Source organism: Denticeps clupeoides, chromosome 5 (genome assembly GCF_900700375.1).
Source record: "Denticeps clupeoides chromosome 5, fDenClu1.1, whole genome shotgun sequence".
In the NCBI taxonomy this organism is placed as follows: Eukaryota; Metazoa; Chordata; class Actinopteri; order Clupeiformes; family Denticipitidae; genus Denticeps; species Denticeps clupeoides.
In genome coordinates, this window is record NC_041711.1 from 8,418,934 (window position 1) to 8,563,112 (window position 144,179).

The 144,179-nt window shown below is 41.9% G+C and overlaps 1 protein-coding gene across 2 annotated transcripts; it reads right to left on the reverse strand.

Annotated features, from left to right (window-relative positions):
* Positions 1–14,579: 14,579 nt before the first annotated feature.
* grik3 (glutamate ionotropic receptor kainate type subunit 3) lies at positions 14,580–116,290 on the reverse strand. 2 transcript variants are annotated; one of them, XM_028978889.1, is made up of 16 exons: positions 115,857–116,290; positions 68,044–68,217; positions 66,770–67,027; positions 66,041–66,222; positions 63,622–63,675; positions 60,145–60,315; positions 59,288–59,431; positions 57,010–57,117; positions 46,910–47,023; positions 43,193–43,396; positions 34,273–34,496; positions 30,196–30,314; positions 24,182–24,399; positions 21,424–21,649; positions 20,662–20,924; positions 14,580–17,828 (listed from the first exon to the last, which is right to left on the reverse strand). In XM_028978889.1, the coding sequence occupies exons 1-16, from the start codon at positions 115,948–115,950 to the stop codon at positions 17,409–17,411; spliced, it is 2,973 nt and encodes a 990-aa protein (XP_028834722.1). In that variant the 5' UTR covers positions 115,951–116,290; the 3' UTR covers positions 14,580–17,408. The 2 variants fall into 2 exon arrangements, with proteins under 2 accessions (XP_028834722.1, XP_028834723.1); XM_028978890.1 differs by having other exon boundaries at positions 17,409–17,828; positions 20,674–20,924.
* Positions 116,291–144,179: the final 27,889 nt, after the last annotated feature.

A 144,179-nucleotide genomic window follows, 5' to 3' on the forward strand; every position in this document is an offset into this window, starting at 1 on the left:
TGTGATTCACCCAGTTTTGGTAATTTGTGATGAATTTTGTGATGGGATTCTTCACAGCCAAGGCTGCAAATAATACTGAAGTGATACAGCATAACTCATGATTTAAATCATACAAAGAAAGGCTAATGCACATTACCTGTTAGCTGAATAAATGAGGGTTCTCATTCCTTTCAGTAATTAAGTCTCAATTGAATTCTCTGTCTACAGTTAGAGCTCAGCGCAAACTAACCTGATACCGCACACTAGATTAAACAAACAAGGCTACATTAATAATATATTTTAAAGTTCATTGTAATCTCTACATGCATTCAAACAATTATTATTGATTTAACCGGAAAATACCTCTTTATTTATTGAGCTAATTGACTCATGTGAACAGATATTTGCAGGAAGTGTACACCAACAACCTTCACATAAAAACAGCCAATCATGTTCCCAGAACCATCCGGCCACACACATTTACTTTTTAAAGCAGAAAAGTAACAGGGCCTGCTCTGGAGAAACAAATGCATATAAAACCTGTCAGTCTGTCTGATCCTGTAATTATTCCACTACCCACAATTTGGTCTTGAAGTCCCCAGAATGAACAAAGCCGCTGCTGGGGGAACAGACCAGAAGTTACGTACAGACGGCACCAGCCAGATGTCCAGTGCAAACTCTCATTTTCAAAAGTCTATTTGACAAGTGCGCAGTCTTGCTGCTAATGATGTGGGTGTACACTCCTGAGAGAGAGAGAGAGAGAGAGAGAGAGAGTTAGAGCACTTACGCTCTGCTATCTGTCTCTGCAGAGCAGCTTATGGCTGTCAGATGTCTCCCTTTTTAAGTTGGTTTGGTAAGTGAAAGTGATGCTGGCTGCTTGAATCGTCCTCCCTGGGGAGAGGGGACATATGGCGGTGTGAAACAACGACCTGATATTCTCGTGTAAGTAATCCCAGTGGACCAGTTAAGTGGTAATGGCAGCACAGAATAAACTGAATGTCACATTTCTACAGGTTGTGAAAATGTTCCGGTTGCACAGGGCTGTGACCTTTTTATGCGCCCCCCACTTTCTGAGTAATCCTTTTTTAAGTACAATTTTGTCAGTTTGACACCCAGCACAAAAGTTGCATTTGGACGTGGATAATTTAGCTCTTATTAATGCTACATAGTAAAATACTGCAAGTATATACTTGTTCTTGTACACCAGCCACTGACATGCTTTGCCTTAATGTCCTTATGTAATGGGTACATTTTTTAATAATTGCAGACTGCACCAGGAAACCTGACAGTTCACAGGGAAACATATCCCAATATGATTTATACTTCAGTGTATGCGATCTGTGATCATAGGGCAATATCGGTCTCCATTCATAAGGTGATTCACTTCAAAAGACTGTTTCATGTGGCTCAGAAGAAGTTCATGATTTGAATGGGGGGTTGTGCAGAGATTTAACCGCAATATGATGCAGATATCAAGACTGTTCTCATTTCTAATTACAGGGTTTTACAATGTCTATGAAATGAAAGCTTCAGTCTGCACTCAGTGAACTTTTGCCCGTCCGCAGCAGGCAAAAAGTTGTTTTCTGTGCTCCATCCTCCCTCCACTTGGTTGCCAGTTAGAAAGAAGCTTTATGTCTTGAAGTGTAAATGAAGTGGCCAGTTAGAACAGCCTGGCTGAAGCTTCCCATGATAAAACAATACAGATAAACTGCAGGCTGGGTCCCAGTGGGGTCCAGACTCCAGATATTTGAAACTGCTTTTAGCTTTGTTTCAGTGTCTTTTAAAGATAAAAACTTTCCAAAATATTTGCCATTTTTAATGTTGTACATTTAGATCCAGATAATACAATTAAACAGAACTTTAGGTTTATTATACCATATAAATGATAAACTGCCCTCTGGAAAACATTAACTTGCTTTTAAAAAGCCTCAGAAGTGGTTCTGCACATAAATTTCTCGGGAGCAGATAATGATGGGTAACAAATGAAATGTCCGGCTGAACTCTGCACATGCTGGGCCTGGAAGAGGAAATGGCAGCAGGGCGGCCGGACTGATCTGCGGGTGATTTCCTGCATCAGGCAACAGCCCACACGTATCTTCACAGGCTCACAACAGGCAAAGAAATCCATTACCTCCCTGTCAGCCTTCTTCCACCAACGTTCATGTCCTCATCTCTATCGGCCATTTGCATTTTTGGGTTTAAGATCTCCGCATTCATCTTTACTTTACTTTACTTTACTTAGCAGACGGCTTTTATCCAAAGCGACTTACAAGAGGAAGACAATTCCTCTTGCAATTCTCATTGGGTTTCTATAGATTTTGAGTTTACAAAACTAAGAGCCCTGATAAGGCCTAACTTGTCAGAAAAAGAACATGCTCGGGATTTGTTAAGTGCTAGATGAAAAAAGTGTGTGTGCAGTGTGTGTGCATGTGTGTGTATTAGTGTTAGACTCATCTGAAGTACTTTTTGAACAGGTGGGTTTTCAACTGCTTCTTAAAGGTGGTGTGTGGTGTATGTTGTGTGTATTTTTGTCGCATCAGGTTTCTCCCAATGTCTCAGAGCCTGAATAAATGCATGTTTTTCCATGTCATGGCTGAAATTCTATTCTGCTATTTCATGTGTTTGAATACAAATTTACAGAACACACTCATAATGGTCAAATAGTTGAGTGTGAAGTGCTGGACACTGCATGAACCTTGATGGACGGGATTTGAAATGATGATTACAGCACCAACCGAGGACTGCATGGAAAACCTGTCAGACGGTATGATACACTTAATATCAGTGTGTGTGGTTCTAATATGGCCTGGTGTGGGATTTTCTTCTTTTATTTGTATGAATAAATTAATTATTTGATCAACTATGGCCCTGTGTAATATTTGCATGATAGACCTAATTAAATATTATCTTTAATTGTGTATCAACAAGACAAAGGGTTACATTTCCTGTCCTGCCTTTGATATCAACTTCATAAAAATGACGAACTACTAATTCAAAGCAGAAAGATAATTTCATAATTTGAGAAAAAAAATTATGTTTAAATATATTCATAGATATATTTGTATTTTCCTACTGATGGTCACATTTCGCAGCTTCAACCTGCCTAGAATAATAATATGGCAGTTGCTGTGGAAGGCCATGATTTACCCCGGTGACAGTCTTGCTTTGTCACAAATGCTGGCTGTGACTCCCTGGTGCATAGATGACAAGAGGAGAGGAAAGTAATCCTATACACCCAAACCTCCAAAGAACACCATGTCATCACCTCCCCTCATTTGTTTTGTGTGCTGGCAAAGACTATTTTTGCTTATGGAAAAATCAATAGCTGCTGAGTTATGAAATCCAGCATGTGGCAGGAGGGGTGGCAGCGAGTGGAGGTGCCACCGGAGCTGGAGAGGTGGAGAGGGGTCTGATCGATACTGTGAGACGGCCTTATTGAATAGGTGCTGAAAATAGCTTCATTATGAGGATAAGTATTGGTGAAGTAATCGGTGGACACAGAGAGGTCAGCCCTTGTCTGGCGCTTTGGTTTTACTGCCCACTGATTTGAAACAGCATCAGTGACGAAGCGCAGTGACATCCAAGCAGAAACATTTTGAAATAATTATGATCAGGATGAAGGTCATAATTACTGAGAATTGATGACACCCTACTTAATGACTACTGAAACCTGAATTCGCATTAAAGGAAGCAATTATGGCAAAACACACTGTTAACAAAGATGATTCCATCAATAAGTTATATGCTGCTTTGTGTTTAATCAATACATGGGAGGATAATCAATAAATGAACTGTGATCTTGGTGTGCATTTTTATTTATAAGCCCTTTATTTATATAGAACCTAATTTTTTTACCATTTTATTTCTGGTCATGCTGCAAGGTGTTTTTATTTAAAAAGGAGGTCTGTCGAAATGTTAAAAGTCCAGACACTTTAAATCTAGCAGCACTACTACTAATACTCTCTCTCTCGCTCTCTCTCTCATTCATTGACTATCCACAACTGCTCAGGCCAGATCTGAGTCATAGCTTCCGGACACCATGCTGGGACAATGAGTGCAGGGTGGGGACTCTCCCTGGATGGGGCAGAGCGTGGACGCACACACACACACACACACACACACACACACATGGCCAATTTAGTGTCACCATCTGCCTGTTTGAATTTTCTAATTCATAAATATACAAATAAAGATGTATATTTATATAAATTATTAAATCTGCTATATGTTACAGGATACTGAGGTGCCATGGTTAAAAATAAATAAATAAATAAATAGATAAACAAACGAACAAACAAACAAACAAATAAATAAATAAAGGAACAGTGGTGGCCTAGCAGTTAAGGAAGCAGCCCCGTAATCAGAAGGTTGCTGGTTCGAATCCTGATCCGCCAAGGTGCTACTGAGGTGCTACTGAACAAAGCTGTCATGGCTGTCCACTACTCACTCAGGGTGATGGTTAAATGCAGAGGACACATTTTGTTGTGTGCTGTGCTGTGTATAACAATGACAATCACTTCACTTCATATCAGCCTTTCGTATGAAATGTTTATGAGCAGGCATGTACGGGAGGAGCTTCTGAGAAGCAGTGCGGAATAACAACCCCGATCCGCACACATGCAAACAGACAGCGGTGATGTTCCACAGACGGGTTCTCACACATGCACCATAAACAGGTTGATAGGTGCTGGCAGGGGGGAAGCATACCTGTGTCTCTGTGCTGCTGTCTCCAGACAGAAAAGAAATCCACGACACGGCGCTCTGCTGGCAGGAAAAAGGACGAGAACTTGCAAGTCGGGCGAAATACCATGAAAAGAATAAAGAGAGAGAGGTTGTGGGGGAAGCAGGCCAAGAGAAGCAAAGAGCAAGGTTTGTTTCACTGTGTTCCTGCTGGGAGCCCAGTGACACGAGAAGAGAGCCTCATAGGTTACAGGTGCCATTCGGCAAATGTCACGAAAACAGATGAGTGCGCAAAACAAAGGGGTGGATGCCGATCCGGCCTGATGTCTGGGAGATGGGAAAATAAAGATGGAGCTACACACTGCAGGACACTTCACAGGTTAAAAATCATCCATCAAACATGAAGTAACGGCTGCAGTTAATAAATCGCACACCACATTATAGCCTCTAGTAAGAACACGGCCGTAAACCAGTTACTGTGAGCATCACCGGCTCTAAAGGTGGCAGACGTGGTGGCTCCAGACGACCTGAATTCTGGCAGAAAGCAAGCACCCTCGCTTCGCCCCTAAACTGCCGTTTCTCGACAGACGAGTCTCTCTGTTTGAGCAGCAGCTGTTGGTGGTTATTGATGGCCTCATTAGAATACTGCCGGCGGCATCCTGTGCAACTTTGAAAGACTTCCCACACACAACGACACTAACCGCCACTTCTCTCCCTGCCCGTCCCCGCCCGGCGCGGACTCTCAGCTGCCCCGTCACCTGCGGAAGTTCTGCGACGTGGAGATGCTTTTCGGCGTCCCCTCATTAAATGTCTCTTCTGGTTGTGTGACACACAGCAAACTGCAGCTTTCAGGCCGTTCTAAATAAACAGCCCAGGTGCTGAACCATAAGTCAGCCAGTAATTAGTCTCGGGCTTCCAGCCTAATTAAAAGGACATAATCGGAGTCCCTGGCTGGGTTTTATACGGTGAACTTGGGAAGGAGGAGATGCATGTTTACTTTAAGGCTTACAAAGTAATAATTCTGTCTGATTAAATATTTCCCATGGCCATGCTCACAGATGGACAGGAGGTTTGGATAGGAAGTGAATGAAGGACATTTAATATTCTGAAGCCACTGGCAACAAATAAAAGCATTGGTCTCAGTCTAATGGTGGCTGTTATTTATAGCAATTATGCATGACCATGCTGATTTAAGATACAGTTTGAAGTGTGTGTTTCATGCCAATACTGTAGGTGTAAAAACTGTAAAATTTCATTGCAGTGCCTCTGCTGCAAATGAATAAATAAATAAATACAAGTTACAATCTAGAAATGGCTTCACGATTAGCATTATCAGTCCAAGAGATTACAGGAAAAATACAGGAATATAGAACTGAAGGATATTTAAATAGACACATGCAAAGCACAGCATTCATCTCCATTTCCCTTTTTTGTTTGTTCGTACAACTTCTTTCGCATAGGTGGAAACCTTCATATAGTTTTCAGTTTGCTTTGTAATTTCAACCTAATTTTAGGAAATCAAATAGTACTTTAATATTAATCAAAAACTCTGAAGAAGCCATAAAAGGTAGGATAAAAGATTTGTGGCACTAAATAGGATTTACTAAACCATTCTTGATGCTGTGTAAACAATTTAATATACTTTCAAGCCAGTGAAAATATCTAGTAGCTCTCAAGGCTACTTGAGGCTAATCTCACCAAAGAAAATTCATGCAGCTGTCCTGACCTTTTGTTCAGAAAGGCGTTCAAATTCACGTACCCCAGTCCTCGTCTGCAACGTTTCAGTGCCGAAACATTGGAAAAAAACACTGCTACAAAACTGCAGTCATCAGAGTGTAAACCATCAGAATTTAACAGAATTTAAAATGTCTGCAGATCCACTCATGGAAAATTGCGAAACAAAACTTTCATGGCAATTTCAACAATTGGCCTCTAATAAGAAAGGGCATGCCGGGGCCCAGATGGCAAAAGCATCGAAAACAAGGATTGACATGCAGAGAAATTATCAGCAATTTAATTCGGTTTCATTTGTCTTTCATATTATAGTCATTTAGAGTTAGTATCTGAGGCTCTTATATTTAAAAAGTAAAACCTGATAGTTACATAAACCCCCCAAAATACATAGATCATACCCACAAACACACATAATGTAATGCAATATACTGAGCACTATGGAAATCTAGCATTTAATGCTGATAATGTCTTTGTCACGAAAGCCCTAAAAATAGTCCAGTAAGTCCTGAAAAATAGCCCAGCAATTTGAGTCAAATCAATGTAATTGTAATAATGGTTTAAATTTTTTGCACAGCAAATCATTCACAATGCCAAAATGACTCATGTAATGTGTTTGGTCAAAATTCAATGTTGTCTGGCTGCCATAGCTCTACAATATGTGGCTGCCATAGCACTATGTTGCATAGGTGCTGTTAACATGCTCCCAACTTATACATATACACAGCAGTTGATGTTTTTGGTGTTTTATTTGCCAACAACAGTGCTTACATTTGTCAATACAATCTTTAGAAATGAGCACAAGCAAACAGAACGACCCCTGAATTGTAACCTCTACAGATTGCACCATTTACTGTGTGCGAAGGGAGTCGGAATAATGGATCGCTCCTCCATCTCCAGTGTTTTGGTTTCTTTATGCTCAAAGTAAACCAACATCAATCACATGTATCCTGCTTTTCTGTAATGGAAATTGCTGGGCTAATCAATAATTCATTTCTTTCTTTAATAATACCAATCAATTTCAGCGCATCATTTTTGAAGGCTTGGGCAAATTTGAATGATTCTACCCTTCAATTAGCCAGTTTACTTTTCTTTCATTCCTGTTCAGTATTTTTTGGTTTAGAATCCAATTTCTTCCCATTCCTGTTCATGATGCATTTTGCTCCTTCTTTCTGAATTTAAGCACTCTTTGCTATTTACTTTCAGTATTTTATGCAAAAGGTTAGAAGAAATGGTGCCATTTACTGACTTTTCGGGATGCTCTGGTTTCGTATTCCAGGCCATAGATTTTTCTGTAAACTGTGAGTTCAAGTGGTTTGTAATTCTCAAATATCTCAGTATTTTGTTACGCAGAGTAGTAATGATCAAACCCTGGCTAAAAGGGTTAATTTTGAGTTAATTTGTTTACATTTACAGCATTTTTTAGATGCCCTTATCCAGAGCGACTTACAATCAGTAGTTACAGTGGGATTTGAACCTGGGTCTTCTGGTTCATAGGCGAGTGTGTTACCCTATAGGCTACTACCACCTTTCAAAAGTGGTTGGCTGAACAACATGAGAGGCAGTTTTCAGTAAGTATCTATTTTTAAACAGTGAAAAGGAATAATTTTGTGTCGTTGTAATGTAACATGGATTGCTGCAGTATGAAGTGCAGTATGAAGTACATACACAACACACACACACAGACTGTAAAAACCCTGCTTATTTTCCTAAACAGAAATTTGTCATTCACAAAAATATGGACTCATGCAATCATAAGTGTTTTGGTATTACTAAATTCCTACTTACTTACTATTAACTTGTTTGGTCCATTCTAAATAAATAATTTGGAAAAAAAACATTTTAACCTTTTACTGTAGAACACACTATTCAAATGGGACATTGTTATGTCAGTAGTTATGATGTCTCTCATATTTATCATGAGGAAAAGTTATTGCATGATGAGCATTATTTTATTAAATAGTCCTATTGCTAAGTTAAATAGTCATGTGACAGGAGCATATTACCCATAAGCACCAGAAAAGCCCCCAGTAAGGTTGGCTTGATGGTTTACTGGCTGAAGTGTTTTCCAGGTCAGTTGAGGATAAATAACAAATCAGTGAAATCACACGGCGGATATCTAAGGAGCCGTTTCCAGATCCAGGACAGCTGCTTCGTGGTTTAACCGCCATCACTCGCACAGAACAAAATTCCCTCGCCACGACTGGCAGCTTCCCCAGGACACCAGAGTCTCCTGCCAAGCCACTCCAACTGTCACTTCCTTATTCAATATTAATGAGGACCTTGCAGTACAAAATGGTTGCTGCCTCCTCATCCCAGACAGGAGAGCTTCTGTGCCAACGAGTCAGCAAGCAGTAGCTAGTGTGTGTGCTGTATTAGTGTTGCCCTCACTCAAGGTCCTTATGAGAAGTGATGAAGGTAACAACCCAGAGGACGTCTTCTCTGTCTGCACACTGCAGAAACTGGCCTTCACGCGCCATAAAATTGCCCGCCGAGTACTCAGCCCTTCAGCCTTGCTATTCTTCTAGATGATAAGGATGACCACAGATCCATTCTATTAGATTAATAGATAGATAAGAGAAAGTTTCCAGTTTAGGCTGTAAGGGAGGCTAAGTTTTAAGCGATGCACCATGTCATCACCGCTTATCATGAGGGACATTCCTTTCTGTGCATTCAACCAGTGGAAAATAACATTAATGTTTAGGTATTTAAGTAATTCCAAGCTCCAACAACCAACAACTCAAACATTTAACATCCACGCAGTCACCTATTCAATATACTTCACTCAAGACACAACTACAGAATAATAATGAATAAATAGTAATAAACACACTTTTTGATTTTTCTTTTATACAGACTTGTTTTTCTTTACAGACAACAAATATACCACTTGCTTATCATGGCTTTAATTCAAGAATACTGATTGATGAGCTTGTGTATTATACATGTCTGATTTCTGAGTTAAATAGAGTTTTGTGGACAGTGTAGTTGATCCCGCTAGGTTGAAAAGTCCCGTTCTCTGATATATCACTGTAACTCCAGAGGCTTACTGTTTTCATTAAAACGGCCAAAAATGTATGAAATCACTTGAATTTATATGTATGTTTTTAAAATGAAAAATAAAAAAAAAATTCTTCTGCAAAGTTATGTAGGTCATAAACAGATCACTGTTGCTTAGCAACATCAGCAAAAGCAACATGAAACACTGCTTGACACATGAATGCATTTTTAAACTGATACATGGTCACAGGTGAGGGGTTACTGAAAATTTTATCCCAGCTCTGAACACGGCTCAGCCAATCTCGGCAGAGCATAATAAAGGCCAAACAACTTTATAATTTATAATTTTGAAAGTGTATCAGATGTAGATATAGGCATGTTGTCAGTTCTTTGTCAGGTTCTGCTACAGAATAGTAAAACCACCACACCTTTATGATCTTCTCCCCTTATGGAAGTGCACTGAGCCTGGTCCTGGATGTACTTCAAAGAATGTAGCTGTAGGCAGCAGGCAACCTTGGGATAGAACAGAAGAGGTGTGTTTTTCCCCTCTCCTTCCTCACAGATAGAGATCAGAAGTTCCTGTAAAATGCAAAGCATGTCTTGCACAACAAAATCCAAAAGGACAAGGCATCTAGAGGACCAGTGATCCTCCAAGTACTTTCCTGAATTCCAGTGCTGCTTACTTTTTTTCTTTTTTCATTGCATCAGAAGGATAAATTAACTTTCCATTCCTGTAACACTTTCTTTCAGGTCACAAAGCTCTTCTATTAACCTGTAAAATAAAAACATGCATTTGCTTATAATAAAACTTATTACAGGCAGAATGTCACACTGTAAATTGCCCATCTGGCAACAGCCGCAGTCTTTGCCTCCTCCTTCATCTTTCATTTAGGAGAGCAAAACTAGGCAGACAAATGGCGTCTCCGCATGTAGGGTGTGTGTATTGGAACTGGTGAGTTCCAATGTCCCCCGGCAATCTGTGCATAAGACTTTAAACACTTCCTGTTTATTATTCAGTAACTGTGCTTCATTATTACAGTGATTGCATGTGATAAATACATGGAAGGGGTACTGGGCCCCAACCAATGAGTCCTAGGGGTGCTGAAGAGCATTAATTATGTGCCTGATGATACAGTGCTCAGTGTCTGCGGGCAGGAGGAACAGGAGGAACAGCATCTAAGCCGTCTGAGGTTCTCCTGGTATCTCGTTTCATTTGTCTCATTAATAAACGCCAAACACCACAAGATAAGTGCATGAGAGATTAATTTACATTGATCACACGCTTAATATTGTGCAAGAGGAATGGCCACAGGGGTCAACACTGAGCGGCGCCGGATGGCAGCGTCCCTCTGATATCAGCCCGTTGCATTAGAGAAACAGAAACAAAGAGAGAGAGAGAGAGAGAGAGAGTCCAGAAAATACCAATGGCAGGGTTTCATTTCCACATGCTACCATATGGTCTCCTCCAGCACAGGAGCCATGCAAGCCAAAGCAGGCTCATTAGATTGGGGCAGAATATGCATGAGAATTCCCTCGGCGGGACCGCACAGTCGGAGTCGAGCGGCGTACTGTAATTACACTCTCATTCATTATTCACTATTACTAATGTTGTTGGTTAGGGCCGTTTCAGCCATGCACAGCATTCCAACCATCGTGTCCTGACTTCCGAATCCATCTCTCTGTCAGCATCGCCTCAGCCTGAAGAGGGGGCAGCAGGGCCGGGCTGCTCTGACATGAGCTTTATGGTAATAGGGACGATTAATGAGAAAAGCCAGGCCAGAAGGGCACCCCTTACACAGGAAATTAAATATGCTGATTATGCTTATATTGGCCAGAAAGCATATTTCAAGTGTAGGTGTTTAGGAACTCCTTCTGATCAAGATTTTTCATTGGCCAAAGTATGATTGGTGATTAATTACAGAGGAAATTAAGTCATGGTGATTAAGTCACTGTGTTCATATCTCTTTATATTATACACAATATTCTATTCATGAACATATCCAAATCTTTCAGCCTTCTTTGTCTTATTTAGTTCTACACTCTTTGAACAGTTGACAAAACATATGAAAAGATCAAAAAGTATAAAAAGTAATTTAAAATAATCATTGCCTAAATCTGGCCATCATGGTAGACCTGTGGTTACTGTTGTGGTCTCACACCTGCAAGGTTGTGAGTTTGAATCCCGACTCGGACCTTGTGTGTGCGGAGTTTTCATGCTACTGACCTCTAATACCCTAATGAGTATTAGAGAAATGTTATTCTACTGTATCATAAGAAGGCTGGTCAGCCTTGCCTGTCACCACAAACCATGGCCAGGGAAGCCAGAAGAGAACATCCTTTCATCTCACCTGCAAGTGGCCCATCCCTTTTTTTTCAGTGAATATGATATAATGTAAATGTTTTCATATTTTTGTGACAATATTGCATTATACTGTAACAGGTTTCATAAACTATTTCACTTTTGCCTAAACTAGACCTAGTTTTGCAGCAAGAACGTCTTGACAGTAATGCTTTGTTGTTTTCTGGGAGGCAGCCACTGACCCACATGGCATTTTGCAGTGTACATTATTCCCTTCATGCTGGGTGCACTTCTGGACTGACTTTTGTTGTACTGCTGGAGGAAACCTGACTGCTATCCAAGCCATACCCTGTGAGGTCGTCACCTGGAGGCCTGCAGGGAAGCACTCTCACAGCTCCGCTCCGGCCCACGCCAAGGTCGGCCCTGGCTGGCCTCCATCGCCGCAAAATCTCCTCTGCTGCTCCACTAGAAATGGGTCTCTCACCCCCCGAAGTCCAGAGAGATGGGAAACGACAGAGAGATGGCCTCTCCGCTCACCCTCAAACAGGTCGATGATGCATCGCTGCCAAGCAAGCGGCGCCTCGTCCCAGAGACCTGGCGGGAACCACAGTCTGGGACGGCCAACTCTGCCGACCTTCAAGTCATGCGCAGGTGAGGCTGACCTTTCGTGTACAGGCTCAGCTGCACCAGTTCAGGGCAGAGCTGATTTTTTTCTAGCTTTTTGTTCATTTATCATGTTGTCATTTCTGTATGACTATTTGTGTATGATGGCTCTTTGCCATTCTTAAACATATTATGAATATTTCTGATCACTGTCTATTGCATTTACTTTAGGATTCTTGATTTGTTCAGTAAATACAACGGATTAGCAGCAAAACATATCATGTATGTAACTAAATTACAAATTCAGTTTTGCCAATTGAATGAATTTTGCCAGTGGGAGGATGGTGTTACATATTCTAGTATCATATAGGTAAGGTTTGACTGGATGACAGCTCACCCACAGGTATGGTGCCATGTGGGTGCTGCAACCAGTCTCTGTCAAGCAATTCAGTCTCATGTAAGAGTACAATCCTGTTATGCACTGTGCATAGTTTGCTCTATTCCTGGTTGGTAACGGCCTGAGGGGGTTAATTGATAGAGTGAGATAATACATCTCTGCATTATGAGTGAACCCCTGTCCTGATCTCATTACACCCCTGCTGCTGCTCCGCTACGTGTCCTGGGGTTCCCCTGAATTTTCAGCTGATGCTCCGGAAACCTTCTGACCTTCTCTCAAGGTTAATATTTCACCACTAATGCCATTGTCACAGACATCACTGAAACCAGTGCAGCTACTTTCTGGCTTAGGGTCGTGGCCCAGTACATTATCAAACCCACCATCACAACACAATGCTGTTTTTATAGACTGGTATACAATAATAACCTATGGATAATAGATAAATGCTGTTAAATTTCCATGTACATGAAAAAAGGGTTTTTATTAATGCATTAAATTGAATGAGGGTTTAGGACCAATAATAAGCATTTATGACATTAAAGAGTTAAATATTACATTGTATTGTTAATAAAAGAACAAATGAAATGCACCTATAAAGTAATATGTTAACATTAACACAACATTTGTTTTTTTCTTTTATACAAGATGTTTTTATTTGAGTAATTTGTTAAATATTATTTAGTCTAATTTTCCTGGTCAGATCGATGAGTAATGGGACACTTTTTGATTAGTGCCTCCATGCAAAGAGTATGTGTACTCTACACACAGATGCTGCCATGAAAGATTAATGGACGCTCAGCAAGCTCAGGCTGTATGCAGCCAGCAGTTGCAGCCAACATACCAGATCACTCCTCTGTTTTATCAGATTCATAGAAACAGTTGTCCCTTGGTCAGTTTTCACAACAACATGAGCTTCAGATCTCAGATCAGCTCCTGGGATTTCACTTTTTAGGCAAGCTCAGCTTGAAGAGATGTGACCTGCAAATTCCTGTAGAAGACTGGGCCGTCAGAATGTGCATCTTTCCTCATCTCTGAATGGCTCTTTACTGCAGCTGCAGCCTGTCCACTTTGAAGTGAGTGTGAAAAGCACTTACACTGCTGCGCTCAGGTGGAGCTTCACTTCAAAGGGACATTGTGCTTTCGGCGAATGAATTCTCACGGCAGATGGCAGCTACGTTGTGATCAGCATTGTCCGCTCAATGTGCAGGACACACAAACTGCCAGCAATTATATTAGTAGCGGAACCGAATTACTGGGACCGGAACGGCCAGGAAGGAGTCTTCATCAAACAAGATGCAGGGTGAGGCACTCCGACTTTACAGATTATTCAGAGAACATGTAATGTACATGGGATTTAAAGTGGACACAAATCATTGCCAATGTACAATTTATTTATTCTGAATTATTGTGATACACAATCTCCACTCAGCAAATGAGGTTCAATATGTGTGTGAATTCCAAAACCAATACCAGTTGAAACACTGGCTTCAGTCCTCCACTGGCATCAGTCCCACCGGAAATCCTTAATGGAAACAGCGGCAGCATTAATTTAGACATTACTATTTTTCCACTGTGCTGTTCCTGTGTGTCACCAGTTTTAGAATTTGTCTTTAGATGTCAAGTAAATCCCTTGTCTGTTAGTCATGCGTTTGTGTCCTTTTCTTCCTGCCCTGCACCGATCCCTAACCAAAAAACGATTCCTAGAGGAAAGCACAACAAGTGCAGTTATTTTGTCAATGAAATAGGTTGGGATTGCTGGTGCTACACATTTCATACTGCAACCAACTAGCAGGAGCACTAGACCTGTAGATCGATTATTTAAAAAAACAGGATTCTCCATCAATAATACTCTATTCTCTGATTAAATCAAGATGCAATCAAGTGAAAAAGTCACTGTACAGTTTTTTATTTAAAAAATTAAAATCATATAACCCATACAGCAATCTGTACAATTGAATTATTCACAGTGTGTTGAAAAGAAAAAGAAAGAAATAGAAATAAAAATCGACCTTTACTCTCCATTAGCTTTTCTTTATTCTAAGAGTGGTCACTTCTGAGCACATTGTCACTAAGAAAACATAAAAATGCTACAAAACATTACAAAAAAAAACAATGTTCATAGAAATTTTGCACATTCACAAAAAATAAAACCCTGGTCGGCACCATTTTTTTTATTTGTTATGTGGGTGTCTTGTCAAATAAAAGGCAAAATTGTAACAAAATGTACGTTGGTCAAGCATTTAGCAAAATGGTTCTTCTTTATTCATGTAAAACAGTATTCACATTTTCTTCTATAAAATAGATCTTAACTTTGTAAATAGGATTCATTTTATTACCCAAACTATTTTCTATGTTGCCCTGTAATATACTTGAAGTTGCAACTTTTAACAGATTATTTTGGGGATAATACGATCATAGCTGACAGCTTGAGTATTATCCGGACCACACTAGATAATAGGAACACTCTGCTGAGGATAAGAGACACCAGGAAATGTCAATTATGAAAACAAAATAATTAAATGGGGAGAATGTGACACTTTTTTAAAACAGCCTACTACCCAGTTCTATAATAGATCATTTCTACACATTGTATAAAACCAGTCTAGTGTCTACATCATCCTTGATGGAATCCTTGACTGTTGGTATTGTCGATGTTGCTGTGTGTTTCTCATTGAGCATTTGATAGTCATTTTATATTAATTATACCTTTATATTCTCTGGTCTCAGAAAAAAAATATAGAAAAAGGGAAGCATTATCTGTAATAATTATTTTCTTTCTATAAAGTGGAACTTCAGCAAGTAACATTTTTCTGCCATCTATATTATATAATGAAATATACTCTACTCTGAAGGAGGGTTTTAAAAATCACAATTTGAATAACACTTATACAAACAGCTTCCATCGAAATTAACACACAGCCACACCAACTGATTATAGTCTGATTCTTGTATTTCACAGAAAAAAGAAAAGAAAAAGGGACTGAAGACCCTTGACTTGTCCTTCATGTGGACCTCACAGAGGTCTGATATCCCCAGTGCCACCTGTACAGGCAGCTCATTTGGACTTTCCAATAATCCTCATGTCCAGGCTTGAAAATGCGGTTCAGTCTAAATGTTAATATGTGTTGATCATGTAAAAAATTACATGAATTAATAGAAAAAATAAAAATAAAATCAAACACAGGATCCTAGTGTTTCTGTAAATCTCTTTATATAATGCACAATGAAGGAGATCTATATCCAGCCCTAGCTCATGGACACAGTGGACCAAAGCCCTGCCTCCCCGCCTCTGAGCTTTTAGATCAGGCCTACAAAGTGAATAAGCTAAATGGTGTGCAAGCACCAAGGACATTTCCTCGAATTTTGGCCACGTCACACACTGTCATAAACAGGAAGAGAAGGGGACTTGGTTGACTGAGGGAGAATTAAATTGATGACAACGTGTCCTCTGCCAAGATTGGACCCCTTGTGTGGCCCCAAATCAGTTACACTTGTGGAAGCGGGAGGCGCAATGAGGACGTAGCGCTCCCTCCACCACCACTTACATTAACGCCCTGCGGGGTCAGATCCACTGATAGGGTAGGGGCAGACCAACATTTCCATTTCAATCCCTCGATCGCGTTCACGGACAAATTTGGACTCGAGAAAGCACAGTGCGGAATTCTGGTTGGACAATGCACCAGGATGATGGAGGCAGTACACAGCATTGGCTGAGGACATTAAATGACACCCTCATCCTCTTTACACACTTCCTTTTTCAGAGAGTGGATCAGCAAAATGGGGGAAGCGGATCACACTACATACAATTTCCTTGAAAATGCAGCCTTGGTACATTGGTAGGGTTTCTAAGAAGCAGTGGCAAATCAAAACTAAACCGTGATGGAAAGAAAGACTAATATTTCTTGGTAACATCGTTTAATAGGTTTTGATTGTTGATTCTGTACAGTAAGCCATTAGCGCCCAACAGAAGGAGGGATGTTCCTCCGCTGCCTTTGATGCTGTTCATTTCATTTCATATCAATCTTTGGCAATTGTTGTTTTTGACAAATTATCTGATTTCCAGTGAATCTGAGTGTAAACAAAACATCTGCCTACAAAAGCACATGGCAAACTCAAATCTGTCTATTTATTTCAGGCTTGGGTAGAAAAATAATGAGAAAAAAAAAAGTCTTCCAATTGCAAACTAGGGTGATATCAACCCTGTTGTTTGTGCAAAATCTTTTCTCATCTAGATGGACTCTTGGTGGGAGGGAGGGACGGAGGTTGGGTTCAACAATGCCATTGACTGTACAGCAGCTAAAAAGCATCTACTTATAAAACTATATCTGAGTATCGTCCGTCTCTCTCCATCTCAGGCGACAGCGGGGGGGACGTGGAGGCGCGAGTCCCACTCCAGCTTCCGTCAGAGGGCCGTGTGGGCGGGGTGTGCTATCTATGCCGTCCCAAACCCTGTGGGCTGTGTGGAGGTCTTTTATTGCCATGCTTACAGAGGCCTCTTCTTCCGCCACTTCTCCGTCTGTATCCGCTGGAATGAAGTCTTTATTTTTTTTATTCATCTCATTTATTATTTTTTGTCTCCCCTCCAGAAAGGGTTCCTTTCATGTTCCATTGAACAGTGAGTGAACGTGTTGATTTTTTTAGCAAGTAAACATCGGACTCAGGATACAGATTGTAATTATTCTTTTGTACTTAGTATTTGTAGACTCTTTGTTTCCCCGGTTACAGGAACGAGACGGATCGCCCCCCCTCTCTCTCTCGGGTGGGGTACATTGGCTTGTGGAGGTGGTCAGTACCTGTGTTGCTGCTGCTGCCGCCATTTTGGTTGGCTGTTTGGTTTCGTAGGTCTCTGCGGTTCAAGGTGAATGCGGCGATCCCCTCGGCCCCGTACTCCCTGGCGTCGCTCACGGCCCCCGGCACATGCCGCAGGTGCCCGTCCCCCAGGCAGGTCATGGAAATACGGGGGTCATCCCTGTGCTGCAGCTCATGCTGTCCTTTCCCGGGAGGCGGCGGTCGTTTAACGTGTGCATGTTGATCACCGCGTCCGTCTTCACCATGGCCGGCGGCTGGGGCTTGTGTTTCACTCTCCTCTCGCAGGTGAACGACAGTCTGATCTCGTCCACCACCGCACTGCAGAAAGACCTCTTGAGGGAAAAAAAGATGCAGGGAGGAGGGGAGGGGGAGACAACCGAAAAGAGGAAGTAAGTACGATGCCGTCTCCGCCCGCCGCCGTGGGCTGTGAACAGTGGAGAAAGTTTGGCAGATGCGTGCAGCTGACAGTGTCTGTCTGCGGTCCTGGATGTGTGGAACCAGATGCAATGTTCTAGCTGACAAATGGCACTTTTTTTATTCTGAATAACACAGCCCACATACAGGTTGTGTAACAATTGGCAATTCATATCATGGATCCCAGACAGCTACTATGGCAAAACGGCATGCATTTAATGCTTGAATAGTGAAAAATCATCATGTGCTTTTATATCACAAATGCAGAATACTAGACTCTGTGTTTACAGGCAATCATATGGCTGCCGGATTTTCATCTTGTCACTGCTTTCAGATGGGCTTGGGACAAACCCTCTAGGACGATTGCTCCACGTTTGTTAGAGGTGCTGAAGTAATTTTCAAATCCACAGATTCTCATTGGGGCCACGATCAGGGCTCTGACTGGGCTGCTCTAGAACATTCACCTTTTGGGTCCTGGGCCTATCCATGTTGCTTTGGCCTTGCCGCTTGGGATCGTTGTCTAGCTGAAAAGTGAGCTTTCTCCCAAGCTTCAGCTTTTTCAGCAGACTGAAGCAGGTTCTCTGGCAGGTTTTCTCTGGAAATTGACTGGTCCATCTCTCCTTCTGTTTTAAAAAAACATTCCCAGCCTCTGCTGATGTGAAGCAGCCCAACAGCATGATGCCACCAACATGTTTTCTTGAAGAATGGGAAGTGTTTGAACTAAAACTACACCTGAACCCAAGGTTTTATAAAAAGCTAAATTTTTTATTTTATTTTATTTTTTTTTGTAACCCGGAGGGCTACTTGTGACAATCAGGATTATAATAAAAGTCCCATTTAAGAATCTGTGAAAAATAATTTCCTCAAGCTTCATCCAAACAACCTGGAGCAATCTGTTAAGAGCAGTGACTCCTTAAGAGAGAGCAGTGATGGTGCAGACTGACCCCCAAATGACCTAAAGCTCTTATTGCAGTAAAAGACCATTGAGTATTACCAATAAATATTAATGCATGTTTAAGTGAGCGGCACTACACCATTGATTGTTTTATGATATAAGGTATTACAGTTGATATAAACACTCTAAATAAAATTCCATTTATGCTGTTGCTGTTGTTTCTAGGCAATGGTACTCAGAGAGTAGTACGGTATTCAGCGGATTCTTGCCATTTTACACCAGCATGATGATTTAAATTAGACTGAGGACAAATAGTCAGTTCTGCTACAGCACCTGTCAGCCAATCACAGTGCACATTTGGAATCAACTGTTGTGTAATTGAGTGTCAGTGTATCAAAACAAAAGATCATGTTTTATATTTGATTTGGCGTTTACTTATGAGACTTCACCTGGAGTGCGAAGGTTTGCAGCATCCACCTTGCTACTGATGCTGTTTGATGTTCTGTACACAGGAATGGTGGAAGGCATCTCTGAAATGTCTGCTTCACAGACGTCAAATGTACAGTACACTCTGCAAGATGACTATGTGTGGTGTGACAGGCTCTTTGATCGTGGAATCATAGGCAGTTTTCCCCCCTTTTCGTTCACATGCGGAAAGCTTGACATCCTACACAAACACATCTTGCATTTAAAATACAAATGTCCTGATCTGTGATCCGTCATTTCAAACATGACATGTGTAGCTTGCTTTGAAAAGGAGATAATGTTACTGTGGATTTTTCCGGTGATGTTAGCTTAAAGTTTCACATTTTCACTCAGCCCCTACCACAAATTCAACATTTTAATGCACAAGTAACTGAATGTCATGAAATGCCTTTGCACACCATCACACCAGCCTTCCATCCAGAGTCCAGATTCAGTCACTTAACATTTCCATTTTAATTTATCAGAGCGACTTACAATAAGCAGGTCACAATGGTAGTATGTTGTATTTGAACCTGGGTCTTCTGGTTCATAGGCGAGTGTCTTACCCACTAGGTAACTACTTCTTTACAGGAACATGTTAAATGTTATTTAAGCCCAACTTCCATTCACATTCAGCATCTCAGAAGCAGAAACAATGAATACATTCACAAAAACTAAATACAGTGGAATGCAGTTTGGGCAGTTTATTTTTTTGTGTATGATTGTAGACTAAAGGAAAGAAAAATCATGCAAAATACATTCGAGTTTTTATGTAATTCAAAAATCAGCTGAAGGCTTTAAATAAATAATCCGGTTTGAATTAATAATATGAAATTGTAGTTAGAATAAGATCAAGTTGACCAAGTCTCAAGTTAAGACCACTGAAAAACACTGCCTGAAAAAAAATAATGGTCAAAAATCCTAGAAGTAATCTTTTAGTAGCTTGGCTTAGTACTACTGACCATGTCACTGTATTGTTTCACACCCTTGATAAATTGAACCTGTAAATGATAGAAAAAAAAATGCAATTGCACTTAAATATTTGACCTTCCGCTAATCTAGTAATAATAATTATAGTATTCAAATTTTCCTCATATAAGGAATATGTGAAAGAGGGTACACCATTTTTATTTCAAGATATTAAAAATATAATGTAACATTATTAACAATTAGAATGTTACTAATGTTACTTTTATGGGACTTTTATCTTAATAGATTATTCAAGTATACAGTGCCTGTATGAGATGGTGATTTTCTTTTTTTTTTACTTTTCTTAGTTGTAATGTTATTAATCCATATTGTTCACTCATGTATGAACTGACAAAAGTAGGGTGAAATAAGCCTGGTCCCCCCTGGTCACTGGAGTAAAAAAACAGAAGAGCAACTCACTGGCTTGCTCACCTGCTCCCGTTCCGCATTCTTCCTCAGCTTGTAGATAAACTCTCCGACGGCTACGAACACAGACAGCACCAGACCCGAGGCCAGCACGATGAAGATACCCCCGAGGTTGTGGATGCTCATGGGGCCAGCCTCGCGCGTCTCCTCATCCTGGCAGTTGTTACCGCCCCACCATTTCTCCTTCAGCATGTGCAACCGTCCATCTTCCAAAATGCTCAGTATGGCTATGGTAACTTTGTCCCTGTATGGGGAGCCTGAAGGAAGTGATGGGAAACTATATTTAGCTCTCTCTGGGACTTCCAGGTAATTGGATGGAAACAATACATTATTAGACTAATACTGGTCATGCTGTCCAATACAAGTCAGCCTTCAGGTTTTATGTCTAATGTTTTTGCAAAGACTGTAAAAAATATGTGTGTGTTTCCTGATTTAATATTAAACTGGTCTATTATGCACAGTGAGCTCTGAAATGCAAGCAAGATTAGCAGCTCGGAACAAATAGCAGCACAACGGAATAATGGCAGCACAAATAGCAGCACAACGGAATAATGTGCACATAAAACCAAAGTGGAAGTATTCTCTCTCGCGCAGCGTCCTCTACGAATCTCATAAAGGCTTCAACTCATCTTCATCTGGCAAGAATTACATCCTCCACGTGTTCAGCAATTAATAATTAATGGTCATGGTGCTTGGAATCAACGCTACATCATTAGACATTCTCATTACTTCTACTGAGCTTTGATTGCAACTTACCTTTGGGCGTACCAATTCCATAGCCCTTGCTGTCGATGATGCCTCCTACTTTAGTCAGATTGCAGTTCCGACGAGTAGCATAGTCAATGGTGGTGGACTCCATGAGCAGAGCATAGTCTGACTTAAGGACTCGTTGGATGCCATCTTCAATGGACTTCACAAGCGATGTGCTTGGCTTGCTGCTCATGAACGCCCACATCTTCTCAAATGTGGACACTCTTGATCTCTGAGAGGATTAAACAAATAATAATTCCAAATAATAATTCCTAATAATAACACATTCCTGGTAAATATGCACAGTGAGCTCTGAGCATATTCCTCTATATTTTTCCCAAAGAACTGGTGATAATGAGGAGTGTTTATTTTATATGAAGTCATTCTGATCTCATTTAAGCATGTATGTAAAATATTCATTCTGTATCAATGCCAACAGTAATTGCAATAACTCCAGAATTTTGTGTGAAACTCCAGGTTTGTGAGGATAATGTTTCTAAATTTGACAGTGAAGTGTACATTTATTAATGGAAGGCTAAGAACTAATGTTAATGCATAAAAAAAGTCAACAATAGTGTTGATGAAAATCCTTGAGCTACACCAGGAACATTTTTAACTGCTTTATTATTATTATTATTTATGTATTAAATTGCTGTTTATTTTTAGTTCAGATTTTTTTTTATGATACAATCTAAAAAATAATGTCATTAAATGTGTGACCAAAATAAAAAAATTACACCACAAAAAAACTACTCTAACACTCATAATGGTAATGAGGTCACTGTCTACTTTAATGTATTTCTTGTGTAAAATGTAATGCATTTCAGGTCAATTTCTGGTCGATTTAAAGTAAAATTGATCAATCACATCACAGGTTGATCTGATTACAGATCAACTACGTCTTTAACGTTCGCCTGGATGGTTTCTCTGGATGGATAATTTCCCTCCTCTGTGTACAGTCTTTGAATGGAAATGAGAGGGCCTGGGCAGATAGACTGCTCATATTGGACAGAAATTGCTCTCTAATGCTGCAGGCTAAAGCAGCCCGTGTTTTCAAATGGAGGTCCTAACACCTTTTCTGCCGTGTCAAACAGAAAAGTCTCCGTCACACATGGGAGCAAAATGGCTTTTCTGTCTTGTTTCCCAGACAATGTATTGAATGAACGGTCGATTACGTTTGCAGGCATTAATTTGAATTGCGGTGGGTCAAACCCGCTGTTGCTGTTCATGGTGAAACGCTTCGGTAAGAGCTGCCCGTCCGGACACTTTCATCTGCACCAGTAAGCAGCACCGCTGCAACAGATGCAGAACTGCAGCCGCTCCTGTATGCATTATTTTTTGATGCACGTTCCTGTTATTTGCAAATTTCAGATAAATATCAGTTGTCTGTTCTGTTATTATCTTTGAGCCAGTTTGGGGGAGCAGGAACGGAGAGGTGCATCGTACTGTCCTCATCACGGCCCCACCCAGCTTCCTACGAGAGGGAACTGCTGTTGACAGTATTCTGTTAACCTCGAGCGCCTGTTATTCTTCCACGTTTGCCCCCAACAACGCTGTTTTTCCCCGGTGTCTGCCAGCATAATTGAAAATGGATAGGGATGTCTCTGAGCCTCAGTCTAGAAAAAAAAAAATGACTCCCTGTGCCAGTCAAGAAGCTACTTCCGTTTATTATATATTTATTCTGTCATATTTATTCAGCACGGGGCGAGACAAGTACTCCAGGAGGGAATAAAGAAAATAATGTCTGGGTCCTAATTGAGTAGCACGTATTTGCTTTATGTGATATTTCATGCTCCTCTACAAAGAGGTGACACGACATACCGCGGCTAATCGCAGATAATTGCTGGCCAAGTTGGAGCCTCAGTTCCAAATGACATGGCGGGGAGGATACAGATATCCAAGGTGGGTGCTTTTTGATGGGGATCTGAGCACCATAAATTAACCTTCTTACACCACTGGTTTGGCTCCTCCAGGTCCTGGGCAGAAGCTGCAGGGTGCGAGCACAGCACCTGTCCGTTTTCGGGTCCTGAGAGCCCATTAGCTCAGCGGGCGTGAGTCAGAGAATCGCTCAACACCATTACTGCACACACCTGTCTGATAAATACCATTTATTTCCAACTCTTTCTAAATGATGAATCAAAGTTCATTTTATAGGCGTACATTTTATGTTTGTATATACATGAGAGCGATTATTCAGGCTTGATGAACTTGCAGCAGTTTAATTACCACAAGCTGTTACGTTATTTGCAACCTGACCGAGTCACACGTGTCGGGTTAATTAGCTGAATCGGAATGTGTTCCCTCGCGTGAAATAACTGATGGCTCCCACGGAGAAACAGAGAGATCAAAACTACTGAACTCAAGGAAAGTTATTACAAACAAGTTGCTTGGTCAATATTATGTTTACTGGAGATGTGTGCGGTAACAGTGGTGATGTACTAGACCCAAGTGAATGGAGGTAGATATGGTTCATAGTTCGAGGGTCTCTGAGAGAATGGAGAGAAAGATCCATTTTCAGTGTAGTGCTGTTTAGTATTTCAGCTCAAAACAATAAAATATGTGAAACCCCATGGGCTAAAGTTGAATCTTGGAATGATTTGAAAAGAAGCTCCAAGCATCACTCAGAATGGCAGAGTGAGAAAAACTTTTGCAGTAAGAATTCAGGAAAAAAATCGTATGATATAAACTGGCTATAATTCTTACGATTGTTTACCTTTCATACGAGTTCCCTGATTGAAACGGGCCTAATGTAAGATCTGATTACCTTGAAGAAGGTCATGGTGGCGCCGTCTCGCACCACCCCGTACTCGATCCGGGTCTGCTTGGCCAGGTCATCGGCAGAATCCACGGGTGAGTCCATCCTCTCCACGGTGAGGAAGGCAGCCAGGTTGGCTGTGTAGGAGGAGATGATTATAAGGGTGAAGAACCACCAGATGCTACCGATGATCCTGGTGGACAGAGCTTTGGGCATCAGCTCAGAGCCTGAACACGGAAGGACAGAGAAAATACGTTTTGTTAGTAAGACTGTTTGCTGCAATTAAATACTAATGTTAACCAGACGGAAAAACAAAGTCTGTTGATGAGCGTTTGTTTCACGATGAAAAAGATGACCAAACAGTAATTGGAAAATGACCATGTGGACACAGTAGTTCATCACCATCTGCATTAAAAATGAGCTGCAAATTAGTCCCACACACAGTATCTCATAAAAGCGACGGATTCCATACAGTTCCCCGGTCATCCCCATGCCAAAAGAATGCGAAGGAAAATCAATAATGACACAGAATCTGGCGAGACACCACAGTTCCTGAAACAAATAGAATTTTGACTTGGCAGTGATTTCGGAACAGGGAATAGTGGATCGAGCTTCACATGCTGAGCAGAAAAATCAAACAAGAGAACTTGGATTGGCTCTCAGCCCCAAACTGTCCTGAGAATTAAACAACAACCGCTCAGAGATAGAAATATATCCAGGGTCACTCGCTCTCCTGCTCAGGGTGAAATAAATCGATCCTAAGCAGGGGTTGTGCATTAAACAATAATAAATAAATAATAAAAACATGATCTACACATCATTCTGCTGTTGCTTAGATGCAGGATGCACTTGATTTAATTTCACATTTTTAATCAATGTGCATTTCCATTCCATAGACCCTACACCACAGTTTTTTGCACAGTCTGCTGCATGATGGGAATTGGGACATGTTAACAAAGATGCTCATCCTTATTGTAATTGTGGTAGCAATGGTATTGTCCTGGAGTGGAGCTCGTAACGTATTAAAACATGCCACAAATTTTTAAAAGCACACGATTTTAATCATTCTTACATTTTTTAATCATTAATCCCAAAATATTTATTATTAAATATTATTATTTATTATTATTTTTTAAATAATCATGTCTTTGTTTTATTGTGAAAATAAACCAGTTCATTGAATCACGTCTACATCACAGAGGTAAAACGGAGGAGCTGAAAACTGCTACACCTGGATGTGTGAGGGGTCTAAATAGTCCAGACATCAGAGGTCAGCTGTCAATCATCCCATATTGATTCATCTCTCTTGTCCTTTGTATTTCAATACGTACACCAACAATGGGTGGGTAGTTCATTCTATAAAAAAGATTTCTTGATGTGACATTAGCAAACATTCTGTTTTTATTCAGGGCTGGGAAAATGTCTCTTAATTAATTATTAAAACAAATAATTATTATAATAAGAGGTCACCAATACACACATTTGTTTTCCTTTTCATGTTTTGCGTTGCTTAATTTCCCTGCCTCTGCAACTATTTTTGCAGCCACGCCATCATTTGCATATTATTTTCTCAGCTTTTTTTTTTTTTTCTCATGGACTATGTGTGTCAGCTACAGGGAAAAGCTGAAATGAAAAATGTGGCCTTTTATTTATCTCCACTTCCCAGTGCTTAGACTGACTTGTGTGTATGGTGGTACAACTTCTACCAGCTGCAGTCCCACCAGACCTGATATGTTCATTTGTTTGTTTTGCAGAATGAAATGTGCAGCGAGTGCAGCACACACATAAATATGCATAAATCATATTTTATGCATGACAAGACACTTGTCTTGTGTCATTCTTTAATATCCAGGGCATTTATAGTTTATCCAGAACTATAGTATGCTCTAGAGTGGAACAAATCCATTCAGTTGGATTGGCTATTAGAAGTATGTTTGTGCTGTATGCCAGATATCTGGAGGTGTGAAGGTGTGGCTGGGACCATTGTCAGTGGCTTGCTTCTTTGAGACAGAAACACATCTAAAGTCATGGGGGCATAGTTGTTCATAGCTGAATATTGTTTGCAGTGGTACAAACAATATTCCAGCAGATAATTACAGCATTATAACAGTAGACTGCCACACTGCACCCCTGCCCTTTAAAAGTGAGGTGATGAGCCATTTTTAACAGAGTTAGGACCACAATTTTTGTGCTGGTGTGTAGTCTCTGCTGTCAAAATAGCAGAATGGACACATCACAAACTTTTCTGTTTCCTGTACAAGACTGCTGCTACAGGGCAGTTTGGACTGTTAACGTAAAAATTTGTGTCTGATTTATCTGGATGGTAGTATGTTGTACAGGGTCACAAAATGTATACAGTGGGAAAAATTCACATTCTTGTACTGGTGTCCAATCCTATCCCTGAGTTTGGAGTCTGACTCTTTGAAGGTGTGGTCTGGTGTATTTCATACACATAACCCGTTCAAACAGGCACAATTAATACAGGTAAGAAGTTAAGGATAGACAAGCTTCTTAAAGAAAAAAAAAGTAATAGGTCTGTGAGGGAAAGAATTCTTGCTTGTTTGTAGGCGCTAAATACTTTCTGCACCAAATACAAAAACCGCTCCAGGTTGGCACCCGTATGGGAACGTATCACGATGCATTGATATCGAGGCATTGATAATCATAATCGAAATTGAATCGTGAGACCAGTGAAGGTTCGCACCTCTATTACAAACACCGAGATTTGCTTTTGCACAGCGTGCAGCACATGACGGAGCAATTCCTTCTGGGACCCAACTAACTGCACCTTAATATCATACAAATAATGAGACAAAGTTAAACAAAATTTTTCATCATCCCCTGAGATGGACTGGCTCCTTTTCAAGAGGTTCTGCCTCCCTGCAACCATAGTTTCAGCCCCCATGACATTGCACTGGATTAAATGTGGAAACTGGATGGATTCACTGCATCTAACACTGAGTGCCTTTCATTTTATGTTCACTCTGTCATAAATGTCCACGCCAGTTATCAACTGCATCTAAGACACCATTCAAATGTCACTGAAATGGTGCCGCAAGATATTCAGGTGACATTCAAATAAAAAAGTAAAGTACATGCTGCTTATCTACATTTGTAACAGTGCATTCTAACATTGCAGGGATGAGAGGATTACTAATTACAAGCAGACTAATTTTTGCTCGAGGTTTATTGCAGTGTTACTTTAAGTCCAATGCCATGTTTTTCCTGTCAAGCTATTTTCCCCCACAAGCAGAGAGGCATCAGCGTAGCATCAGCATGCCATCACCCCATGAGTATCATTATGTGCACTTAACGTTGTTCTCCAAAAAACATGGAGCCCAAGGCAGCATCATTTAATTTATCTATTTTGAACAGTAGGGTAGAAAACAAGTAAACAGAGTCAAAGTAAAGAATATACAGCATTACATTCGAAGACATCCAAAGCATAATTATAAAGCATCACAATGTACCTTTAACCCCGACTGAAGTCCACAGTTAAATGTTCAAATAAAGGCAAAAACAAAAGAGCTGAATGAATTTATGGAGAGAAAGACACTGATGATGTTCACTGACTGTAGAGCCCCATCCCCCGTTTCAGACTGAGACCTGATTGTTCAAAATTACAAATGTCTTCATTATATACTTTTAAAAACACATCATTTTTGATTACATCCATATTTTGAGGGCATGGGGCGCATTTAGGAGGGGGTGAAGCTGTGGAAGAGTTTAATTGCCGAAAGGCTGGAATGCACTGTTAGATGGATAAAAATGCCCTGTTGTTTGACAAAGATTCTACGGTAAATCAACAAACCAATCAGAACAGAGCAACATCAGTGTGTGGGCATTGTTTGTAAAGAGTTTACAAAAAGATTATTTTTTTCTTTTTGTAATATCATTGTCTCAATATCGTAATATTTCTGTTGAGGACAGAAAGCAAAATTGAAAGTGATCCATTTTTCTATGGATCCATATTTCGAGTCTAGGGCAAATGATAGCAATAAATGATGTTTGTCCTATGAACTGAAGTAGTAGAGAGATTGGAGAATATTATTTTGTATATATTTTGCAGAAACCATGCATTCTCTAGTTTACAGTTTTAATCCTATAGAAAGATACTCTTTTCAGAATTGCATTTCCCAAATCCTTTTCAGATAGAAAATATCTGTTAACATGTTCAAATGATAATGAAAGCTTTTAATCTGGAGATCAAAAATATTTGGTGGAATTTGTGTGTGTGTGAATTCTTTTCTTTTTTTGTACTGTAAACTTTTTTTTTTATCATACAATTATGTGGAGAAACCATGGCAGTATTTCAAGACATCATTTGAACTTTGAGTTGAAATGTTGCACAAAATTACCTAAATCAGAGAACTAATCCAGTAACAGAACAGTGTGTTTACAGTCTCAGCATCTTTTATAGTTGCCTCAGTAATAAAGGTTCCACCGTGTTTTTCCGAATGTGCCAGTTGCTTAGCCTCCTGAGAATGATTCCCGAAATGTTTCAGCAGCACACTAACAGCGCTCCAGTCTGGACTGACATCTTGCTGCTCTCAGCCTAAACCATGACACGTTCCCCTCCTACCAGATGAAAGATTAGAGGCAAACTGCTTCTGCAACACTCTACTCACATACGTGAGCATTTGCATTTTAATAAAATGACATTCCTCTCACTTAATACCTGCTTGCTATGTGACAGAACAGAAGGGAAGGCTGTGTCTGAGCGCACATAAATCACGGCTAAATGCTGTAATGCTTCATGATGTGTGCCTGAGGTTTACTACAAGATTATGTCAAAGGATTTTGGTTTGGAATTGGTTGCCAGACTATTATTCACATGTGTATGAATTCCCCATGCAAGTTGAACAATAAAATGTCAAAGATTCAGGATTTAAAAAAAAAAGAAACTACTTTACTGTATGTTGAAGAAGGGAAAAACTAAATAGCCTTTTATCTGGTGTGTATTTAATTCAGCCACGGTGAAGACTGACACTTCCTATATCATGGTTCTTACACGTTTAAACCCACACCTGTCAATATGTCACATGTGAAAAGTATATTGCCAGATACTGCAACTTTCTAGCCCCAAATAGTGCAAATATGTGAACAAAACACAAACTAAATAGCAGAATATGTGATGGCCGTGTACAACACATTTCATTTGACTTCTTTAAATGACATTTAAGATTTAGTTACTCTGTCTTTTTCCTCCATTTCTCCTGCTTGGTAACTTTGTCTTGCTTCTCACTTTTCTATTCATGTTGGGGAACTGGGCAGTTTGTCCACATTTGTCTTGTTTTCTTAATAGCTTACCCCATTTCCTACTCTTGGTGGTACAATGTAGGCAGGCAATAATTAAAATAATTATTACAGAGAACAGATTTAGGAGATTAAAGCAATTACCCCTGTGTTGATAAGATGAAAGCTGAATTGGCGATCACTGGCAGCCAAATAAAAACTGGCTCGACACACAGTATATAACAAAATATGCCCAGAAGTAAAATTATGGACAGGCTTTGTGTAATGGCATACTAAGAACCGGAACATATGTAATGACATATTAACATAATTATTGTTAATTTGCTTATTCATTTAAGCAGGGGTGGCATCCTGGATCGTCCACCCTGCTGACACCTGTGGAACTTCAGACTTCCCAGCAGCAGTTGCCTGCCTCTCACTCTTTGCTGTCATGGCTTAGATCCAGACCTCAACACAAGAAAGCAAGGACCTCGGTAGCTGGGCTGAAGAGGAAACAAACTGTGCCACATCTGCATCGTCTCTACGCCCCCCAGTCAGTGTAACAGGCGTCTGACACTTTCCCCACGTGGCACCATGACAACATCATTCCTATGTCATGGAAGACTTAACTCCGCCTGTCCCTGACAGGTAAGGTTTGTTAAAGCAGCATGAAAAACATGAACAGTTGCAGATTTTTTTTTTTTTTTTGTTAGGGCACGTCTGACAGTGTGGGAGAAAGAAACAGAGAAAGGAAGAGAGAGAGAGAGACGCTGTTCAGTTTTCGCTACCTTGCTGCATGAGGGAGCCAACGCCAAACCAGAAACTGTTGAAGAGGGTGAAGTTGTTCTCCACCACCCCTGAACCAGGGTTGCAGGGATGTGCATCATACCACTCATATGGGCTGAACCTAAAGAAAAGAGAGAGAGGGAATATTAAAAACCAATCTTCCATAACTGTGCCGCTTTAGGGGTAAAGTGGGTTTTAATCTCATCTCAGGCGTCTGTACAACTGTTTTTGATCTGGTTATGACTGAAGTCAAATCGAAATAAAGTTAGGAACTGTAGGGGGAGCCCATTGGTTATGTCTTAGTTCAGAGGGCGTATCCTCCTGCAGGCGCCATCCAAATTCAAAATGTTCCTCCCGGTCTGCAGAGGACCTGACGAATTTGTAGGCTAGACAGCATTCAGGAGCATTCACAGAACACCTACTCCCAAGAACCAGCCTTCTCAAAGGAACATACCTATAGTGCAGCCTTAAAAGGGATATAAAAGGAGATGTAATCCAATAAAAACATTTTATATTGCTACAGCCCATAAAAATAAAGAAAAAACATCCAAGGTGACAGGGATTAGAGAGGCAGCTTTTTGGCATGTAGTCTGCTTCATGCCCCTAATGCTCACAATCTCCAGCCACAAAGAGATGCTATAAACCTCAAAGCTGGTGGAGCTGGTGTGCACTCCCATTCTGCCCAGTAATCAGCAGGCCTCCAGCACAATGAATGCGAAATGTATTAGTGGCAGGCAGGGCTGCAGCTGCGTGCTGTAATGAACTCCGCACGCTCTAATCCGGATGTTTCTTTCCCGCCTGCATCACGCCTGTTGTGCCGTTGATGGAGCTACTTAACCCGAAGCTCTCCAGAGGAACCCCTGAAGAGGCTGCTATTAGAAGAACTGCACTCTGCCGCCGCTTGTTTACCTCGACAGTTAGGACACGGAACGGCCGGACTGATGATGGCTGCTTGTCAAATCTGATATCTGAGCAGATGCTGCGTTCATTCCATTCTGCCGCCTTCGTAGGCTAACTACACAAAGCAGGGTGGAAGAGTGCTGCAGGGGCTACAAGCATTAAAATGTCATTTTGCCAAAAAATGGGAGGCATAAATTGGAAAATCTGGGCCATGGAACACGCCTATGGAACCTCGTACCGCTGCCATTCTGCCTAATGTCTGTTCAAAGAGCTTGGCCACCATAAATCACCCAGTGCGCATGAAACAGTTGCTTTTAAAGACAGATGGGACAGATAAAATGTGTAAAATGTCAGTGCTTCTCCTTTCCTGAAATTAATTTGAATAATTTTCCCGAACATGATCAGATTATTGTAATTTATTCAGAGTGTTTAGCTGTCAGAAGAGAAAAAAGAAAGAGGCTTAGACTTTCGTATCTAGATATATATTTTTCAAAAATATATAAAAAGGGGATGGAAAAAAAGATGAAAAGTGGACCTATAAGTCATGCATTCCACACCTCTAATCAAAGCTTAACAGAATATTTCAGATGAACGAGTCTCTCAAACATCTGAAGAATAACCCCCCCCCAGTCAGAAAAACAAAGACTATCTGCACCCTCGCTGCTTCATATATTTTTGCTCTCTGATGTTGACTGTCGCTTGCTGCAGCAAATGTAGGAATTGTTACGGCAGCACAGTGTTTCGCAAGAAAAGTCAATATCTAACTTCTCTTCTCTGATAGTAATTAAAAAAAAAGTAAATGTTTGTCTACCCCTTCCCCACTCTGCCAGCCAGACACGGCAAAAGCACCTGGAGCAGTAACTCACAGAAAATTGAAACTTGCCCAGTGTGCTGCTATTTGAGAAGATAAGGATGTGAGGAGGAGGAGGAGGAGGAGGAGGAGAAACGTCCTTTATTACACAGCTGCTGGAGCATAAGGGCTTACCCACACCAGCAAGGTATTGGGGTCTTAAATTTTAATCTCGATTCCATTGCCCATTTTTATCTTTTTCACATTTCTAATGTATTTTTCCAGTGCCTGAGCAGTTTATTGAAGCATTTCCCCAAGTGATTTCCACCAGCCCTTAGTTACATCTTGAAAGCGATCCGCGGTTTTTAAGGGCACGATAAGACCAGCAGACGATGCACATGAGATGGCTTTTAGCATTTAAAGACTCGCCCAATACCATTTATTCCTTTCATTATACATGCATTTGTGAACAGATGACTAGTCAAAACTGCAATATAATAACCTGATTAAATGAGAAGAATACACGTATTGTCTTGTTTTTGTCCAAAAAAAAAAAAGACCTTTTTGTATTGTTTTTATCTTGTAGACTATATTTAGTCTAATTTTTACTCATCAACAATATTACATTATATATGTTGTTCACATGACCCATTTATCTTAGGTCTAATGTCGACAAAAAGGTTAGTTGATGAAGACATTGCAACATAAAATTCATTTACGCAGAACAACACTAGTCACACCAGAAAGAGATGATAATTGCAGGGAAATATTCACTCATTTTCTATAACGCTTTGTCCTACTCAAAGTTGTCACTGACCAGCCCGGGACACTGGATGCAGGGCGGGTACTCATGGTGCCGACCCATCATAGGGCGCACACACAAACACACACCCGTCACTCACACCTACGGAAAATCAATCTAGTGCACATGCCTTTGGATGGTGAGAGGAAACCGGAGAACCAGCGGAAACCCATACAACATGGGGAAAGTATGCAATCTGCACAAATACAAGGTCCAAGGTGGGATGTCATGTCTCTAATTGCCACACTCTACCATACAGCCCTTCACAGTTATATTTCATTCATATTCCTCCAAAAGAAAATTCTGTTCAGTCAATCTGATTCATATACTGACTAGATCTGAATTGAATCGATTTAATAGCTCTTGGATTCATGTCAAGATTATCATATGACATCATAGGAGCCTTTCACTCCTGATCCTACATGACGCATGCCTGGCCTTCCCAGATTCTGACATATTCCACTGAAGTGGTGAAAAACACCTGAAAAAGACTCTTTTGCCACTTCATCATGCGCGGTGAAGACATCCCGTTTGCACAACGCAGCGTGAATCACCTCTGCTGCGGGTGACAGGATGAAGCCACCGGCATGTTCTGATTTCTCACTTGTGTCTTTTCAACAGTACGTTGAAAGGATGGCAGGCGGGGGACAAAAACCCAGTGCTGATGAGCACAGCTGCCTCATCTTGAAACACAGAATCCCGCCAAAGCCTTATTTCCTCTAAACTTTTTCAAGCTCCCCTCCGCGTTCCCAGGTTCTCAACAATGGCCGCCTGGGGCTGAGATGGCAGTGGGTGGAAGTGAGTGGGAATCTTGACTCTGATTTTTAGGGGTGGGCTTCTGATCCAGTATGAATATTTAGCTCTGAACGATACTGTTTACACAAACCACAGTAGGATACCCCCAGAATCTGTGGTCAAAAGGTGTCATCCTTTTCACATGTGTGCATGTCACATAACGGAAGTCGGCAGATTACATTGTAGCCCAAATATTTTATCCTGAGTTTACACAATTAGCCCATTTTCCTGTGATTTTATGGTGTGTTCTTAATGTACTTGACAAATGTAATGGCAATGCCAGCCTTCCTTGGTGGTACCAAGATGGCATTGGTACCACCCATTAACCCAACCACAATGTCTGTAGAATGGGAGGAATCATCTCAACATTGTTCTTGTGTATCCCTCTGCCCCCAGTTAGTCTTGTTGCTATTAATTCAATTAAATCAAGAAGTATAAGTCACATAACTAGAACTATGGTGATTTCATCCAACTACTACATGTACATGAATGTAATTGGTGTATGTAGATGCTCCTGTCTGATTTGATAAGATTTTTGGAAATTGATTTTACCTAGAAAATTAAGAGTAAATCTTTCTAAATATTTACACCAAATACTCTTAAAAAAGTTTGAAATTGCCTTTTTTGAGAATTTCTTGTAACTATGAAGGTAATTAACTGGCCTACAGAGCTATATGATCTTTCCTCAGTTTTATATCATGAATATGATACAATGATAAAACGGTCTCATGTAAACAGTAAGCTTATGTTATGGTGTAAGGGGCAAAGTATTTAATAAAAGATGGGACTTACCTGGCAATTACGAACAACACACAGCTGACACCCAGATATGCCAGCAGGATGTACACCCAGATGTCAGGGGTCATGGGGTTCAGGAAGGAGAAGAATCCATTGTTTGTACTGTTGGGTTTACGGTAAAGGATGCTGATGCCCATGTTGAGGAAGGGCTTGGAAAAGTCGATAACTTTCTCTCGCAGGTAGGTGATGGTGAGGGGAGCTACTGCCAAGTCAGCCCTCTGGAGATGACACAAGGAACAAACATTGTCCATGTGAGCTCAAACCCAGGAATTTCTCCACTGAATTAAATATTCAGAGCAATGTCATTCAAAAACATACAAGAAATGTTTTAATGATGAATTATTCATGAAAAATCCACAATATTCTCATTGTAATATGTACTATTATAAATAAATTTATTTGGACTTTTAGGCCGCAGGTGACAGAGTATTTGTTGGTGACAGTCATAAGGCTGGGTAAATGGGGAGTGTTACATCAGGAAGGGCATCTGGCATAAATTTTTTCCCAAACCAGTTGTGCGGACAGCGAGACCAGTTGACCCACTGTGGCAACCCCTAATGGGAGCAGTCAAGGGAAGAAGCAGATTTTAACTTTTATGCATTGTGTTGTCAATATGGATTATAGTTTAGTGGACATACTTGCAATGCCCAAAACCTTACACATTAGGGTTTTTTTTTCTACTGAATAAATTTGTAACTTTTAAATTAGCTGTTTTTAAGGGGTTAAAATCATGTTGCTTAGTGTCACATGAAGTAAAACAATATATAAAAGCTTTATAGATAAAAGAACATAGCAGCACTTTCTTTTTGCCTGCTTTCATCTGTGATGGTACTGTGGGTTCTGGTACTGGTCACATTAGTCAACACGCCCACCACACTAATCCTCTTTTGCGTTTTTAATATACGTCCCTTTGTGGTTTTCCATGAGCATAAACTGTCAAACGGTTTTGCTTCTCCAGTACAAAACAAAAGCCAAGAACACTAAGACCTGCACAGCTTTCTCAAATCCAGCTTTCCTCGGGTGACAGCCAGTGACACAGGTGTCCTACTTTTGGTTCTTCTATTGAGTTTTCTGTCGCTCATGAAGAGGAGGGGAAAAAAAAACCTTCAATGTGAATCACGACAAGAAGGAAGCTTTTACTTGAACATGTCTGCCTGCATATTTAGAAGGTCGCCATTTACATCTCCCGCCCCTGCTTCTCTCTCCGCAGGGTTGGACGCGAGGTTAATGAAACCAGCTGCCTGGCTCATGCCTCAGTGCTTCTGTCCCCCAAACATGATGGAAGTCACAAAGGAGTGGAGACCCCTGTGTTTCCCCCCTGTCTGAGTGAGAGGGGTGCAACACTTCAAAAATATGTGGACCAACTGTTATAAATACAGTTTATATAGCAAATCATTTACACGGTGACTGCACAGTGACTTTTATACCGCAAAAACAGCTTTTTTTCAAAGCTCCTGCTGATTAGAGTTTAGTTTTCAAATAATTTTACTTATCTAACTTTAAAGTAGTAAAAACATATGAATATAAATATGTTACCAACCATTCAGGTAAATTAGAATTACTGCAAAACACTACATTTATATTTAAGATCAATAATTCATAAAACATTCTGTCCTCTAATTAGTGTCATATTATGGGGGGAACTTAAATAAAGGACACCAAAGAGTTCTGTAAAAGATGCACTTGTAAGACAGTGGCGGTGCTAACTGGCAATAACTAGCCATAGTGTGAGAGATCCACTGATGTTAATGCAAACTAGTGAAATGAACACCAAAGTGAAAGTTTTTTTCTAATGTGTATAAGGTGTTTAGAAACCAAATCTCTGAATTTACTTTACATAGCATGAATGCATTTTTTTAATTGCCTTTTACTCTGACAGCCCTGCAAACCCAAACCCTGTGACCACAGCATTAGAACATGAAAGCCTGTAATGGTGACTGACTGGCATTGTGTTGGAGAAAATGGGTTGAAGCAGCATGCGGCCACACAGATTACCTAATCCTGTGGTCACCACGGCGGTCGCTTAACACCACACGCTCCAGCCAGGGAGAGGGAGAGATGATAAGAAAGCCAATCTGTCCGACAGCGGTGGCCGCCGTGGTGAGAGCATTAAATATTTACATTTTACAACGCGTCATTCCTCAAACTCCTGCCGCGGACATTCACCAAACTGCCACTCAACCAAGAGGCTTTACCTGCAGGACAACAGCCCTGTCGGCACGGCCAGCTCATATACATCATCTGCACCTCAAACCACACCGCGCCCCCCCCGTGCTGTTTACCACACACTTCGCCACTATCTGCAGGCCAACACACCTCACTCCCGACCCGTTTTAACCACTTCCAGCACTAACGGGTAGCTAGAATAAAAAAAAAAAAACTTAAACTGTAAAAGGTGAACAGCAATGGCAAATATAACATCTTTTCATGAAAGTATTCTCCGAAGCCCTAACCCGAGCGCTATCTAAACACACAGACAATGAGAGTGTGGTTCTCCGTAACCTTCCCGTGTATCTGCCTGGGCAAAGATTAATTACCGCAACAGAAACAAATGATGTGCTAAGCTGGCTATTAATGCCGGCACCATTGCATGATTAATGGGATCATCTATTGTGACTAAATCAAGTTTAACAAGGCCTGTTGCATCACTTAATGCCTTTCCCACAATGCCCTTTGGCTTTGTTGTGGGTCTTGTGAGTACATGATGAAGAAAAGAAAGGGCGCCTTGCTACATGACACAAAAGCCCTATCCACATCTAATTAACTTCGTAGCACACGCTCTCGTCTGCACACATGCACTTCTTTTCATTCAAGGATTTTCTAAACGATGCCCACAGAGAGATTCTGAAGTGCATACACACTCAAACACACACACACAAATATACTTGCTGCGAGCTACGCATGTGTATCTGTATGCAGTTACACTGTTAATGTTTGTGTTGATATACTTGCATTCGTACTGTGCGACGTAAACTGCAGTGTGTACTCCTTACCACCAGGAGTCAGTGTCAAGGCTGCACACCAAATAAATGAATGAATACCTGTATCTTAAAATTGTCATCTGTTGAATGCAGATATAATTATGTAGGTATTGCATCCGCATCCGTATATGTTCTTTTAATTTTTAAGTACGTGCACAAAAACCTATGCAAAGAACGCAAATATACGGACTGCGGCTGTACGTACGTATGAAATTAATAGCAAGTACATTTCTGCCTCTATTCACACACTGCCAACACATTCCTAGGCAAGAATAATCTACTAGTACAGTCTAGTAATTTAATTTTAGTTGGTCTTGTTTTTACAGGGTAAAGGCCGCTATTCATTGTGCGATCATTTCAGTCATCATCGTGTATATCTCTCAGGCTGTATGAAGTCACCTTTGTTGCAGGTCAAACTGAATGATTAACATGCCTGATGAAATGAGCCAACTGGACCATGATTGAGGACATGAGGACCACATGCAATGTGAAGTGAAGAATGCAGCATAAACTGTTGTTCTATTCAGATTTCACATAAACTCACCCAAACTGAATTTACCGCTATTTCTCAATATCAGCAAACGGATGCCTATATTTTGAACCATCATTTCATTCCAGGGGTCACATGCATTGATTTTGAAGCAGAAGGTCTAGCACTGATTAACTAACACTTAAATTAAGCCATCAGATATATGCCAACTGTATCATAAATGTTATTTTTCTTGTAACTGTAACATTACATCCAATGGCTATCTACCATTTGAAATATCCTACAACTGAGATTGGCTAAGTAGCTTACATGAAATAAAACTGATTTGGTGTGAATGCAGGATTTTAGTTCACACAAAACTGCGGATCGGTGTCTGTAAAAACTGCTGCAGCCCTTCTATGCAACCCTACCTGGTATTGACCCGGCATTGCTACAAGTTGCTTTCTTGCATGTCACACACTCCGTGTATGTGTTATTTAGACACCAGCGTATAAAATCCAGATCTCTATTTTTGTCACTCTCGTTCGGGCCCTGCCTCTGACAGAACTCAGTGACCTAAAAAGATGAATGGGGAGGTCTAGCTTATTTTAATAAACCCACACAAGTCCAGCGCTATTAAATAGATGTGCTGGGGCAAAGGCTTTTTGTAATTCCATAATGAAACTATGATTTATATGGGCTAGTGGGGGTGACAGGATGAATGTCTGGCCCAGTGATTTAATGCCACTTTATCAGCTCAAAACCACCATGAGGCTGGTTTGTTTACTTGTCTCCTTTAAACCCATGAACTCTGACTGGACACCCCTCTGTAAACTTGTCACCAGTAAAGCTCAGGCACTGCAATGCACACAAGGTGGTTGGACTACCATAAGACAGTAATGAAGTCCCCTTAAGGGTTAATAAAAACCTTGACGGAAATAAATTGAACTGATAAATATCTCGGACAGCAGCCATTAATAATCTCCCCTGGGTCAGAGCCCTCCCTCCCTCTCTCTCATTCAGTCCCCTCTCTATAAATGCACAGCCGCCTTTCTATGGTTGTAGCCACAGTCGCTACCTGTAAGAGAAGTTTGCAGTTCTGAAAAAGTCAGTGCTGCAACTATAATGCATATTACCCTGAACAATACAGATGTTATGCATGAGCAGGCCGCTGAGGGTAACTATTTCTGTGGGTGTCAGAAAAAGGATTACAATTTTATGTAAAAAAAAATATACATTTAATCATACATTGATCAATCGCCACAAATGAGAGTGTGCAGAGATGAAACCTACTTGTTGAAACCTACTAAATGTTGCAAAACAACATTTAGGTTCTAGCACAAATAAAGTAAATTACTTAAGTAAACAATCACAATAATAAAAGAAATGTCCTTCCATGGCCATTGATAACTGAAAGTGAAGTGAAAGTGATGTGATTGTGAAACACTGCAGCACAGCATACAGTGACACGAAATGTGTCCTCTGCTTTTAACCATCACTCTTGGTGAGCAGTGGGCAGCCATGACAGGCGCCCGGGGATCAGTGCATGGGGACGGTGCTTTTGCTCAGTGGCACCTCAGTGGCACCTTGGCAGCTCGGGATTCAAACCGGAAACCTTCTTATTACAGGGATGCTTCCTTAACCACCACTGCAACCTGATTCATGATTAAGTAATTAAGAGTAGGATTTCAGGCATCTTAATAAGCAAGCCTGCATTATAAATAGCAGGGGTGTATTGGCAAAGATCTAATGATACGATACACATCATGATACATTGGTCACAATACAATTATATCACGATATATTGTGATGCTGTACATATTGTGATATTCTACAGTTCACTATAAAAAAAACAGAGCTGGACTGTCATGTTTTTTGCAATTTCACTCTACCTGAAATGCCAGGCAGTCATTCAAAGTACCCAGCTGTACAGCGCCATCTACAGGAGCGGAGGTTGTATGCTGATCTCTGCTGACCTCACTAAACAAAACGCTTGACTGCACCACACAGTGGATTAAATCTGTATACAAAAATATTGATATTTGATGTCCCTGTATCGATTCAATATCACCACAAAAGATATCATGATATATTGCTCTGTCAACACCCCTAATAAATATATAGTATAACCTTAAAAGGAGGATATGAGAGTCAAAACAACAAAAACATCACAGCGATCAAATATAATGCCATGGAGGTTTGAGTAAGGAGTGATCTCCTTACTCCTTCTGTGAAAATACAACTCAAAACAAGCACACAGATGTGTGTTGTTCTTCTCTGAGGTAAAAGGTTTTCAACATTGAAAAATACAGTTGACATCTGACATCAGCAATGTGAGACTTCAGATTAAACATAAATTGTCCATTAAATGATTTGTGCTTGCACACTGCATTGCAAAAATAGGGCCCATTGTCATGACACCCTGTTGGAATACCTTTAACTGATTAGTTTCCCATGAAGTTCTCTGCTCCTGATTCATAAATGTTACACAGTACACTATGTACACTGCATCACAAGCCCATACCTCTGAGTGCTTTTATTCTCTGATGAGCTATTATTTTGGCATCAGTGGCACATCAACTACAGTATATCATATTTTGGCACACAAATTCACACTCTCTAATGAAGCATTAAAATGAAGCAGTTTGCATTCCATATGACTTAAATAGCATACCATGTACTAAACCTAAAGTGTTTGGAAAAGATTACATTCAGTTGAAATATTACAGGGGAATTAATACAATTTCATATAGGATATTTAGGTTTTTAAGTATTGACTAACACTCATGAGTGTTTACAGATACCGATCCGCAGTTTTGTGTGAATTGTTACACCCCTAACCTAAAATCCTGCATTCACACCAAATCAGTTTTATTTCATGTAAGCTACTTAGCCAATCTCAGTTGTAGGGTATTTCAAATGGTAGATAGCCATTGGATGTAATGTTACAGTTACAAGAAAAATAACATTTAAATAACAAATAACATATGAAATAACATTTACTAATTAGCATATTTTACAAATCTTATGATTTGTAACTGGTTGGGGTCACTCTGCTACTTTTCAACTAGAGTATAGTTGAAAAGTTATAGTTGGCATATATCTGATGGCTTAATTTAAGTGTTAGTTCATCAGTGCTAGACATTCTGCTTCAAAATCAATGCATGTGACAGTTAAGAAGCTCAGACAACTTCAGGAAAATAAAATGGAACCTGAAAAATGGTGCAATCAACACTTCAGATATTAAAACTATAGATTTAAAAGAAATAAATAGAAAAATAATATATAAGTATATGGGCTCATTTAAAGTTTACTCAATAGCCTTCAGCAATAACAGGGAGAAGTGGGGGAAATCAGTGGGAAATCACAGAAACCATTAATCGGCCTTCAGAGATAAACCACGAGGTTTACTCTCATGAAAATGGCCTATCCATCCAACTCTCTCATGGAAATCTGAGGTCAGCTCTCTGAGTGCACTCCTCAGTTGACTTTTCGGCTCTGCTGATTCAAGATCAGCTTATCTAAAACAGACAGCTGAGAGCAAGGCACTGGGCCACAAAATGGAGCCCTTAAAATACACACAGCAGCATCAATACTGCATCCACGATTCGATAAGGCTGGGAGAAGAAAAAAAAATGCTGAATATATGAACACTCCAATGGCAAAACAAAGCAATTGTAAAAAATCTAGCTAAACTTGCATGCAGCCAGAGATTGAGGGTGAGGCGAATACGAAACACTTAAAAGCTTGTAGCTGTCACAGATAAGTCCTGCACAGGAAGCAGAAAGCTGCCGCGTTTCGCTTGCTGGCCCCATGTAATATTAATCTTCACTCCCTGCGTATCAAACAGTCAGTACCTACTCTCTTGCAGTGCGCTGCCAAGTGAACTTGTTTTTTTTTTTCAAAAGTGAGTGTTTGACTGGCAAAAAAAAAAGAAAAAAGAAAGTTCCAAACACAGTGGAAATCAAAGTAAATGTCACTCTCTCTGAGCTCCTCCTGCCACATCCTGCAATAGTCTCATTATTCTGTTGCTTTAGCAACCATAAAACTTGCAGAAAGAAAGCCAGAATGGATGTAATGGATGTTTATTGTTTGCCACATCCAGCCCAGTGAATTCATCCTTGTTTTCAGAGAGACATTCGTACCGTTGCAGAACAAAAGAACGAGAGTTTCAGGATAATGACACTTTACAGTTGTTTTAGCCTCAGTAAGAGAGTACAACAAATTATAGAGTGGAAAATGTACTAGTGGCAGATATTCTTGCTTAATCTACTCCATAAAAGACACAATACCATGAAATAGGCTATTGTCACCAATGTACCCTATTATAATGATCTATAATGATGTGTCACTGTTGCAGGCTTAACAGTTGCAGCATCAGGACCATGGTTAAATGGGTTCTCTAAATCAAATAATTTCTTTAGGTCTAGCGGCCTTAGGATGTTAAATGTTAAACACAAACTACATAATTCATTTATAATGCGAAACATTATAAATATATAAAACACACATATATATATATATTTTTTTACACACACACACACGTTTTGCATTATAAATGCATTAAAATGCACGGAGTTTGAATATATTACAGTGGAAATATAATATATAATTTCAAATAATATATCAATTGATGGTACATATTATATGTCACGTTAAAGGTGGGAAAGAGCTGCTACAAGAGCAGCAGGTGTCCACCAAAACTACCAGAGGTGAAAAGGCCCTGAGCATCACTTGAATAATTTGGGCTTTCACTCTTGTCATTGTCAAAGACAACTTACGTTATGACGTTATGACATGTATGTATGTAACGACATTAACCAATAAAACAAATATCTCTCCAGGTGACATGCAGTATCCTGTCAAGAGACTTAGATGTTTCAGCAATGGTTCACCTCTCCTGACCTCTGCAGTGCCCATCCATTGACTCTGACCATATGACTTCCTCTGCTAAATGCCACTTAAGCTATTACAACTTTCGGCAGAGCCCAGCTCTGAGCCCCAAAGGGTGAGGACAGCGAGGGGGCAAAGGGATGAAAGCCTCTCCTCAAATGCCAGCAACGTGGCGTCACTGTTGCCATTGCCCAGACATGCCAACTTCATCAGGGTCCTCGGGAAAGACGGCCTGCATAGAGAAAAGGAGCTGACTGTGCTGTCTCAGCACTTCACCACTACAGATTTCTGATACCCGCTTCATGAGATTTGATGCCATGTTGGAACCTGACTGCAGCAGCAGCCGGTGCCATTAAAATTACAGAGTAGAACTGCAGCAACAACAACTGTAATAATAAAGTGCTATCACCAGGCAGGCTGAATCCAATCAGAGCCTGGTCTGGATGTGGACTGGGTGGACGGGTTCAAATGAGGAGGTGCTAGCAGCCACATTGGCTTCATGGATGTTAGGAGGCGTGCAGTGGTGGCAGCGGCACTGAAGTGCATTAATAGGGGCACTAATCTTACTCACATGCTCCATTAGCTCCTTGATCATTCCATTCCACTGGCTTTTGTCGTCCATCGAACCGTACTTCCCGTCTGGCACCAGCCGGATCTCGTAAGCAAAGCCCAGGATGTTGGCCAGCTCCTTGAGGAGATCGATGCAGAAGCCCTCGAAGCGGTCGTTGCCAACGAGTGCCCTGTCAGACTTCTTAAGCATGACATATGGCTCCTCCTGCCAAAACAGAAAACATCAAATGGGAGCCAGTGTTGAGGTCAGCGCTTTCGACCTGCACAGGCGCGCACACCCCAAAGTTTCTGCTGATGACTCATGGCGCTGTTTAACAAGAGCCGATAGCTAATTCCAACCGAGAGCAGCACAGCACGGACTCTTCCAGAAAAGACAAGGGTGGCCCACTGCTGACAACTGATTTACTCTACTTCATAGTAATTATGTTTTCTGTGTTGTCAGCCTAAAACAGACAGCCATTTAAAGAACGCTATAAACATGCGAGTCTAGCATGCTGAAAACGAGTACACAAGCGAAACATGGGTTACACAACTATATCTGACACATGCATACAAATCATTTCTTTGGACAGCACTATTTTGACGGCCTGTTTGGTTCTCAGACACAAATGACATCATAATGAAAGGAAATTCCACAATCCCCTTACACCTTTAGCTCTTTTTTTCTGTTTTGAATTAGTTCATGTGCCCACGCTCACACTCCCACTTTCAAACGTTGAGTACAGTTGCGTGTGCTCTATTGCCTGGCCACAGATAATTCCGGTACAGCGTGCACGCACGCTGTTATCTGGAACGTATAAATTCTTGATTAGGGCCATAACACCAACATAATGAAAACCAACATGCCCATAATGTCACAGTCATCACTAAACGCTGGAGAGGGAGTGTGCTTCTGCATGAGCCTGTCAGTCGAGACAAACCATACATATTCAAATTAGGGAGGAGAACGGTGAAGCTGCTTCCTTTTTGAAGCATGTCAGGTTTTCATGCCGCATTAGCTCAGGCCCTCTGCCTGCTAGCAGGCTGATACTTTGCTGCCTTTTATGATGCTTGGGATATTACATCGTTTATTGCTGTGATAGACCAGATATGCAATTTATGAACTCTTATCGAGGTTATCGATTCACTAGATGACCCCCCCTCCAGCTCTCGTCTCATCTTGCTTCAGTGTAACCCGACTGACACAGGATGGGTAGTGATGTAAAGGAAACTCCAAAAAACTGCAGAATGATGAGGCGACGCTCTCAGCCACCCTGTAATGGAAGGCTGATGTTAGAAGTGTGCGTAATGATGCTTTACTGAGTTTAGAAATCAATATCACCCCTGTCCTCCCATCTCCCTTTTGCCTGTATAGTAAATATCCCAGAAGGAGGCCATTTGCATGCCTCTGTCACCAGAGAGCACAAATCTTAATTTGTCAGACTCCATTGTGGTGTCAGCAGAGCCTATATTGAATGCATAAGTGTGCACTGGTAAACATTCATGCACAGCATCTAACAAATCATTCATTTTTCTCCATTCAGATGTTGAGGTGCATAGTACACAGCAATAAACATTTCTAAGTCATTGGAAATTTCAGGGTTCAGGTGACATTAATAACAAATATATACATGTGACCTTGAGTTCAGATCTGATCTACAACTAAGTCAAGAGTATTGTCAAGTATAATGTGTCTAAAATAATAATAAACCTCAATCCCATAGAGATGTCCAAAGAATATGGCCAGGCTAAAGCAGGTGAGTCTCCATTGAGTATTGAGTCTCTTATGAGTATTAATGTGTGTATTGATGGTTATGGTATTGTTTTGCAGGTGGTCAGCGTGCATGTGTGGAGTATCCCAGTGAGAGTGTGAGCCTTCCCTTTTTCCCTATCTCCTCTCTCATTTTCCCCAAGTAGTGCCCAAAGTGTTGTTTGTCTGGTGTAATTTTAAATAAAAGTGATAAAACTCTTCACCATTCTTGTGTCATTACAGCAGGAAACCATAAAATTATTTTTCCTTGCAACTGTATATTTTAGTGGGCAAACTAGAATGAAACATTTCAATACAAAGAAAGAGAATTCCTTCAGTTCTTGATCATCTAGCTTATTACATCTACTATTGGCTACCGCATAATGATATGTGAATCAGTGCTGCTGCACAAAAATTGCCAGTGCTGCTACACAAATGACAATCTCAGACAGACACATATCAATATTTAAAATATGTTTCAGAGGACTAACAATTGCACCGGGGCACACTTTTCTACAATATTAATTTGTTTTATATGGGTAACACGCTCGCCTTTGAACCAGAAGACCCTGGTTCAAATCCTGCTTACTACCATTGTGTCCCTGAGCAAGACACTTAATCCTAAATTGCTTGAGGGGGGGACTGTCCCTGTAACTACTGATTGTAAGTCGCTCTGGATAAGGGCATCTGATAAATGCCATAAATGTAAAAAATGTAAATTATGTCTCTGCTTTATGTTAAATCTGAATTCAAAGCATGAACAAAAAGGACTAGAAAACACTTGAAAGTTCATATTTGAATTTAAGAAGGGTGGTAGCCTTCAAAAATAAAAAAAATCTCCTGAAACACCTGTTTCAATCTTTCTCTGCTCTTTCTCTGCTTGACAGAAAATGTAATTCCCATCTTTGGTGCTGGAAAGGCACTGATTATATCCTTTCGAGGCCTCACTTGGTCATAATTACAGCCTACCAGTTCAAGCTCCAACTAATGACAGTATTTATCGTTGTTGATAACTTATGTGCCTCACCAAAATAAGCCCACAGGGGCCGTCCATTGTCAGCAACCTTGTGACAACTCCACAAAAAGCCCTAACCTCCCTAAGACAGGCTTAAACACAGGCCGCAATGCATCAGAACATGGCAGCGCTGTGGAGGCAGAAGGTACCTGTTACAATTAATGGCCTGGATTTCTTACCATAGTCAGACACAGTGGTAACCTATTTTAAAACCTATATTTTAGAAGGATGAATTAACATCAAAATGAGAATCAGCATTCTACCATGTATAATCTGTTTATGTCCATGCAGTTACTGCACTAATGCAGCGTCAAATGAGCTGTGGTGAGCATGGCGCTGAATCCTGCACTTTTAATGATTCCAATTTATTAATAATAATAAAGATAATGCATTACTGCTGCAATGCTCATACAGATGTCTAAGACGAACACTTTATTTTAATTACCATAAAACAATGTATAATACATTTTGATACTTTATTGTAATGTACAGATTTACAGATGTAATCAAAATGAAACATTCGGTTTTGATCACATTGTGGTCGTATCTTGAACTTCTGGTGAAGCTACACTGAAAAAGGAAACACTGGCAAAACATGCCTTAATCTTTCACACCTAATATTTCATCATTGCCGTAATGTAAATAAACCATGTAACAGCAGGTTTCTTTGGTTTATTTACATTACGTCAATACTAAAATATTAGGTGTGACAGATTAACTACATTTTAGCCAGTGTTTCCTTTTTTTCAGTGTATAGGAGAGAATTGCTGCAGGGTCTTTAGCATTACAGTAGAGAACACATTGTCTGTGAGATGACATTTGTGGTATGGAAACAAGGAAGCACCAGACCGTAAGAAATAAAACCTTCAGTTAATCTCTTCTCTCTTTGCATTCACTCTCTCTCTCTCTCTCTCTCTCTCTCTCGACTGCATAAGCCCAACAGTGTGACAAGGGAATATGGATCCATGACCTACCAAGATGGTGGTGATGACCAAGGAGCGGTTGGAGAGGGAATCAGTGATGTTCATCCCGTTCCGCTTGGGGACCTCTGTGATATTGAGACCTCCGGATGCACTCCATTTCCCCACCTATGCATAAAATATCATGTGACTGTCATGCATTGAAAGGGTCAAATGACCCTCCTCCACTACCCCGAAACAAGCTCTGTGCATTAGTACCCCGAGACGGCTGGCCAAGCAGCATTAGCTGATTAACTCTGTCACCCTTTTGTCATGAGGTCAGTTCACACGCTGGCACCATGCAAGCATATGTGAGCAGTGTGTGTGCCACTGGATTTGTGGATAAGTGATTTATATACCCTAGTTGGAATTTCTTGCATAGATGTTGAATACATTTTGACAGTCTTTTGCTAAAAAAAAATTGCAAAGATGAACAAATAACAAACCTGTGAGATCATTGATTTGGTTACTAAGGGCAGGTTGAGGGTTAAGTTCAGGTTTGACATACTCTTGTTAAATAGCAGCTATGCTACTTTGAACAATTTGACAATTGTAAAGATTGTGCCACAAGGAACACTGTAAAGGCAAAAAAACCTGCAATGAATTTAAAACAATACACCCAGCACTGAAGCAAGTAATAAATGCAGGATTACGTCAGACAAGAGCATCGACTGAGAATAATCTCAAATATCTTCACAGTGATCCAAACAAATAAGCTGTGTTTAACACAGGTGCTAGGCCCCAGCAGAAGGAAAAAAGGGGGGAACCCTCTTACTGAACAAATCATCACTGCAAATTGCTCCGTGGCTGTCAGTACTGATCTCTGCGAGCACAAACCCCACACAAGACCCCTGTCTCCGTCCTGCGCGCTATTTTAAAACTCATGGGGCTGGCAGACGAGGTGGATCCATGCACCGCCGGCATTCAGAGCCAATGTGTAAAAGCCCCGGATAGCGTTGCCCATGATGCTGAGCCGAGCATATGTTCAGATTTCTAAAGCAGCTTGAGCTACAGAAGAAGAATTGAGGACGCAGGTATATACAGTGGGGCAAAAAAGCATTTAGTCATGCACCAAATTCTCCCACTTAAAAAGATGAGAGAGGCCTGTAATTTTCATCATAGGTATACCTCAACTATGAGAGACAAAATGAGAAAAAAATCACATCCTCTGATTTTTAAAGAATTTATTTACAAATTATGGTGGAAAATTAGTATTTGGTCATTAACAAAAGTTCATCTGAATACTTTGTTATATACCCTTTGTTGGCAATGACAGAGGTCAAACGTTTTCTGTAAGTCTTCACAAGGTTTTCACACACTGTTGCTGGTATTTTGGCCCATTCTTCCATGCAGATCTACTCTAGAGCAGTGATGTTTTGGGGCTGTCGCTGGGTAACACGGACTTTCAACTATCTCCAAAGATTTTCTATGGGGTTGAGATCTGGAGACTGGCTAGGCCACTCCAGAACCTTGAAATGCTTCTTACGAAGCCACTCCTTCATTGCCCGGGCGGTGTGTTTGGGATCATTGTCATGCTGAAAAACCCAGTCACATTTCATCTTCAATGCCCTTGCATTTCATCTTCAATGCCCATCTGGATCATCCAGATGTTCTGTAGCACCGTTCACCGTTCTTGTGAGATCTTGCATGGAGCCCCAGATCGAGGGAGATTAACAGTGGTCTTGAATGGCTTCCATTTTCTAATAATTGCTCCCACAGTTGATTTGCTTACCTGTTGCAGATTCAGTCTTCCCAGCCTTGTGCAGGTCTACAATTTTGTTTCTGGTGTCCTTAAACAGCTCTTTGGTCTTGACCATAGTGGAGTTTGGAGTGTGACTGTTTGAGGTTGTGGACGGGTGTCTTTTATACTGATAATGAGTTCAAACAGGTGCCATTAATACAGGTAATGAGTGCAGGACAGAGGAGCCTTTTACAGAAGAATTTATAGGTATGTGAATCAGAAATCTTGCTTGTTTGTTAGTGACCAAATACTAATTTTCCACCATAATTTGCAAATAAATTCTTTAAAAATCAGAGGATGTGATTTTCAGAATTTTTTTTCTCATGTTGTCTATCATAGTTGAGGTATACCTATGATGAAAATTACAGGTCTCTCTCATCTTTTTAAGTGGTAGAACTTGCACAATTGGTGGCTGACTAAATACTTTTTGCCCCACTGTGTGTGTGTGTGTGTGTGTGTATATACACACACACACAATTGTAATAGTAATAGTTTTCTGACTTAATGCACTCATAAAATGATATTTTTATTCGGGAAAGTTCAGGCAAAGGCTCAAACACTGGCTAATATTCAATTAAGTGGGATTACCTTCAAAGTCTCGAGTTTAGCCGGCTCAAACAGTTAAAGCCGAATCAGTTTCTGTTCCGAGGCAACCAGACACGTGACACGTCAGCACAATAGATATTAATACGATTTCGCTGGAACTCAACAAACGGATTTTGCTGCCAAGACATTCCGTGTCTATACACAATAACAAAGGGGCAAATATTAACCATGCACATTTGGTTGAGGTTACTTCTTAGATTAACTAGATTACCTAAATTATGAACAGCTAGAAATGTGTTCTTTTATTATCTTGTTTCCACTTCTGATGTGTGTGTATACACTGCTCAAAAAAATAAGGGAACACAAAAAATTAGGCATCCTAGATATGAATGAATTAAACATTCTTATTAAAAACTTTGTTCTTTATATAGCGGAATGTGCTGACAACAAAATCACACAAACATTATTGATCAAAATCAAATGTATCAACCCATGGAGGTCTTGATTTGGATTTACATTCAAAATAAAAGTGGAAAAACACACTACAGGCTGATCACACTTACTACAGGCTGATCAAACTTTGATGTAACGTCCTTAAAACAAGTCAAAATTAGGCTCAGTAGTGTGTGTGGCCTCCACGTGCCTGTATTAGATTAGATTAGATTAGATTCAACTTTATTGTCATTACACATGTACAAGTACAGGGCAACGAAATGTAGTTTAGGTCTAACCAGAAGTGCAATAAGCAGCAAGTGCAGGATACAGTTCAAATAAGTTAAGTTATATATATATATACATAAAGTGATATGTGCTATACATAAAGTGATATGTGCAGTACAAAGTGATATGTGCTGTACAAAGTGATATGTGCAGTGCAGTGATTATCAAGAGTGTATGGGGGGGGCAGAGGAGTTCAGCAAGGAAACAGCTCTGGGAAAAAAAGCTGTTCCTAAGTCTGCTGGTTCTTGTCCGTGGTAGCCTGAACCGTCTGCCTGAAGGCAGGAGAGAGAACAGTTCGTGGGCCGGGTGGGAGGAGTCCTTAAGAATACTGTGAGCTCGACGCAGACAGTGCTTCCTCTGGATTTCCTCAATGGATGGAAGTGGAGTCCCTGTGATGCGCTGGGCAGTTTTCACCACCCGCTGCATCGCCTTACGCTCAGCAACAGTGCAGCTTCCATACCACACTGTGAGACAGCTGGTAAGGATGCTCTCTATTGTAGAGCGGTAAAAGTTCAACAGGATGGTAGTGGGTAGCTGGTTCTTTTTTAATGTTCTCAAGAAGAAGAGGCGCTGGTGAGCCTTCTTGACCAGGCTGGAGGTGTTAATGCTCCAGGACAGGTCCTCTGAGATGTGGGTCCCCAGGAACTTGAAGGATGTAACAGGCTGCACAGTCATCCCATTGATGTGGATGGGATCATGCGAGCCTCTTCTCTCCCTCCTGAAGTCCACAATGAGCTCCTTGGTCTTGGTGGTGTTTAAAAGAAGGTTATTTTCTGTGCACCAAGTGGCCAGATGCTGGACCTCCTCCCTGTAGGCAGTCTCATCGTTGTTGTCGATGAGACCTATCACCGTGGTGTCATCTGCAAACTTAATAACGGAGTTTGATCCATACATAGGTCGGCAGTCATGGGTGAAGAGGGAGTAGAGGAAGGGGCTCAGCACACAGCCCTGTGGTACACCAGTGTTGAGCGTGACAGTAGTGAAGCGGATGTGGCCTGACCTTACATGCTGTGGTCTGCTGGTCAGAAAGTCCATAATCCAGTTGCAAAGTGAGGTGTTGATGTCCAGGGCTCTAAGTTTAGAGATTAGCTTAGAGGGGATGACAGTGTTAAATGCTGAGCTGAAATCAACAAACAGCATCCGTGCATATGTGTTTTGCTTGTCCAGGTGTGTGAGTACAGAGTGCAGCGCTATGGAGACTGCATCCTCTGTGCTCCTATTGCTACGGTACGCAAACTGGTGTGGGTCCAGAGTTGGTGGGAGGAAGTCCCTCAGATGTGCCAGGACTAACCGCTCGAAGCACTTCATGATTATGGGTGTGAGTGCTACAGGGCGGTAGTCATTCAGGCATGTTGGGCTAGAATGTTTCGGCACTGGTACAATGGAGGTGGATTTGAGGCATGTTGGAACAGCTGCTTGGGCGAGAGACATGTTAAAAATGTCCGTGAATACGCCAGCGAGCTGCTCTGCACATGCTCTAAGAACGCGCCCCGGGATGCCGTCTGGTCCAGCAGCCCTGCGCGCGTTTATCCGACTCAGTGCAGTGCAAACATCTGAGGAGGTGAGTATGATGGGCGAGTGGTCGGTAGATGAGGGGATCTTGACAGCAGGTTGCTTGTTGTCTCTTTCAAAGCGAGCATAAAAGTCGTTGAGCTCATTCAGAAAGAGGACATTTGTGGTTGTGGGGGCTGAGTTGCTGGGTTTGTAGTCTGTAATGGCCTGAATGCCCTGCCACAAGCGTCGAGGATCAGCATTGGAGAAGTATTCCTCTAGCTTTAGTTTGTAGCAGTGCTTGGCCTTTTTGATGCCCCTCTTCAGGTTCGCCCTGGAAATGCCGTAGGCCTGTGCATCACCCGATCTGAATGCATTGTTGCGTGCCTTCAGCAGGAGACGCACCTCCTTGTTCATCCAAGGCTTCTGATTAGGGTATGTGGTGATCTGTTTCTGAGTAGTAACCGTGTCTATGGTGGTGTTAATGTAGTTCAGAACAGAGGAGGTGTAGATGTCGATGTCCGTGTGAGAGCCACAGGTGGCCTGTGAAGCAAACATACTCCAGTCTGTGTGTTGGAACCTGTCCTGGAGTGTGATGTCAGCCCCCGCTGGCCACACTTTGATGGTCCTCACTGATGGCTTCACACGGTTGATGAGGGGGGAGTACTTGGGGGTGAGAAACAAAGAAAGGTGATCTGATTGTCCGAAGTGGGGGAGGGGGGTCACAGCATAGGCTTCAGCCATGTTTGTATAAACTTGATCCAGAGTTTTGTTTCCTCTGGTGTGACAGAGAATGTTTTTATGAAATTTAGGAAATACCGTCTTCAAATTGGAATGATTAAAATCCCCCGCCACAATGTATGCAGCCTCTGGGTGATCAGTCTGTTGTTTACTGATGGCCGCATGAAGTTCGTTCATAGCAAGCTTGGCATCAGCATCAGGAGGAATGTAAGTGGCAGTTATAATGGTGGATGTGAACTCCCGCGGCAGATAGAACGGTCTGCACTTAACCATGAGAAACTCTAGGTTAGCTGAGCAGTGTCTCCCAATGATAGTAGAGTTCGTGCACCAGGCTTTGTTAACATAGATGCACAATCCCCCACCTCTGGTCTTACCGGAGTCATCCGCCGTTCTGTCTGCCCGGAGAATGTGGTGCTCAGCTAGAGCAATAGCATTGTCCGGTATTCCGTTGTTTAGCCATGTTTCAGTGAAAATCATGACATTGCAGTTCCAGAGTTTCTTGCTGTGGTTGATTCGGAGTCGAATCTCATCCATTTTGTTCACCAGTGACCGTACATTGGCGAGAAGAATGCTGGGCAAAGAGAGCCGGTGTGGTGTTAGCTTTAGCTTAGCTCTTAGCCCTCCGCGCTTCCCCCGCCTTTGTTTACGGTCTCGACGGCGTCTTCGAGCACTTCCGCCCGGTCGGGTAGGGTGCGCCGCCTCGGGTGTTCTGCCGATCTCAGGGATGAGTTCAAGATTGCTGATAAAACTGTTAAAATTACGGGAACCAATATCCAAAAGCTCTTGTCGGGAGTACGATGTTGAGGCACTACTGTTCTGCACGAACAGCCCCGACATGAGCAAGAAAATTACCGCAAAACTGCAGAAACTGGAGAGACGCTGAGCCTCGCGATGTGTACGCGCCGCCATCTTGGTCACATGCCGCCGCCATCTTGGTATGACCACCCTACAACACCTGGGAATGCTCCTGATGAGGTGGCCGATGGTCCCTGAGGGCCAGTTCATAGCGTCACTGCCTTCGTTTTACAGGAACTGCTGACACGCTCCAGCCACATAAGGTCTAACATTGTCTTCCAATAGGAGGAATCCAGGGCCTACCGCACAAGCATATGGTCTCACAAGGGGTCTGAGGATCTCATCTCAGTACCTAATGGAAGTCAGATTGCCTCTGGCAAGCACATGGAGGGCTGTGCGCCCCCCCAAAGAAATGCCATCCCCAAAGAAATGCCGTCTCCAGACTCTGTCACATCTGTCACATGTGCTCAGTTTGAACCTGCTTTCATCTGTGAGAAGCACAGGTGCTGGTGTTCTCTGGCAAATGGCAAACATGCTGCGCGGTGGTGGGCTGTAAGCACAACACATTTTCATTTACATTTAGAGCATTCATCAGACGCCCTTATCCAGAGTGACTTACAATAGTTACAGGGACAGTCCCCCTGGAGCAATTTAGGGTTAAGTGTCATGCTTAGGGATACAATGGTAGTAAGTGGGATTTGAACCTGGGTCTTCTGGTTCATAGGCGAGTGTGTTACCAGGCTACTACCACTACCACTACTACAACACCCTCATGGAGTCTGTTACTGACCGTTTGCGCAGAAACTCGCAAATGTATGGAGGTCATAAATGGAGGTCATTTGCAGGACTCTGGCATTGCTCCTCCGGTTCCTCCTTTCACAAATGTGGAGGTAACGGTCCTGCTGCTGGGATGTTGCCCCGACTACAGCCTCCTCCACATCTCCTGATGTATTGACCTGTCTCCTGGTAGTGCCTCCATGCTCTGGACACTATGTTGACAGACACAGCAAACCTTCTTGCCACAGCTTGCATCGATGTGCCATCATGGATGAGCAGCTCTACCTGAGCCACTTGTGTGGATTGTAGACTCTCATCTCATGCTACCACTAGAGTGAAAGCACCGCCAGCATTCAAAAGTGACCAAAACATCAGTCAGAAAGCATAGGAAGTTGTCTATTCCATTTGCACGACAGCATGTGAAATTGATTGTCAATCAGTGTTGCTTCCTAAATGGACAGTTTGATTTGACAAAAGTGTGACTGACTTGGAGTTACATTGTGCTGTTAAAGTGTTCCCTTACTTTTTTGAGCAGTGTATATTCATTTGATAATTAAAAAATATAATTGCTTATACCTGGAAATCTAGAATCTTTATCTTGATTTTTCTCTTGCAACACAAAAAAGTAAATGTTTCCCTTTTTGTGAACATTTATGTTGATAAGATGTTCTGAAACATCTTTACACACCCCATTAGCACTAAAACGCATTTCGGGTATCACCTTGGATCGGCATTACCATTAACGGTTGCAATTAACACTGTTGTGCACTGGCATGCAATTTTCTTTATGACCCACTAACTTGTGCTTATGTTTAAACAGTCCATTTGCTTCCTTGTTAGGAGGTAAATTATACTGTCAAAACTAGATTGGCTTCTATTTGTTCTGTGACTGAGACAAAAACAAGATGCAGAGCCAAGGCGGGGAGGTTGCGTTGATGATGGAGTAGTATTATCCCCTGCACCGGGCCCGCCTATCACAATTCAGTGGTACAGCATGGCAGGGGTCATTATGCACAGTTCCACATGCTGGCATCATGTGATTCCGTTTGGCTGCGGTGAGTGGGGCCATCACTCTAGTAGCCATCTTTGTAGTAGCACACAAGGCATATTTTATTCCGGTATTATCAGTGAAATGGATCCGGGCATTATTCACACACAGTACACATTACAAAGATCTTTGTTGTAAATTGTATGAATTATTAATAAATGAATTCATTATATAATTAATTTTTAATAACTTAATCACACACCTGTATGAAATAACACACCTTGATAGGTAGTGTTACATACTGCACATAATACACTTTGGCCAATGTGTGTGTCAGTGTCTGAATCTCTGCTCGGGATGGAGCTAAATCCATGTACAATATTAGGAAAAGCAAAAAATATGAATAAGTATGAATACGTATTCCATTAAGGATATGTATGAATATTTGATATTCCATTGATGAATCTCAACTCTGTAGCCCAGTTACATTAGACTGCTTGACCTGCTGCTTTCAGAACCAGGTATATGTTTGTTGCCAGATCCCTTTTTGGTGTTGCTGGTTATAATATAATGTCATGGTTGGACCTGGCGTGGTACTCCTGACCCACGTCTGGACAGGAGCTTGCTGTGAATAGTCTTCCCCTGATTCCTAATCGTCTGCACCCATTCCCGCTTGTATACAACAACTTTGTATCACATCCTCATTGTGGTATGTCTTGTCTGATGTTACTATGCATGTTTTGTAAATAAAGCCACCCTTTGTATAAAGTCTCACCATCTTAGCCAGCGGCAGAATTTTAGTCTACCTAAATATTTATCTGTCTCATTAGTGAAAGTGGAGTGATTGTCATTGTGAAGCACAGCAAGCACAGGACATGATGACACAACAAAATGCATCCTCTGCTTTTAACCATCACCCTTAGTGAGCAGTGGGCAGCCGTGACAGGCGCATGGTGAGCACTGTGTAGGGACGGTGCTTTGCTCAGTGGCACCTCAGTGGCACCTTGGCGGATTGGGATTCGAACCGGCATATTCTGAATTAATATGCTAAAATTAATCAAAAACTGTAATAAATATAAGAATAAGTACTGAAACAATTACTCTTCTCAAAAACATGTCATATCTAAACTGAAAAAACAAAATCATGGTGGTATCCATACCGATATTGAGTGATATTGAGTGAGTAAAGTGTTAGGAACAAAAAAGATGCCAGATCATTTAATGAAAATGAAGATTATCAATTTACAGAAGGTTTGATTCAAAGAACTAATGCAAGATGCCAGTCAAATTTGCTTAAATGTCATTTCAATGCAAAATTGTTCTCAGTGGTTTGTATGCACCCCCCACTGGGCTCCTTTTGAGATGATGGATGGTGTCCTGGGGTATCGCCTCCCAGATCCTGACCATGATATCAATGAGCTCCTGGACAGTCTGAGGTGCAACCTGGCAGCATGAGATGAAACTAAACATTATGTCCCAGAGATGTTTAATTGTATTTAGATCAGGCAAGCTGGGAGGCCAGTCAATGGTATCAATTCCTTTATCCTCCAGAATTTCAGCGTGCCATTGTGCAATTCAAACCTGACTTACTACCATTATGTGCCTAAGCAAGGACTGTCCCTGAAACTACTGATTGTGCAGCATTCTGGATAAGCGTGTCTGATAAATGTAAATCTTTCACATCTGTCACATGAGCTCAGAGTGAACCTGCTCTTCTGTTAAAAGCACAGTGTGCCAGATCCAGTCCTGCCAATTCTGGTGTTCTCAGGCAAATGCCAGCAGAGCTCCACAGTGCCAGGCACTGAGCACAGGGCCCACTAGAGGACAATGGGCCCTCAGGCCACCCTCTTGAAGTCTATTTGTAATGGTTTGGTCAGAGATGGTTATGATCGCTAGCTGTGTATGGATCTGGCCGGACTCATTCCCTTTCCTCTTTGCACAGGAGAAGAATATACCCGTCCTACCTATAGGTTAAGGACCTTTGAGAGCCAAGTCCGAATCACCTCGTAATTCTCTGTCTCCTGGAAACTGGCAAAGGCACATATTGATGTGCCATCCAGGTTGGACTGGTGTTGTACGACCTGTGCAACTTCTATAGGGTCCAGGTTGATTTTATTTTTTTCTGATCATCCCTAACGTCTGCCTCTATGGATGTACGAGTTTACAATCTGTGTAGACCAATGTTTATTTTGTATGGTGCAATATTTTCTCATGACACAAAAATTGTGGCTTGTGTGCATGTGCATTTACATACAGTTTTTGTTTAAGATGCAGGATCAGTGTGTCCATGCCTGTTGTGTGTGTTTGTGTCCGTACCTTTTCCAGTCCGTCCTCCTTCAGGCTGACAATATCCAGGTCAAAGTCCGTGCGGAGGCCAGTAGTTTTGTTAAAGGTCAGTCGTCCCGTCAGACCATCCCAGTGAGACTATATAGAAAGAGACACAGAGATTCACACACACAAAAAAACATACACACTCACACACAAACACGAAGCTGAACAAATGTTATAGCACTCAAAGGCACATAAAAATCAAAAAGCAGTTCTCTCTGTCTCTCTCTCTCTCTCTCTGTCTCTCCCTAAAATACGACACACGTGGCTTCTATCTCCCTCTTAATTACGCTTTATGTCTCAATGCGCTCTCCCTGAAGACCTCGATCTTAATTAACCACCATTTAATTTGCTTGATTCTTCACCAGAAAAAAAGATGGTATAAAATGGTGCACCTCTCCATCACCATCCCCTCCCATCCTGCTCTTCTTCTGGTCTCCGGCTCCCTCTCTATCGCTGTGGATGACACAGACCCTACTCATCCTGTTTTGGGAGCTGGAACAGGGACGTCTGTTTCATGCATGCTCCTCTTGCCACATCCCCATCCCCCCGTTTTTCCTGTTCCGTTCACCAGGATCTACGCAGCTCTGTTTTACAAGCCTAATCTGGCTATTATGAGTCACAATCAGGGAGTCTCTTGTGAAATGAAATAAGAGCTGATTATGTCGTTCACAGGCGCATTGTGACCGGAATGAGTTCATTTTGAAAGTGGGCCACACTGAGTCACTGTCAGCCTGGCATCTGGAACTGGGTTGAGAATAAAGGGGGCTTATTGAGGCCAACCTCAACTGCACGACTCCTGATTAGTGCATTTACTCATGTATAAACACACGTAACCACATGCACACACACACACACACACACACACACCAGGATTTAAACCCATTATGGAAAAACGTACATTTATTATCATTCTGCAATTATTAATACATAATTAAGAGAATTATAATATTATAAGTAGTATATAATAGATAACTAATTGCTTAAAATGGTTAAATAATTAAAAAAAAAAATTTATAAAAATTTAACTTAATTTTTTTAAGTGCTGTTGTCATGGTGACATGGTGGAAAAATGGACACATTCACACAACATTCACAAACAGTAGTTTTCTTACAAAGAACACGCACCAGTACACACCAAAACAAGACATACCAGTTACGAACCTCTATGGACACAGCCGACTCAATGACTATTATCTTCACAGCTCCTCGACTCAGCAGAAGACAGGTCCCCTATCTGGCTGCATGACAGCAGGGTCCTGGTGCACATGAACGTTCAACGTGCATGGTCCCTTGCTAGCGTTGTGTGAGGTGTGGGGCAGGAGGTGAAGGCCTGAACCCAAAGGGGTTCTGCCGGAAGCTACAGGGCGACTGATCAGCATGGACCCATTGTCACTCGCCTACGAGCTGCCTAGTGCCTAATGAAAGGCATGCTGGGAGTCTCGCATAGATCCAGGGGCTCTGACTTTGTGTTTGTGTTCCCCCTCCTGATCGTGTACAGCAGTTCTGGCACGTATAAATGTTTCCTGTTTGTGCTTTGCCCTTGTCGGGTCCTTTACATGTCTGTCTTGTATTGCTATGTGTTTTATGCATTAATCCCCTGCTTGTGATAAGCCATGCGAGTGTGTCCATCTGGGGTGGTAGTAGCCTAGTGGGTCGCCTATGAACTGGAAGACCCAGGTTCAAATCCCACTTTCTACCATTGTGTCCCTGAGCAAGACTCTTAACCTTAAGTTGCTCCAAGGGGACTGTCCCTGTAACTACTGATTGTAAGTTGATCTGGATAAGGGCGTCTGAAAAATGCTGTAAATGTAAATCTATTCACCACAACGCTGTGACAGCTGTAGTTCTGCAAGGTCGCTTTATTGACTTAGTTGAGAACGTTCTTTAATGCATTACTACATAATTACACTTTAGTATTACATAATACTGACCTGACTTCAGAGCAACTCTTTATAATAAGAAGCCCTAAAAGCAAATTAATCATCATATGGTTGTCTTAATGACAAATTCATAAATCATGGTTTTATTCATTGAAATGAAGATGGTAAAAGATTAAAATGAATAGATTTTGAAGGCAGATTATGTTCAAAGTAAATTTAATTTAAGTCTATTTAATTTAAGTCTATTAAAAGTGGTTGAGTTTCCATTTGAATGTCTGAGGTGTTGCTGTCTGTGGTGCTGATCAGTGGCCTTTTAAAGGGTTAATCAGCAGACGTATGTTTCGGAATATTTCACAGCCCCGACAAATTCATCTTCTCATTACCTCCTTAATGAAGCTCATGAAACGGCCACCGAACCTCCAGGGCTTGTGTCGGTGGCACTGCAGGGAATTGACGGTCATCTGCGGGGCGTGCTGGTACGAGACGGACACTATGTGGACAGCGTCATACGTCAGAGCAGCATCTGTCTGGAGTAAAGGGGCACATTATTTCAGCTGATGGGAGGTGCCAGGACCAGGCCGAACGTGATAATACTGCAATCGTCTGTCCAGTGTGACTGGACAAATAAACAAACAAACAAAAAAAAGCTGACTCAGCATCCAACATAATATATCCGCAATAACACAAAACTGGGCATCTCCTAGACTTATCCTTAATAATTCATGCTGCATGCCTCTTCTGCATGAAAGTGTAAATAAGAGGCTTTCCAGCCGGGTAAAGAAAAAATATAAAGCTGGCTACCGAGATGTTTATGGTGCATGGGGCTATATCCACAAAAGATTTAGGAGCAATTAAATATTGGTAGTATATTCAGTGAAATGCATGGGCTCCTTGAAACGGAAATAATTATACCAGGGAGTGCTGTGTTATATTTTGATCCTCAAATACATTAATACTCAAACAAACAATGCTAGCTATATTCACAGGGAATTTTTTGCCATTAGCTATGCTCTTTTCTACGCTAAAGCATGAAAGAGGGAATATTAGCAATTAGCAAAGCTATTTTGGTTTTGAAGTTGCATGATTAAGGAGAGATTTCTGGACTGGTTGATCGTACAAGAAGTAATTTTCAAACAGATTTTCAAGAACAACGTTCGTCTCATGTGGATCTGCTGAAAAGTAATTCAGGGAATAATTTCTCTCCAATCTCATAGTGAGAAGCATGTGAGGTCAGGCTTACCGTCATGATTCCCTCCAGAAGGCCCGAGTCCGGTTTGGGGGGGATCTGTCTCTCCAGCGACCACTTCTCCACGATGGAGGCCACCTGAGGGTTGTCCACATTCAGGATGCGGAAGCCGGTCATGTTCACCCCGCAAAAGCGGTACGGCTCCAAGTCAATAGCTATGAGGTCCTATAAACAAGGAGGAAAGTGAGGGGAGTGGGTTGAGAAAAGGGGTGGGGTTGGCGGCGGGGTCGAGCAGGGTTTCTCATTCAGCTGAGTGGGATTGAACATTATAGAAGCCTAAAACATGAGGCGCCAGTCCCTTTGTACTCTCATAAAAAGTGGGGCCTGGAAATAAAGGGATTATACTGAGCTTCCAGGCAGCCTGAGCAGGGCAGGATAAGGGATTTCAGGGGATGTGCAAGCCTCCAAGTCTGGGAACCAAAAACAGGGATATGCGCGTCAGCCTTTCACCCGGTCTGATTGAAACAGCCATCCAGTGGGTAATCCCTACTTCATGTTCCTCATTTCAAGCCACTAGCAGACCATTTCTCTTGTGGGCTGTTTATTTTGCCCAGGTTGGGTGTGTACCTCAGACGATTGTATAAAAATCTCCAAATAAGTAGCACCGGGTGAGTAAAGTGGCACAAAGCTGGTGTGCAAATCAGTAGACAGTCTATCCCAGAAACAGCAGGGCCACGCCACTCATGCTGAGCAACTTTGGGCTCCCGTCTCTGGAGAAATGAGCAGCTCGGCACATGTCTTCAAATGGAATCTCCTTAATAATGTAACACCCCCATGCCCCCATGTAAATAAACACCTGCTCCGGTGCAGGAGGCAGGCGCTACGATTCTCCGACTCTGGCGCACATGGCTCGGCGAAAATGCCACTTGGTTCAACATAATAGACCATGTCATTAATGCCCTGTGGGGTTTGAGCCGAGGGAATAATGTTGAATGTGCTCGGAAGAAGGTTTGCCCCCAAGAAATGATAAGCCCAAACCGTTTTTTTTTTTTAAATACTAATTTGGGTTAATGCTTTAATGTTATTCCCACAGTAGGGGACCGGAAGAAATGTGTTCCTTTAAGATGTTGTACAGTGCTATTAAGGAGTCAAAAGAGACCTTAAGGTTATGTGTTCTTTGTGTTTGTGTTATTATGTTGCATGAATACATATCTTTTTGTGCACATTGCTGAAAAAATTATAGATTCAATTGAATCCCTTTTCTCCCCTTTTGCTGCCTCTGCAGTGCTTGTCTGACTTGCTACACTGAACAGTGAACTATTTTAAATGACTTGTTCCATTAGAAATTCCCTCCAGATGGGTCTCCTGATAAAATAAAAGTATCAGCCTCCACCAGGCTGAATTAGTTTATTAGAATGGACAGTACTCTGTCTGTACAGTGAGCCATAACGTTTGGATCATAAAAGCTTATGGCCAGGGTGGGGTTTGGCACAGGCGATGGGTAATGCAGCACAAATCAACATATTATGAAACATTATTTGACTTGACCACTACTAAAATGTTATGGGTTTCCAGACAAATATTTGCAGATCAATACATTTGAGTCTGAATTTAAAGCTCTTAAATTTACTTTTTAAATACTTTTACAAGCAACGGTGGTGCCATTCCACCAAAATGCAAAAAAAAAGCCACACAGCCATTTGAAAGGACATTATACTAATTATTTTTTCATCGTGCTGCATGCCACCCACCGTTTTTACATCAGCTATCTATCTAGTTATTTATACTTTTGTATACTGCAGTAGAATGAGGTCATATTGTACTGTAATTATATACTAGGACAAGTGACGCCGGAGACACTTGTGGAGCTAAAGTCTGCGTTTCACTGCAGCACATCACACTCTGCGGCAATACACAAACAAACAATGCAGGGTGAGTCTCCAGCGAGAATATTAGCCCTTTGATATTAAGCTGAAGTTACAGGAATGTGTTCGCTCATGATCTCTGCTGGCTAGCCCACGGGAGCGCAACACTGGAGTCATGACAGACTAATTTCAGAGGAGACAGCGGGTATTACCCCCCCTAACACAAAGCCCTTGACTTTTCATGCTCTAATAATTCAGTGGGATCCTCATCCAAGACAACAAAAAAGAACAACTGCTATCAGGCAGTGCTTACAAATGACAAACCTATTAAATCAGCCAGAGGTGAAATGTTCTTTATTGTTTTGCAGATTTATACTGATGATTTTCAAATTGTACAATGTAAAAAATGTCTATTTTGAGAAGCCTTTGCAAAAAATACCACTGAAGTAAAAAAAATCTTGATAAATGGGTTGCAAACAGAATGTTCTAGGTGTTATAGTACTTGTCTGCCAGATTATGATTCATATTTTAGCAGTTGACAAAATGCATGGTTCTTGCAAAAATATAATATTTACTGAGGTAAGTCAGTGATGGAGTTAGCACAAAACCATTCGCCAAAAATCAATATTTACAAAAAATCGTGCAAAAATATTGGAAATCATTGGACTTAAGCATTCAGTGATGGACCAGTGCTAGAAACAAGAGTTCTTAAATGTAAATTTTACTTACACAATGTGAGGTCAATGCACAACCAAGTATGCAATTCTTAAGGCAAAGACCTTGTTTAAACTATGTTATAAGATTTAATAACTGTTAATAACAGAGTTAAAGTCAGTGTTGGGGGTTTGTGCTCCTTTCCTGTTCACCTGGGATATTTGCTTTGAAAGTGTCTTGAACTCAGCAGGAGGGCACGTCTGCCATGCCCCACTTCCGCCACTTAGCACTGAGATTTAATCGCAGCTATCAAGCTGTGTTAGGGGATGAGGATTACGCACCTTAGCATTTCCAAACCTTTCTTTTCTGGATAAGTGACACTGCCACACTTTTTTTTTCTTTCTTTCTTTTTTTTTGTTTGTGAAGGAAATTAGATGCCAGTTCAGTGTTTGGTGTTTGCAACGGAGCTGCTACAGCCTCTGGAGTACAAACAGAAGTGTGCTCGGTATTCTGTGGGTAGTGGTAATGATCCGGACAGAAAACGCTGTTATGTAAATCTCCATTCCGGATCCCCATGCTTCAGTTTTAAAAACTCCCTTAAAAAGGGACCAGAAGAGTCACTTTATATGCCCGCAGTACAGCTGGCTCTCACATCTAAAGTTAGAACCAAAGCCAAAGGGGGTTATATTAAACATATGGGAGGGCCGTCGTTCAAATCCGTGAAAGTGTTAGATGATTAACTCAAACATTTCCGCTTCCACCAAACCCGGAGCTGACACAATCAATTGATTTCCAGCCTGTTGCCTTTGTATTGCCTTTTCAAAGACTTTTGTTGACTTCATTGGGGGAAGAGTGTGTTTACGCTGGAATATTGAAGCCGCGGTTTTGTCAAGTGAAATTGATATTATGGACCGGGTCCAAAGCCCATTGGCAATTAAATGGCATTGATCAACATAAACTGCGATATGGGCACACACAGGCTTCAATGGCTTTAACAAGAGTAGTACATTACCAGGGTGGTGAAGATGTAGTGGTAGTACTCTGTCATCATCCCCATCATCTGAGCCTTTGAGAGGAAAGGAAGAGAGAAATGGAAAAGGAAGAGAGAGAAGCGGAAGTAAAAATGGTCAGTACGGTATGTCAAGTAATTTGTGATTAATATGGGAAATGTGAGGGGAAAGGAGCCTTGTTGGTCTTATTTTAGTGAATCCCAGTGTGTAAAAATCCATACAGTGGGACTGTAGTCTCTGCCATTCATTTAAACGGTTCACACAGGAGGGAATGAAGCGGCTCACCCACACAAGTGATAGAGGTCTTCAATCAAAGACAAACATAATCCTATTCATCACCACCCCACCACCTCCAACTCTCGCTCGTTCACACACACACACACACATGCACAAGCCACTCAATCCACATTCAAATCCTGCATTTCCCATGACGACGGCATTTCCTCTTTAATTGCACCATCTGTTCCCAAAGAAAAACCAAGGTTACGCAAATCGTCTCTGGTTCTTTTCAGATCCCGGGTCTCCTTATTCTGACAACTAGACACAAGCTGTTCTGCCTACTCTTGGTCTTGACCACCAGTTGTGCACGGTCAACTGTAACAACTTATTGTTAAGTCAGGAGCCGCACTTGAGCTGCAACAGACATGCAGTGTCTTGGCTTTCAACAGACACGCAGTGCTACATCAAAGGTTGAACACATTTATAAGAATGTGCCCTAGGAAAATATCTGTTTTAGCCTTATAGTCATTTCTTCCTTTTAAACATGAAATGTAAACATGTTAAATACATATCTTCTAAATGTACAAAAATATTTCAAATGTTTATTTCCACATCGATCATTCATTCATCCTTTCATTACTGTTTTGCTTTTCCTTCTTCGTTGTATAACTCTAATGTGACATTAAGTAAAAAAATCCAGGTTGATGAAAGGTAGGTGGGAACGGTTACCACTATTCTTGATTCAGATTTAAGTGAGATGTGCCTCAGCATCACAGCTTTCATGCCATTAAACCGTTATATTAATGGCACTGGCCTAAAGCCGACAGATTTCAGAGACCCTTCACACTGCAGAATTGAATAGCCTTTAGCCCAATGTTTGTCTGTCCATCACTGCAAAGTTGCTAAATAAGCCTGAGTCTGTTCTTGCTGAGCCTGCAGGCCATTTCCAAAAAGCAACTCAATCCCTCCACACCTCCCCTTCTCCCTGAAGGGAGCCAGTGTACTGACAAGCAGACCAGTGTGCTGAGGTGGACCACCAATGAGTTGAAGGAGCCCTAGACAGGTTGCGGACAGGTGGCTGCAGCACCATGAAGCAGTTGAATTCACTTTATCAAAAATGATTGAAAATGTTGAAACATTTAAAATGATAGTAGATCCAAAATTATTCCATCTCTGCCCAAGTGAGGCAATGCAGTAGGAATTTTTCCCAAGTTTAGGTTTGCACCATCGAGGCATGTATAAGAGGGCTGTCAGGGTAAACTCATAAACTCAGCCTCAAGCAACCAAAACAATCCTCTGGATAGGGAAGTTGTGAAGCAACTTTCACAGCATTCTCTAGCTCAAAGTGCAATAGCAGCAAGAATTTCTTAATATACCGTATCAAGTACAAACTGAGAGATAGACTGAGACAAAAACCTGAATAAAATTGAAGGTAAAACTAATTTCCAGTGCATTTTCCCTCCTGCAGGTTGCTGCTGAACACCAACAATGAAACATTTCTATGCTTTTGGAAGTTACTCTTTGTAACGGACTGGAAACCGGGATGAATTTTTGGAGCATGTCTTGGGCAGCATGAAGAACATTCCTCTGTTCCTTCTTCCCACCTACCTGACCATTCCCTTTCTGCTTTAAGAATAATTTATTGTCCATTTATCAATTATTTCTTTCTTGAACATGAGACCATCTTTTGTTTAAAAGGACAGAAAGTTTTGTACCATTACCTTTACAGCCACACAATGATTAAACAATTTAAGGGGTGATCAAACACTCAAGTATCCAAAGATAGGAACTCATCTGTGCAATTCTGGTGATTTCTACATTAGCTTTCTGCAGCTCTGTCCAACAACCGAGTTGGCCACAACTGAGCTGGTGAATATTTTAGAATCTCTGTGTGATACACATATAAATTATTTACTACATCCAACACAGGCCTGCCAAAATCATAACGCTGCAAGTCAAACTCCTTCTAAAGACAAATTCTGCAGCCAGTGTTTCCAGCAGCTCTACCACTTTTGCTCAGGGAGCATGGGAAATTTGTGGTTACCATGGTAGCTGAGAAAACATAGAGTAAACCCATCAATAAGAAAGGCTAGAATATTCAGTAGGTGGACCTTCAATGATTTTGAACAGTCCACAGCTGACATGATGAAGTGGTGTACAGTATATGTGTCTGTAATAATGTGAAATGATAACAGGCTATACCTGTTTAAGGATCTGTGCAGCCATACTGTGGCTGCAGTCAAAGATGATCCGGAACTCTCTGCTCCGCTTCATCTCCTTGAGCAGTGGCCTGGTGTCAGAGGTGTCCAGAGGGAGTTGCCGAATCTTCAGCCGGATGTTGTACCGGGAGGGTGCCATTATTAGCTCCTGCAGTCTAATCAGACCTGCAAGTAGCAGTCAGAAAAACACATTTTACTGACCTTATATATTATTATTTGTACATATTATCAATCAAATATATTTAATTTTCATTGACATGAGTGAAAAGAGGGTTCAGAAATGAACAATTTTTTGCTTGGTCCTCCTGTTTTCTGCACCTGTAAAGCCCTTTTCTGCCAAATTTACATGGGTTTTAAGTTTCACCTTTTCAATGCATTGAAATAACGAACGGGAACGGATGACGAGAGAAGATTCTTTTCTTGTTTTTTTTTTTATCAATATGGAATTGTATTGATCAATATGGAAATAGAAATTTTGTTGTACTATTTTTGCACACAGTGCAAGAGCCAGCCCATGATTGGTTGCCGCTGCAGTGCTCTAGGCAAGGCAGACACGCCCACATACATGTATGCAAATGTATTATTACAAACAGAATTGCAGAAGGCTGCTGCACACATTTTGGTCATATCTGATAGAGTAAAGTTGATCGTTGTGATCTTCCAGAAATCATAAACCGTGAGCATGTAATCTTGTAAATTAAATGAAACCCACCTGTACTGTCGTCATATACAACTGTAGCAGTTTTCCACTTCAGGAATTGCACCAGGTCCAGGATGGCATAGCTGAGGGAGGAGTAATCTGGGTACAGGTTGGCATAGAAGGTGTCCCGGTTGTCCATGGGATGGTGTTTCCATCGCACCTGTATATGTGGCACTTCCAGTGCGTTGCAAATGGACTGCACAGCGTTTGAGGATGAGCTATGTGACGGCCCAAAGATGGCCACTACTCCTAAAGAGAGTTGGTCACACGCTGTCAAGAAAAAAATAACATTAATAACCAGTTCTTTAAACTTTAATTCAACCCTGCAGTAGCCTATATGATCCAGATGCAAATCCAGCAATCTGATCTAAGTAATAAACTCAGTTATTAATGCAAGTTATGCTTCACAAAGCACTGCAGCAGAACATGCTGCAATGAAAATGAAATATTATTATGATACATAACATTCATGTTTTAGAATCTTGTGGACCCAGAGCACAATATAACATGGAACACAGAGACTGATCAAAAAGCCAATTTAACCGGGTTTTGAAATCTGCCTGTACAAAATCAACTGTAGGGTAAATTCTAATGCTCTAAAGCCCAACACTGATTAAAAAAGACACTGTATAGTATATGTAAAGGACTATGTGGTTGGTTTCATTAGAACAGGACATAATGGTCGGTTTAGTTACAGTGACAATAGTACTGAGAATGTATCATCAGGAATATAACACAACCCCCAATAATCAAAACCAATTCAAACATTTATTAAAAAAAACATACTTAATGGCATCTACTGGCATTATACATTTGTTTAGACTGCAACGACTGCATTTCAGATGAGGTAATTATCATTTGAGCTCCTAAAACCAAAGCAGCCTGTTTCAGCAGAAATTGGTGAACCTCATAAACGCTAAATTGCTGTGACACTAAGTCATTACGGATCAATTATTAAAAAGATTTGGTAGCCGACTGTAGCATGTCTTGCTATAGTATGAGCAAGACAGGTAATGATGAAAGCCCTATTAGCAACCCCTATCATGATCCTAGAGATCCAATATTGCCAATATATTCAATATTCAAGATCAATGTTCAAGGCACTGGACTGGTCATTTAGATTTTACCTCTGAATGCAGCTTGCATCATTATTCCATGTAGTTCATGTACACTACTAACATCAATTTTAAAGGAAAACCTCAAAGCTGTAAATTCTGTATTTTTTTTTCTTGGCAGCTTCTGCAGTGTAGTCACAATCCAGCCACAAACCTGCGGCTTCCACCCACCTTTTCTGGATGCCTCAAAACTGTCATAGATGTTTATCCTCTGTATGTCATATGTTAATGTTGTGTTTGGCAATAAAGTCCGGTTCCTGTTGATGTTATTGACAGCAAATTTAAAGGCCAACTCCTCTGAGCTGACGAGAGGAACCGGTCCATCTGTTTGCTCGAAAATCCCCCCTGCAAACCAAAGGAAACAAAAGAATTGAAATGAGACAAGGCAGCTTGAACAGCACCAACTGGACACAAGCAAATGTCTACGTTCAGAGAGAGGAGAATGGATGCATCTACTTTTTTACGGCACACATTACTTTTTTTCTGTAAATAGCAAGTGCGCCAGCCTTCACAGTCGTTGCTGTGAATACCAGACTGGCCTTTGAAGTTCAAAAGCATGCTGGAAGAACCGAGGGAGGGGAAGAAGAAAATGGTTCCGTCACCACAAGTACTCACTCTGGCCCATCCATCTGCTTTCGTTCTGTGCATAAAACAGCCCAAATGGCTGCTGAAAATAGATGGTATCTCGAAGACAGCATTTTCCTCACATGAATAGGGTAGAGTGAAATTATGATCAAACCTCTGAAGTATTTGATTTTAGATGTTGGAAATAGGGAAGAGAAACAGTACTGCTGTGGACGTTAATAAGACCAAAATGGTGGCCATTTTGCAACAGCCTCAACCTGCAATGTTTCACCTTCACCGCAAAGGAGTCACATGACTGGATGAAAAGTCAGCCATGCAGGATGTGTAGGGTTGAACACCGAAGGTTCATGTTCATGTCTAATATTTGTCCTATACACTGCAGATCAGAAGAACCGGATCAAATGCTTCCTGAGTGCCAGCATGTTATGAAACATCAAAGCACGACCAAGGAGCAGCAAACCAAACACTCACACGAAACACACCGCTATCTGCTGTAGCGCAGAGCATATGAATTTAAAGACCTAATGAACTTCACTTCTCTTTGCATTCATGAAATAAACTGCTATGACATATCCTCCGTGGCTGAGAAGATGATTGTACACACACACACACACACACACACACACACACTTGGGAGGCAGGTTAGTAGCATAACACGGTGATCCGAAATGCGTCATCTGATTTGAAGATGCGGAAAAGGCGCTGCAGTCCTCACCTGGTCATCTCTCACCATGACCAGACAAAGGGATCAGAGCCGTTGCACTGGGACGGAATGGCGCGCTAACCACACAGCATGGCACGTTTCACTCTTTATGACTCAAACCCCCATTGGATTCGGCAGAGTTGTGATGCATAAAGCCTCTGGAAGGAGACGGAGCATTAAAATAAATGAATCCGGTGGTTTTGTTGGGAAATCTCATTAGAGTACATTAAGTAATTGCTGGAGTATATACTAATTTGACTGTTAAGAGGATAAAATGTGCATTGCTCGGAAGCACTTTAACAAATTTAATAAACAGTGGAGACCTGCTCCTCAGGAAAACAGGGTTGGGAGGGGATGAAGGGGGGGTGCGCTGCATAATTTCCATTACCTATGCAAATTCCGCCATAAGCATAACACCAATGCCTAACACCACAGGAGGTCTCATGCTTTATCCAATCACAGAACAGGACATGAAATAGCAATACTCACATTAACACTAAGCCACGGCGTATTTTAACGAACATTGTGCAGGATTCAGATTAACTTGTTACTCTGTTCTTAGCCTGCATTGTAAAGGATGCTAATTAATCTCTTGGGCTGTACCCTGGTGCAGAAAAACGTACTAATTGCAATCTGCTGCTTTTCAAAATGTGTCCCATGGCGAGTGCAATTTCTATTGGTGGCTGTTAAGAAGCAAGAAAAGCATGGATTAAATGTGAAAAGCTGTACCATTTCTGTTGTGTCAGTAATGAGACCTACAAGGTTGGGTGTTTTATTACAGATGTTTGGAAAAATGCCTTTCTTTTTCACATTCGTGTACATTCATGCAGGGCAAATACTGTAATTCTACAAGTATGAGCAATAAAGTAAGACATGTTTTCAGCTATAATGCAGCTATAAAAGTTAAACCCTCAAAGGTCTTCTACTCAGAAACAATTTTTTGCTCAGTCCAGAATGTTTTCTTATCTAAATGGTAATTTCATGTGTATTGTCTAATTTGTAGACATCTGTTGATTTATGTAATGTTTCAGTTTTTTCTTCAAAAATTAGTTTTTAAAGCAGACCAGTGTGTATCGTGGGACTGACTTCATTGACAACTCCGGCGGTAACGCTGCAAGATGAGTGTGTTTACCTGACATCTGGTCTCTATTGAGAATTTGACCTGATTTGTTATTAAGTCACACCCAGATTAAAGAGCCAATGTAAAGAATATACTCTAAACATAAATAATATTGAAAGCACCAGATTGTGTGATAAGGTTAGAAGACATGAAGCAGTTCCACCTCCAGCCCAGTTTTTGGACGCCACTGCGAGGTCTGGTTCACATAATCCACACTGCCAGCAAAGGCTTTACCAGTCCAGCACAATGTTGGATAAGGCTGTATTGTGCTGTGGTTTTTGCCTTTTGTCTCAGTCTGTCTGTGTTTGAATAGCTTGCTCACTCCTTAAAGCTGCCAAACACTCAGTTCCATAATAGCGGAGGAAGAACCAGCGACGCAAAACACTGCAGCAGCTAAGAGGAAACTCACAGTTTTGGTAAAATAATGCAAGACAAACACAAAATGTGACCTTTTAATGCCTTACTAAAGCCAAAAGACACAAAGACATTTCACTCCAATTCACTGAATTTCACCACATGTTGTTGGCCAAATGATCTTACAGGTAGTTTTAACATCTGAATGAATTTGGATAGCAGATTTTTTTTTTCTCAGTAAAATAGTTCAGTCGTCAATCCATATAATTTAACATTATACACAACATACTTGTGCTTGTGCTATAATCTTAGCATAATTTTAAACTGGCCACAATCTGTTAACAAGTCATCTAGCTTCAGATTCCAAAAGACAGATTACTAAAGGAGTTTGCCTTGTTTTACGATTTTTCATTTTATTCAGGGCTGATTCTGCTTCAGAGCCGCAAGGAGGCAGTCAAGGAGCCACAAATGGCTACACAGCCGCAGGTTCCTGACCTTTGTCTCAAAGTGACAATTTACATTCAGAGGGATATGTCACAGAGGGTTTGTCACAGAAATTGACATAAACCTGACCAGACATATAAAAATCATCCAGTATCACAAAATCCTCATTCCAGCTGAACTCCTGCATGCTTGCCTACAATCTAGTTTTATTCATTACATTCATTACAAGTATTACATTTTGATATGAAGCTATCCTGATTTCTGCTGGAGAAGGCATTTTACAAGTGATTTTCATATAATGTGTTGCAAGTGTGAGTGCAAAATACTTAAGTATAAAATTATCATATCAATCTATTATTCATAGTAGATTTCCCATATTCCACATGCCCCATATTTCTACACTATAATGCTGCATGCCATGACTAGTGGATTACTGACAGATTCCTGGCTTGTTTAATTTGATTTAGAAAAAATAAATGTAGGAACATACTTTTCACTCCTCACTAGTAGTGTTGTTTTCATTATCAAAATATATGATGAAATATCTTCATCAACTAACCAAAACATGATGTCAGACAACCAAACATGATGTCAGACCGTATGTAGAGGCAAGGACATCTGACTGGCCCCTCTGCTGTTTCTGTACATTGTCTTAACGTGACAACATTGGCACATGTTTTTTTTTTCAGCCTTTTTCCTAGTTTTCCAGGTTTCCCCTATTTTCCCAACACCAGTTGATGGCACTGACACATCCGATATGTCAAATCGCCTCTACTCATGTGTCGCTACCTTCATCGGCTACCCAAAGGGGGCCAAACTTGTGTTCCCAGCACAATAGTGAATGGACTGTCATAATGACAGGCCCAAATTATCTCGCATTACTGGCAGATCATTTTGGTTTGATTCTCAGACCTCTTCTCTACTGGTGTTCTTACATTCCTTCCAAACAAGAATTTGACAGAGATTATTTTACTCACACATTGAAATCTAATCAATTCATGGATTATAAAATATTAAGGTATTTATATAATGTTTTATGAATGTGTAATCTCTTGATTAAATAAAGATGAATTTAATTTGATTTGTTACATTAATGCAGAACACATCTAATAATCCCCATACTTAACTTAGTGCTGCATTAGTGTTAATTCCTCATTCTTTACCAAGTTTGAGGGCCTGAAATCTTGCACCTTCAAATAGCAGCAATTGAAAATGTAATCTCCCCTTTTCAGCACCTGCATCATTTTCCTCCACTTATTGTCCACTTCCATCTACACCTGAAACCACAGCATGTAATGGGAGAAGCTCCAGGTTTTAGACAGCATACTATATTACCATATAAATTACATTTTGAGCATAATACTAATGTTTGTGTCCAAAAGAGAGAGTGGGCTTTAATTAAGATACCCTCATCTTGTCCATATTGAATGTACATATCACAGTGTCAGCGTGATGCTCATACGTATTTGATATGATTAGTAATACTCATCTAGCATTAGAAAGTTCAGATATCGCCTCTGTCAAATCACTGTCAGGTAACAACACATTTGTAAAATCTAATTTTATGCTCAAGTGGCTTGGATTCTGCAATTTATCGCTGCTTTCACTCTCTCTCTCTCACTCCTTATCTATCACCAGCATGGTGGGCTTTTTCTGATCATCCTATTACTTTCAAAACTCCAGTGGATTAAATGACGGGGCAGGAGAACACTTTTACCGCAATGTCAGACGAGGTCTGTGGACGTTTCTCTCTAATTAGCCCCTTCATTCCAGACACTCATGGACAATTAACTGCTTATATTTATTTGTCTCGTTTGAGACAGCCCATTCATTTACCATGGTCTGAAACCACATTTAAGCAAAAAATGGTGGACTCGGCCTCACTTTCAACTGTTCGTTTAGGGATGGACGGATTGTGTTAAAGAAACATTTTGGGCGAGGGATCGCAGCAACACAATGAGACCAGCCCATGGCCTGTAAATCCCTGCACCAATTAGCTCCAATGTGCCCCCTCGCTACTGATTAAACAAAGAACAATGCACACCCCACCTCCACCTGACAGGCCAGCCGGCCGCCACGGCGCTCTGCACCCTCCTCTCCTTTCACTGCGATGATGCTGGCCTTTGTTAGCATTGAGGTGGAGGTCCTGGGTGCCAAGCCACGCTGCCCATCCCCTGCCAAATGCCCTCTGCCAAGAACCCAGACAATGGTACCCAAGGCCAAGAATACATGCAGCCCAAAAACAGAAGTGATGCAGCTCAATAAACTATAATATGGCCTATTGTTACACAGAGTGACAGCGCTGGAGCACAGGCGTCCAGCCATGGCGTATCTCCAGGTGTGTCCAGACCACAGATTTTGGCAATTCAAGCTGCTGGGGGTCTGGGAACAGACTGTACCCCGTTCGGACTGCTTGTTTAACATAATAACCTCTTGATGCCAGCATTGCCCCACATTGGAAACTGGCTGATGTGATGCAATTAATGTTTTAAGACCACGCTAGTCCACATTGTCATAAAATCTTTAATAATAAACAATGGTTATATAGTATAACTTGGCCCATTGGTCTAGGGGTATGATTCTCGCTTTGGGTGCAAGAGGTCCCGGTTTCAAATCCTAGACGAACCCATTCAAAAGTTCTGGGGCAGTGGTGGCCTAGCCCTGTAATCAGAAGGTTGCCGGTTCGAATCTCGATCCGCCAAGGTGCCACTGAGGTGCCACTGAGCAAAGCACTGTCCCCACACACTGTCATGGCTGCCCAATGCTCACTAAGGGTGATGGATTAAATGCAGAGGACAAATTTCACTGTGACCGTGTGCTGTGCTGCTGTGTATCACAAGTGACAATCACTTCACTTTATTTTATAAATATTATTAGTTTGACTATTATTACTATAGTTGTTTAAAGCACCTTTTTTCAAACTCGCAGAGCATGTCATATTAAACATATCTAACCCAGCACACTGAAAACACACGGGTGACACTGAAATTCAATGTCAACAATGTCTGCTGATTCCAACAGCTTGAGATGCGAACACTTGTGTGGTGCCCTTTATGGTGCTTATTCCAAAACATGAAATATGGTGGCGGACTCCAGTGCCCACATTTCTGGAGGAGTCCAAAAGGGCAAGGATTTCAAAGTTGATGTCTGACTGCACCCTTAGACAAGATGAGAACAAAGGGAAACACCTGTCTAGGCAGCACCAAGAGTGGTGGAAATCGGGTCAGTGTCACCAATGGCTTTGTTTTCATGAGTAACGATGGCAGACTGAGGACGGTCTGTTAGCAACACTGTAAACAACCACGAACAACGGAAAAAAAAAAGAATACACCCTCATTTTCTTCATCCCAGCGCCACTCCGATTTTTCATGCTCAGTCCACACTCGTTTATCAGGATATGGCGTATTAAAAAAAGCCATCATCCTGTGTCATTTTCCTCCCTCACAATAATCCACAGAGCGGGAGTGAAATGAATGAGACGAGAGAGTGGACGGAACAAAGGTTCGAATCCATCACGCTCACATGCCGAAGGTCCCTGCCATGTCCCACTCCACCCCTCCCCCCCAGGCTCGACTGCATCTGTCACTGAGGGCTTCCATGCAGGGGGTTGTGCCTCATGCACTATTTACTGACTCCTTCACGCACGCGATGCAGGGAAAAGAAGCGGAGCAACAGATTCTGCCCTTGAGGGAAGACATGAACAAGGGAGTCTTGGCATGAAAGATGCACACAGTGGACCTACAGGTTTTGAGCAGTTGGGCTATAATGAGCCATGCCTGTGTGAAGATTAAACTTCAAAAACTTTATAGGGTGGTAGTAGCCTAGTGGGTAACACACTCGCCTATAAACCAGAAGACCCAGATTCAAATCCCACTTACTACCATTGTGTCCCTGAGCAAGACACTTAACCCTAAGTTGCTCCAGGGGGACTGTCCCTGTAAGTTGCTCTGGATAAGGGCATCTGATAAATGCTGTAAATGAAAATAAACATCCCAGCCTCCAAAATACACGGCGGCCGTGACACCAGCACACCCCAAAGTCCAAGATTGAGCCCAACACAGCACAAGTGTAAGAAGCAAACCTTAAGCAAAAAAATCAATACCAAGACTCGCATCCTATCTTCCGCGTGCGGTGGTCTCATCAATCCATCCCACTACTGATGGGTGCATCCGAGAAACATGGTGCAATCTTCTGAAAAGGTGCAGCAAAAACAATCATCCCACAGTCACTGCAGTTGAGATAACCACAGCTCGCAGGCATCATTTTCATTAAAACAACCAAAACGAGACCCGAAACCCTCATCCTGGTCCCAGACATTTCCTCAGGGTCGTGCCCACAATACATAATGGATGTCAAGAACAGAACTCACAAGGTCAGATAATAAACAGCACTGCCAAGACTAAGTGCGGTCTAACTGGCATTGATTTTGTGGAGCAATTAATATCAAGGCAGAGGCAATCAAGGCGGGGCAATTCCAGAATTTGGAGTGAAAGAGGGCAGGTGATAGTAAGAATGATTGTGTCTGTGCTGTAATTTCCAATTCATATTGTGTTTTCACTGCCTGTGTCTTTGCGTTGTGATGAAAACATAACCGCACACCTCACAAAGAACGTTACAAAACGTTTATCACATTAAAGTTAATGCTGATAAAGTTAATAAAGCATGATGGCATAATTGTAGCATAACAAAATACCATGCAGTTTTTATTACAGTATTGTCAATTTATTCCACTTTTTCAGACTGTCAATAACTTTAATGCTGATAAAGTTTTTTTAAGCTGTTGCTTAAAAAAAGTATTTGAACATTTTGAAAACTAAATTAAGCAAATTATTAGGGGTGTGCAAAAAATCGGTTCACAAAAAAATCACAATTTTATCTCTACCGAATCAAAATCGATTCACACAGGATACAAAATCTATTTTTATTTCCCATTTAGTAAAGGATAGAAGTTTGCAAATCCTATAGATGGCGTTATGCTGGTTTCTGTTCAGATAGTAATCCTTGGTGTGAATAAGAAGAAAGTGGGTGTGCACATGCGCGAGCAATGGATGGACGCGCCATGGAAAGAAAAAATTGGATTCTACAACATTGATGGCAAGAAAGAGATTGATAAAACTCATGTAATATGCAAGATTTTTATTTATTCTGATAATGAAACTTTACAACCAAACATAGCTTCTCTTATTTGGTTTTATTTAATCAACTTTTATCTAAAGTGTCAATTTAAGGTGTTTAATTAAAGTTGAAGGTTTGCAGTTTATATTTGCAACAGTTTATATTTTTGTAATGTGACTTCAACTATTATCTCAGGGCTGTAGTTCATATTAGACTGATGGAAAATAAAAAATAATGAACGTTTTGAATCGAGAATCTTTTTGAATCGAGAATCGTTTTGAATCGAATTGCGCGCCCAAGAATCAGAATCAAATCGAATTGTGACAATATCTGAATTGTGCACCCCTACAAATTATAATGTAAAACTGTAACAGAGATTGCACAAACACAAGCCTACTGTAGGAATAGCTGTGAGACGTGAGAGTGGTGTCTTCTTCATATGATTCCACCTCAAAACGACATCATTAAACACAATATATAATAGTGTTTTAACAAACAATTTAAAATGGAATGAGCCCTTGGTGATTAATGCAGTTGAGCATAAGATCATGTCTTCGCCCTTCTCATCTGTTTACTTCCTGTTTCTGTGCTTATTACACAAATCAGCACAATGTGATCTCAAAATCCACTACTACACCAAACATGCAGATAGATTATCAGATTAACAAGTCTGGTTGTTGAGTCTGACATTCCTAAACACAGCTAACATACAGCATCTACACTTTCCATATGATTCACTGCTTGTAAATTTGATTAGTAAAATGTGTTGCATGCTGTAAATTAAATGAAATGTTCACTTGATTAGCAAATCTTGTTCACCGTCGTCAAGTGATGTGTTTTAATTATCGCAAGAGATATATAACATATATACAAATAATTTCTGTCTTCCTTGGCAGGAGGTGAGCCAAATAGAGTATTTATTAATTCTGGAGGTTTAATGCTTTTCACAGGGTTTTATCCAAACGGCACACCTCAGTTCTTACACCAATTTTGTTCGCCATTCAAAGCCACACGTTTTTACAACTCGTATGTGTGATACAACTCGTATCACAACAACAGTTCATGGAAAGCATATGGAGCCGGGCGACGGTGAACGGATAGTTATAAATGCAACAACAAAAGGCAACCTGACAAATCAGCAACCTGAATCAGCACCATAAACCTAAAATACCCATTGATGTCCAGCAATTCCCATGTGGTACATATTTCTTAAATCATTTTAAGTCATTAGGGTTAGGTCATTTTCTTAAGTCATTTTCTGTGAGTCTTTTATAATATCACATATCGCTAAATCTATCTCGGTAATCACAATATGTACAGCCCTATAAGGATGTTGTGCACCTTTACAGAAATCTCCCAAATCCCCATATAACTTGGTGAAAAAAATAAACACATTGTTCTTTTTAATAAAATATTTGATGAATGAACGCAGTGTCCATAATTTCCGGTGTGCATGACTTTGTGCATAACTGCCATTGTTTGCATCTGTGTTATCGTTTTTGTCATGAAATAGTCATGAAAAACACAGAAATGCAACATCATAAGACAAAAAGATAAAAAACTGGTATTACACACTGTGAACTCAACCTTCAGTGTGCCACCATCTAATGGAGACTCAACTGTGACATCGAATGAGGTTTGAGAAGACAGGGCCATTCTGGTTTCAAGGTGCTTGCGGACAATGCTAAATATAAAATTGCCCCACTTATCATGCGACCACATGCAAAGCTAATGCAGACAAATGAAAGGAAGGTGCGGGGCAGATCTTTTGGGACACTTTTGGCTAATTTCTGGGACAGGAGGCATGAAAAAAGGGAAATTGTCTGGTGCTCTTTACACTTTTTCTTATCCCCAATTTGCCTCCATGGGAACAAAACCAATCATGAGAGCTCCTACTTTTTTTTTGAGGGTCATTGAGAGATTTACCTTCAACTAGAAGATGGAGACTTCATATTTTTTACAACTGTCTTCTTGTGCAAATAAAAAATAAAAGTTGGAAAGCATCTGTTGGAAAGCCGTATTACTATAAGCTGCAAAAATATAGCTACACACAATATGCTGTTTGAAAAAGGTTGTAAAGGCCTTTTACCATCACAATCAACCTTTAGTGGGCTGCTGGGAAATCTGTAAAAAAGGTGCCCTTACCACATGATCCACTTCAGGCTAAAGCTCCCACTGGCTGCGTTTCAGCGGGCAGAGACGCTTCTGCTCACCGCCATTAAAAAACTATTTTTGTCTCACTTTAAACAGGGAAATCGTTGTAAGACACACAAGTGGAAATGAATAAAGTACGCGGGGAGTGTCGCTGTACATGGAAGTGGCATTAATGGTGTGCAGCCTGTCTTCTTGTATGACGCCGGCACAACTCTGCTGCCTCATGAATATAAAAAGGATGCAATAGTAACTTTCCCAGCTGTAAACGCAAAGAAAACACTCGTAAGTGTACATGAAAGATGTCCTGCCTGTCTCTCTACCTTTTTCTCCATCTTTTTGATGTAAAGGCGAAAAAGCTTTTAGCATGAAGCTTCTGAAAATTATCAACAATTATTTCACTGTGAATTCATCTGGTGTGTGAAATGAACATAGACGTCTGCGTGTTTATTTGGCAAATGCAAACGGCACAGGCAGAGAAACCCAGTCTGCCACACTTGTTTTGCAGGCGTTTGTGAAGAACGCATGCTCGGCTACACAAAAGTAGCGTTCGTCCATTGGCGTGGAACACTGAGAGCTCGGCTTACGTTTTAGCCCCTTTTCAGACACAGCTTGACAATCGCTGGTTTATAATGAAAGCCCAGCATTTTATCACAGCCTACCCCCATTATTCCTGGGCACTTTGAGCCATCTTTTCAAAGCCGATTAGCAAATAAGGCCAGCTCATTGTTGCAAAGATGTAGGTTTCACATTTAAAGATGCATGTGGTGAATTTCAATTTGCCCTGTGGTGCAAAGTTCAGTTAAAGTTTCTTTGCCTTCAGGTGATTATTGTATACAAGCACCTGACTTAAACTGTTTGAAGTTGAACATTTCCACTTGACTTCAGTATGTGCAAATATAGATTGGACTTTATGTCTTGAAATTATCCATGCATGTGTGCTTGCGCTCACCATATCCCCATCTGATAGCTAGCAACATGGCTACCTCTTAACGAAGGTCTATTACAATTAATTTAACATGTAATCATGGATTTGTTTGGCAATGTGCCCATACTGAAGGACACAGAAATGTCTTTATTTATGTCATTTTACTAAGAAACTATCAAATGTCAGTATTTTTGTGATCTGCATTTAAAAGCTTTCTGTAAGTGGAGTCCCTGTCAGGGGACATCATTCTCATCATCAGACATCATTTTCTTACACAACGTCAATCACAGATTTAAATATTGTATTTGCTAACATTGCAAGACTGTTGGAGTAAAACTCTTGTACCAAAAATCTAGAATGACAAATCATCTGTGTATCCACTTAGACCAAGACTTGGGTTATGGCATTATAGGGTTATGTACGTATAGCATGGAGAACATACCCTACTATAGCTTGCAAACTATAGTTTGCTTTATATGTGCTTTATATATGTGCTTTATGGTTACAGACTGTTTGTTTTGACCATTACGCCCGTTTCTTTTCCTTATTATTGAAAAAGCCCATATCACGATGTCCAGCATGTGCGCCTCTAATTCACCACGCCGTGGAATGAGAGTCAGTGGTTGTCCAAGTGAGGGTTATGTCTGTGGCCTTTTTCTCCACCAATGTCTGTATTTATGTGCATTTTTTGTGTGTCATGGTATAAAATGTAGTAGAGAGACAGGCAGATTTTTGTGAGTGCTAGATGCTACCCATCTCAGAAGAAGAATGAGGAGCCTCACAAACTAGAGCTTGGACCACTGAGTGCCCAGGTATTTGTATGAAGTTCCTCTTTACATCCAAAAGTAAAATTACCATGGTGGTGGGGTGTCTTCTGGGTTTTCATTAGCTAGAATTAGCTATTGATTTATACAATATGCTCTTTTTATTCTTGGTCTTGTATTTATACAGAATGATTTAGATGTCTCAAGTGTCTCAAAAAATAACAAAAGTCCTTTTTCTTCAGTTGAGGCATGATAAAGATGTTGAAACCTGTCACGGTTGACCTTTCGCAGCTCCAAACAAGCTACGTGTAAATTGATCATTGACCTATAAAACTCTTCTGGAAATGGCTAATCTTCTTCAGACCTCCTTCTGTGTGGCTTTAAGTTATCAGAAGGCGGAACTTCTCACATGGAAAGGAAAGCACACTCTTCGAGCCAGGCGGTAACAGAGATAGCGCAAGGTGAGTTTGCCTCAATGTGATATGAGGGTAATACTAATGAGATCTTTACCCTTGAAAAAGAAATGTAAGTTATTCTGGTGCGCCTCACCCAATATCTTTGGATGTCAACCAAGAACACCATTAGACCCCTGCCAAGAGAAAAATCCATTACTGTAAGCATGACAAACCTGTAAGTTCTTCACTCTCCTGAAAAACACCACAGTTTTATTTGTTTTTGGTAATGAAATGATTTGAGCCAGACATTATTTATTAAAACTTTGCTCTTGTATAAGGTGAAGCAGCTGTCAAAAGTAAATAAATAAATCAAATCTTGGACGAATGCATTATGAGTATTTTTCCATAACTCATATGAAATGACCAACAGGCTAGTTCTTTATTCAGGATGATAAAATGCCACCTTGACCCTAAAAAGACAAACTGAACCAGATGTATAATATGTGGCCCTTCTGTAAGTAGGCCAGGTCCGAAACATATGAACTGTGTGGGCCATACCTCATGCTGTACAGCTGAGAGAGGGCGGCGGGAAAGGAAAACACGAGCGAGGGGTGAGGCCCACCCAGACCACGTGCTTGCGCCGCTAAGTGCACCTATAAAACAGAAAATCATTACATTCCGGTCTCCGAGCCTCTCCTTGATATTCATGCGGCAGAAAAGGAACTAACTGCGCATCATTTCATTTTTCTGTTCCGTTTATCATCTGCAGCATAATTTCACGGTGAAAAATTGCAGTCGCCGCCGCACGCTCCCTTTCTGTTGTCTGTCCTCAGCTTGGGAGCAGCGAAATGGCAGCCACCCCACCTTCTCCCCTTCCTGTCGATGTGCCATGCAAGTACAGAGCACAGCTACAGCGGCCTTCCAAATCGCGTCGCTCGGGGTTAAAAGTGTTTGCTAAATGGAATGGAAATCACCTGTCCTGTTGGAAAAAAAGAAGGTGCACAGCAGAGGGGGGAAATACCCTGCAATGATTTATGGCAAGGGGGGGGTGAAAGCAGGGTGTGCATCAGCACTGGATCCCTCTGCCCTCTTTGTGTCATACAAATGTGTCTCCCCACACCCACTTCCTCCATGGTGTCAGGCGCCCTAGCGTTTCCTCCGTGGAACGGTTACACTCATTGCACAGCATAAATTGTTCGCTTTGTTCTCTCTGATCTCTGACACGGGAGTTGGCCTCCTCCCTGACAGCTCGCATGCCTGATGTTTGACAAGCAGCAGCGCTATGCTGGTAAAACTGCACTGGAGAGGAGTCGTGCCCAGAGAGCTCCACATGTTGTGGACTTCAGAATGCCTTGGGAACCGGCGCACAGCTTGGCAATGACAGATCCACGTAAAACAGAGATGTTCTGACAATCACTCCCTCATCGTCTGTCAACTGTCTAGCAAGAGACCAGACTGCTAGGGCATGCGAGATATCTTGACAAATGCATCCAATATCATGCCATCCTGCATTAAAATGCTCAGTTTTCTACTTTACATCACTGTACATAGTGACGGCACACAGTGAAGCAGAGACACTGAATTGCTTGTTTATTATGCATGATGACTGCGCTCATATTGTTGTTGTACTGCAACATAAGGGCTTCTATAGAAGGCCAATTACTTGATGGGTGCACCCAAACATCCTTGATGGAATTTTGAATAGAATTTGCATATTTTTCTACATAGCCGGTATGCATTAATAAATGCATATGAATGCATATTTAACAGCACAACCTGCATACTGGGTGTAATAGGCAAATATTTGTTATATTTCTTTCAGAATACGCCTGTGCTGCAATGTAAGTATAAGAGAAACCATAGAAGGAATACGAGATGAGCTAAGGAACAACTTTTTTTGCATCTTAGAAATATTTTACCAGCAATATAACATGTTCTATAATAAAGTAAATTCCATCCGCTCCATGCTATCACAGATGCATCAAGTAATTGGCCATGTACTTCTATAGACATACTTCTGCTTCACACTAATACAGCATCTATGGCATCAACAGATGTGGGATCGATTACTTAATTATTTTGAACTTTCTTTCTTTATTTATTTATTTATTATTTTGTCAAACCCATTTCATGTTTTTGGACAAACAAGGACAGTTCTAAATTTCTTTGAAAGGTAGAGTATATATTTACAGGATTTATCAGACGGCCTTATCCAGAGTGACTTACAATCAGTAGTTGCAGGGTCAGTCCCCCTGGAGACACTCAGGGTTAAGTGTCCTGCTCAGGGACACAATGGTAGTAAGTGGGGTTTGAACCTGGGTCTTCTGATTCACCCACTAGGCTCAAACCAATATAGATATTTCTTACATATAGATAAATCTTGATTCTTGGTGTACCCTCTGATCTGCACCAATGGAATATATACCAAATCTAATGAGAAGTAGGAAAAACTTGGCACAGGCCTCCCTTCAGTTTATCATGTGAGGGAATGTGCTTTGCTGCCTCAGATTTGAAAGGATTATTTGTTTTAAACAAGGGCCAATACAATACCTTTGCTCCAGAGGGAATGGAGGGAAAATATGTATTTTTTGCACCAACAAGAGCCCTGGCGTGGCATTTGAGAAATCAGTCGAGGGACTAGAGAGCGGCCGTAGTGAATAATAACAGAAGCGACAAGAGCCAGACCTCCAAAGCTTTTCCACCAACATGTTCATTACCTCTGGAAACTGCTGCCGGAATGATTTTTGATTTTTTTTGTGCCGAGTCTGCAACTGTGCTGAGTGCCCCATCATGAACAGTATTGTGCCAGGATTTAATGACACAGATTTCCATCACAAAAGATTGGCTTTGATGGTGCAGATGCAGCCCTATCACACCAGTCTATATGTTTTATTAAACTAGTGCTAAGACAAATAAAATATTTTGTAGGGTGCTCATGCAGCCCTGTCCCTGTCAAAATGTTGGACTAACATTAACTCACTACTACCAACTCTTCATCACTACTAACAAATGATGATTGCTTGTGTAATGGTATTGAGCAATACAAAATGCAGCCTTGCACAGTGAAATGCGACTTTCAATTCAACTTCTCTTCTGATCACAATTGACAAAAAGTGTGATTTTATTGTCCTACAATACGAATACAGGTGGCTTAAAGAACTTGGATATTACTGAGCCAATTTATAATTTCTGTAGCATCCAGGTGATAAACTGTTGACAGTTGACAGAAACATGACAGAAACATGACAGAACCTTGCTGTTACCTATGTCTACGATAACACAATGCAATGTTTTAAACGAATTATAAATCGTTGAATTACAAATAAATATCACAAAACCAGGGTGAGATTAAAAAATAGTTACAGAATTACTGACATCACTGACTCAAGTCAGGTAGGTTGCGAATGCTTGTTTTAGATAATGCTCATTTTGCAACTGCTGAAGTAAGAGCCTTTCATGGCCTAATCTAAATACATGCTTGAATTTAACTGTACTTTTAATGATGTGGCAACACCTTCAAGGACATAAAGGCACCAAATTTTGCATGGAAAGCCCCATAACCTTAGAACACTCCACCATGTCAGGGGGATGGGGATTGGGGCCGAGGGAGTGAGAGTTTGTAATTCTTGCTCCAGAATGCTTAATGCGCCTTTAAGAGCCAGTGGCTAATGAAACCCAATGTGTTGTCTGTATTTAAGAGGTGACTTGTAAATTTAATCACACCCCTCATTCTCTCACTCCAAATATATACAACAAACACCTCCGTTCTGCAGTTTATCAAAAACATGCTCATTTTATAACTCCAAAATGCTCCAACAAGCAGTTTACATGTTTCCCTGCAGCAGCGAATCTCACTTATTCTTTCTTATCTCTTCAAATCCCCCAGTGAAGGTGGTGAAGATGGACAGAAGGAGCTGAACGGATTTGCTCACTCGGGGTGTCTCTCAGCGTAAAAACCAGACTGAGGAGCCTGAGTGTGTCCCCCACTGATCTGGCAGAGTTAAATGAGAGGTGTCTGCCAGGACGCCGCTGTTTTAAATCCACATATCTGATCTGGAGTATTTGCAGGATCAGGAGGAACGTGACATTGGAGGTTGGGGAACTGTGGGTCATAGAACATTACTGATTTACAACCTGGAGTATGAAATATCATTCACCGCCTGGGAAAAAACGTCAGGTTTCTGATCCTGCACTGTTTAGTCGGCTGCTGCCCAATTTAAAACCGAAAGCAAGGAAACCAACTAATGCATACAAATCTGTGTCTGAATCAGGGGATATAATAGGGAGGTCGTATTCAGGCAGAATTATAGGCCATTTCCATGCCTGCGATTTTCCAGGTGGGCGGAACTCTAAGCGCAACATCCACCTACCTGTCCGCTGCTCTTTGTTCCTCTTTGCTGACCCATGAGTGCGTCCGACACACTCATCTCTCATTCCCTTCTGTATTTTTCCCTGATGCAGAACTGAAAAACAGCTATTTGACAAAAAAATAAATAAAAATCTCTATTTCTGTTCTGCTGCCGAATGCGTGATCTTTCCAAACATGGTATGGTCTGGGGACTCGGCTCAGGACTTGATCAACCCAGTTTGATTGTTGAACCAACATTAATCAGTAGTGGATTTTAATGAGCTCATTTAATTGTTCAAAAATATTGTATTTGTATTGTCTGAACCAGTTGTTAGTCACAACTGGCATAATAATAGGAATAAAGTAAGTACTTGTTTAAAGTAATTCTGTGATCAGTGGTACGTTGAAGAATAGATCCATACCCATATGGATGCAGCATTCTGGAATAATCTGTCACCATCTCTCCCACTGCGTGTGTTAATGGCGAATTCCTCTTGTGTGTGCGTGTGTTTCAGTCTGTGTGGTCAGACACTTCATTGTGGACTGTGTGTGTGTGTGTGTGTGTGTGTGGGGGGGGGGGGGGGGGGGGGGGGGGGGGGGGTGTGTGTGTGTGTGTCATCCTGCTCCCAGCGCCATCAGGAAGGTGTATAACTCATCCCGATTAAGACGTGCGGAGTGATGAGTCCCATTCCATGCGTCGTCCTTGGACGTCACCTGTCTTAATTAACAGACGCCGCAAGACTGCATGCCGTGACTCGGTCTGCTGAGGAGGTGACGTGAATCTGACAAGCGGGTCTTTGTAAATTGTGGGTGGTGTCGTGCAGACTGCATGATGCGCCCGTGCCATGAATCCTCGGTTTCATGTGGCACAGGAGTTGAGATGTTCAATTATTCAGCGCTTAATATTTCTCCCCCCACAAATTAATCCTCATTCATGGTGACAAGTAGAATTAAGTGATACCTTTCCAGGTAATTTGGCACACAATAATTTCTCTTTTCAAAAGATGATTGTTTTTGTCTGGCAACATCAGCAAACAACTGCATGTATGCAAGAAATACACTATAAAAAGTGAACACTGGCCAAACTTCAAGAAATTTAAGTGATATGAACAGACGTAATATTTTAGCATTGCCATAATGTGAATAAACCACTTACAGGTTTATTTACATTACAGTAATGCTAAAATATTAGGTGTGACCTTTTTTTCAGTGTACATGGTATTTGGACTCTTATATATGTTCTTGTATATATTACATATTATATATGCTTCACAGTTTTAGCCAGTGTTCACTTTTTACAGTGTAGTCTTACTGAAAAAAGTCAACCATCCCTGTTGTTTGTTGTTTGTCTTTTTTGGAATTACAGTAGTTAAAAAGTATTAGTTTGGTCTTTTAAACTAAGCTGTCTAATTTATACTTATGAGTTAATTGTATTTTTATCTTTTTTATAATGCTACTAACAGCAGGTTTGTTTGGTTTATTCAGAGTATGACAATGCTAAAATTTAGATGTGACCTTTTTTCAGTGTACAGTGTATGATATTTTAACTGTACTATATGTTCTTGTATATATTATATATTAATTTTGCTTCAAAAGATAAAGCAGCAGGGGAGATGAGCCTAACCCTGTGGAAAGCAGGCCTTTCACAGGTCACATGTTGGAACAAAAAGGTCAATTAATATTTATGACCCAGTAATGCCAAGAGCAGGTGCCCCGCATCTTAAAGCCCCTTGGCACACGGTAGGAGTCACGAAAGGTGTTGAGTCAGGAGGATCTGCTCTGACAGGTTTGCTAACTGCACCAACTCTTCCTTGTGCAGCATAGAAAATCTTTTTTTTTTCTGCATGTTCATTGCATCTCTGTGTGAAAACATTGTTAGCTTAAGCTTGACCGGGGTACTGGAAAACTGGAAAACTTTTTTTTGTCTTTAAATCTAGAGGCAATTAAGGTCGTTTAGCCACCTCAGCTGTTTTCTTTCATCCACACCCAATTAGAGAGCGAGTGTGACAAAATGTGACACTAGAAAACTTGGGATGGAAAATAGGGATGGCAGAAGCAAACTCAGCACTTTGTCAACAATTACCAAACATGCTTAATCAGAGAGGAATGGCAATTAATTTAGAGGAACACAAACACAAGCTAAAAATAATAAGTATAAAGCTCTTCATCAGTTATAATGTATTATTCTTATGAATACATTCAGTAGCCTCTTTAATTACATTTACATTTACAGCATTTATCAGACGCCCTTATCCAGAGCGACTTACAATTAGTAGATACAGGGACAGTCCCCCCTGGAGCAACTTAGGGTTAAGTGTTAAGTGCTCAGGGACACAATGGTAGTACGTGGGATTTGAACCTGGGTCTTCTGGTTCATAGGCGAGTGTGTTACCCACTAGGCTACTGCCACGTTACTAAAACCTAATACGTTTTAGATTAACAATTAATGATACACTACTGTCAAAAGTCTGAAATAATGATATATTTAGATCATTGACAAGTTTTTCTAAGAATGAATCATGCTTTAAAAGAGACAGACTTTGGTTAATGAACACAGTATCCACTGAAACTTGAGACTGATTGTCTCATTGTTGCTGATTCCTCTCGACATGTATGAGTTCCTCTCTACATGTATGCAGATATTCCATAGATTTTAGTCAGATATTCCATCATTAACAGACATTCCCAGCCATCAGAGTCATTACACCATGAAAAATGTCTTGACATGAGTTTGTTAATTTCTGGTGTTTCCCTGTATTCACAATCGCTCAGGTAGAGCAGAAAAGGGCAATTTTTGGGTTGTATTTGGAATTGTATAAGGATGTCTGAGATACAGTGTGCTGATCAGGTTTACATTTATGATATTATGCTTTACTGTCTTCTGAACGTCTGTCTGGAGTTGTACAGTTGCGTGTCAGATGGAGGCACTTATTGAGGTATTGATGCTTTTACAACTGTTTATCTAATCCTATAGCAATTGTCTGTACATACCAGTATCTTATCAACTCTAATTTTGTATCTTCTCATGTTGTCACCTGTGTCACGGAAAATCATGGACTAAATGATTTCTGGAGTGTATCGTTTCCTGGAGTGCCTGTAATTGTTGCACATGTAGGAACTGATAGTTTATGCACCAAACGGTGGATCCTTTTTAACGCCTTTTTACTAATCTTTACAATGGCATGGTATTCATCTGACACTTCCAGAGAGAAAAATCATCTTTTCATAAATTCTCCTGCTTTTTGTCACCAAACGTAAAACAAATGTAATCTCTGTTTTATGTAAATCGCTTTAGATTTCAGCCAGCTGAGACATGAAATGTGGTTTGTCAGAACATTTCAAAAGCACTTGCCCTTTCATCAATGATGGAGAAAACTCAGAGATATCCATGCCAAACACGACATAATAAAGTAGCAGCACTGAATGGCGGTTCACCAGTTTGGACTGAATCTGTCATTCATTCTGCAGCTTGGAGGCACACCACACAATCTGTTCTCCAAAAGGAGTCTCAGACCGACATCCATATGACGTGTGGTGCCTCCATGGTTCGTATTGTAGCATTTAGCGGCTCGTGGAGAACCGCAGGGCAGCACAGGTTCCCTTTAATCACACAGACTTCCATGACTGATGTCGACCAGTTGAAATCTGCATTCACATGTTTCTCCAACTTGGTCTTGGCAAAACAAGCTGTTGCCGCAGCAACAGCTCATGACCCGTGAGCTGATATGTGTAATTTGGTAAGGGACAGGGCCACTCCCCACTCACATGTGCTGAATTGGCTGAATTGACGCATTAATCTTGCATGTGTTTCTCTCCGCCGAAGAGAGCAGAACCTAAACACACGAAAATACGCCATCTGTCAAAACATCCGGTTCCCGGGGCGACCAAGACAATGCGCCATCAGCTGACTTCAACTGCACCAAGATATATCTGCATGCTACACATGGCATAACCAGCACCATGGACAGTGACTTCAGAAAGGGCATGTTAATATGCAGTGGTGAGAACATGTTGAAAGTTGCACCCCTTCACGAGCACCATGCGCCTTCATATGTTCCCGTGGCAGCTAGAGCTGTGAAAAATGGCATAAAATTCATTTTGCGATATAAATTGATCCATAGATAGTATATGTTGCGGTATATAATTTGATGAGTAAAATTAAATGTAATTGGTTTTGAAAGGTAACATGTGTCCGTAGTAAAGGCACAAAGGCAGCAGAAAGTTGTATAATATAATATGGTATAGTATAATTTTACATATACATGAACATATAGCATAACCAGTATACCAGATAAAACAATATTATTTTGCCGTTTATCTGCTGGGCGCTCTGTGCTCTCGCCAAAAACAAAAGCCAAAAGTGACTTTGCCATTTTCGCGAGGAACAAATATTAGGCCTTTATAATGAAAACCTCTCCTGTTGGCCAAATTGATATCGCATTCCATTCATACCACGCAGTACTTCCATGAGCTGTACATCTTGCACCATGAAAATAAACTGCAATTTGGAGAAACAAAGTCAATACACATCATCTTAAAACCGTTCTTCCAGTATGTAAAACCCCACTGCTAGGGTTGGTGGAAACTTGTACTACCAAAGCTGAAGACAGGTGTGTTTACATGATGGCATATTATCCAATATATAAGAGCCCAGTAGCCAGGGAGCCGACTGTTCTGCAGCATCTGGAGCCTTTCAGCATTTATTTCACTGATCACTATAGGCCCTCACTGAAGAGACACTGATCTGTACCAGCCGGTAGGAACAGTAGGTTCTGCTGTAAATATGACTCAACAACGTCAAAACAGAGAAACAGATTTTTGGAGCACTGCTGGCTGTAAAATGGCAAGGCACAAATGGAAATCCCCAAAAAATGATGACAGTAAATCCTGTGGATTATAGCACAGTTAGGAGTAGATGAATCTTGAAACAGAAAATGATTCACAGCATCATGCAACAGCATTTCACTTTTTAGATAATTTATGGGTCTGAATGATCAGAGAATGGTAGTAAGGTTCTCAGTGAGGGGTAAATTGTGGTATTATCACAATAAAACACACAATTAAACACAAGTGGTGCCACACCATGAGATATTGAAACTGGTGCACAAACCTTCCAACCACATTCTTCGACCATGCGTCTGCCATGTCAGTGCCAATATCTCATGGTATAAACCCCAGTGTATTACTTCTAATAACAAAGCTTGCTCTCTCTCTCTCTCTCTCTCTCTCTCTCTCTCTCTCCTCCCTGTATTTTGCCGGTACACAACCTTTACTCGGTGCAGCTCATTCACCTCCTGGTTCCCTTGTGGTTTTGTCAGGTGCCAGCCATGGATGTAACACAAACCTGTATTAGTGTCTCTGAAATTAACAGTCGCATCGTTACCCATAATCCCACAGTGGAAACACTCTAGACAGGGATGAAACATATTGTTTGCATTATAATAAGTTGCATTTAAAAAAGGATCATTTTTGAATACTGTGTTTAGGGGTTAGGGTTTGGCAAAATTATTAGTCTTTATCTTGGTTATTACTAAAGATTTTCTTGAAGTAGGTATTGTTGAAGGAAAGACCGAATCAGCAGCTTTTTTAAGTCAAACCCCAAAAGGTTTGGTAGCATAGAACATGACACAAAATCTCCCCTGCCCCTCTCCTCTCTCCATCTGAAAGCTGATTCTCCTTGTGCTCGGCACTGAGTTAATCTGTTTTCTGCATCGGTGACTCGCAACAAGTCCAGTCTCTTTTTCATTAAGCGCAAGGGAGCGAGCCGGCCACAGCCCGGACTGTCAGAGAGCAGAGCCGCCTGTTTCACTGAGAGCCTACAGCACACACACGCACATACACACACACACACACAAAAAAAAAAAAAACAAGAAAAGGCAACTCAGACATGCACAGAGATACAGTACATGCACATTCTTAAAACAACACTCACAAATCTGTGCAGAGAGGGGTTTGGCCAGATAAAATGTTATACTATAACAATATGAATTATACTATAACTGAAAATGTATGACAAAAGCATGCTTTAATAGTACATTCATCAAGTCCTTGTCGCTACCTGGTGTCTCTAGATTGCTCTGGATAACAAACCATTTAGACTACATGAAGAATTTAACACAAAAACTAGAACGCACAGGAGCATTATATCGGCTACAGTAAGACACACTCAGCTATTAAAGAAAGAAGGAAAAAATCAGCCGCAAGAGCGTTCATGTGGCACAATGTAGCCTGAAACATTCACCAAACCACAAAAACAGCAACCTCGAGAGGTGTCCGCACAAGTCGGCCCTTTGTGGAAGCTTTTGTCCACCCATAAATCAAGAACAATGGGAGCAGGGAGCTGCACAAACATGGTTCAGGCCACCGGCGGAGCGTGTGCCGCGTCCTCTGGCCATGGTGGAGGCACGCTGCTGCCTCTATTAATACTGCTCCTGATCAGTATCTCCACTCACATTTCTCTCTCTCCATCTGCCCATACACTCTACTGGGGGCTAATTATCCTAATCCCACCGAATCCAGGATGCAGACTGGTGGCGCACGCCACGTCCCAGGACACCAGCGTTTTGCCTCCCCGTAAAATGTGGAAATTAATTACCGACCGGCCTGCTGCTGCGGAGCCAGGAGGGAAGGGCTAGTGGCCGCCTGCTGCCAGGGCCGAGCAGCCACCCAGGGGGTTCGGGGGTGAGGCTGAGGGTCAGTCATCTGTAATCAGCTCACGGCCCATCCCGAAAGAGCTGCCGAGTGTGTGGGACCCTGTTGATGGGAGCGCTGGGGATCTGCAATTGGGATTTCAATTGAAATAATTGGGAAGAGATGCTGCACAGGGGTGATAGATAGGTAGACAGATTCCTCAGTGGTCCCCAGGGAAATGCAGGATCTTCTAATGCGAAGCATGACTTGACTCAGGCAGTCAAATATTTATACATGACATGTTCTCTAGGAATGGGGTTTTTTTATAGCCCCGTATTAGGGCTACATTCAGTGCATCCCTTTATAGAGTCTCAAGTAAAGCCCTGGACCACGGTTTCTTTCAACATGCAACGCATTCAGTTTCGACTGGGAATTGTAACCGAGGTGGGCGAAGAATTGTTGGAGAACTGACACCAACAGGGGGAGGTACAGCTGATGACTCTGCCCCAACGCATGGCACGGCCTGTCAAAATGCAGCATCTCAAATGCAGGCTGAATTAGAGCAGGCAGCTTCTCTGCGGTGCAATTAACCCCTGGCTGTTCCTCAGTCCACCCCATGGCAGGTGTGATCTAGAAGGCCAGTCTACGAATGAAGAACCGCTCACATCACACCTTGCCCTTCAGATAATCCACAGCATCTGCATGACATGTCACTGGGATAGACAAGCAAGGCTCTGACTGTTCATCACCAGTAGTGTGTTTAGGTAAGACACCTTCCATGGCAAGAAGCACAGTAAAACACACACATTAACGTCACATGGCTAATCTCGCTCTCTCTTTCTGCATGATTTCCATGATTTCTATTCCTGTTCCTTTTTATTATGAACTACAGTACAGCCTACAACCTACTGCGCCCCATCATATCAGTGCTCGGGGGTTCTGGCTCCAGGCTTGCGAGTTGTACGACATCTGCGAGGTAGTACGACATCTGTGGTGGTAGTAGCCTAGTGGGTAACACACTCGCTTATGAACCAGAAGACCCAGGTTCAAATCCTACTTACTAACATTGTGTCCCTGAGTAAGACAATTAACCCTGAGTTGCACAAGGGAGACTGTCCCTGTAACTACTGATTGTAATTCACTCTGGATAAGGGCATCTGATAAATTCCGTAAAGGTAAACCTGAGAGGGCTGGTTGGCCAGAGCGATGACAATTTTGGCCTTTGCAAACCTCGACCAAAGGAGGGCTAACCCAAAGCACAGCTCCCTTGAACATTGTTCTTGCAGAAGGGTGAAGGCAGAGTAATTGGTCTGATCCCGAAAGCCTTGGATGCAATATTCAGTCACACCAAAGACAAGTGACTGTGGCATTTCACATGCACCTTTCCGCCAGCATTATTCCCATTATTCTCTCTTTTGTGCAAATTGTCAGGACTAGCCCATCTGAGAACATTACTCTGCACACTGCTTGGGTTTTATTTTGCTCTGGTCACTGTGCTGCTGTTTCTTTGTTAAATACATTTGATGCATTGGATTCATGACAACATCCTTCATTAGAACTGTTTCCTAAAAAAAACTCCTCTGTATTTTGCGCGAAGCAAAATTTCTTAGCGCAAGAAAATAGCATAAAAACAGACAATAACGAGCATCAGAAGATGACCTTGGCGCAAAGTTTGTTGCTGCCCGCAGTGTGGCACTGGAGGAGCAGATGCTCTTAAACGGGATTAGCATTCGGCAGGAGTCTTCTCTGCGCTCAGAGATGAGATCTCACCTCCAGATATAGCCGCTGGTTTTTATTCCCGATCATTAGCTCCTTAAGTGCCCTCAATGATGCTCATTCCCAGCAGATGACTCTGTGATTAGCCACTGCTTTGCTTACTGCCCCGACATTTTTTTCTACGCTCTCTCTCCCACCTTTTTGGCCGAGAGAGAGATTAGAAATCGGTCGTATCAGTAGTGTTCAGTAGAGTGGTTAGTGCTCACCAGTGGCCGGCAGTGGTGTGTATAGGAACATTGAATAGAATGGCACCGTGGCAATATGAAGATACTCATAAATGATTAAGCACAGTAGAGCTACAGTAACAACTCACAAAAAGAACACTTTAGGGAATGAAACATGAAACATTTTTACTCTGCTTTCATTGTTCTCTTTATCCATTGGGAAGAAGGCCGTTAAAAAAAAAAAATGGCAGACATCCGCTGACACCTAATCAGAACTGCGTCTCGAAATGAACTGTTCGGTATGAAACAATGTTCACCCACAATGGACCTTGCATCTTGACATAAGCTGTTCAGCATCATTCATTTAATTTTGTTCATTCATTCATTTACAGCATTTATCAGATGCCCTTATCCAGAGCAATTTACAATCAGTAGTTACAGGGACAGACCCCCCTGGAGCAACTTAGGGTTAAGTGTCTTGCTCAGGGACACAATGGTAGTAAGTGGGATTTGAACCTGGGTCTTCTGATTCATAGGCGAGTGTGTTACCCACTAGGCTACTACCACTAGGCATCAACCATTGCTGACTAGAGGACGTTCCACTCAAGGTCTCTCCGCATTATTTCCTTGCCACTGTCACCTTTGACTTGCTCATTGTTACCGCTCAGTGAAGTAAAGACTGACTGAACGACTTGTTGATTCGATGACCTGTGACTGGTGCGTTTGTTCTATGCTACTCACTACAAGAAGCATTTCTTTACAGCAACATACTACTTTTATTTTGGGAATGTGGCTGCCAAGTGGTTAAGGTTGAAGACTCATAACTGAGGTCCCCTTGATCAAGGTACCGTCCCCACACACTACTCCCTGGTGCCTTTCATGGCTGTCCACTGTTCACTAAGGGTGATGGTTAAAAGCAGAGGACACATTTTGTTGTGTCAAAGTGTGATGTTCTGCAATGTTTCCCACTGACAAAAACTGTTTTTGTCAGTTTAGCTTGACTTTTTGCGAAGCTAAAAGTTTAAATTTGCGCTTCTATCTAAGTTCTCCATCTCCATCATGATACAGGCCGCATTTTTCTGCGGTTATCCTTTATTGCAACATAGTTAGTAAAATCTGGGCTTTGTGATTGGACTTTGTGAGAGGGATAATGTCACTCTGTGGCATCACTTTAAACACCCACATTATCGCATTGTTTACGACCTCAGAGTCACATGACCAGCTGCTGCCTCAATGAAGATGCTGGATTAGACTTGATAATATTAATACAGTCAGGTGTTTCATGTTGCATAAATATTAAAAAATGACAACCACATTTCAGTTTTCATGCATTATTTCATTAGAAAAGTAATTACGTTATAGCACCAGTTACTGTTAAAAGCGGTAGAATTCGCCAGTCCAGTAACTACCTACCAAGGGTGATGGAGGCCGTCGTCTGTTTGGAGCGGTGAGCTGAGAAGAAATGAAACAATAGCCTCCGAAGGCCCCCAGGTCACCGGCTCTGCTTGTTGAGTCATCTCACCCTTGGGCGATGAATTACTCCAAGAGCTACATTTCATTTCGTGGCCGAATGGAATTTGCCGCCTTGATTTCCTCTCCATTACGATGAAAACCCAATAACTGCCCTGTCACTTACTTAACCCGCTGACGGACGAAGTCAGATACTGGCGTCTCGCGCCACCCATCCATCTACGCCTCCACCCAAGCCTGCCAGATCTTCTCTCTCATCCCTTCATCGATCCTGGCCCGCTCTGCTTTTCCTCTCCTGTGCCTGTCCATTCACTCTCTCTTTTTCTCCCCGTGCTTCTACACTGTCAATTTATCTATCCTCCCCCTCTCTGCTCTTGAGTGTTTTGACGCTTTGCAGAGGAACCAAAATAGACTCGGCGGCCCTCAGACGGAGACGCGGAGAGCCAGCATGAGTCCAAACAAGAGAAACGCGCCACAAACAGGAGCTGCCTCCTTTTTTTTTTTTTTTTAACTGTTAAGGGTCCTCCTGCCTGTGTGTGAGAGTCTCTGCTCTAGAACGTCGGAGAATGAGGCTGCAGAGCCCCACCCGCTGGGGCCGCCTCCACGCTCCTTTCACCGCCGAGTACGCTAACGTAGAGACGGCCGCGCCCGAGGGGGTCTTCAATCAAGGTCCATCTCAAAAGGATAAATGGCCGGTGGATATCCACTCCAAGCAGCGGAGAATGCTCTCCGCTTTTCACTCATCCGTTTTGAATGAAGGCAGTAAAAACACATTCGGCACAATGTGATTTTTCTTTCGCGTACAGCGAGGCGGCCTACGCGTTAATGCGGCGGCATTCATAAAGCCATTAATTACCATCTGACGAGCGCGAAGTGCTTCCGAGCCTGACCCCCAGGCAGCCAAGCAACACACTAATGTACGCCATTATGGCCCATTTGCCAGGAGGGGATTTTCGGATCTTTGTCGGATCCAGTATGGCTGTGAGGTTTCGTTCCTTCATGAAAAATAGAAGGGGCAACCCTGCTGGGTGTCATTACACACACATACGCACACCGAGGCTAGACAAACACCCTCCTCACCCCTCCTGCACTTAGGCGAGGCAACACACAGGAAGAGTGTCCAGCTCCTCCTGGCGCTATTCAGAAGAATGACGCTAATGTCTCTAAAGAGGGTTTTAGAGCTTTGAAAAATCCCATTTGGGGAAAAAAAAAGAGCTGGATAAGAGGGAGATGAAGAAGCGGGGCCAGCCGAGCGGCCGGGGCCGCAGCGTAACGGGTTGGCCTGCGTTTGGGAAGCATGAAACAGGAATTAACACACTGCGACACAGGCGGCCTACGGAGAATCGCGGAACTCGCTCCGCCTCCCCTCCGTCGGCCTCCACATTACCATTCTCTCTTCAAATTGAATCTGTGGCTGATTTGAATTCCGCCACTGTATAACCTCTTATTTATTCATTGCTTTCCCGCCACCATACATACCATTAAATCTAATAATTCGTTTTTCAATGCGATCGCAGCGGCAGTCTCGCAAGAGCCGACAATTTCATGTCTCCTGTGTTGCTTAAAAAAAAAAAAAGGTGAATGGGAGGGAGGCAAAAATGGGGGTGTTTGAGGCGGTGAGGTGAACCGCAAGTGGGTGGCGGTGATTAAAAAAATCAAACAGTCCGTTTGGTCAATCTCTTGGTGCTCGGCGAGGTCGGCTGAACATAATTACTCCATTTTACTGATCAGCCTGGCCTGCTGTCTGTTGATGTAGAGGTTTGGACGCTCATATTACCAACGAGGGTGGGGGGGATTTAAATGGGGCGTTTTTTATAACAACCAATTTGTATCAGACTCACCTCCTTTCCCCGGGGAGACAGAATGAAGACCGGGTCCGGAGTGTAACACCCTGCGGCTTTCTGCCGCCTTGTGTAAAAATGTGTGTGTGTATGTGTGTGTGTGTGTGTGTGTGTGTGTGTGTGTGAGAGTGCTGGCACATCTCTGCACTGGTCTACATTAGAGCAAGTCTTTTATTTTGAAAGGTTGTGGGTGTTTAATGAAAACGGACGCAGCAACAGCTCAAGAAACGAGAGCGAACGAAAGATGAGATGCAGCGTTCACACTTCAGCGGCCTGTAGCGCTGCTCTACCTTTTCGGCAGACTGCAAATATATGCCTGCTTGGCTTCTTTTTTGGATTCGTTTTTTTATGAGCAAGTGTAAAAAAACGGAGAAGCCTGCGGACATGATTAACAGTGCCGTGCTTTGTTGTCCTCCTTGTTTATCCTCAGTTCTGAACACTCCAAACCAGCCCTGGTACATGAGGGTGTCAGTGGACATCACAAAAGCTGGACACAATCGAACGAGAATTGCTGGTGTCTTCCCCTTGTATGTCACTTTGGATAAAAGCGTCTGCTAAATAAAGTAAAGTAAAGTAAAGACAATCTATTCTACGACTGGTATAAGAGTTGGTAAAAAAAGCTGTAACTTACTGTATAAACAGAATATTATATATTTTTCATTATTTATGTGCATGTGTTATACTGTCTTCATCCGTTTCAACTGTGATTTCATGAATTATTTATTGGTTTATTTGATTTATTACCAGATGCCTGTTTTCTTAAAACCTCAAATTCATTTTTACAGATTTGTTTTATTTTCTGACACCTGCCTGGATGCCTAAAAAAATAATAGAACAATCATGAATTAGCTGTCTGCCAAAATGCAAACTGCTTGCGGTGCAAACATCAATTTGCTGCAAAATGCTTGGCTTCTTCTCAAAAAATGATGAGATTAAACATTTGACAGGAACGGATCCAAAATGCATATTCACAATAATTAACAAGAAGATTAGCAAAGGTTAGAAAAAGCTCATCATGAAATTAATTATACATTAAAAAACACATAACTATCCGTGGGCAGGACAGGAGAGAGGAATTTTTGCAGTTCTTGCACAATAATCTGGGAAAGTAACGAGGAAGAGGATTCTTGCTTTACAGTCTCAGATGAGTCACAAGATGGTATTCGCGTCACATTGCAGTGACTTCCAGCTCTCACTTCCCATAATGCCTGGAAACACACCTGCCAGTGACATCACTTCCCTCACGTCACCTTTTTAAGGTGGTTACACTGCAAACACAGTGTAATCATCAAATTCACTAATAAAGTCCACAAATATCATTAGTATTAAATCAAGACGCCAGTTATTCAATTACCGCTGCTGTTAGAGGTCATCAATGGTCCTGTGTGAATGTAATTTCCAGATCTGGAAGGAATTTATTCATGCTGTATCTTTTTCTGACCTGTTTTCATCTCATTTAAATATATTAAAAGTATAGCAAAAAAATACAAAATGAAGTGATTAATTTAGCATTGATGGGAAATCATAATAATACCACTGATTTATTAAACATTAGCATTTAAGAGAATCATTGACAGTTACACACAGTGAAAGGGTTATGAAGGGTTCTAGTTCTAGTAATTGCCACCAACCAGAATCCATTGCAGACAAACTTTCAAACACAAAATCTAAATATATTCGAAATATGAATTAATTCCAAAGAGCACCCCTAGGGCCAGTGGTGTGTGGCTCAGCCCACAATGAATCCCTAAAAAATAATGCAACATGCAGTGTGTGTTTTTACAGAAATAAACAGATACAAACAAAAAAATGCTGATCTGGATAAAACATGATGAATACTGAATGATGGAACCACAAAGGATGTTTTAAAATTGATCCCATTGTGATGATTGACAGCTCTCACACACACAAATACCTAATTCTGGAGGAGCCTTAGCATGACCATCTCTAACCATCTCCTCCATTAACCTCCATTTCCCTTGCCTGTAATACACCTTGTTCCAGGTGCTGTCAGCTGACATCACAAAGTCATTGTTGGAGCACATCCGTTCTCTTATGAAGCCAAACACGCAGATCGATTATCAATCCAAGCGTTCACACAATCTAGCAGCAAAAAGTGAATCAGCAACATTTATCAACCTCTAAGTTCATTTAGCTATATATTTTATTATTATTCCATAATTCTTTTTACAGTAAGCTGTTAGCAGTAGGGTGTTAAATAATTCAGTCAATAATTCAATCAGCACTGTCAGTGTTAGATGGGTGTTGATAACAGTAAAAGATTTTAAGTATTTTCTCCTTTCCTAAATCTGATTGTGTACACTGAAATGTATTCATTTTTCTCATTTTCATTTATGGTTAAAACTGACTTTTTGTTTGGTGCACATGATATAATTTCTGTTTTTTATGACATCAAAGTGTCATCATTTATCATTCTGTCACATAAAATAATCATTGCTTTAGAAACATTTGATGAAGGGCAAAGCAGCAGCAATAATGTACGTCCTACAGGCCCAGGGTCAGCTGTCCTCAGCTCAAAACACTCAACTCTGCCATTTTCCACATGTCTAAGAGGGGAGACAAATGGGTGTCATATTTGTCCTTGTCCTTCGATGACATGGGCTGGTCTAATTACTCCAGCTCAGCCTGTGGACGTGATCATCAGGACGTACCCATGCTGACATTGTGCCCCGCAGACACCCGCATGGCAGGGTGACGTGACGCACTGGTACTGCCCTATTTCCTATGCATATGTAGCACAGCTTTAGTCCAAGTATTTCACTCATACACATTCTCTCTCTCTCTCACTCACACACACACACACACACACACAGGCCTTGGGTAACAAACTGTAACATGCTGCATGTGTATTAAATGAATTACTGCTCCTATAAGAGTTGGAAAAAAAAACAACTTTCATATGTGAACCATTTTTTCACATTGTTTTGTACACATTTGCCCTCATCAGAAGGACAGAAGGAATCCGATGGAGGGGAATTAACTCAACCACGAGACTGCAGTTTTAAAAGTCATTTTACAACCAACAGTGTCCACAGCGTACCGATTATCATCTGAAGAGTTGTCTGTGCCCTTTCAATGTCTCTGCTCTCATGAATACACACCTTTAGACCTATGGTGGCTTTATAGAGGTCATTCTCTACAAAAATAAATAAATAAATAAATAAGCACACACATTAGCCATCCATCATGCCTGTAATTCTGAGCAGTTTTTAAGCCGAAGGTCAGCAGGTGATGTCACAGTATGGACGACCTGGCGACCCTGGACGCATCCAGGGTGGATTTGCGGTGAGGTACTGCCTGCAGCTGGAATTTATTTATTCCCCTGGTCAGCAGTCCCTGAGTGGGCATGGGTAAAACCTGCCTCAGTTCAGCTGACAGCACATGTTAGGCAGGTTCAGGCCTGAAAGCCTGTGAGGATTGTCCTTCTCGTTGTCCTTTTCCACACCCAAACGCACTCACAAGCTCACAGAGAAGGACAAGGACGGGGGTGAGTGAGCCGCGGTTGAAAAGACATCACATTAAATAAATGAGTAGGAAAAAAAGAGAGTGAGCAGCATCAGAACAGTGATAGAGGTGACAAACTGCAGCTAAAATTTCAGAAATTATTTGTACACACACACACAAGTATACATGTATATATGCATCATCGATATATGCATTTTAACTTAATACATTTGATTTAACTTCACATTCTACACTTTGGAAGTTCGATGGTATGTATTATTGGTATTTTCTACCAAGTTTCTACCAGTGTTTTTATGGCCCATTTTCCCACACTGTTTATACCTGAGCACAAAATTCATTTATCTGCATACCAGACACACATACACACACACACACACACACACACACACACACACACACAAATGAATGTAATGCAGACACTTCCTCACAATAAATGCCCTGTGCAGCCGTCAGCCAACATATCATTTCCCATAGAAACACACTTCATGAGCCCTTGACAAAGCCAACATATTCTTTGCCTGCTCCTTCCTGAGCAGCACCCACACATTCAGCACTGAACAAACGTGCACCGTTACTACCAGTCACTCTGCCACCGCCGCCGCCACCCTACACTTTCTATGCAAATACTGCACAGTGTGCAATCTTTTTTTCCCCTCCTGCGGTCTCTCACCAACGCAGGACAGAAGCAGTCTGGCCTGCCTGATTATACAAATTTGGCACCATCACACTGCAATCTTCTCAGCCAGAAAATGGAGACAAATGTATGATTCCTGTAGCAACAGCTAGATATTCTCAACAGCAGACATTAAAGAGCCCAAAAATGTATAGATATACACATTTTTAATTCTAAAGACTGAAAAATAGATAATGTGGTATAAAAAAAGACAGAAGAGAAAGGAGGAAAGCAGAGAGCAGGCCTGACATCAAAGAGTAGACATACCTCACAGGCGCAGAAATGAGAAGAGGGGAAGCCACGAATGGATGCAGCTGGGAAAATCACATTAGGCAAGATCCATTTAGACATGGCTTTATATTGTCCTAAGCAGTGTGCTGCACACACACTGTTCTTATTATTTTATTTATTTTTTTATTTTTTTCACCCCCAAGAAGATTCCATTTTCTACTGAACACACATAAGCCTGTGGCTATAGTCCCCACTTCAATTAGGAAATAAAATAAAGGCTGGCAGCTAGTTAAATGCAATTGCACACATCAGGAAAGGGGGGAGTCATTTAAAAAAAAAGAGAGAGAGAAGAGTCAAGGGTGGGACTGCTAGAAAAACTAAGCGCTTCCTTGTGTTTGCCTTTTGACCTTTGACCCGGTTACCCATTATGCTACAATGAGGGGGGGTTGGTATGACTCTGTGTCACTGACGTCTTCACCTCGATGAAGTGAAATGACTCACGCTGCAGCAACAACGCTCGTGCTTCTCAGAAGCATGCTTCAACGTAAAGCGCTAATGCTCGCCAGCGGGCGTGTCTGGAGTCACAATACACCAATCACACTGTGGACGCAACGTGACTGGCTAGAGCTGATACTAGGTAAATTGTTGAAATACATTACACTGCCCTGCGCTACAGATCACGTAATGAAAATGTCCGTAATATCACTAAAGTTTACTGAACAATGCTTACTGAATAAATTCACTTGCTGTGCCTTGTCATAACCTGGAAAAAGTCTATAAAGTCAAGCCAAACAAAAGCTTTTCAATAGTCTAGAATTTTGAAAATGAACACTGGATGACGGCAAGAAAATTGACGTACAGACGTAATTCCTTCCGGTGGCTTACGTGACAAGGTGAAGCCTTGGAGGAGCTGCTGCGCCGTCACCTCCTCCAAGACATCTGGCCGGAGGGATGGTGAGCGGGTGGCATTTTGCACGCTGTGTTCTGCTTTAATGAGACAGATGTTTAGTGAGCGAATGGATGCAGTTCCATCAATCATTGAAGTTTCCGGCAGGAATGCAGCCAGTGCATTTCTGCTGGGACACAAAAGAAGAGCTAAAGACACTTAAGCTTAAACACAAAAGAGGGAGCTGTTTGTGCCCCCCGTGCACCAATGTTTTACAGAATGGTGGTCTGATTTTGCATGGAACAGGCAACAGGCAGTAAATTTCAACCAAGCAGAAACATGAATTTTCTCTCAAGTCCTTAAGCACTGTCTCTCGGTGGCTTCTTATTTCTTATCATTTCAGACCCTCAAAAACAAGGCAATCAGATTCTACATGGATCAATGTGATTTCACAATCAGGAACTTGCACGACAAGCAATCCATAATAACTGTGGTATCGTTGTAGTTGGCTAGTGGGTAACACACTTGCCTATGAATCAGAAGACCCAGGTTCAAACCCCACTTACAAAAGTCCATATGACATGACCAAGATAAGAAGCTCCAGTGACCCTCATCTGGACAAGCAGGTGACAAGTGACTGAAAATACGCCAGTGTAGTGACAGTACCCCTGGCTTGGGCTCTTATCTGCTTGATGCACCCTGCTGCACCACCGCAAATTCCTTACAGACAAGTGCCCCATTCTTCGCCAGCCATCTTGGCAACAACCCAAGCGTTAATTTAGGGATAACAAGATCTAAATGAATGGGGTGAGACTCTTAACCTGCCGTGGCCACAGCACATAAAGCCTGAAAATGCAGCCTTCCTAGTTAATACGAAAGGACTATGTCACACTACTGGCACTGTAGAAGATGCATTTCTACACATGAGTAACTTTGTAGTTGCAACAACGTGATTGGCTTCAGGGTTTGGTCGCTATTAAGCATTATATTTTGACATTATTTGTGCTGTGCTTTTCCTGTGACAGTAACCTAGTGGGTAACACATTCGCTACCATTGTGTCCCTGAACAAGACACTTAACCCTGAGTGTCTCCAGGGGGACTGTCCCTGTCACTACTGGTACTTTTGCTCAGTGGCACCTGAGCAGGAACTGGATTTGAACCGGCAACCTTCTGATTACGGGGCCGCCTCTTTAATCAGTAGGCCACCACTGGCCCTAAATAGGGACTACTAAATGCTGTAAATGTTTCTTTAAGTGGTTTGTCTGCAGTAATATTGTAGGTCAAGGTGAAGAATTAGTGATATGTTCCATTTATGTAATACATTTAAATAATTAATTTCCTATGACGGATTTTACTTGAATATTTACCAGCCTATTAAACTCATCTGTCCATTTTCTATTAGTTTTATGGACGGATTTGTGATGATATATGGACTGACCAATCAGCACATTGCAAGAAATCAGCACTTAAGTGACATCCATGTCCTTTTGATTGAAATGCCAGTTTACAAATCCTGTCCTGCCTGACATGGATTATCTGCTTACCCTACACGGTAAACTCCATTACACATGTTCTTATTAAAATATCCCTGCTAAAGAAGCCATTATGGCGACCCCATTTTGGGCAGGGAGCCCCTGAGACGGGGGAAGAGAAGGCTGCGCCGCATGACATCCATCGCTCAAACCCAGGCGCACTGATGGAGAACCGCTGCTTATCTATTCCAGACACACGGTCACACAATGCGCTCGCACCAGCCCATTACTGCACATCTGTGACAGATTCAATCAGGGGACATTGTGTGCTCGCAAAATCTTTTGACTGGCTGAGAAAAAAAATTTGGCTGCACTGCACACTGTATTTCACACAGCCTGGATTATGGAAGGGACATGGTTTTAGTGGATGACCAGGGTCTAAGGAGGTCCCCATTATCACATAAGTCATAACATTGAGCATCATGAATAAATGCATACCATCATAAGTAGGGGTGTTGAAATGAATCTCATAATCGACGTGGACTATTCTGGATCAGTGCAGTGCAGAACACAATCAATTATTTCATAACGACGTTGTTTGGTGATTTTCTGGTAGAAAAATTCTAGTTAAAAGTAGTGCCGGTAGTGTTCAGCCTCATCCACACAGACGTTCCAAATGAACACCCTCTGAACATTATACACATATTTTTGTCATCTTCCTTTCTGTTTAATGTTCTTTGCTGTTTAACACTCATCGGGATTTCGGGATTTGCTCCAAATGTTATCTCGCTGTACTACCTGTCTAGAAATTGACGGCAAGAAAAACGTTTATTTGATGACGACCGAACACGCAGCCGACCGAACTCTGGTACTTAGCAGAACGGTCGGCATCTCACTGTCCTATTTGAAAACATAATGTGAAGTAATATAGAAATACTGATGGGAAGCATGATGATGCATCGATAATCAAGGCATTGATATTCATAATCGAATCGAATTGTGAGAGCAGTGAAGGGTCACACCTGTATTTATCAGTCTTATAATTTCTTCATCAACATTCATGTTTTCATATATGGATTATGGAGTAAAACATTCCGTACAAAGTCTTATAAACAGCATTAAAATACACATCAGCACAATAAGGACACTCTTCACTGCATGGAGAACAGGGCGAGAGCAGCGTCTGAGATCAGGGTGTCAGCCTCCACGGCCGGGGCTCCGCCGGATAATCAAGCCCCGAGGAGAGGCTGCGTCTGGGGGCACGGCGCTCGCACCTTCCATCAAAAGCCCCGCAGGCAATCACAGGTCCATTCCCAGCAGTTGCCGCAAATCATGCAACGTAGATGACTGGAAAATCATGGAGAGGGAGACGCTGGGGAAGAAAAGCCTGGAGAGAGATTCTGCCCGACAGAGGTGAGATTGGTGAGCTGCTGAGTGTTGCTATTGGCTGTTTCATTTTCTATTTATTTCCTCCAGGCTGTGGAAAGGGATTCCAAACTTTAATACTGCTACTTGCATAGCCTGTATAACTACTCGGTATATAGAAATTCTCCAAAAACAGTCATCGATTCATATATTGACAGCATTTGTGCAAACTTGTTCATTTTTGCTCTCGTTGAGGGAATAAATTGGTGTGACTGAACGTCCAGAACCCAATCTTGTCAAGGTGGTAAGAAGACGATGAGCAGTGGACCAACCCTCAAATGCAATTGCCTCTTATTCAGCGTGGTGGACCATGTGGAAAAGATTTTTTGCCATAGAGAGCTTCCAACCAGGACCCGGACGCAATCAGTCTGGGGTGAAGCATTAGGTTTGCATAGTAAAGTTCTGGCAGTTGGTGCTGACTGGCGACCTGCATCTGAGAAATTAAAAGTTTTACAGATGAACCAGCGATGGGGACAAGCCGATCAAAGAGTCTTGGTGGAGAGTAACGTTTCCATGTTTCACCATGCATCAAATGAGTCAAATATGAACATGTGGACTGGCTGAATGTTTTGGGGGGTTTTTGGCCATCACATTAACACCTGTAATTGAAATATAAAGACAGTGATCCGCCCAGATGAGGCGAGGGTTGGATGGGGAGGGTTCAGGCCATTGTGCCCCCATGGGGATTACCACAATGAGCCGCATGTTGAATGGGATTAAATTTGCAATTTGACAGGAAGAGGTCTGGTTGGAGAACAAAAGCCTGACAAAGGTTCATTCTTCCACACTTGGCGCTCGGGAGTTGCGAACGGCGCTTTCCGTTTCGGCGCGCCCGCGACAATGAGGACATGAGAAAGAGGGGGAGAAGAAGAAGGAGGTGGGAAGATGAAGGGATGAAGGAGGCTCTTCACGGCAGACGGCCTGACACCCCGGCGGTTTGAAAGAGCTCCAGCGGCACAGTTAGACTCTATCACATTGGGACGGGAAGCACATAATTGGAGGTAATATCTCCTCTGGTTGCTCTTTTAAAGTCTGACAGGGGCAGGAGCGGCTCTTGCCATTAATGGGCTCCTGTCCTCTGTCATCTCCACCCTGCCTCTGTCCCAACGTATTCCCATGCGTCCCGGACGTCAAGAAACGTGGCACAAAGCCGTGCTGATTGTCCAATGGTCTCAGCATGGCTTCCTTCTCTCGCTTTTGCACTCACTTCTCTATTTCATGTGCTGCTGACTTTCTGTCAGGGGGGAGATAGGGATTTTTTTGTGAACCAATGTATGGCTGGGACAAATTATTCTATTATGATTAGTGATTGTGAAATGGTTCAGGGCGATTACGATGATGAAACTTATTTACTTAATCATATGTGGCAGAAATGGGCGCAACAACTGACATTCTGAGTCTTGTTTAAATTGTTTAGATCTCACTGGCTCTAAAATTTCATATACTTCATATACTTATGACTTATGGGGCAGTTGGGGCCTAGCGGTTAAGGAAGCGCCCCCATAATCAGAAGGTTGCCGGTTCGAATCCCAATCCGCCACTGAGGTGCCACTGAGCAAAGCACTGTCCCCACCCACTGCTCCCCGGGCGCCTGTCATGGCTGTCCACTGTGTGCACTGTGTGCTGTGCTGATGTGTATCACAATGACAATCACTTCACTTTCACTTCACTTATGATTTTTTTTTACTTTTTTCTGGTTTCTTTGGGTTTCTGTCCAGATGCTTTCAAACTGACAATTCCATGTAATTTTCTTCAAAATTATTCGTTTTTGTAGCATCAGGCCAATTCTTCAGAACTGACACCATAGAGGATTGAAGAATTAATCATTTTACAGTGATCCCTGTCAGTGACCGGAAAATGCCACCCAAATCCATGTAACATAAATTGTATTGAGAGGTAATGTTACTCAGTGTAGGATGAATGTGTTTAGCTGCATTTTACATTTTGCACAGCTTCCTACAAGCTCTTTAGTCCCAAATGCATAAATTTATTTCTATTGGTTTTGCACCCAGAAGAGATTAATTAGATTTTCAACATGAGCAAAAGTTTGGAGTCGACATCTTGACTTCGTCTGTCTATCACAGCACTCATTTGTTGATGTGTTCATTTCTCATATTGTGTAGAAAATGTAATTGTTATGGTCAAACAATGTGGATTTTCAATTTTAGCAAAATGCCAAACGCTACAGCTGTGAAAATATTACAGAGGCATGTCCAAACGGTGTCTTCTCACAACATAGCAGACATTGCAGAAAATGTCATGCCAATTGGCTTGAAATTGTTAACACCAGATTATGGTACATTCATGTAGAGACTAACACGAGAAGAATTAGACTCAACACAAAATGCTCATGGATCAACGTGATCAAGACATTTCACAACAAAGGATGGAAAACTGGCCACTGACAGGCGTCACACAGAATGTCGTGTTTTTATTCCCACTGGGCTATACTCACATTAATGAGTGTGTCATACAGACAGGGCATTCAGACACAAAGGGCACCCCTGTGAGAAACTACACCGCAAATCATTCTGCATGCAGCCTTCATTGAGCTCTGACAGTGTCACGCAACTGTCACCGACATCCCATTTGTTTTTGCCAACCCTGTAATATAAACCCTGAAACATTTAGCAGCGGCATAAAAAAGACCCGTGTTTACCCGACCCTAACCAGCCTCGACATTTAAAGTGGATCAATGCAGTCTGTATGTACCACCATGGCCCAATACGGCAGATTTTTCTCTCCGCACCCAGTCTGCAAACATGCTTAACCTTGATCGTCTCCAGTCACTCAACAAACACGCCTTTTTTTTCTTGTTTTATTTCCCCCTCCCTTTGCCCCAACTCTGGCCATGGTTTATTGGTGATTCCTCCTCCCAGAGTGCAGAACCCTGGTCTGCTCCCAGAGCTACCCAGGGTGCCAAGCGTGCCAGAAAAGATATTATTCACATGGGCAGTGTCCAGGTTCTCTGTCACCAGAATAAATAGCTGTTGATTTAAATGGATGAGTTGCTCACCATACAGAAAAAGACTCAAATGCAGTTATTCAGCAGCAAAGCGTGCTTTTTATCAACCCCTGTGGGTTCAATTATTAAAATAGCATTAATAAAGAAAAAAAATCCAATGTAGGGAGAAACAATTAACTGATTTGCAAGGCATTTGATTTGATGGTACAAAGGGAGCAAAATTATGACAGACTGAACACTGCCGATGATTGGGGCAACTACTGAATGTATTAATTTTACTTTAATTTATTTATTTAACCCAGACAATACCTGCTGATGAACTGTAATAATTACTCATGCAAATTGCATGATCTCAAGTTTGGCTTCCATGTCAAGCAATTAGCGACTGAAGTAATTAATTCAACTAATTAATCTGTCTCAGTATCATCCTGCCTTCAAAGCAATCATACAACAAACAGATTTTCTTGTTCTTTTTTTTTTCTTCCACACGTACTTTTCAAGACATTGAAATTGTCTCGGCATTGTTCTATTGGGATGTGGGGAATGACTTTGGCACAAATGAGCAGGAAGCAAATCTCAAAATGACAGAAAGCAGCAAAGCCTGCTTTTGCATCACATAATGCCATCTGTACCCTAATCTCAACTTCCTTTTTTATGCCCACTGTGTCACATTCCATTACAGAACCCCCAAACTGTGACAACAATGCTGGATGTATACTGCAAGTGGTACATCACCTACAATGTGAAAAAGTGAACTGAACATTTGCATGAAAATGAAATTAAAACAAGCATTGAGGCAAGGAATATCTCACAAAAGTGATTAAATTCAAAATGACTTCAGGCAAGCAGATTACAATGAGAACGATGGCCACAAAACCTGTAGGCCGAAAGGAGGCTTATGTGAACACAATGCCTACGATTATCAATGCCTCAATATTGATGCATCAGCATGCATCCCATAAATTTTCTATGTTGTCACATGATGTTTTCCAGTACAAGTACACCCGTGTGGAAGCTTTGATTTGCTAAATTGATCAGAAAAACTGTCACGTTCAGCCCGCGGTCACCTTGTAACAATTAAATATACTGGTAGTTCTCCTTTAAATTCACATGGTACAATGCTGTCGGCGGACTTAGCTGTTGGCCCCAGTCCTGATGCAGATCGACTCTCCACCAAGCAGGAGAACCGAGCAGACAGGTCCAAGCTCCTGTGGTCCCTTCATTATTTCATTTTGTAATACATAAAAGCAGCAACGTTTGGTACGTGTAATGGGCGTGGCGGAAGTGAGGTGCTGTAGGAATAATAAATAGAGAGCGTGATGGAAACCCTAACAGCGGTGTGTGATTCTCTTTCTTCCCGATGGGCCTCATTTCTCACCAGAGAAATTTCCTCCACTACACACCGACCCAAACCCATTACAACCTGAAGCTACAAACGCCAAAAAAACGACTGGTTCAGACATCCCTGGTGTCAGGTGCGGGCGGACTGGACACAGACCGAAAGAGGCTAAACACTGCCCTCACCGCGAGGCTCAGAAAAAATGCATGGCTTTCTATACTCTAAACTCGTTCTAAAAGACGATAATGTCGTGTTGTAGATCTCTGGACACACAGAGAAAGATCAGCTTTGTGTGTGTGTTTTGAAGTGGCAGAAAAAATACGTCATGGTGAAACTCCTACCCGCAGCGGCACTGCACTCAGATCAGGCCGCCACAGTCACTACTGGCACTACTTTTTAACAAGAAAATCACCAAGCCACGGCATTATGAAAAATCGATTATATTCTGCACTGCATCGATGCAGAATCGTCCACGTCTGCATTGCGATACATCAATTTTCTTTACTATAATTGACCCTTTATTAGAAACACGTAAACACCAAGAAAAAAGACACCCATGGCGCACAACAAGGTGACAGATGTAGACCAAGAGGGAACAGCTGTTTTAGCACAGTGTGTAGAAGCGTCCCCATGTATAATGGAGACGATACAGACATAGAGCTTTTCTTTTAATTCATCTCCACTTCCTGTGCTCATACGCTATTTTATGCTTGTTCATCACATGATAAGATGTTGTATTGATATTTGAACTTTGAAAAGAGTTTTAAAGACTTTTGCCCCTATGGGTATAACATCAGATCACTAAGACTCTCGACGGAGGTCATTTCTGGTCCAACTGAAAACCCCACAGCAGAGCTGAAAATTAGCCGATTGATAAACTTTTTTTTTTTTTTCGAAGAACACACAGAACTGGGGTCTGATGAGCAATTTTGCTGTTATCGCAACAGACAGGAAGCCAATCACACAGCGGCTGAAGGCACTCGCTCCGTCCAATCCCATTACAGCGATGAGCCTGAGTTCATACAGCAGCCAATCACCAGCCCCCCTGAAGCCGCTGCACTTAACATACTGTCTTCTGTGTGATTGCGACCTGAGGGGGATGTGGACTGATTGGATTTTTTTTTCTTGTCTTCTTCCAGCTGTCCACCATTACGAGTCAAGCGAGGCGCTGAAGTCACCAAGCTCCGTTCAGCCTCCATCTCCCTGTCCATGGGCGACTATACCTAATCCATGTCCAACAACTCTGCTTAGTTCCAGGTTTGTTGTGTTTTTTTTTGGGTTTGTCACCCAGATGGACGCAGCCAGCCAAGCCATCTGTGTTTTGCTGCAGGACGTCCATATGGCCACATCTTCAGCCATGTTCTTTTCAAATTAAAGCAGGTAAACAGAGCAAGTGTGGGGTTGTCTGAGGAGCCGCGATGACGGGGGTCTGTTAGCCCTGCGGCTACATTAACCTGCCACCACGGTGGATGTCAGGGACTGAGTGGTCCTGGCTTCCAAGCGGAGGGGTTCCTGGCACGTCTACACTTTCACCAAACATTCCTGGCTAATTTCACGAAGTAACCGCAGAATAGAAGACCATGCGTTGTGTGCAGATACGTGTGTCATGGTTGCAAAAAGAAAAAACAGTCATATATATATATAAAATTTGCTGTTACCATTTCCATGCATCCCTGCCATTGGTGGTTGCACATGTCCATGTGACCTGTGACCATAAAGAAATAAAATGGCAGAGGTTCGAGGCTTTCCCGTTTGACTGCTTTCATTTTGTTCGACTTTCCTTGCCCAGCTGGGGTGACGGCTCCATGGGGGGAGTCGAACGGGCGAGACGGCGGCTCGTAATAAAGACAAATGGAGAGAACATGAAATTTGATTCTGTCTCGCGTTGTGGCAACACCAACAAAAAGAAAAAGTGCATGAGATGGAGAGAGACCCGCCATCCTGACAACCCACAAACTCCCGTCTGCTGTCAGACTGGGAAGGGTGCGCATCCCACGATAATGACAATCCTTCTCAGGAGGTGGGGGTAGGAAGGAGTGGCGATGTGTGTGTGTTTGTGTGTGTGTGTATATATGTGCAATTAATTGCAATCGCAAAATAATCGCGATTTAAGCACATGCGATTTCTAAACCGCATAAGGCTGCGATTTTATCCATTAATTTATTTTGATTTTTATTCAGGATACGTTCTTGTGAGCATGATTTTAATGTGTTAACCAATCAGAGCTGATGCAGCGCAATCACAGCTAAACTGAGCAGGAGAAAGATGTTAACCAATCAGAGCGCACAACGAAGCTGATCGGCAGAACCAAATAGGCGAGCAGGAGGAAAGAACATAAAATATGGTTGCAGGTCAAAATAAAAATGACAAAAGATATCAGCTGCCATCTCGCACTCATTTCTGGCAAAAAACCTTTAAGAGAGAAATCTGTTTTTGGTTTTGATTTATGTTTTTATTTATTGTTATGACTGGAATTGAGGTTAGTTAATTTTTTTTTTCCATGTTGTCTGTTTTTGAGACAATTTATTACAGTTTTGTTAATCAAGCAGTTAGTAGTACTGTGTACAGTATGTTATTAACTAGAGTTGAGGTTATTTAATCTTAATTTATTTTATGTTGTCTGTTTTAAAGACAATTTTACTACAGTTTTGTTTATTAAACACAATACTATGTTATTTCATTGTGAAATGTTTTGTTATGCACTTCTTGTGCACTGAATATGTTTAGAATGTATGTAGCTTGTTTGAAAAAGCAAAAACAGTTGCCAAAATCGCAAATAAAATCGCAATCGCAATATTCGTTCAAAAAATCGCAATATGATTATTTTGTCCATATTGCACAGCCCTAATATTTATATAATATGGCTCTCATTGCATCCCTCACGTCCGTGCCGCGAACACCGGGATCACGGGGGTGCGAGGGGCCAGGGTGCGATTTACTTATTTATTTCAATAATTACCAGGAGCATATGTTCCCCTCAGACCTTTCTGCCATGGAGCGCGCACTTTGTACGGCGATATGAAAACACCATCTGCTTTTTACCAGCCGAGAGCAGGCCCTGTCGCACAGAACCGGGATTACCGGCAGCCTCCGGATCTCCGCTCCATCGCCGAGCACCATCGGAAGATCCTTGTAATTCATAACGGATCAGTCAATTATGTATAATCTGCGCTGGCGTGACCAGGAGCATGCAGTTATTCGGCAATTATCAACGGCAGGAGCTCTGGCTTTCGTCCTCCTGCGCAAGTCCATTTGCATTCTTTCTTTTTCCGCATTTTAATAGGGATCCAATGATCGTGTGGCTGAAGAGACACTAGACGTGCATAACAGCCTCTTCACTGTGTTTTTTTCAATTATCGAGCAGCATTTCAAAGCATTTCCTGTCCGATAATGTGTGCATGCCGCGTGTGTTTATGAGGTACAGCCGAAAATCCATGGCCACTGGCCTGCAGTCGTCAGTGGGAAGATGTGGCCGGGCGTGGCAGGGCCCGGGAATGGTGTGTCCAACTGGCACGTGTGAGTGGGGGGACGGCGCGTAATCAAACAAAGCTAACAGCTGCTCTTCCTCATTATCTATATTGGAGCTAATAGCAGCTTGCGCTGACTCTTTTAATGGAAGCCGAATTTGAACAGGGGCTTTGTGTGTGAAGTCAGACAGCTGTGTGTGTGTGTGTGTGTGTGTGTGTGTGTGTGTGTGTGTGTGTGTGCTCCTACAGATGCAGAATAGAGAAGGTTGGGAGTCTCAATGCAGCATCATAAACTAGATTCTAGATTCTAGATTTCGTGGACCAGGCAGACAGAGACCCCCAGAATTACAACACATCAGACACCTTTTCACCGGGCCCCCGTCACCGCCCGGTGACTCTGCTGGAACAGAGGCCTGCCTTCACTCGGCATCTCCCTGCACTCCCTGCAGCAATTAAATTTACATGAAAATGAAATATTCATTTCTGTCCGGCGGTTTTGACGGCCGTCTTCATTTGAAACAACGCGCTCCGCCTTGCGCCGCTCCCTCTCGTTATCTCCCGCTACCTGTTGCACTGTTCGGGGTTCACGTGGGTTGAGTTTAAAGGGGAGCGCTGCAGTACCTGCTCCACCATTCACACGCCGACACACGTCCTTCCCTTGGCAGCAAGACAAATTGCGATTGCAGTGAAACATTACAAAATATATAAGGCCATACAGTTCATGGAGACTCTCATCGATATATTTGAAACATTCATAAAGTTCACGTTTTATGTTTTTTCTGACACAGAAACGAATTCTGTGGTTATGGGCCTGATGGTCGAGCTCAACAAGAATGAAAGACGGACTTGAATTTTCTTTCCGCACTTTGCCAAGACTGCTCGTGACAAATTGGATGTTATTGATAGTGAGGATATTTTATGGCAAAATGATCAATACTGACTAATCCAATATTGGCTCCACCCCACTCCAACGTTAACTGAGTTTGCAGTAAACTTGCGGTGATTGACGGTCCTGCCCGGGACCGCTGCTGTTAAACATCTCTGTCCCTGTCTTTAATTCAATTCGATTAATGCCAAATGAAAACATGCAAGTGGAGAAAAGAAACAAACATGACACCAAATCATGAGGAGGATTGATTAACCGGCAATGATGAAGCACTCCGCGTCTTTTGGTAGCTAAAGCAATTGATTATTCAATAAATCATCGCTGGCGCTAAACTCCCCTCATTGAAAAATAAAGAAAGAAACATAAATTAGCTTCATCCATCATCGGTATCCACTGGACGAGACAGCAGGTGACTGTACAAGATCCCTTCCCAACCTGACAGCCACGTGCCAAGAAAAATTTTTTTTAATAAATACTGCACGGCAAGGAAAAATGCAAGAACACCATGGTAATAAAAATCCAGTACTAGTTGCCCTGACCTGTTTTACTGCACCGATAAAAGATGTCATAAAAGGCAGGTTTTCAGTTTTATTAACAGGGAAAATGATATCATGCAACATTCTAAGTATTGGTATTTATCATGAAAATAATAAAATATGACCAGGGCTTTACATGGAGTAGAGAATGTGGCAGACTGATAATGTTATAAAATATGTTCAATATTGATATACTGTCCAGATGTTCACATTCTAAGAAATGTACCATAATCACACTTAAGGAATTATTCAAGTCCATCAGCGCAATAAATAAATCTTTATGCAGTATCATTGCTCTTTCCTTTAGCGTTTTTTAAAAGTTACTATATGAGGCAGTATCGGAGTCGGCCGGCAGCCCTGGAGAGGAAGGGAGAGGGTGGGAGTGTGCGGAGCGGCGCAGCCCGGCTCTTTCCTCTCCGGTGACATTTACAGGTCTCTGAGTGAGTCTGATCAGCCATCGGAACCCAGTGAAGAGGCCTATAAAACACCAATCAATTGATACAAGCCCACCGCCGGATGCCCACCATTAAACTGATGCTTGGGCTGCGGCACTGAGACGGGCAGGAAGCCCGTCTCTATACACACTTTTCTCCTTCTGCTGGCCAGTTACAGCCCGGTGGCGGGGTGAATAACCGCAGTGAGACCCCACAGAATGGGGGTCTTAATAAAAACAGAGCCCCCTTGTGGTGCTAAAAAGCATGGCCTCCAAACTGGCTGCAGTCCAACTAGTACACACACAAACACACACACTGCATCACCTTTACACATGTTGACGTGGAAATACACATACGTTTCGCGAGCGGCCACACAAATCCACCCGTGCAAACACGCGTAAGGCACAGAGATGAGATGGGGGACAAATTCACATTTACAAGCACAGACACAGACAGAATGTGTGCGTTACACACACAAATATAGAAACACTATGCAACCGGGGGCAGATTTAACTCTGCTCTGTGTCATGTTGAAAAACCAAACCTGTCACCCACTGGGTTGGCCTGTGGATGAACGTACCAACAAAGAAAAAACCCAGCTTTTCTTTACTGGAGTCGAGGACAACACACAACAGGGATCTGCACTGAGTACGAGAGCGCTGAACCACAATGTCACCAAAAGTCAAAACTGTCCTCGACGCAGCTGTCAATCTCCCAGTCACTAGCACCCACCGCCAAGATGCCATCATTTGCAACAGACCTTCTCTTCTCTTCATGTTTGTTGTGCACTTTTTAATGCTGATGCTGTTTAGAAGCCACGCATGTGCTGAGCATTTTTCACCAGGATATATGGTGGCGCTTTTAAGGGATCTGTTGCATGATCTAATTGTAGCGGCAGCTGCTGGGTGCTGGGCGCTGGGTGCTGGGTGCCCGCGGTTTGCCCACGTTAACGTCTTATCACGACATTCCGAGGAATTGTGCCGCTCGCCCGTCAAAAGCGATTTGGCCGGAGACGGGAATGTATCGATCTTCATTCGGTTCCTGTCTCCTCCCGGCTCCGGGCTCCCAATGACAATTTTTCATTCTCACGAAAGTGATGCGCCGTGGCGAGCGCACTTTTCACTTCGCGTTAAGCTCATCCGGGCTCGACGGAGAATATTCCCGGACGAACAGTTGCCGAGATCGCCGACTTTATTTGTACAGTTTTTATTGTCGGGTAAACTACCCATCGCATCAGCGTTAATTATCCCATCCCGGCCCCTAATAAAAATCCATATCAATCCGCGTGGTGCGTGTGCGTGTCTACTTTTTGAAATTGTCCGCCGCTACTTTGTCCCACCTGGCCGTCGGACGGAATGTAAAGACGAGATGACAGGGGGGTGCGACCCTGCTTACCTATCCGTATGACATGTGGCATCCCGCGCGAGCACTCAATCCAAAAGAGACAGAGGAGCGCCGCGGTCCGGTATTCCACAAGAGTATTTCTCATCGTGGGGAAGTAGCGGGATCCACTTTTTCCCTTTACTTCTCTTTTTTTTTTTTTTTTGTGGTTGTTGTTGTTCGTCGTCTTCTTTTTTTTCTATAGAGGATCCAAAGTCGTTTCGGAAGTGCTGGTCAGTTTAGGACTGTCGGGATATGTCATGCGTGGATTCTGCTGCGTGCCATAGATTTGCGCTCATGGCAGTTGCGGCAGCGTTCTCCTCCCTCTCTCTCTCTCTCTCTCTCTCTCTCTCTCTCTCCTCTCTCAGGTTGTCCAGTGGACCAGTGGACCAGCGTTCCACCTCCGGAGCCGAGGAGCGCCGAGGAGACTCGGCGCGCAACTGAGCCTGGAAAAGCGGGAGAGGGCGTAGAAATACGGCGTAACGGAGCAGACATAGAAATGCGCCTTATAGAGAGGGGCGCGTCGGTTATGCAAATTTCTGTTTCATAAAGCATCGTCAAAGTGAAACAAAAATATATAGACTTTTTAATGTCTTACATTGGAAATATTTCCAGCTCCTTATACACAGGTAGCGTGAAGTGAAGGATATATATATATATTTTTTTTTAGATTTTTTTTTTTTTTTTACTTTGCACACAGTGATTATGCAGAGACGAACCCTCTGGCTCCCTAAAGCTCAGTGTGCAGACTAAACCGGCCCTTTTCTATATTACACAGAAAACAATCAGCGGCTTATAATCTCCATTAAATGGCAGTTGCCTGCACTGCGCCGTGCCCCGGCTCCCTTACTCACTACAACATCATTTCTGCAGACAGAACACGGAACTTTTTCCTCCTGTTCATATTTCATTTCGTATGCAGTTGCGCCTCATGCTCGTCTGCACTCTTATCCTAGTGTGCAAAAAATGCACTTGAAAGGGTAACGGGTGCATTTCAAATGAACGCTGCAGGCTGTGTACATCAGGACGGCCCCCATTTGCATGATATTGATGGTGGGCAGGGGGCTTGGTGGTGGTGGGGCACTTATGCTCTTTATTTGGGCCGCTCTGTCTGTGTCAGAGAGTACATTACGCCTGCATAACCGCTTACTGCCTGTCCGTCTGCGCATTTTTCATACTTTATGGTTGGGCTGTCTGCCGCACGGCCCGAGTGAAACATGGCGGCCGACCTCTCTGTTTTCCACACCCGGCCTGACGCCACGCGTCTGTGAGTGTGAGACAGAGTGTTTGCGTGAGTAAGCGGCGGTAATGAAATCACGCGATAAGTGTATTTATTCTCCTCCCTGACACGGCCACTTTATTACTGTCATGATGCGTTTCAGATAAACACTAGCATGGTCCATTACTGTCACTCACATTCATGGGCGGGCAGCCATCTGTTGGACATAAACAACATGGTTACACACCAAAAAAAACAACAACAACACAACTATATGAGTTTCCATCATTATCATAACTCTTACAGAGCTGTCAGAGATTAATGCGTAATAACCACAGACAGACAGACAAACAGACAGATAGAATTAATGAAATGTAGTATGTTAATGTGTAATTGAATAGAGGGTCATCATCATAATGACACTTTAATATAATCTGGGTAATTGGCAGGCATGTTTACCACACGGCCAGGATTTCAAAATGAATCGGTTGTACCAGGAAGGCCACTGGCACTGACCGCAAATGCATATTCATGTCCGCGGGTCCAGATTTATGAAGCCTCTGGCACAATATAAGCGCCATCAGCATGAGTTATGCGGCCAGGGCTTGCGCATTATCAAGATTCATTGACCACCGCTTTCCAAAATACAAAATGTACACGGCTTTGGCCAACAAGACGGGCCCGCTCCATGTGGAAAGGTGAGTGGAGCTGATCGATGGCTGTGATCAGTGGATATGGCAGGTACGTGTCGACAGGGCGGACACTGGAGATGCCCGTCTCTACCATCAGTCAGGACTGCCAGCTTTGCCGTTCCTTTGCCAGTAGTTGGCCAGGGAATGTTGAACTAAGCCTATACATCGCCTCCATGTGCTCTCGATCTGATCAGAGGAGATTGATAGCACCATCAAAATTTCAGTCTGGAATGTGATATGACAAGCGTGTTTTTAGAATGTCTCCCTCACTCCTCTCTAAAAATGAAGCCCATTGTAGTCTTATTGAGATAGACAATGGGCATCATTCATTTCATCATAATGGGCTCCATTCTCTTCTCAAATCCACCATCTGAACGGTGCCTGCTTTCATCTAAATCTGCACTTGTTCAGGTGCCAGTTCCACACAATACTGCATGCGGCTCCTCAGAGGACACGGGCTAATGAATGACCATGTCACACACAGACATGTGCGCATGTACAGATCCACGGTCCTTTAAATTTTTCGGAGACGATTTTGGAGCATTTACAAACTGGTGGGCACTCCAACAATCAATGGCTTGTCTGCCAAGTCAGTCAAAGCTAATAGTTCAGAAAAAGCAAACTCCCCATTGTTAAGTGCACACACACAAAAAAAGGAAAAATTGACAAGTGATGCACTTAGTTGGCAAGATTGATCAGCACATTTTGTTTACTTTTTTCTCAATCTATCCTGACAAAATTCAAAAGAACGATCAATGCTTTCTACGCGCCTGTATAAGTCAGTACTTATCGCTGTCGTCTTGTGATTGGACAAGAGAAGATAAGCCATACAAGTTGTTAGACTGTACATAATTGTGTGGAGAAATTGCAGGGCGGGTATTGAGCTGAAAGAATCGTGTGAAATATTCTTCCATTGATTTCCATTCTCTTTTTTAGGGGGGAAAAAAGACCAAAGATAATGTTGAAATCGAACCGCCCTTCTATAAGAAAATGCTGCTAATCTTTGCATGCATTGCTGCTAAATTATTGGCAAATTACTTTTTTGAAAAATGGACCCTATTTAGAATATATTTGATAGTTACATTTTTTGTGCAGGACATTATATTTATTAATAATAATAAAAATCATTCATGACCGGGAACACAAGGGAATTTGGGGAAATTAGGATTGCTGTGATATAAAAAAAATATAGAATATAAATGCCCCCAATGAAGTTGTGATGTTTATAACAGGTAAATCTCTAAATATCTTTAAATTAAAGACAAGGTCATCTTATTATATATTTTTTTCTCTTTCATATTGATATGAGATACCCATTGATATCTGAATGTCAACATTTATTCTGAGAATACCATGTTCCATGCTCACATTCATAATTTCCTCAACAATTTTTATTCTGAATAATTACAGTTTATCAACACATAGAACACACTCCTCTATATATTTCTACTCAAAGAAAAAAATCCAGTGAATGTGCTAAGGCTGATTTTCAATCATAATGAGGTAGCAGCAATTTGTGGAAAAAGAAGAATGTAATTAAAGTGAGAGAAGTTCTGATTGTGGAGTTTCAGGGCATAATTTAAAACTGACATGTAGCCATTTCAGGTCTTCAAATCTATATTTCTGATATCCTACAATGAATACTTTTTAATTGCAATAGTGCACAGGTTAATGCTTGTAGGCTTAGTTCATTGGAGCTGTCAATAGTGAGCCAAAAATACTTGTAAATTACCTTCATGAACAGTTCTCATCTGTGAATATCAAGCTACATTGTTTTGCTTTGTTCCATTTTATGGCATACTCCACTGCACAAGTACTGATTTAATCCTTAAGAACAGACAGACAACCAATCCCAAATATCAACACGCCTTAGTTGTGTATTATATATACCATGGTTGTAACGCTGTCAGGCACCATGATGGAGGAAGAGAGTTTATTCTCAGCAATGCTTCAATCAATCGTAAATACTTCACATAACTTCTAAAATTGTCTTTATTTGCGGTCATTCAAAGCTTTTTGTAGGCATGTTAAATCAGTTATGCTGTCACCTCATAGTCAATGTGTTCTCTGTTTTTGGTTTCTTGCATATTTGTTTTGTAGGTCAAGTTAACAATATTAATGAATATTGATTCAGTTTTAATTCACCAAACATCTCAGCTGCAGAGGTCATGCGCTCGTACACGTCTGTGTGCGGGATGAGCTGTCATACACCTGTAATTGCTCTGTTCCACACACATCAGCAGTGCCTGGCATGTGTGTGTAGGCTCTACTCTGCTCAGTCACCGAGTAAACAGGCCACAGTTTGTCCTGTCACACAGCGAGATCAAGATAATTGTGAGTCATTTACACCCCCCTTTCATGCCTTGCTTTTCTCAGCTGTCACCTCACCCCTGCAGTAGCTCTGCTGTTCGTAACTCACTCACGCAGTAACACGTGCTGTCAGGCAGCCAGCATGGGATTCTGGTGACTATCGCGCTGCCATGCCACCCTTGCCGCATTAACACCCAAAAAGACGCTCATTAAATGTCTATTTACTCACCTCTGTTTAACCAAAGCAATGACGCCGTCTTGTTTCCTGTGTGACAGATTCAATGCTGCCATTGTCATCATGCTGCATGGCTCAAGATAAGACGATAGGAATTGTGTTTCAGGAATTGGCTCCAACCTTATTCTGATCACAGCATTAACCACAACTTTGTCCCAATGATCTTTTAAACTGAAGGATTTTCTGCAATGAAATTTGTATGAGCAGAAACAGAATTACTCAAATCATGAGATTCACATCTATATTTGCATTGTGAAATGCATTCAGAGGCAGTGGTATCTTGACGTTTTAAGAAAATATCTCATTACCAGAAGGTAATCCCATTACCAGTTTTATCACGGCACTGTTCCTGTGTGTCACTGAGTTTGAGTGTTTGTCTTTTGAGTATCGGTAAATCCATGTCTGTTTGTGTCCTTTTCATTTTTGCCCTGTACTGATCCCTGACACTATAATACCAATGCAACAGCAATGCATTTTAATAACAATGATTTATTAAAAATTTGTTTAATGTCATGAGTATTTATATTTGAGTCACAGTTCAATTTACCCCTTTTTTCAAAGCACATGTAGTCAATGTAGCATCAAATAAGTCTGCAGTCAAATAAGTTTGAAAGTGAAGTGATTGTCATCTTAAAAATGACTGGGTGAAACACAACAAAATGTGTCCTCAGTGTTGAACCTATCACCTTAGCGAGCAGTGGACAGTCGGGCACCCGGGGAGCAGTTTGTGGGGAATGGTACATTTCTCAGTTGCTCCTTAGCGGTTCGGGATTTGAACCCGCAGCCTTCTGCTTCCTTGGCTGCTAGGCCACCACTGCCCCATTTACAGAAATAAAAAGTTGCCAACAGGGAATAACTACTTGTGCTAATCTGTATTTTAGAGAGAAAGATCTAACCACCAACTCATTTTGATTGGTGTGTAATTATAAAGCCGGACTTTAATAATGTTTCTATGTGTCACAATCCTAGATTTTGTTCCGTGTTCCAGTGTGTTTTCAATGTTCAAGTGTCTTGTGTGCACCTGTTGTGTTTAGTATAAATGTATACTAAATGTATACTTTTTGTGTCTTGCCCTGCACTGATCCATGACACCATGTTTAAAATGTGAGGAGCCCACTCTGGTGATTTCTCACACATCTTACTTCAAAACCTACTTAAATCACAAGTCCAAGACAGAGCTTCCTTATTGAAACAATCAGTTTAAAAACATGGTCAGCTGTTTAGAATAGGGAATGGACTCTATGGTTTCTTTTTTTAAAGACACCAAATATATGTTGTACATGTTCATTTCAAAGTACAATAAGACACAGAACCGCTTGATTTCCAATATAAAAATAGAAGTTTTAGAACTTGATTAATGGATAGCTCTTAAGGCTTTAGTGCTCCCACACTGGTCCGGTGAGGCAAACTTCAAAGACTACTCACCATCACTCTTTTCCCCAACACAATTCATGCCTTCAATTTTCAAGTGATACCAACTGTCATTTGAAAATGGTCTCCTCCAAAAAATGCTGGGCAAAGAAGTGAGTTTTACAGAGTGCTGGGAATCCCCAAGGGCCAGAATGGCCCATGATACCACAGCGGTGAATGCATCACACAGCTGCTAGATCTGAAATGAAAAATCATGGGTGTGGGTGGCAATTGGTCTGCCTGCACCTGACGAACTTCAAAAACAGCACCTCTGTCACACAGTGTGTTCACAGGGCAGGAGGGCCAAGTCGTCTGAACAGTGCCAGTGGCCACAGTGAGTTTAAAGGACAGCCTACGTTTGATCAATGTCGAGTGCATCTCGGATTATTCAGATTCCCCACCAAGGCTGGGACAGGTTCCACTGCTAGCCCACTGAGAGTGGCAGCAACCGTCCGATTAGTTGCTTTGTTTCCTACTATCTGTCAGGAGGTTTAATGGGACAGCCTTTGTTTTTGTTTACTCTCGCTTTGCCCATCATTAGGCTGGCACAACCTGCCACTGTGGCTTTTCATATTAATTAAAAGGGATATACAGTAAAGGCTGTGTCTGTGGCCCCCCACCAGGATTTGAAATTAAGTCTTAATTAACCCAAGAGACCCTGTCCAACACAAAACAATGACAATCTAATTGCATGCAGCTTTCATCTAAAAAATGCACACCTAGCTTAAATGGACCTTAATGATGGTTGAAACTACAAACTGTTGCATTACAATTCTATTGTACTAGTGAAACAAAGACAGCCCAGTGAAAGATAGGAAGGGAAGGGATAGGATAGGAAGGGTAATTTATGTTGAGGGTCCAAGTTTAAGAATAAAGTCACAAACATACTAATGTGAATTATGTTTATCTGAAGTAAAAATGTGCATTGCTTCATTTGTCCACATAAAAGCTGCATTTATGAATTCATAATTCAAGAATTATGTTCTGAGTATTTCAACATTGACAATGAAATTTCTGATGCAAAATTGGTGCACAAGGGACAGGGCCAAAAATCTATATTGGATGGTCATTACCTTCTGGCCCTCAGGTGAAACTACAAAACACTGCAAATCAAACAGCATCTTTTTTTCAGGGGAGGCAAGACACTGCCGAACAGCATACTGCATCTATTACAACAGCATGGCTTCATAGTAGAACTGGCCTGCCTGCAGTTTGGTGCATCGTCATAAAGGTAAGATATGATGAAAAGGCCAGATAGGTAGCTAGGATCCTACATCAGACAGGGAGACAATGTTCCTCACCCAAAACTCTAGCAATTTGTCCCCACATAGTGGTGAACTTGGCCCTGTCACAGCTGTTTTCAACAAATTCCACATGGCATAATTTTCTTACATTGGCACATTGTCTCTGTTTAAGTGTTTACTTAAAACATTTTACATTTTATTACTGTGAACTGTCCATTTACATTCCTGTGTGTCAGGATTGCCTGCAGCTGGGCTCCACACCGGAACCCAATCCTGACGCCCCATAAATGCCGGAAGTTTCCGCCCGTTCGGGGTCGCTGGCATTTTCGTGAACTCTATGCACGAACTTGACCTTGTTTAGTGTTATGTGTTTTGAGTTCTGGCAATCGCCACACGCCTACGGGTTTGTTTATGTTCTTTATTTAAGTTTAAATCGTTTTCGGCCACCGCGCCAGTCTTTATTTGTATTTCTTTGTTTGTTTAATAATAAAAACCCCTTCCCAGTATGTCAGACCTCTGCGCTTCCTTCCCCCGTAAGTCCGTAGTCGTGACAGAATGCCAGCGACCCACCCAAAAGCGCAGAGGTAGAAAGCAGAGGAGAAGAAACGCCGCGAAGGACGCAGCCCGGCGCGGCGAACGCGGACGGCAGGGGAGAGACGCGCCGCCCGTTCTGGTGGAGCGTTTTCTCCCCGAGAAGCCGTGGTACGCGGCGCCGCGTGATGACGTCACCCCCGGGAAACTCCGCGAAACCCGGAAGCGACAACGTCGGCGGGTGAGTGGGCGGAGCGAGGACGTTGGCGTCGGCAGCAGCGAGGAAGTGACGTGGGCAGCGAGCGCAGTAGATGCGACCCCCACGATCTTCGGCATGTCGAGCCAAGAACTCTGCGCTCTGCTGGCAAGGCTCCCCGTGGACTGGGACGACACAGACGACGAGAGCACGGGAGACGAGAGTTGGGCTCCGCCCATCGCACCAGTCTGCGATCGTCGCAAGGTCCGTGGGGACCCACGTTCCAGGGGGGTGAGAAGCGGCAACAACAACGGCGGTGTCCCTCCAGCGAGGAGGTGGGCAGCCTCCAGCCCGAATGGCCAGAGTACTGCCCATGGGAGCTTATCGCGCCATGGGTCCAGGATGTCCGCAGGGTGGACGACCCTTGGAGTCACCGGTGGGAGGACACGGATGACGAAAGCGATGATGACGTGGATTTTCGGTGGGCGGTCGTTGCCGGGATGGCTCCGCCCAGCGTGCGCGTCCGAGATCATCGCGGCGTCCGTGATGACCCATGTGACTTCCGGGGGTACGAGGTGGACACGGACGACGACCAGGATGACGCCGTTTGGGCAGTCGGTGCCGGGATGGCTCCGCCCATCGCGCCCATCCAGGATCGTCACGAGGTCCGTGGAGACCCACGTCCCTCCCAGTGCCTGGAACAGTCGCCGGAGGCTCTGGGACAATCTCCCTGCGCGGTGCAGGGGGTGACACAAGACGTGTCAGAGGGGACATGTGGAGACAGGGCCCACACGTACCCAGATGGATCGGCCCTGATTATTGTGTGCAGGTACGGGAGTCCGGGGCCGCCATGCGGGACCACGCCGGGGAGCCAGGCCGAGGGTCCGGGGCCGCCATGCGGGACCACGCCGGGGAGCCAGGCCGAGGGTCCGGGGCCGCCATGCGGGACCACGCCGGGGAGCCAGGCCGAGGGTCCGGGGCCGCCAAGCGGGACCACGCCGGGGAGCCAGGCCGAGGGTCCGGGGCCGCCAAGCGGGACCACGCCGGGGAGCCAGGCCGAGGGTCCGGGGCCGCCAAGCGGGACCACGCCGGGGAGCCAGGCCGAGGGTCCGGGGCCGCCAAGCGGGACCACGCCGGGGAGCCAGCCCGAGGCACCGGGGCCGCCAAGCGGGACCACGCCGGGGAGCCAGCCCGAGGGACCGGGGCCGCCACGCCTGACCACGCCGGGGAGCCAGCCCGAGGGACCGGGGCCGCCACGCCTGACCACGCCGGGGAGCCAGCCCGAGGGACCGGGGCCGCCACGCCTGACCACGCCGGGGAGCCAGCCCGAGGGACCGGGGCCGCCACGCCTGACCACGCCGGGGAGCCAGCCCGAGGGACCGGGGCCGCCACGCCTGACCACGCCGTGGAGCCAGCCCGAGGGACCGGGGCCGCCACGCCTGACCACGCCGGGGAGCCAGCCCGAGGGACCGGGTCCTCCAAGGGGAGGATACAGCAGGGCAGGAGCCCTGTGGTTGCCGCCGTCCGCCCCGCCGCCTCCACTGATGGTACTGTTGGGGCTCCGAGGACGTAGCCCTTGGAGGGGGGGCTCTGTCAGGATTGCCTGCAGCTGGGCTCCACACCGGAACCCAATCCTGACGCCCCATAAATGCCGGAAGTTTCCGCCCGTTCGGGGTCGCTGGCATTTTCGTGAACTCTATGCACGAACTTGACCTTGTTTAGTGTTATGTGTTTTGAGTTCTGGCAATCGCCACACGCCTACGGGTTTGTTTATGTTCTTTATTTAAGTTTAAATCGTTTTCGGCCACCGCGCCAGTCTTTATTTGTATTTCTTTGTTTGTTTAATAATAAAAACCCCTTCCCAGTATGTCAGACCTCTGCGCTTCCTTCCCCCGTAAGTCCGTAGTCGTGACACTGTGCTATCCTGTGTTAGCTGTTTAGCTTTGCATGATTATGGATTGATGACTTTTATACCAGCTTTTGCTAATTCGGTTCTGTTCTGTTCTGTTCTCTTTGTGCTTTACTTGTGTCACCTTCTCAGGACCTGGTTACTTGCATAAACTAAAAATTACATTCGGCTCCAATGTTATGATTTTAGATTCAAAATGGGTCAGCCAGAACCACTTTTGCTCTTTTTTATGAGAAGGGTGTCCGTTGCAGCTGCGCTGTATGTAAATCCAACACAGAGGTGTGTTAACGACACAATAACAAGTGACCAGTTGGGTGCGAAAGGAGGCCACTTGAACCAGTAGAGATCCGAGGCATGTCGTTCACAGCTGCGTGCCTCTGTGGAAGTGACATGAGTGGAAACCTGCCACCTTTTTCATCTGTGGAGAATTTTCCCCATAATTAAATACTAAGTCACTCACAGCCAACACATATCACCAAATTGCTTCAAAAAAAGGTCTTCAGGAACAATATCATGTAAATGTGCAATGCTAGACTTACAGTTAGATAGAGAATCAGATTAGGTAAGAATCACACCCAATGAATGAAGTTCTAAAAACATTAAGATCAATAAAAAATAGTTTTTTCACATTAAGGTCATTACAGTATGGGTTTAAGATGAATGAATGACTGTTAGTTAAAATGTTTACTGTTGTTTCAGGGCTTTCTTATATTAATGAAATTTTACCTTGTATAACTCATCAGGGGACTATCCAGTGGAGCCATTACTATATTATTTTGTGTTTGTTCCAGGCATTAATTGTATATAGCTGAAATGACAATGAAGTCAACAGCAGAACAAGCATGGGTGCATTTAATTTAATATTACTGGTGAAAAAAAGCTCCGGTAAGGAAATCAAGGAACCTGAATGCAATGCAATAGCCAGGAATGTGACACAACCCCTGTCCCACATATCCTGTATAACTCAGTGTGCAGCATGTCTAATGAGCATCCCATCACTGAAGCTATCTTTGGTACAAGATCTCATAAACGCGAGATCTGTATAAAGAGTTCACAGAGGTGCCTGTCCTTTCAGTCAATGCACAGAGTGAGGCGCTGGTTTTATCAAAGATCTCGCATGCTGGAAATCATAACAAGAAAAGTCTGGCTTCAATTTGCATATATTGAGTTACAGGAGTCAGTTTCACTTGCACAGCGTCTAATGTTTTCATGTCTCAGATGCTATCTCTCCCAGACAAAGTAAAAACGAGGAGATTTTAATTGCCCTCAAGAGTTGCCCTGTTGCGATTTATGACTGGGTAAATAAGTAATCATCTAAGAGTTTATCATGGTCAGATTTATCTGGCTAGACAGCGAAAATGATTATTAAATTACGTGGTAATCATTAATACAATGAAATGGAACTATAGTAGAGGTGATTTCGGCAGAAAGATGATATAACAGCAGTTTCAGTATTCATCTGAAAGATAATGACACTTGAGTCCTATCCCACATCTGGCCAGCTGTGATGAGAAACTGGCCTTCTTTCAACATCACAGCTATCATACAGAACCAAAACAGGTTCTAAATAAGCATTGAAAAGGCTTCTACAATCTTTTCTTTAGCTATTTATTTTGAACTCTTGTGTGCAGCTAACTCATCCTTGGTCACAAGGCCAGAGGGCACACACAATGGATAAAAGCATAAAGCTGTTCAGTACTGGACATCGTTGATCTTACAGTCTTCTGGCTAAAAGATCATTTAAAAAAAAAGCTCTCAAGCTTGATGTACATTCTCTCTGCTTTGCTATTTTGTTGCATGGTATTTAAGTCTAAACAACAGATTGAGGGGATCAGCCACTTTCCCAGTCTCTGTAACTGTGAGTTTTGCTCTGGGCACAATTATGCAGCTGTCTCCAGCGGAAGCAAAGGGATGCATGAATCCTAACCTTGAAAAAAAAGAGGATCCAAATCAACCAGGGATCCTCCCATAGGACCGCGGCAAACTCTTTGTTTCCTCCACAGCTAGTTCCCATTGGCCTCCCTGTCAAACAATAAAGAACCACACTCTAAAGTTTTGTCTTTTTTCATTTCCCCCTTTTTCTATTTTTTCAGGAGTTTACTGTTAGTTAAAATCCCCCTGTGAGAAAATTATGCAATCTGCATAATTCTCGTAGGCATTAATTAGCATGTGGCATTTGAACCCCCTCCAATCCCCATCCCCCATATCAACCTGGAATTCCCGGGCTCACTGCTGCAAGGCAGATGCTTGAAGTTTACCGTTTCCGAAGTCAGACTCCTCAGAGGAGCCAGAATGACAAAATATGACAATGTATCAGACACTGGGAAAATGAATAAGCAAAGAATCAGTCCATCCACAATAAACCAATCAGTGTTAACACCAGCCCAAAACCAGGAGAGAGAAAGCACTGTCGTTCCTGCTCCCACTCAATCTGACGTAAATCAACTGACAAATCAAAGCAGGCAAATGCAATATTATGTAAGCTGTTTGAAGCACAATGCAAAAAAAAATATTGCATAAAAAGCTAAACTATGTTTTGGTTCATTTTAATATCACAAAAACAGCACTTGTTAAAGATGCACAAAAAGTCCTATACAGGGTCTGAAAAAAAGCCACAGGTTCACACCAAACAGTTAAATTGACATTTGGATGTTTATTTTGAAGTTATTGCCATCAGAAAGGTACAGGGGCATCCAAACCAATTTACACACAGAGAGATATATCTAGAAAATCATTAATCAATTGTATTATATGTCGTTGTTTTTGGAGGTCTGTCTTAATTTAGTCCTGTCAGTATGACAGAGCATTTGCTATAGATCAGGTTTAGTTAGACTATTGTATAGTCTTTGCATCAAAATGTTATTTCCGTTTTTATTAGTCTTTGTCATGTCCAGACTAATTTTAGTCTAACTAAAGTTTCAGTCAACTAAAAATCTGAACATTTTAGTGTTATTTTAGTCAGAATGATCCATGAATATTTCAGTCTAATTTTAGTAAACAGAAATTGTATTTTAGTCTCTTTTTGTTTAATAATGCTATTTATTCTATTTAACACAGTTAATATAGTACAATCATGGCCAAAAGTTTTGAGAATGACACAAATACTTCCACAAAGTTTGCTGCTTCCACTGCTTTATTATGGAAATTTGCATATACTCCAGAAAGTGATCAGATTTGATCCAGAGTGATCAGATGAATTGCAATGCCATGCCGGCAAGCTGATGAGGGAAGAGACGAGACATACTGCAAACAATGATTTATTTACAAGCAGAAACAAAACCAGGCTCGATGGCCACAAACGGAGAAACCAAAAGGGGAACAACATAAATGACAACATATATGTCAGGATTACCTGCAGCTGGGCTCCACACCTGACTCCAATCCTGACGCCCCATAAATGCCGGAAGTTTCCGCCCCTTCTAGGTCTCCGGCATTTTCATGAACTCAGACATGAACTTGACTTCAGTGAGTGAATGTCTTTATGTTTTTGAGTTCTGGCAATCGCCACACGCCTACAGGTTAGTTTATGTTCTTTATTTAAGTTAAATCGTTTTCGGCCACCGCGCCATTGTTTATTTGTATTTATTGTTTATTCGTTAATAAAAACCCCTTCCCAACATGTCAGACCTCTGCGCTTCCTTCCCCCGTACGTCCGTAGTCGTGACAACTTAAGAAGCATCTTACATGATATTGTCCTTGTTTAGTGTGCAGAAAGTTTTATAGTATTTTTTATAGTCTGTATAGGTATTTAAGTTTTAGTAAGAGTGCACTATGGGGGGTCTCTCTTGAAATTTGACACTCTTGCATCTCTTGGTACCAAAACATCCTCCAACAGCAACTTCTTTCAACCATCCAAGAACAGTTTGCTGAAGAACAAAAGATTTTCTTGCATGACGATCGAGGTCGGAAAAGAACAATGGACACAGAGTTTATTGGGATAACATAACAAAGATTGATGGAAACAAGCCACCACACATTGCGTTGAAGACTGTCCCCTCTGGTGCTGTGGTGTTTGTATCTGTAAGGCTAAAGATGCTGGCCCATTGTAAAACCCGACACCTTGGAAGGGTTGATGAGCTCATCCCAGATCATTAGCAAACAAACTGCCCAGGAAACAGCTTGAGGATATGCACAATCCTGTATGGCACAAGCATAGACATACTTTACACATAAACAGCGCAAACCAGTCAGAGGGAGATGCGGGACACGAGGATGTGCTTTCCACTCTGCTTTCCACTGGTGCAGCCTGGTTTATGAACAGTCCTGATCAGGGATTATTCATCAGCATCAGCTGGGGCTGATCAGAATTCATTCATCCGAGACAAATTCAAATGCAGCAGTTACAAAAATTTCAAAATTGGACTTTTTATTTTTTCTGAATGCTATTAAATGATCTGCGTTTGTTTTATGTATGTATTTGTATGGATGTAAGTATTTCACTGCCCAACTATCCTATCCTATTTAAAATAGATTGTTTAATTTTATATGTGCTGCAATGTCACAACAATGTAATGCGAACTGTATTGCCAGATACACAACCTTTTAATCCTTAAGTGCACCACAACGTACATAAAAAAAACATATCTTATATGTATTTGACAACAAATGATAAAAATCAAGCAAAAAGAACAAAAACTATGCTTGTCAAATTACATAAATAATTTGACTACATCCAAAAATCTGACAAAAATAAAAAATTGTGGGCATCTTTGCACATTACTAACAAATACATGATACATTGAAACCGTATTACAATCAATATTGACAATGCAATGTCTATGTAAATGCATTTGACAATGTAATCTTTAAATGTTGCACTGGAAGCTGTGGCCAACATTTGAAATAAAATGGTCTCCAGCTGTGAAGCATCCAACAGCAGGAGGTGAGAGCCTTCACAATGCCTTCTGATCTCCATACCTCCAAAGATGAAACAACTGGAGACAGAATCCAGTTTGAGTCTGTCATGCCAATATCTGAAGAACTAAGGGAGTGGTGGTATGTGTCTCATCCTTAACAACATACACGCACACACTCTTTCACATCCTCATCTGGGGCTGTTGAGGAACGTGACATGGACGGATTTGGAAAGGGGTAGAGAGACATACAAAGCCTAACAAACTGTACAAAACTGCATTAATTAACAGTGAAGCTATATTCAAGAGACATTCACTACCAAAGAGACATTCACTACAAATTAAGACACACTACGAAGACCTATCAAAGGAGACAACTCACTATCACATTAACACAGGCAATGAATTTGACACAGAGCAACCTAATCAAAACTACACAACCAAACCAAAGAGTGAGATCACACACACAACTGGTCTAATGATTACTGGCAGCAAACTTTACTGTTAGCAAAAAATAAATGTGAATGTTGAACTGTATATTTCATGTTTCACCATTTCTGAAACATAAATCCTACAACCCATTCTGTTGTCTCAGCTGTGAGGGAACAGAAGGGTCTACAGGCCCTGTTGGGCTCCCACCTCAGTCTCTAGGCTTCAGAGAAGAGAAGCCCTTACATGCCTCACAGGCCAAGGTTTCAGAGGCCTTGTTATCTGCTGCCCATGCTCTGTGTTTGGCTAAGCAACTTAAGGAAACCCTGAGAGAGTGATCTTCGTTCCACTGAGCCGTGGCCCGTTAGTCTCTTCTTTGAAACACCCGCCTGCTTCCCTCACACCCCTCACCCCCGGGAGGAGACACGGAAATAATTTATTACTCCCTTTACAGAATCCGTAATTATTCTAATCAACCAAACCACTGGCTCGTTCAACACTTTTGGGAATGTAATTAGTTGTAATTTTTTGTTAACATTCTGTCAAGGGTTTGAGGTTTTTATTTTTGTTTGCTGGAAAAAAGTTAATTGTCGTCAATCGCTGCACATTATTGCATTTTAGGATCTATTTAATTCAGCATTTGATCTAAATTACACAAGTAGTGCCATGTTGAAATGCAGAGGACTTTGTGGCCTAAAAAATAAATCAAATGAAAGTTACATTTTTTAAATATAAATAAGAAAATCAATTGTGAGTTATATTTGTATTTAAATGTGTCAGGTAGGGGACCATTATCTGCAGCACAACTCAGAAATTTATTTTGCAATGGTTTATGGGATATGCTGACAAAAACATGAAACGCCATCAGCCACATTGCTCAAGAACATTAAAACACAGGATTTAAGGGACTAAATGGGAACCTTAATATATCAGCAGGTATTTACATACTTCAGGACCAAGGACAGAGAAGAAAATAGAACACTCAGTGCAAAAATGTGTAGTCAAATTAATGTATAATAAAAAGATAATTTGTGAAATAAAACATGCTTCATAATAACCATTATTAAAAGTATTAGAACAATTAGTTTTTTATTGTCCTTTGATAAACATTCACTGATAGGACTCTCACCACCCTTCACATACCCTGTTCTCTCTCCTACCCTCTGGTAGACAGTTCCACAGTATCAGATCTGTAACTGTTAGACACTGCAAGAGCTTCTTCCCCTAAGCAGTCAGAGCTCACAATGCACTGCAATCACTAGAACACTGTTAAACTCAACAACAATACACTTCAAGCACTATGCACATTTTATATTTTTGCACATCTCAACTAATTTTGCACATCTCTGCTCTTTTTGCACATTCCTGCACATCTTGCACATGTTTGTCTTGTCTTTTGTGTCCTGTTTGAAATATCCACTTAAAAGCACCCTACATGATGTTGTCCAGTTCACTGTACAGAAAAGTTGAACTTGTCTCCTATAGCGATAACCTGTACAGTATTTAAGTTTTAGTTTTAGTTAGGATAGTTTATTTAGTGTGTATATACATAGACATTTTTCTTTTATGATTGTACTATGAGGGGTCTATGTGAAACATTATTTCAATACACGGTATACTTGGAATTATTGTTACTGACAAATGGTTCAGTCAGAGCCAATGCTATTCGTTTGTGTATTTTGTAGCAGTATTGGTATTTAAATTTATCAACCAGATATTTTGTGTTTTAATCTGCATGATTGTACTATGAGGGGTCTATGTGAAACATTATTTCAATACACGGTATACTGTGTATACTGTTGTACTGACAATAAACCACCCTTGAATTATTTCCTCCAAACTCACCCTGGCCTATTGAAGTGTAAGATGGGACATTCTGCAGGACCACGATACTTCTGCAGCTTTTGTCATGTGGAGACGCCAACACCTCTTTGATCTCCATGTCTTTGTCAAACAACATTACAGCATTTAGCAGCCTTCCCCTGACCAAAAGGTGCGAAGAGTCAGCCATTTGCTTTGGGACCGCCTGCTCTCTTTGTCTGATCTAGACGGGAGACACCGGGGGCGTGACAGGACAGAAACAACACATTCTGATTGGTCTGTGACAACTTCCTGTGGGTCAAATGTATAAAGGAATGGACACTTGTGGGGCTGGGTGGTGGGGAATCGGGAGCTGAGGGGAATCTTCCCAACAGTGCATTATCTTGCTGCAAGAGCAAGATAATGCATGGCCATCAGGGACTATTGTTTTCATGAAAGGGTGGACTTGGTCAGTAACAAGGTGTGTTATGGTAGTAGTAGCCTAGTGGGTAAGACAACATGTGGCAGTGGTGGCCTAGTCGACAAGAAAACAGACTCGTAATCAGGGTTGCGGGTTCAAATCCCCAACCGGCAATGGCCACTGATGAACCAAAAGGTTCAAAGTCAACTTAATAACATTGTGTCCCTAAACAAGGTCATAAGTCATCATGGGCATCAAGAATGGCCTGCAGCTATGCAGCCCCATGCACCACAAAGCGTGATGTTATGACACCTTTCTATCACCGTAAACTTTATTAGTAAATGGATGACAGTAGCTCTTGACTGGACAACATGGGCCAGCATGCAGCCTGCCATGTGTCAGGATCCGGTCCGAAATGGGGGTTACTCCCCCATTTATCATTCCTCCCTGTTCATCATCTTTTCTCTCCTCGAGTCGATTCCGTTCGATTCCTCCTGTCCACTCGAACCATTCAGACTCTGTGTTTTGGACTTTCCTCCCTCCTTCATGGACTGCTTCATCTGGCCCGCCAGGTGTCGTGCCATTGGAGGGGGGATTCTGTCAGGATCCGGTCCGAAATGGGGGTTACTCCGGTCCAGGATCCGGACCGGAGTTTCATTGTTGTCCTGTGTAATGTTCCCTAATCGTTTTCACCTGTGTTAATTGTATAAAGCTGCCCTGTTCGTTTCTGTCCGCTGTCAGGTCTTTGAAGTTATGTTCCGTGTTCACCAGTGTCTACGTCTCGGATGTCTCCCCTGTCCTGTGCTTCACCATTAAACCCCGGTTTCGTGATGTCAGGTGAAAGCGTCCTTCATTCCTCGTCATTCCTCGTCACTCCTCCTCTCCGTTCACCCGCCGCGTCATGCCCGCATGGACGTGACACCATGTGAGTCATGGAATCCTGTCAGAACCTAACTTTTGTTAAGTTCTGACAGCATCACAATTATAACTCATGACCCAGGTTCACAGGAAATACCCAAATATTCCACTACATTCCATACTACTACAAAAAGTCTATTCAACCTATGCAATATGTGTTCTGTGATCCTTGCATAGATTGTTTGAAAACATCCTGTATTATTCTGTATAATAGCATCTAAAATGAATGTTTGTGAATACCAGAACTCCATAACCTCATAAACACTGATCCAGGACTCCAGTTCTACAATAAATGCTATTTTATTATTCTTGTAGAAGCGTATAATCTCAGTTATACAAATTATTATATAATGTAATAATTAAATAATCCAGTCAGTGGACTAAACCTCCATATTTTTTTCTTTTGAATAACAAGCCCATGTGTGCTGTGCTTAACGGGATTAGCATTCACAGTAAAAGGTTTCCATAAAAAAATGATGGAAATGATTATACTTATTACTCTTTTCTTGAATTATCAAAGGAATAAGTTCAGCACAAAAGACCCAAAAAAATGTGTCAGGTCTCAAGAAATTCTCTGCTGGTCTCCAAGCAAGCAGCCACATGTCAGACATTATAGTACAGGAGCTATTTTAACATGTTACACTTCACAAAAGTAGATAATACAGCTCTGGAAATTTCCACTATTTCCATTTTTATTTTTTGTTGTATTATTTAATCATGGGTATAGCTTGTTTTGCTTGTTTACCACTGCTGTAACAATGTTTTTGTTTCATGTTTTTACAAATATTGGATGACAATATTTAAATGTGTGACCAAGTTTAATAAAAAAATGTAAACGTCACAGACATCCATAAATGTAGAAATTTTAACACACATTATGCTCAGCTCTAATTAACCGATAATCTTCAAACTCACAAAATTGTGCTTAGACGTGTGTAATACAACATGAATGCTGAATTTCCACGGTCGCATTAATCGAGAGATAAAGCTTGAATGTGCATGCACCCTGCATTCTGACATAGAATCTGAAACAAAGCAGCATAGGAAGGATCCTTGTCTGCAGACTGACAGAAACAACAGAAGACATTGTGTAAAAGTGGTGGAAACGAAGGCATTAATTGTCCAGAGCCGAAGGGATTGGGAAGCGCTGCTGGATGTGTTGAGCTTGTAAGGATCCAGAACGCCCACCCCTTAATCCTGTAGCTTCACAGCTCCACCCCGATGTCATGTAATACCAATTAATTATTGATCACAGTGCTTGTCGAGTGAAAGTTGAGGAAATCTGTGTGGTTGAGCGTTGTGTAAAATGTCCTCTGTTTCCTTGGTCGTAAAAGATTAATGAGGCCAGTCGGAAAGCATTTAACAGGTTGACATCCTTAGAAAGCAAACTCTCCAAACAAAAAGCGGAATTGCACCTTGTGGTGTAGAGGTGCAGAGATTAATTTTATACTGGAAGGATTTTTGCACAAATTTACAATTTTAGAATTCTTTGCTTTCCATGCTTTAGTCCTATTCTCATGTGTTGTGCACATTTCCTGCAATAAATCCATGGGATGAGTTAGCAATCATTTAGAGTGCAATTTGAGGGTTTTTGTAGAGGGTTGGGAAAAAAAATGATGGGAAAGTATTCATTTCTGATTTTCAGCTGGCCCTATCCCCTCTCACCATCCCAATCAATGACCCATGAACAGGAAGCGAGCATTCTCAAAGGTTATAATAAGGCCTTCTGTACAGCATGTTCCTGTCCATCATGAAAAGGTGGAGACTGACTTTTCCCTCTCCCCTTGGATCCTGTGAACCTTTGCCACTTTTCTGTGCCAAGTCAATCCTCCCTGGGCCCATTTTCTGTGGCTGTGATGCCAGCTAGTATCTGTCTTTCTTCTTGATGGTGCCCTCTCCTGTGCCAGCCCAATCTTCTGAGTGTTGAGGATTAGGGTAAGACCAGGCAATCCCTCCACGCTGGGCCTGAGATAACACAACAGTGCCCCATCCAGAGGATTCTGCAGAGCTGACTGCAGCCATCCAGAATGACCGCCATCCTTGGAAAGTGACCACTGAAGGAGAGAAGAAAGAACACATGTGGCTCACTGGAGATAATACATTTTGATGTGGTTTTCTCTCTTCAAATTTTAGTTGAGGGCAAAAAGAAATCATGTCATCATTGCTGATATCATCTTGAAAGTGAAGATATTGTAATTGTGAAACTCTGCAGCACACGGTGACTCAACAAAATGTGTCCTCTGCTTTTAACCATCACCCTTGTGGGCAGTGGTGGCCTAGCGATTAAGGAAGCGGCCCCGTAATCAGAAGGTTGCCAGTTCGAATCCCGATCCGCCAAGGTGCCACTGAGGTGCCACTGAGCAAAGCACCGTCCCCCCACACTGCTCCCCGGGCGCCGGTCATGGCTGCCCACTGCTCACTCAGGGTGATGGGTTAAATGCAGAGGACAAATTTCACTGTGTGCACCGTGTGCTGTGTATCACGTGTGACAATCACTTCACTTTGACTTGTTGAGCAGTGACAGGCTCCCCATGACAGGCTCCCGGGGAGCAGTGTGTGGGGACGGTGATTTGCTCAGTGGCACCTTGGCAGTTCGGTATTCGAAACGGCAACCTTCTGATTACGGGGCCGCTTCCTTGCCTGCTAGACTAACCACTGCCCCTTTCAAACAATGCCCCTTGGAATTATTGTTACTGACAAATGGTTCAGTCAGAGCCAATGCTATTCGTTTGTGTATTTTGTAGCAGTATTGGTATTTAAATTTATCAACCAGATATTTTGTGTTTTAACCTGCCACACACCCCATATCTTGCCTGTATCTATAGTTTTGTTTTATTTCTGTTTATTTTCTGTGATTTATTCAATCATTCAGGCTGGTAATGCATAACGTGAACTGAAAACATATCATAACTGATGAACTCTTATTTTAAATTCATATACAGTCATGTGCTCAGAAAAGTATACTATAAAATAAAATGATTATTGCAATTAAGCACAAAAATTGCTTAATTGAGAAGATTTGCCTTCAGAAAATGCCAGAATGAATAAGTAAGATTATAACATGAACTCTTGTGCTGAGAAGTTTTCATGTTTTCCTTCCATTTTAGAACAAGGGGCTATTTGTCAGACTTATTTCCATTTTTGCATTGATGACGAATTCTGACAAGCATAAATTATAATGATCTTACCAGATTTCTACCTTCCGGCCGGACACAGTGCGCTGTGTTGTGGAACACCCTGCTCTCTGTATGATCCACATCACTGGAAACAAATATCTTCCACTTGTCCCTGTTCGCACGGCTGGAGGGAACCATGCATGTCTAACCCAAAGCACCACGCTAATGCCAACCCACGGTGGCAATGGGAGATGCCGATCCAAGAAAATCCGGAATATTCTTGAAGAATAAAGAACGGCCAAGCACAGCATGCTGCCAGTCGCTAGCAGATCTGCATATATTTAGATGACGAGTGGGTGTGTGTAAAATCATAGCCTGATAAGAATGCCATGTCAGAGCATGATTCAGTCGTGTGAATAGTGCTGATGTTTGTAGCCTTGTAGCTGATCATGCAGCATTGTGAAGTATATTTGTCCAAGGTGCGTCTCAGAGCTGCGTAAATAAGGCATTTTAAAAACAAAATTCCATGTGCTACATTATACTGTCTGTGCTTTCTTGCTGGCCGTGAAGGAAGGTTATGAGCCATTTCTTCCAAATCATAAAGCATCTGCTGACTACTACAATATCCCAGAAGAAGACCACCCTCAGATCGTGGCACGGTGAGTCAACACACCAACAAGATAACAGAGCAGAGTGGCAGGGCTGCTAGTTTGTTTGAACAGTGTTTCTGTAGAATATTAATTATACTGCAGTTTAATTGCTGTCTTATATTTCATTGTGATAATGACATCTAAATGTTGCCAGCAATAGTTATTTTGACAAAAATTGATTTTGTCACACTGTCAGTTTTAGGGATTGTAGATTCATTTATTATGTTCAATGAAACAAGAAAACATTCTTCTAGGAATGTTAACAGTTTGTATGAGTTTATCATCTTATGGCTGGACCTGTATTCAAAAGAAGGAAAAGAAAGCATTTGTAGATGTGATTTTTTTGCTGTAACCTGTGCAGGGTTCTCTGTCTTTCTCTCTAATGTATCAGATTGTTGGACTGACCAGAGAGAGATGATCAGGAAGTTTAGTTAAACCTGTCAAATTGTTTTAGTCCTCAGACATGAACTCTCAGTTAATCTGGTGGTAGCTAGACATTTGTTTACGTGTTCGTAAAAAAATTTATTGAGGGGTTGGGCTGGCGGTGGAGCAAAAGCAATAACTTCATTTGCCATTAATACATTCTATTTCCAACGAGGAAGAGAGAAAAAAGCAATATTTCCAAAACCATCCATTAGAGTACATCTCATCGCCTGCTGTCCGAAGCACATCTACTTTATCTGAGAAATTCTTTAAATGTTTTGTTTTTTGTGAAGTGTTAATAGTGTGCACTGTGAAGTGTGTTTGCCCTGAACGCAAGAGGGATTCAAAATGTAATTGAATTTAAAGTTAGCAAAATTTAGTTTTTCTCTCTTCTGAACCTTGCATGAAATAGTAACATGTTATGGAAAACTTGCATTATATCAAAGTTTATCTTTCATTTAACACAAAGTGCTGAGATTGAACAGAAACCTAGACAGGGAGATCACAGTCGTTTCATCATTATTCATTTATAACAAGCATTTTATCAATAAAGTATGATGTTTTTTCCACACTGCACCAAAGTCATGTGTGTGCTTAAGTAATTGAAAGGAACACGTCTCTACAGCTCTTCTGTAACGCTGGTGCAGGAGATTTGTGAACTAGAAAGCATGCTGGGCCACTGGCGGGTATAGCCTTTAGCCCGCTCTCTCTCACACTCACTCATTGCGATTCGGAGGCCAGTCTTGTTCTTAAGTCAGGTTCACCAGGGCGCTTTCATCCAATCTAGCAGACAGGGGATGTGATATATTTGGACAGTGGATAAAGTGGGTCCGCATTCCATCGAGTGGTCCTGTCAATTCAACACAATTAAACAAACAACCACTAGATGCAGTGGCCTGTTGTCCTTCATTAAAGTAAGTGGTTCATTTTTTGACCCGCCCAGCCACCTCATATACAGGCCACCTCATGAAGCACATCACGTCAGAAGGAGAAGAAAAGGTCAAGGTTCAGCGTAAATTTAACAGCTAAACTGAATTAGCTGGTCCCCTTTTGTCCCAGGGAATTTTCCCTTCACAAGCACCAGGGTGCCGAAGCGAATTATGTTTGGACATGTTCTCGCAGGCACCGGCCGTGCCTCGAGGGGTCGAAAGAGTGGCTGCACACTGTCACCAGCAGCTGAGGAAAGACAGAGAGAAATGAGAGAAAACAGGTACATCTCCCCCAGGTCTATAATCCAAAGATTACTGTTTGCTCTGGGCCCGGTCCGCCCGCACTGCGCCTCACTTCTAATCTCCTTGGCCCCAGCTGTCTGGGAATTGATTTTAAGATTCACAAAATCAATTACTCTCCTGTCCAAGGTCTCACAGCTGAGAGATGCATACAAACACACACATACATATATAGCCCCCCTCCCAACACTGACTGGAGAGAGAGTAATCTCAAGGTCTATAAATGCGTTGATAGTCAGCACAGTAGTTTAAGGTGAGGAGTGTCAACTTCATCCATCCAACCAGCTGCTGTGATTTTTATGGTCAGTTGTGGATCTACAGTTAAAAAAAAATTGAATTTGGTTTTGTTTGGAAATATAAATAGTTAAGACCAGCACAGATATTAAAACATCCTTCTGCCATTAATGTGTTAAATGTGTTCTTAAACGATTCCACAGGTTCCACAGGTACAAGTTCTCCATATAACAAGGATTTAACAGACTAACCAGCCTTAAAAATGAATTTAGATTTGTCTTCTGGCAGGCTGAAATAAGAATGTTCCCAATTATCATCTAACAGTGAGTTACATTACAAATCTATGCCATGGTATGTATAACTATATAAACTTTAAAGAACTTATTCTCCACCTGAATGTAATAAATTAAAACCTGCCCATTCAGTCGAGCAGCCAAACAATATTACAATGTGTTTAGACTTCACCAAGAAATAGTCAAGCAATACTTAATTACTACATAATTCTACAATAATAGTAAGAACTGATAGCAGCACATTCTATGAAATAGCATATCAGATCTGAAGGTTGAATGAATTTGCAATCAGCAATGTTGAACAATTTGGCTTTTCTGACCTGATAATCCTGAGAATGTCAGCACTTTTTTTTACACTGTAGGCTATATTATACAAAGTTTTCATTATCTTATTGGGTGTGTTATTAGGATTTTATAAATGTAATGTTTACAAAAATAACTTTGGTCACCTCAGAGCAGAGACATTTTGCAGACCCCCTGTTAATACTCTGGCGCACCCCCAGTCGCAGACCCCAGTTTGGGAACCACTTGCTGTATGCAGTACACCACGAACAGCACTAAGACAAGATGCCCTCTGTCCTTGCTTCACTTCAAGTGTCATCATCAACCTAGAAGTTTGCAATACAACACTGAACAACATGAAAAAGAACTTGAAACAGTATCTGAATGAACCATTCCTCAAGTGCTGATCATAATTAGAGTAGAAATAACACTGGTTTAGACAATGAGCTTAAAATGCCAACTCCCTCAATGCTGACATTAATCTCCATCATAGCAACCTGCTCTGCTAATGGGCCTGCTCAATATTACAATATCAATATTATCACAAAGTAGTACAGAAAATATCCTTCAACTAAATAAGTCATGTTGTAGCATCTAATCCAGATAATTGTCTTGTATTTTCTGCACTCTTCTAGTTTATAGACAGCCAAGCTGTTCTGTGACCTGATTTCTATTACTGTCATACCAAAAAGTCTGGTTCATGTTTGGTACCCTGGAGACACCAATCCCTAATCCCTAAACCTGCTTCTTTTATATAGACCAGAATGTTCCCTGTACACAATCCTATGTTGACATAAAGGGTTAATTAAGCAAGAACATTTGAGTAATTTTGCATCATGTGTATTTAAGACATAAATTGATCTTAAATAATGATTAATAATAATGGTACAAGGACAGTATTTTACCTCAAAACTGAAAAGGTTAATCAATCTTTTAAATTCACAATTTACATTTATACATTATATCAAACCAGTTTTAATGGGTTGATTCTAAATAACCTAAAAAATGCAAAAGAAAAGGTTTGGACTTTTTTCCCTTCTTGTTTTAGATATGTTTGAAGCACCGTAATGCAATTTCTAGATTCAGAAATAATTTACGTTTATTGCCAATTAAACTAATGAGTTCCAAAATACCCCAAGGGAATACAGGGGCATGGGCAGCTTTACAAAACAAAGAGGAAGGAGGGGGCAATGAAGCAAAAATGAGGCAAAAATTTGAACACAGCTCATGGCTGACCTATTACTTATGCTGATAAAAAGTGGGTCCCCTCATGAAGGGGAAATGCTCTTGGCCATGGACAGGGTTTCATAGAGGAAGGAGAGGTGACCCCGTCAGCCCTGTGGCAGGTTCTGAGGTGCCGTATCATTAATACTTAATCAGTCTTTTACTCAAGTGTTGGGCACTTTTGTGCCTCCAGGTGCCACTTTACTTCAATGTGTCGCTATAACAACATGAAAAAAGAGAAATGCATGGGAAAAGCTAAAACAGTTACACTTTATTCAGGTCAAGGGGTAGGTTAATGGTTTGAGAAAGAAAATTTGGAGGTCGTACTTTTTCATGTCACATATTGGCTCCATTTCTCTATACAAAACAAATGCAATTAGATTGTGTGACAAGCTAGTGGCCGCAATCACCTCAAACCACAATCTTTTTCCTTTGTGCTGGGTAACATTGTTTTTAATCACAATCTTAGCTGTTTCAACATTGCAAATATATGAATTAAAATAATCTATTCTATCTAGCAGACACTCTAATTTACAATCAGTAGTTATAGTCCCCCTGGAGACACTCAGGGTTAAGTGTCTTGCTCAGGGACTCTGTTGGTCCTTTAGAGCATTTAGAGCATCTGTTTAGGGCTCTTGACCCTTTTGTGGCAGTTTTGTAGTCTGTTTTGACAACTCACATTTCTCAGTCATTAATCATTTTAGTATTTGCCTATTGCCTATTAAAGCCCCTATAGACCTGTAGTATAGATGTGTGCAGATTAATAACTCATAAATTATCAGTGAAAGTGAAAAGTTTCACATATGACACATAACAACACAGTACCCAGTGCACACAAAAATGTGGTATCTGAGGGAGCAGTGGGCAGCCATGAAAGGCACCCAGGGAGCAGTGTGAGGGGACAGTACTTTGCTCAGTGGCACCTCAGTGGTTCTCTTTACAGTTGAGAGGGGCTTTCTAACAGTTAGTATTTAAAATAAGAAAAACTGAGGAAACAGTCATAAATAATGGGAAAGCTTGCCAGCTTGAAATAACTGCTGAAACTGTGATTTTCAACTCAATGTGACACCCTCAGCAGTCAATGTCATACATCAAATATCAAACCTTATCACCACTGCTTGTCGTTTCCTAGGCTTCCATGTGCTGCGTATGCCCGCTGGCCCATCGCTGGTCCGCCAGTCTTACGCCGTTTCCTCAGCCTCTGTTGGGCAAGCGTTTTATAAAATCCCTGCCGCTTTTCTGGGCTGTCACAGCTGCTCCTTGCAGACTGCCTTTCAGATGCTTAAAAAGATGCACTTTAAAGATGTATGAATTGATTTGAGATAAAAAAGAAATTGACTATCAGCACTTCTGTCAACTATTGACGATCACATCTGTCTTCAGCGATAAGGCACAACCTCTCGGTAAAATTTTTGTGTTTATTTATAATTTCAGTGGAGCGGGCCAGTACAGAAAAAAATAAATAGAATGAAGCTCATTAAAGATTGAATCTGGTTAAGTGAAAGGCTGCATGAACCATGGCTGCAGCGACACCCCGAAAAGATACAGAGCCTCATTTTGGAGAGGTCCTGCCCTCCTTTGCTCTCATTTATGTGCTCCTTTTCCGTATTTTCTTCTTCTTAAAGCGAGGACACAGATACTCAGAGGAACTGTGCAGATTATTTAGCTAAAAAAACTGCAGGTAATTTTGCATTGTCATATAGTATACAGTCGTATCAAGGTGCTGTGCTGGCATGGAAAGTCTTCACAAATTTTCACATGCCCATAAATAAAAAATATTATTTCTAAATGAGATCTTAAATGCTTCAGAGTCGCATCCTCTTTTATGTCAGGTTTATAATGATTATTTACTATCTCCTGGACTTAACCTTGGAGAGCTTGTTAGATGGATCATTTCATTTTTCAATATGTACTCTGGAGTGAAACAGACCACGGCTGTTATATAAGAGCATAAATGGCAAAATATCTGTTTCTGTGTGGCGGCTTACTTAATGAAATATTAATAATTCAACATTATCAAGTGCAGACATTTCAAAAGGAAGATAATCAAATGGGAGCACAGTGAAAATAAAAGCTTGATTAATAATTAATGAATTTGTCCCAGTTATTTTTCCTGAAAAAAAAAGGAAATAGAAAGTCAACTTGCATGTGTTTATTTTGATTGTGTGGTGCTCTGTTAGTTGGTTGCTGTCCTTTTTATTTATATAGACTTCTGCAGTGAGCTCCGGGTTGATTTTGTTCAGTAATTCTGAACTTTATTTCACTTTGTACCTTTTCAGAACACCATAAAAGAACTTGATATTCAGTTTAGACTGGCTTGTTTATTTCATTACAAAAAACTGTGCTTGCAAAAAAATTGGGCAAAAGAGTGAAATAAATTTTTAAACAGAAGAGAAAAGACATCAAAGACCCTTTAAAATGTCAGATGTGTATTTTGCTTGGTTTTGTATGTTTCCCCCTTTAGTGGAGTGAGCTCTGTTTCTGGCAAGTACAGCTGGGACAGACTCCAGTTTTTATTTTAACAGATTCAGATGGATGGCTTGGTTCATCTAACTGTCTCTCAAACAAGCAGCATGGTGGCACATTACCGCTTGGTCAAAGATGTATTTAAGATCTTGTAATTCCATTTTTCTGTGCTGACTTTTGTGTTCCATGTTTTATTAAAACATGCGTGCATCACAGACAGCAGGACACATGGTCATTCCCGGTCCTGGAGTCTG

Bases quoted from the DNA above. Each gene is read 5' to 3' on its own strand.
- grik3 (XM_028978889.1), bottom strand. From the start codon at position 115,950: ATGAGAAATACTCTTGTGGAATACCGGACCGCGGCGCTCCTCTGTCTC. The intron at 66,223-66,769 runs GTGGGTTTCATT...TGCTACTTGCAG, and splicing joins TGTATATGACGACAGTACAG to GTCTGATTAGACTGCAGGAG. The intron at 57,118-59,287 runs GTAATGAGAAGA...CTTTCTATATAG, and splicing joins TCATGAGCTTCATTAAGGAG to TCTCACTGGGATGGTCTGAC.